Source organism: Drosophila obscura, unplaced genomic scaffold (assembly GCF_018151105.1).
Source record: "Drosophila obscura isolate BZ-5 IFL unplaced genomic scaffold, ASM1815110v1 contig_4, whole genome shotgun sequence".
In the NCBI taxonomy this organism is placed as follows: Eukaryota; Metazoa; Arthropoda; class Insecta; order Diptera; family Drosophilidae; genus Drosophila; species Drosophila obscura.
In genome coordinates this window covers 4080445-4224623 of record NW_024542828.1, presented here as the reverse complement: position 1 = coordinate 4224623, position 144179 = coordinate 4080445, and the positions used below count along the sequence as shown (strand labels likewise).

Here is a 144179-nt window from a genome sequence, read left to right as displayed (position 1 = left end):
TGATTACTTTTTTTTTTGCTTTTAAGACTGAAAGTTCTGCTCGTAAATTTATTAGTAGCAGCAAAAAAAACTTCTAGTCTAAGTTTTTGGTCAAAATGCGCAAACGCAAGTTTTGTAATTGTATTCATTCAATGAAGTCCATTTCTATGCATTATTCATGAGAGATTTATCCAAGAATGTGTGTGGGGTAATAGTCGTAAGAAATAGAAACTCAATTGAGGATAGTGCTTTGGTTCTTTAAGGAATCATATGATATGGTACGAATTTTAAGGAAACTCCTCCTCAAAGGATTTCTTATAGTTTTTGGGTATCAAACGGCATGAATATTGCATGAAATTCTATAGAGAAAATGTATTCCTTTAAATAAAATATATTCTCCTTCCAGCAATAATTTTTTCACCCTCTCCAAACCATCCTCCAACCTTTTACCACTCCTCAAAAACACACACAAAAATCCCTGGCAATCCTTTTTCTCATATTCAAATCCCATAAGCCCCCCCTTTTCATGAAGGTAGGCGTATTCCCATGCCTTGTAAGCCAATCGCTTAATAAGCTTCCTGACTTTCAGAGACAAGGCTCACACACCTTTGGGTGACCCAACCAGACCCTCGGGGGCAACAGAATCCTCTTTCTGCAAAAGAGAAATAAAGTTATTGAGCATTTAACGAGTTATAAATGCCCACAGATGGTGGCCGCAGAAGAGGAGCAGGAGGAGGAGCAGGCACAGAGGAGTAGGAGCACTGGCTTAGTGGCAAATGCAGATGGCAAAAATGCATCCATAAGATACGCGTCGGATTTATAACAGAGTGCCAACAGAGAGCTCTGAGCTTTTGATGGCCTCTAGCACCTAGCACTAGCTGCAGCTCCAGCTACAGCTACAGCTCCAACACTGATAATGATAATGTGCTCTACTCGCCAGGCCAGTAGAATGATGTGATTCCATGGGCCATAAGGATAAGCTCTCTCTCGCTCTTCGAGACCGCGGCGGTGTCGGTGCTGTTGGGCTGTCGGTTGTCGGTGGGTTCTGTAAGCTCAAAGTGCCGCCATTATGATGGGGCCAATGGCAATGGGAAAACGACGACGACTACGACGACGGACTGCATTTGTAGTCACAACTCGCAGACAGAGAGTCCACTAGACTCCACTCCACTAGGGAGGAGTGGAGCAGCAGCAGGAGAACAACTGCAACCAAAAGCAAGAACAGCTGCAGCAGAAAAACCACGACAATGAGTTGGCACAGTGGTGCAGGGATATAGACATTCTATCTCATAGATACAGATAAAAACAAGGTCCAAATATGGCCAAATCTTTGAGTTAAAAAAAAAACTGTTAAAAAATGCTTAAAAATCTTTACAAAAATCCCTTAATATAAAAATATTGAATCTTATATTTTCTTATACTTGTTACCACTGTGCCAGCCTGTCGAAGTTCTTTTTGGCTGCGAGTCAAGCATTTTGGATGCATAAATCAAACATTTATATGCGGCACAGCTTCGGCATTGCCTCGCCTTGCCCTTGCCCAAGCAGCTCCAGAGCCCCAATCCTCCATGCCCCAACCCACCCCGAAGACACAGTCACACATGTGGAGGAGACAGACGTAGGACGGCACGGCACTTGAATGTGATTACGCAGCGAGAGATTGCACGAGGGAAGAGACAGAAAGACACACAGAGATAGAGAAGGAGACGACGACTCCTCGAGACAGGCAGACTCGTACGTACACAGAGATCCCAAAGCCAAAGCCCCACACAGTAAAAGTACGAGTGCTCCTCCCCTGGAAGCCCCATCGATATCTGAGTCATGGAGCCACGGCATCAAAGGCGTCTCCGACTGAGCAGCGCGCGGCCTGCCCCGCTGAAAATGAAGACGATTACGATTACGATGGGGGTCTGGGGTTTGGGTCTGTAGGACTGCAGGACTGCGGGACTGTGCAATGATGGATATTATTCCTAAGGCGAAAAGTCGCTTTGCCCAGCGGTGCTTTGCGACACCAAAGCGATTTTCGCATTGATTGATTGCTTCATTGCTGCATGCAACATGATGCCAGAGAGCGCGAGACCCAAGGATTTTGGCACAAGGATATTCATTCCTTTTGGTTCCGTTTTTTTATTCGCTGACTTTACAATGCGGCATAAATATTGCTTGCTGGGAATTATTTGCCAAAATGAACTCAAATCAGCTCAAAGGAGAGGGAAAAGTGTACTCCAAGGACAGGGGAGTGGAAGATGAATTGAGAAATACAGAAAGAGTATGATTGGTAGAAGAATACTGAATAATATGGCAGATAGAATTTGACATAGCCTTTTGGAAAATATTCAGTTTAATTTTGTAAAAGAAATGTATGAGAGAAATTAGCTGCAGCTCAGACCTTTATGCATTGCTTTGTATATTCAATACCTTAAACGACGCCTAATTAATATGCCTATGTAAATAAAATATTAAACAACAAACATATTATTTATTTCGAGTTTTTCTGAGTTTTTTAACTCAAAGTTTGAAGAAAAATCATTAAAAATTATAAATATCTCACTTGAAAGCTGTATATCTCCCAGATGGTAAGCTTAAGCTGCAATGTTTTCTGATTAATAGCTGCGTTCAGTAGCTTCTCAGAATTGCAAAGTCCTTAAAAATTGGGTGTAGCATACTCAAGTTATATGAAAAAACGCAAGCTTACCTTCAGTCAAATTTTGTCTCTGCAGGCATTAATTTTTGGCGGCCACAATGAACTTCCCCCAAGTAACATTCCATCTGAAACATGTTTAAAAAACAATATTCATAAACAAAAGTTTCATTAACTCCCAAGGCGTATCCGCATCCGTGAAAGAGAACTAAATTATTATGGCCATTAGATGGGTTCTGTGCTCCGGAGGAGGCTGGAAAGTACGACTTTTTCTCCAAAGTAAAAATGCGACAAATAGTCGCTGCTCCACCCCTCTGCTAGACGTTTCGGTTGCGGCTAAATTGAAATCAGGGCAGAACCTTATAATTTGGAAGCCATCCAAGAGTTACCCCCCGCCCAACCATTCCTTCTCCAAAAAGTAGAAAATAATCTCCATCTGAATGACGGAGCGACTGTCTGTCTGTCTGTTCTTATTGGTTGACTGCAAAAACACACACAGATTTTTCCCCGATTTCCCCAGCCCCCTTCTTGGCATTCTGTTTTTCGCTAGTTTTTCCAATTGGCAGAAATTTATTTTTTACTTAAAACTTTCTGTTGTAAGCAATGAGAAATGGGAAAACAAACTTTTTTGGCTTTTCAGCAGCGCACAAAATACAAAAAAGAAAAAAAAACTCTTTTGTTGTTGTTGTTGTTGTTGGAGGAAGAGGAGGTGGGGAAAATGTATCGAATTGATTTCAGTTTGAAGGAAGTTTTTTGGGAATTTTCAAATGCAAACGGCTAATTTATGCGAAAGTTCCGCCTTCTCAGCTTATTTGACTTTCTATTGAAGGTTTTTCCTCGTTCTTTCTTTACTTAATTTATTTACTTTCTTTTCAATGAGCGAAGGAGAGTGGGGTATAATAAATTAGAGAGGAGATGGAGTAGAGCGAGGTGGGGGAGGAGGAGGAGTCCTTGCTAATCGATGGATTCTATGGTTCTATGATTCATGCAAAGAAAACTAGTGTTTCTTTTAGTTGAATGAGCTTTGAATGATGGTATTAATCTTTTCACTTTCCATTACTGTACGTGATTGAAAACAGAATGAAGCGCAAATGGATCAAAGATCATAGGAGAAATATTTAAAAAAGGTGAGTGTATTTTATTCTTAAACTCCCAAAAAAATACTACAACAAATAATCCCCAGTGAACCCTAGTGTTGATGAATTTTTATTTTATTATTACATGTTTTTCTATAATCCTTGTAAATATGTTCCATTAAGCTGAAATAAGTATAATTTATAAATTTGTTACAATTTATCGTTTTCCGAATCAAATTATTTGCCAAAAACTTGAGTCAACAACCAAAAACGATGCCACAAACGGCAGAGGCATTGGGGCATTGGAGGCTTCCAACTGCAGAGAAACGAAAAAAAAGGAATACGGAATACAGACAATATTTTAATAGTTTAAAGCAAAACAATAAATAAACTAAAATCAATTGGAGGGGAGACACAGATCTGGGTTTGGGTATTGCTGACAAAACAAAAGGCAAACAGAAAATTCCCAAAAAATATCGCAAATAATACGACATGTAATACGGCGAACAACAACAAAAACAATACACGAATGCAGCTCGTTCGAGTGCTGCTTTCAGTTGTTGCTGTTGCAATAAAATCGTTTGTTTCCGGCTACTGGAATTTATTCTCATTCGAAAGCAACAAACAACAAACACACAGAAGCACCGCAAAGCACCGAACATCCCACAACAAAAGCAAAAACAACGGGGCAAAGCAAGAGTAGAAGAGGGAATTGGAATAGCGACTTGCGGATACCCTGTCGGCTGGGAGTTCTTGGAATATAACGTAGAACTTTGCTAAATGACAGTCAATTTTATATACAAAATATCTATTTGGATAGATAAAGCGTACTCCGCAATACCTCATTGGCTCTTAAATCATCTTCGTTCCCTTTCTTTTCTTTGCTTTTAACACATCTCTTGAAAACCAGCATGCCCTCCTCTTTTGCTGCATACCCTACAATAACCGAAAACTGCCAATCGGCAAAAGCAAAGTGCAAACATTGTTGTTGTGGTGTGCGGCTGCTGCTGTGTTTGTTGTTGCTTGACTATTTGCTAAAGTCATTGCGGTGTTTGTATCTCCTCTCCCCCAATAGCCTATACCACGATGCACGCCCCATCTACCACCCAATTGGATGTCCCCTGGCAGCAACTGAGAAGGCCCAAGCACAATGCCAGGAGAGAACTACAACAACTACAAATTTAGTAATAATATTCACATTTATGGATTTGTAAGTGGTTCCGCATGACTAACCCTGCATCCTGCTCTCTGTGACTCTTTCTCTCTATGGGAGCATCTATTCCCCCTATCCTTTCAATAGATTTGTTTGCCTCTCATTTGCTCTCAATAGATTTGTTTGCATTGTGTGTGTGTGTGCAGCATTAAGGTGGATTTCAATAAGGTTCACTCTAATTTGGGTTCCACACTTTTGAATTGTTTTATGGAGAGGCGTTGGGGGTGCTGCAGGCAAGTCCTTTGGGCCTTTTGCAAATTCATAAGTCACTCACAGCTCAGTGAATGGTTTCATTGGATGAAATGGGAATTGAGCTAACAAACTTGGCCTAAATGAATGTGTAATTGCATTGAGGTCAATGGGGATACAATTTGGGCAAAGACTTCAATATGGAAATTGCACTTAGAGTGGTTTTTTTTAAGGAATCGTGTTGATAAAACATGTACTAAAACATCTTTTGGCTATGTTTAATATTTCTCTTATGAAAAACCAACCAAAACTATCTTTATGTGGGGTTTTTTCTACCCTCCAGCCACTCTAATTCTTCTCAAAACTTGAGCTCGCTGCCATTTCCAAAAGTTTCCAACATAATGAAGCCATTTTCCATTTCCTGGGAAATATTGTCAGCACAGATGGACAGACAGACAGGCAGACAGACAGCCATCGGGTTAAGAATTTATGTGGCGAAATAATTAATTCTGTCAGCAAGAAATTCGCTTGCTGCACCACCACACAGAACAGACACAGAAATTGACAGAATGAATGAATAAATAAAGCGAGAGAAAAGTGCAGGCGCACATTGGGAATGGCTTGGGAATCGAATCGCTTTTCGATTATGTTAATTTGCAAGATGAGGAGGAGCAGGAGCAGCAGCAGCAATGGGGGATATTGTGTCGCCCTGGATGTGGATTCTGTGTGTGGCACACACATGCCGGCAATATGTCCAATGGCGCGTTGGGAATAAATCCAAATCATGCGATCCAATGATCACATTGTGCCCGCAACTTGAGTTATGGCCACTCACACAGATACGAATACGAATCGAGTGCAAGTATTTGTGTTTGTATTTGTATTCGTACTCCCAATCAAATGGACAAACAAACAAGCAAACAAATGGAGCAAACAAATGAATAAACAACTTCGATTGCCTCCTGTGATGATGGCAAATAAATTGCAGATGTGAACACACACGACAAATACTACTCGGATTCCAGACACAAACAACAACAAACAAAAGCAAATATCGAAAACAGATTTCAAGATTCGAGTTTGAAGCATGTTTAAAGTATCTTTGAAATGCATGCGTTAGAAAGGGGAATTTATTGCCGTGAAATTATACAAATTAATGGTACTTTTTGTTGTTGGATATTTATGTATAAAATTTGCTTGAAAAAGAAATGTTTCTTTAACATATTTAAACAAATTTCCCAAATATGTATTTCCATCCTCCGTTGTTTTTCCTTCACCCCTTTCTGTTCTAGCTCTATCTCTATATTTTTTGTTTCCACCCATTCCCCTCCCGCTCTCTGATGCTGGCCCCCCCCACACTAGTCCGCCTGTCTGGCTCTCTGTCCACGCATGTCTGTGCATGTCCAATCTTGCAGATCCCCAAACCACCGGTAAATGTCTCGCAAGTCTCGCTCTTCCTCCCACAAAATGTGGGCTGTCAAGCATTTCTCAGGCGACAGAAGATTATAATATTTTTTGTCGTTTCTTTCCTTTTCTTTTCTTTTCTGCTCTCCTTATTTCTGTCTCCAATTTGAATTACGTTGTTGTACTCGTCGTATGTGGATCGTCCGTCGCGTCGCATGGTGCGTCTTGCAATTTTTGAATGCTATTTGTTTTATTATGCCGCAGATTTTTCTTTCTTCCAAGTGAAATACGTTTTAATTTATGACCTCACATCGTTGTCCCCCCGTACATTATAATAAAAACTTGTGTCTGTGTGTGTGTGTTCTCCACCGAAACATGCACTTGGCAGACATCAGACAGGATATGTACTAAGCGTCCTCAAACTGGGGATTTACTTCGTGAGCGCCAAACAGATTTTGCTCGTTTTTGTTTGGTAAGTGAAAAACTTGAATATATTAAGTGAAATTTTAGTTTAAAGTTTTTGCTGGGAATAGGTTTAAGCTTAAGGAAATTGCCTCAATGTTTTCCAGTTTAAGAGCCTAGAGAATAAATTTTTAGATTCTTTAAAAACCAAACAAATACACCTAGAAATAAATATTTTCCTCTTCCAAGAATCTTTAGCAGCGTGTTAAGCCATTAAATTCATAAAAATCCAAACCAAAACGAATTAAATCATTAGGTTTGAGTCTCAGGGAGACTCTCCCCTTAAGGACAAACTCCAGGCGCTAATTAATGTTCCAATTGGGAGAAGCCGAGGGGACAAGTGTGAGTCATTGACCAAAAATATAGCGCCACTTGAGTGCTCGAATCAAGTGGCAGGCATCTCCAGGAAGGGTCCAGCGTCCTGTTGTCCTGCGTCCGAATCTGAATTGCTTTTTCACATAAATTGCAAACGAAATCGAAAGGAAACCCGTGAACAATCGTAAACAACATTTGCAGTTTTTCTTCGTTCGTTTTTCCCTCTTGGATTTCTTTCTGTTTTCTGGGTTCTGGGTTCTGGCCAAGGCAATTTGTAATTTTCCTTCGTATTTCATTCGCATACACTTCATTAACATCCTTCCAGCAGCAGGAGCAGCAGCAGCAGCAGCAGGAATCCTTAAGGAAATCCTTCGTTTCGGTTTTCGCTTGAATGGAGGCTGACGGCGAGGGTGGAGCGCCTGGGAATGGGGTTGCATCATTAGAGTCGAGCCTTTTCCCCCGAAAATGTACGTCCCTTTTGGCAGAGAGCCTGCCCACTTCTCTCCTCTCTCTAATTTCTTCAAGGATCTCCCTGCTGGCATGTGTGGGAGTTGGGGCTGAGGCTGAGGCTGCGGCTGGCCATCAGCGACAAACGACACAAAAAGTCCTTGGCCAATGACAGCAGCAGCAGTAGCGGAGCAGCAGAAGGAGCCGCCCGTGCTTTTCCCCGGCTGAGGCTCTCTGAGGCTGAGACAGGAAAATGTTTTTTCACGATAAAAATGATGGATGACATCATAAATAACATTGGAGTGCGCCCAAAACAGAGGGTTTTCCTCTCTTTTCTCCGCTTCCAGTGGTTGTTTATTTCGATATAAATGAAATTCCTCTTTTTCTCTTTTTTTCTTTTTCGGCTAACGAAAACTTTTTCTCTATATATTCCATAGAAAAAGCTGCAAAATTACTAATGCAAATGGCGAACTTTTGATACCCTCTGTTCACTCAGAGGAGGAGTTTTCGGGAGATCAATGAAAGATGAAAAACTCCCCCTTTTGTGGGGGTTGCTTCTCCTGCTACTGCTGCTGTTGCGGGGGGTGGCTCCTTGTAATCACATTTCACGTTCAGTCGATGTCTCGATGTTTCCTGTAATAAATATCGCAAAATTATTATTAATGTTCGACGAACAACAACAGGAGAATATACAATTGTGTTCAATGAAATAGTAGTGCCGCACCTCACTACTTTCAAAACTCTTTTTGAGATAGTTCTAGTCTTTCAAATTGAACAAGTGATACCTTTACGGAAAGCCTGGAATGTAGGCATTGGATAACCGAAGAAACCCCGTTACATTTGCATTCCATCTTCTTGTTTTACATGACATAAGCCGAATACCCATAAAATATGCTGTTCAATGAAATAGTAGTGTTTTTTTAGAAAATTAAAAAAAACAACGAAACTCAAATAAAAACATATATCTCATGTTCTTCATGTTTCTTGAGCTTTAATTTGTAGTTTTTTATCAATTTGGTTTTCATTGCGAACTTGCACGGGCCGGATATGGGTCATTAATCTCTTGCCAACGCTTCAATAAGATTTGAGCCAATAATCCATGAACCACTTGCTAAAACTAGGCTCTGGTTCACGGATTTGCAGTGTCAACAATGTATTTGGTATTCCAGCATAAGACTTCGATGAGATTTATATCTAGTTGGACAGTTGGCCTTGGAAAAACGTCGATATTTTCCGATAAAAATCAATTCCTAGCGAGCTTTTCTGGGTATTTTAAGTCATTATCCTGTTAAAAGATCCTTTTAACATGAATTTTTCAACTGTAATTTGAATTTAATGTATTCTAAAGTATGCCTACATACACAGTTTCGCTCAAAACCATAATATACTCAAACGCCAGGCTAGAAAGTACTAGCTTATATGAGCTGGGCCCCATAAGGCTCAGCCTTCCATGCCCAATGCTATTTTTTTCATGATTTTAAGTGGTAATTGAATTTCTGTGAATGCCAAACATATTCTTTTCAGTCTATCTTACCATATAATACAACTTTACTATCATCAGTCAAAAGTATTTTTGTCACTGTGACACAGGCCATTCCACATGCGTTTTTCCAAACTGAAGTCGTGCACCCATGTACTCTTAGACCCAAACGCGGAGCTTTCTGGGACTTCTTGCATTCAAATAATGTGTAATCAACCGTCTAAGAACCGTCACATCACTGACAGAGCGATTTAAAATTTTTTTCATAATTTTTGAGGATATTAAAGGCCTGGTCTTGCCTTCGACCATCGCCGACCATCCTCTAAAAAAATAATTTTTTCGCATACAAAATCGATTTGCAGTCTACTTCTTTTAGTTAATTGGGTTAAATATAATAGTGAGAGTGCATACAACTTAGTTTTCAATTCCAATATACCTCCTGCCTTAAGTTTTTAGTCTAACTCTTAAGTATCCTCTTCTGGACCGAGCAATGATTTCTTTAACGCTTCAAAATCAAAAGTACCGCTATGTCCAAAACTTTCTTTCATCAAATTATTTGATAACCAAATTGAGCTCACGGGTGGTGACTTATTTAAATTAATTTACTTTGTTTTTTCATTTTTTAAAATAAATTTATCCCAGCACTACTATTTCATTGAACAGCAGATATCATGAGTAGTGTTCTAAATATATGAAAAACAAGAATTTGGAATGCAAATGTAACGGGGTTTCTTCGGTTATCCAATGCCTACATTCCAGGCTTTCCGTAAAGGTATCACTTGTTCAATTTGAAAGACTAGAACTATCTCAAAAAAAGTTTTGAAAGTAGTGAGGTGCGGCACTACTATTTCATTGAACACAACTGTATATAATATTTATTATTTCTTCTGGTTTTTTTTTTCTTGCCAAAACAATGGGATAGTTGGTGAAAATAGTGGGTACTTTTAATGAATAACGTTTTTTAATTAAAAGGAATATTTAATTAAATATAATTAATTAATTTTCTAAGAGTTCTAATTTAAGTGCAGTTTTTTTTGGTTTTTTTTTCTTTATATAATTTCTTTACACATTTAATACTTTGGGTTCATTCTTTGATTTCTTTGGAAACTTTTGGATCACAAATCCCTATTTTATCCCATAGTCCAAGGAAGGACATAGCCTCTCCTTAGGCTTAGGCGATTGTATGCGAAAGTGAAAGCTTTTGCCAAGAAGTTCCCTCACTCTCTTTCTCTCTGCGAAGGATGTGTGTGGGTGTGTGGTTGCGCTTTAATGATATCCTTATAGCCCCTGCGAAAATTTATGGCAAAGCCGCATAAATTTAGACAATTTTTTTCACGCTTTCACTACACCACAAAAAAGAAAAAAAGAAAACAACCTTATCGCATTCTTATTTTAATGGATTTTTTATCTGTGGCCTGCTTCCCTTCTTCCACTTCTTGCCCCAAAGCCTTAGAACTGTGCCTGTCCTTCTGCTGCCTGTGCCTCAGTTTGTGCCCCTCTGCTGCTGCTGTTGCTGATGATGTTGCTTGCCTCACTGTTTCTTGGGACATTTTTCATTTCATTTAAACTGTAAGTTGATGCACGCAAATGGGATTTAATAAGCCAACATTTATTCTGGACATTATTGATGGCGAAGGACCTTTATTTATGGCTTGAAAGAGAGCCAGTAGGAGGGGGAGAGCGGAGTGGGAGGGTTCCTAAATCCTCGCCTGGTTAGTGGCTCTATTAATGCTACGGACTGCGAGGCACACTGTCTGTCCGCTGCCGTCTCCTTATGCGGCAGAATCTCAAAAGGATTAAGTCAACACACGGTCGCCTGATATAGGAGGGGGGTTGTGCAGATCCAGAGAGAGAGTTATAGATGGGGGGAAACGGTAGCAAAATACCGAAAGAGGTATAGTAGGGGGAGAGGAACAAAAGGCACACAGCCCCCAAAAAGAGATTCACAGTCGTCGCACAAAAGCAGCAAAAGAACGAGCGGGCTTTTCATATGCTGCTCGGCTCCGTTTTTACTCCTCTCCCCTAACCACTAACCCCTAACTTATAGCGCTGCCTCTCCTACCCCTCTTCCACTCTTGCAGCAGCATTGTCCTACGATTATTCAAAATGCAAGTCACACAGACTCATGAGTGCATGAGTATGAGTGTATGTGTGTGTGTGTACGAAAATCCCCGCAGCCATGTTGGCGTCAAAATTTGTGTACACTGAAAGAAATTGGGTAACCAAAAAGGATCAAAAAATTTAACTTTAGAGTGAATGAATGGCAAATGCTGATTGACTTAGCAAATGAATGTTTTTTAATATATATGATAACAGAGTTAATGGCAGAAGTTTCTGTATAGAATGTACCTAAAATTATGCATGGCTACATTCCTTTTGCCATCCCTTTATGCTCGCACTCTCCGATTTCCCTCAGTGTAGCCATAGCTTTCAGTAGCTACAGACCTTAGCGTTTGGTGGCGGCACAAGCGTTAGCTACACTCCACTCCTCTCTGTACTGTATCTACTGGTACCTACACCCCTCGCATATCACACCCACCCCCCTTCTGCACTGCTGTTGCCGCCGCTGGTTGCCTGACTCTCTGCAATTGCCGCATGTAAATTCTTAAAGTAGTACTTAGCGCTATTATTTATTACATATATATTCCAGCACTTTCAACACCTCTCAACAAGTAAACGAGGAGCGAAGAGGAATCGTTGGAGGCAGCCAGCTCTGGGGGGAGCGCCTGTAAGCTCTCTCTTAGTTTTGGGAGTTGGTTTTAGCCCAGCAGCAGCGGATGATGCTGCCTGCTGCTATTGTTGCACATTGCTGTGTTGCAGTGCTGCTGCTGTTGTTGCAACAGGGGAGAGTAGCTGCTGCTGCTGCTGCCTGCTTGCTGCTGTTGGTGCACTCCTCGAATGTTGGTTGGTTGTTGTGTAGAAATGAAATTTATGAATATTGCATGGTAATAAAGCGAAGGATTTCATTACGACTCGACTTATGAGGATACCCCCTGCACGCCCCTCAAAAATACACCTATGAGAGGGTAAGGGGGAAGTGTGAATTGTTTTTTTGGAAACTCCTTTTGCTAATACTGCAGTGCATTTTGGGGGATTGTTTGTAGAGTAAAGGAATGAATATATCAAATAGGTTAAGGAGAACTGGTTGTTCTCCTCAGTTTTCATTTTATCAATTTATTTAAATTGCGTTTCACCGTAAAATTGCAACCTCAGGCAACCATTTCGTTGCACTCTCCACTCCAATATTATTAATCAAAAAATTAAAACAATACGCCACATAAATGCTCGCAGAAGCGAACATCCCTTTGGAGCGCTGCGATGAGCAGCCATTGTCCTGCGGTTCAATCTTCCTCCACCCCTGCCGCTTTCCACAGAGATCTCCCTCTCGCTGGGATCTATTCAAATGTAAATTTTTCATGAGCAATGAAATGCGTTCAAATTTCAGTTGTATTTTTCCCTTTTGTTTTTGTCGGGGAGGCGTTTGCGCGCACACAAAACGAATTGCCTGCCATATCCTTCCGCGTATTAATTTTTAACCGCATCAAAAAATACCACAAAAAAAAAGCATGAAAATCTGAGGCAATCATAAAAGTCAAAGGCTGTAGGGGATGGGTATGAGGATGGGCAGGAGGCACAAACAAGCAATTGGCGGCCTGTTGCCAGACAAATGCCGAGAGTCCCGAAACCAGAGACAGCGACAGAGACCCATAGCCATCGTCGAGTCGTTTGTAATTGTCGACGCCTGCCCTGACGCTGCCCAGCCCTGCCGCTGCCTGAATGGCTTTTAATAATTATTAAAATTATTCTTGTTGAAATGATTATGGGCGCTTGTAAGTGGCATGCCACCATGCCACACGCCTATCCCTCTTCTCCACTCCACTCTCCTCAATTCTGTTCATCATAAATCTCTGCATTTTTGGTGGTTTTCACAGTCCATGCGCGACATTATCTTTTGTGGCCATTGGAATGTGGCTTAGACCTTAAAATAGAGCTGGATAGAGAGGGAATTAATGCTGTCTAGTATATAGTTTATTTTTAGTTGGGATTTAATGTATTTGGGGGAATTTTTATTTAATTTATTATCAAAAGGATTAGCTGTTATGGAAAGATTGCTTCCATTTATGTGGCTTAAGGTTTAAAGAAAATTGTTATACTTTTATTAATCTTCTTTGAGGGATTTGTAGCAAAATTTCATTGCCAAATCTTTGGCCATGTTTGAGTGTTATTTGAAAGATATTTTCCAGCATCTTTCGTCTGAACATTCTGGCTTTCAAATTCAGTTTAAGCCAAGAACCTTTTGGCCCCTTTTAAAGTCTCCGATATTCGAAATCAAAAAGCGTGCGAGTATTGCCCCCTAAAAACCAAAATCAAACTGCTGGCGCACGCATTTGGTGGCCAATGCAATGTGCCCCGTTTTCGTGTCACGTTTCACAGCAGCAGCAGCAGCAGAGGATGAGAGTTGCATGAGGAGGAGCAGCAGCAGCATCAGCAGCAGAGGAGGAGTTGCATGAGGAGCAGGCAGCAGCAGTAGCCACTGAGCACACATCCACATGCCACTGGCAGTGGCACAGCTTGCGGTTTGGTTTTGGCGCGTGTTCGAGCGTATCCTAAGCCCCGCTGGAATCACCCCCCCGGGCGGCTAATGGCATTCGGCAGTCGGGATCGCCATTCGCGGGCATTCGCATTGCAAGCAGCAGCATTTTGTCTTTCGAAATTAATTTGGTGTCCAGCAGGCAGCCAGGCAGTGAGGCAGTTCAGTGCAGTAGTCCTTTTGTTTCATCCTGGCAGGATATGTGCGGCCCAGAACATGATTATGTTGAACATTTCAGTAAACATTTCAAAGCACTGCCGCTGCCACTGCACTGCCTCTGCTCTTTCAGTTTTCAATTAAAAGTAGGGGGAAAATTCCAGTATGCAGAATGGAAATCGGAGAATGAATGTCGTGTCCGTGTCCTGCCATGGGGAACAGCCGCGGTGCTGCCGCTGCGGTTTGGGGCCTGCACTTAATGCATAAATTTCTCTTCTTTTGCACTGTGGGAGATTTTCCTGGGGTCCTAAATATTCCTTGGGTTCCTATAATGGTGGTACATTTTAATGTCATTGATTGCAAGGAAATTCTACATTTTGATAGCTTTTTTGTTGTTTTTAATTGATGCTTGAGGTCATAATTTTCATAATTATGTGGTGTGATGTTTCTAATGATAATTTTATGGATTTTCTGAAAATTTTTTGGTCTAATTTTTGTTGGTATTATATTTTTTGGCGTTTTAATTAATAGTTGTTTGTTTTGGTGTGCAGTTTTCTTTATTGAAGAAGCCGTTTTTGCTGATGTAAGATGCTAAAATGCTTAAAGATTAGTTAAACTAATTAAGATTAAATCACAGGTTAGTTAATGGAGTTTATTTGATGTTATTTATATTTTTGGCAGCGTTTTGGATGAAGATTCAATGCAGTTTATGACATTATCACCTCTTTTGAAGCTATTTATTGAAGTCAAAATGGATCCTGATGTACGAGTATGATTGATGATAGGCGATTTTCATCTCAAAACAAATAATAAATACAGAATGTTTTAAACAGAAAGAAATATCTCCGAAAAGGCGAAACATTTTTGCGTCAAAATAAAACTCAAATGTTGTACGTTTTCTTTTTTTAAATTGTTTAAACATTACGATGCATTTGGGAATAACTTTTCCATTTCGAAAGAAAAATAGAAATAGAAAGAAGAAAACATAGAGACAGAAAGAAGACGGGGAATGAAATGGAAAGAGTGTGTTTGAATGAAGGGGGCAGTGTTGAGTGGCGGAGCATCCAAAAACATCCAATTATTTTTCGATTAGTTTCGCTATCATTCTTCAAACAACAACAAGATATATTTGAAATACGGAACCCAAACGAACAGCTAAAGATACAGACAAAACCCAAACACACACAGACACACACCCACACACACACAGATACAGATGCACAGATGGGGAAAAACTCACCCCTCAAGTGGCAGTGGCAGTGGCAAATAGCGGCGTGGGGGATGTTGAAGCACACACACACACACAAGCACACATTTTCGGTGGCCGAAAGAGCCCACCACCCCTCCTCCCGCTGCCGCATATAAATAAATAAATAAAACATACAAAATGGAAATAAATCTAACTGAAAAGCCATAAAGCATTTCGCAGCAGCATTTCGCAATTTAATATGTTTCGAGGGGGAGGATTTTCCTTTTTCTTTTTCTTGCCTTTTGCACGTAGCAGGCAGCACCCACCCACCCCTGCCCGACCATACGGGAAGGGAAAATATCTGCAAGATGGTGCCTGCCCCGACCGCCTGAAGAAGGAAAATGGAACTTTGAGAAACAGAGACAGATAGACAGACAGACAGACAGACCGACGGACGGAAGGACAATTGGACACAAGGCAGGACATGCAGAACCCAAGAAAAGGAAGAAATACTTTTTGCTGCTGCCAAGGGGTAGAGAGGGGTAGGTGTAGCCAGTACGGGTGGAAAGGCGGGTGAAGAGACTCGTCCCTGCCTCGCCTAAGTGTGATATATTTCCCAAGATTATATAAAATGTTTTATTTGTTCTTGGCTTTACCTACTTTCTTTTTTTGTTTGTTGCTTGGCTTTTCCTTCGTTTCTCTTGCCTTTCTTTGCCTTTGGCTTTTTGCAAGCAAATTGCGTGAGCTTTGAAAAAAGCGAAAAAAACAACAATAACAAAAAACGGAAGGATATTAGGTGTACAAGCAGCGCCCCACCCACCCTACCTCCTGCTGCTGCCCCCCGCCCATACGATTTTCTGGTGGCGCAACGAGCGAATGAATTATTTGCTTGGCCTCTCATCTAAATTCCACAGTGGATCCCGTGATCCTGTGCTGCCACATATCCCTCCGCTCCTATGCAGCAGGGTTTCTACTTCTTTTTTGGGGCAACTTTTGGGAGTGTTGGAAAAGTAGAAAGTGGAAAAGAAAAGGCCTGCCAAAGGGTGTTTATGGTCACAAAAAAAGTGAGGCAAGGAATGTGTCTCATCTGTGGAGACGACAACAACAACGTCCACTCTGTGGCCTTAGGTCCATTTTTCGTATCTCTTGGACTTTTTGATAGCAGCCTCTGGATGGCAGATAAATTTCAACTTTTTGGCAGCACCAGCTGTCCTCCAAGTAAAAGTGTTTAAAGTGGCCCCGCCTACCCCCCCTCTGATTTTGTTCACTGTGAAAATTAGTTAAAGAAAATTGCTAATGTTAGATTTTTAACGCCTTGGCATGGGCTACTCCTCAATGGCTGCTGATGATGTTGTGTGGTGTGTGCCAGCGAGCACAAAAAAAGCAACCATTTTTCCTACTTTATGCCCCAATAAGTGGGTGACAAGAGGGGGTGGTGGAGGGGCAGACATCGTGAAGATGAATGTGCCGCAGCTCTATAAATATGTATGGGATGCTATATATTAAAACCGACTCCAACGACTCCAACGACGACGACGACTCTCTGGATCTCTCCCCGACGCTTCGCAGCAGAAAACTAATTTCGAAAAATGCCAAAAGAAAACGCAGCAAAATGAAAATAAAAGAAAAACAAGAAGAGCAGCAAGGGGTGTGGAAAGGGGAGCGGAAAGGGGAGCGGGAAAAGCAGGAGAAGCAGAAATGGGGTGTTGGAAAAACAAGAAAAGGACATTTGTGCTGGCAGAGGAAGGAATGTGGTGTTGGAGCCCAGGATGGAGCAGACTGACAGCCCGCACGGCCATGGGCTTCGTGTCCGTCTGTAGCCTCGTAGTCGTAGTCGTAGCCGTAGCCGTATCCGTGTCCGGGTCGCAAGCTGCTGCCTCCGTTCTATGTGCTCTCTCTTTCGCTCTTCTCTGCTCTGTTTGGGTGTGGGGTTTGTGGGTACACGAGGGTAATATAACACAACAAAATGCAATAAAGCATTTTGTGGCAACTTGAAGATGCGAACAGCAGAGGCAGCAGCAGAAGTAGAGGCAGCAGCAGAAGCAGCAGCAGATGCTGATTAAAGGTGTGCGGTTCGGCGGGGGATGGAGGAGAAGGAGCGTGAGGAGGAGATGCCTTTGGTTAGAGGGGGGGAGGGTGAAAGAGACAGACAGAAGAAGAGAAAACTCATTTGCCGCTGCTTCAACTTGAGTTGTGGAGGGAAAGAGAAATAGTAGCAGAGAAGGTTGCTCCCAAGAGGTAGCAGCAGTGGGAGAGAGAGAAAAGTAGAAAGGGGAGTAGAAATGAGAGTAGAAGTGGGTGAGTGATGGCAGCAGGCGGAGGCAGGAGAGTGGAAGTCGTGGGAGAGGCAGGATGGGTTGTTGGTGTTGGTTTTTGCTCATTTAAATTGCGTGCTGCATTTGTTGGCTTTGGCTGGTGGCTGAAGCGAGGCGGGTCGGGCCGGGGAACACTTCACACTTGAATACGAAAGCAGATAAAGTAATGCCATTGCGGGGGAGTGGGCAACAGCAAATGGAAGTAATTGGGTGATGCCCAACCGCCCCGCCAGTTCCTCCACTTACTAGACCCGCCTCTCTTCCCCCTTTCATCCATTCTCAATCCCTTTCTTCGCTTCATCAGGTATTTCATTATTAGCTGCGAAGAGTGCAGGAAGGGGTGGTTGGGTGGGTGAAGGGAATAGGGCAGTTCATTATGAGAACGACACGGTAAATGAAAATTGTCACACAATAAAAGAAATTATATATGCCACTGGAAGATTTCTAGAATATTTATTTTACTTTGAAATTAAAATATAATATGAAATAAATCCTGGAATATGTTTTATTAATGCATAAAAAATAGCTTCAAGAATTATATAAAATTACTAAAAAATATCTATTACTATATTCAATCGCTGATCGTGTCATGGCAGTCAAGTGCACAAAAATTTGCATCTGTAATGGACAGAACGTGCCACTGTGCCACCAGTGCACAAGAATACGAGTCAGTATATTTTTTCTAAATTGCAATTCAAAATTAACTCAAAAATGAACATTTTGAAGTGCGGTGCCAGGCCCCAAAGTAATTGGCAGTGGAACGCGGAACCAGCCGCATCTTCTGTCTGTCTGTCTGTCGTCTCAGACGTTGATGAGGATGATGATATCTTTATTTTTGTATATTAAAACAAAGCAGAAAGATCAAAGCTCAGTGTGTGTGCGGTAGGTCTAGACCCACAGTCAAGAAATATTATTATACAAACAAAACAAAAACAATAAAAATTCCAAAGCATTTGTGCAATTTTCCTAAAACAAAAAAACAAACAAAAAACCAAATGCGAAAACGTGTTAACACTAGACAAAACCGAATGAAAATCCATAAAAATCCGAAGCAAAAGATGTCCCCCGACTGCAAATTGCATTCATTTTGTTTGTCTGATGTTTCCTTTTGGGTTGCAAGTGTTGCAAGGTGCAGGGGGGTGGCAATATCCCATCAACAATGATGAGCAGATTTACATGCAAGTGCCGGCACCGCCACTGCCGTTGCAATGACTTTGGGGCTGCCTGCCTGACTTTTGCCTTTTGCTGTTGCTGTTTCTGTTGCTGTTTCTCTGTGTGTTGCACAGTTGCAGTGTTGCAGTTCCTACGACGACAACAACGACGACGACGACGACGACGACTACCGTGTCCCAACGACTTAATTAAAACGTGAGCTAAATGCAGCATGAAATGCAATGAAAAACCTGACCGAATGGCCAGCCAGGTGGAAGTATGCCCCACCCCACAACCCACCACCCTGGCAGCCTTTCACCCTTGCACCTCTGTGCGCTGTACGTCTGTGCCTTTGCTGCCTTCCAATTTTCCAGTTATAATTAGTGTCAACAACCACATTACAATGCCAAAGCCTGCACCCGGCAATCCATCGTTTCATTTCTGGCTGACAATCAAAATCCGTATCTGTCGAAAAACTGTCATTAACTGGAGGAGGAGACGTCGTGGATCCCCAAATGGGGGAACGGGAGCCAAATCGAGGTTTGGTTTTAGCCAAGAACTGCAGGCAACAGCAAACAGCAGCAAAATGCAGCGAAAAAGCAATTGTGCAGTTGTGTGTGTGTTTGGGGCACAAATGCAAATGCAACAATTTGCACACTTGTCGGCTGTCGGCTGTTTGTCGCACTGTCGCTGTTGTGTGATCCCTTCAGTCATTTATTTTTGCTGATTCCCATCACGATCTATAGCAAAAGAGAAGGCCCAACAGATACAGATACAAATATGTACAGATATAGATGCAGATACATGCGACAGCTACACCTTTTCTGGTTCTGTGCAAAACACGAATTTTGATTCTTTTTTATTGCACCTCCCAAACTGAAGAGACGCGACGCGGCACAGGGTTTTGCATACAAATTAAGTTCTTCAAAAGTGCAATAGCTGCGGCAAGGGAGGAGGCACAAATATGGGGGGGCTAAATGAGGCTTATAGGCAGAAACGGGAATCAGGATTGTTATGGAAACAGTTGGGTAAGGAGAGACTTAATTGGGGGGGCTTGCCTATGGATGGATTTTGTAGGTGAAATATCAAAAAATTAAAAAGAAATGTTCTCTAAAAACAATTTCTTATATGTTTCTCTTGAATGCTTCTTCAATTGAGTTTTTCCTGTACGTTTTTTCTGTATAAAAGTCGCTGTAGTATTTGTATCTGTAGGTCTTCTTGTGACCCAGCTTGTACAGCATTCTAATGGCCTTCGATTGGGGAGTCCAAAATGCATTTCAATTGCCAAAACCCAAAAGAATCAAATGCTCAAATGTTTCCTAACGTTTCCCTGCTAATTGATGCAAACATTTTCCGAAAAGTCTGCCATTTTTCCATATGGAGCAGAAGCATTGGTCAGCGATTTCAATGGCAAGGAGTGGTTGGGGGATGGGGCGTACCAAAATCAAAGTTCGAGGCAATCAGATACAACAACTGCGTGGATTGACATCTGTCTTGAATCTGTAGTTGAATTTGCATGCCAAACCGAAAAGATACGGATACAAAATCCACTTGTCCAACGTCGAATCTGATTCCCCGTTGACTCTTCAGCGATACAGAGGCAGAGGCAGGAGGCAGGGCCCATAAGCGATTAGGTTTTGTTGATCCCCAGGGAAAATGGCTGAAAGTTTCCACCGTATCTGAAGAGAGAGACACTTGTTCAGGCGAAGAGGGGTGTGTGTGCTTTTCCGATTTCCCCATAGGATTATCCGCCCTGTCGCCTGCCACTCATCGACTCTTGGAGTTTAGGTAGCCCAAAAATCAAGGAAAAGCAGAAACTGAAGCCAAAATCCAAAGCTGGAGGCAGAGGCAGAGGCAAACCCACAAACCAAATGAAAATTCGGTGAAAATGCGGTTTTTGGTTACGGTTTTTCTCTGTTTTGGCAGCGGTCTACCCACCCAGGAAACTTGTTTTCGCTTTTGGCTTTGGAGGAAAACTTTTTCCGGTAGGCATTTTCTCGTTGATTTGAAGCGAGTGGCAAAGTGGCAGAAGTTTTGGGGAGTGGGCATGAATGAAGCACACAAGGATACATCTAGGATACAAGTATCCGTTTGAGTTCCCCATCGTTTGCGGCCTCTCTGTGCCATCCTCTTCCAGCCCGATTTCTGCCTTTTCTTGTTTATTTTTTCTAGCATTTCTTTCTTGTTTTTTTCTCTAGGATTTTCTTCTGCTCTTTTCTAGCATTTTTCCCTCTCCGATTTCTTGTATTTTTGTTGCTTTCTCTTTGTTGTTTATTTATTTTATCATTATCATTTGGCAATTTCTTTTAAGTGGTGCCACACAATCTGGGGGCCGCTCTACCCTCGTGTGAGTAGGGGATTACATTCTCAGAGAACCTCCTCCGTCCTGTGGCTAAACTTCTCTCAGGCGCTCTCCCTCTCTGTGTTTCTGTTGTTTCCCTATTTCTCTGTCTGTTTCTCCGCTTCCGTAAGTGCGTGCCAATTTATTATAGTAATTTTATTCAATCGACAAATCGGAAGTGATTTTGAATTCATTATACGAATGCGGGGGAGGATATTTGCAGGATGGTGGATTTGATGGGAGGACCGGGTGGAAGGATAAGAATGGACATTCATTTGCCTGGGGCTTTTCCGGGTGTTTTTACTTGGGGGTTTTTTCTAGGCTTTTGCTGCCCTTCAACTGAAAACGATTTCCTTTCTCTTAGAAGGACAGTGGACGGCGAACAAAGTTGATTATTTTCGCACTTTTTGTGTTGCTTTTTTTCCTGTTCTTACCCACTGTGCGTCGTCCCAGAAATGGCAGGGGAAAACTCTTAGAAATATTCGATTTTAATGGAGTTTTTGCTTTCTATTAACTGATTTTTAGTTGCCTGAGACAAGGACCTCTTGCTTGAGGCCTTTGCCTGAAGGATATTGTCACTTGCAGATGGCAGAAGGAAGACTGCAAATAGGAGGTACTCAAAATCCAAAGAATGAGGCGCATTGACCTCATAAATAACACAAATACTGTGAAGGGCAGGCATTCATGCCACTCAGACACTCATATATTCATGCACTCAGACATTCAAACACTCCAAACACCCATATATTCATTCGCCCAATGTAATTTTGTGTTGGTTTGAAGTTGCAATCGCTGCCATTTCCACACGACACTTGCACTTTCTACACGACGAGGCAGCAGCACCAGGCAGATCCTGCCCCTCCCCATATTCCTTCCTTCCTTCCTCCAGTGCCTTGCCTTAATGGACAATTAACCTTGATTCCTTGCAACGGGGCGGCGGATTCCGTTCCGTTCAGTTACATTTCGGGGGTTCTGGTTCTGGTTCTTGAGTCCTGAATCCTGGGGTTCTTATGAGGCCATGACCTTGTGGCAAAACACTAAAATTCGAGGCAAGGACACGCCGCACTGCCGCACTTGCACTTGCAACAATTATTGCCTTTTATTGGTGCAGCATACTGCCGCATTCCTGCCGCCGCCTTATGCATTATTACGTGTGGCAGGGGCACATGTCGGGTGCAACCAGACGGCGGAGGGTTAATTACCACCTGATGATTGTTTCTATTTCTGTCTTTGTTTTTCCGCTTTTTCAAATGTGTTTTTCCGAGGGTCAGTGCTCTACCGCTTCGACCTTCTATCTATGTAGAGTATAGTGCTCATCCGTATTTCCCCTCTAATTCTCTATTGTTTCAGGTGTGGTCTTTCGCTTTCGCTTTTCATGGTCAATACGGAATTGTTTCTGATGGATTTTCAAGGTATTTCCACTGTCAAAATAAACGTAAGTACTCCAAAAGAGAAGATACATTCAATAAAACAATGCATTTGAAAGTGAAACTATAACTAAAGAGATTCTAACAATAGACGGATGTTATGTACATAGATAAATAGATTGTGGAGCAGATAAACTAAACAAACTATGAATTTTAATATTTGTTTCGCTTAAGAATTTTAGAGCTTAAGACTCTAGGGTTTTGACACATTTTTGTATTTTGCTACAGTTAGATGGCTAGGTAAATATATAGACAAGTAGATACATAAACAAATATACAAATTGGGTACAAATATCTCTGGTGGAAAACTATATTAAAAAATCTATTTGAGGTATGTAAATATGTATTTATCTTTACCTTCGCTCTTTGGAAAATCTTTTTTGAAATTCGTAAAATGTTTTGACATTTTTATATTAATTTTGAGATACTTCTAATTGCAATAATTTCCTCAAAAGAATAACAAAAGATACAAAAAAAAAAACTGGGCACCAAAGAAGTATCACAGGAATGCCCCAAGCACCAGGACCCATGGCAGCATGCTGCATGTGCCCTGGAAGATAAACGTTTTCACCTAATGAAAAGTGTAATGGATGTTCATTTATCAAAAATCGTTTGTTCTTCTCGGATGTACATACATACATATCTCTAAGTAGTATCTTTTGTACGCAAGTATCTTTGTATCGTTTTAGCGGCACAATAAAAGTGTATCTTGTGTGTATGTATTTTTTGTTGATAATTTTGCTGTGCTGTATCTTTTGGCCATGAACATGAATCTTAAGCCACAACAAACAAAAAATAAAAAAATAAAAAAGAGCGAGAAGAATGAGCCAAAGTCAAGTTTTGAGGGGGTTTGGGGGAACCAAACCATCTTCACGTGGGTAATAAATCTCTGGCGTATACTGCGACTTTTTTTTTAGGCGAGAGAGATATCAATGAAATTTTATCTCTTTATCCGCATTATAATAATATATGAAAAGATACACGGAATGAACGTTCATCTTTGGCCGCGGAGACTGCTCCTCTTTCTCCTCCAGCGCCATGGAGTCTCTCTTCCCTCCTCTCTTTTTTCGTTCGTCTGAGCCGGGAAGTCTCTTCTCCTCTTCTCCTTCCTATTGCAAATGGTTTCTATTCCTTTTTTGGCAGATACTTCACGACGTTATGAGGATATTATTTATATTCCGTATTTTGTGGCATTTTCATTCGTTTCTTTCGTTCTCGTTGGCAGGGAAATTTTTGTGCAGCATTTTTTTTTTGTCATCTGACAAAAGAATTTCACGGTGCGGGTGAAATGAAAGATAGATTGTCTTGGCTTTCACAATTTATGTGCGAAATATTGTATCTATGAGATACAAGAGCTTGGGAAGTGGAAGTGCAGAGAAGGGGAGCCGCAAAGACGTAGAGGTCCAGCGATGGAAGTCCTGTTTGCTTAGTTTCTTTTTCTTGTATTTAGATCCTTGCTGTAAGAGGAATTCCATTAGGCTGTTGTTTTGGGGGCAGGATGGATGGTTACCTCCCCTCCCCGCCCAATTCTTGCAACAACAACAACAATTGACGACGGACAGACAACACCCCAGAACAGAATCACAAATCATATAGATAAGAGCCCAGAGCCACCACACAAAGGAATTTATTTCTATTTTTTCGGGAGGATTTCTTTTCACTTTTTTTTGCGCCTTTTTGGAATACCCTTACCGGAAAAGTATAGTAACATCGAAGAACAATATAAAAGAGTTTTATTTGCTGTTAGAAATTGATTGGAAATAAATATAGAAAATATTATTTATTCTGCAGTTCTTTGAGGTTAAAAGAAATCCACAAAGAAATCAAACTTTAAAAGTTCGATAAATATTTAATAAAACTAAAAATAAAATCCAAATGAAATAAAATATAAAATATTAAAGAAAATGCTAAAAATATTTTTCAGTTTATTTTTAAAGGGCATTCTGTCATTCCCATAACTTTTATTCTAAGTTTTCTATGCCTTTCCTCTATTTTTGTTGTTGTTGTAGCTCTGTGGTGTCTGCGTCCCTCCTCCATCGATATTTTCGGCTATTTTCACCCCAAAGTTATTGCGTTTTAGATTCTTTTATTTTGTTTTTCTGCCACTGCCTCTTCTTTCAGCTGCTCCTTGGAATCGCCTTGGGCCACGCCTGGGCGCCTCCTTCTGCCACACGAGTAAACCTCCTCAGAGGGGCGGTCATGGTAGTCATGTGGGTGGGTGGGGAGTGGGGGTATGCGTGGCAGATGTGGAGACGCACGCACCGGAAGCGCCGATAGCGCCATGTGTCGAGTGCGTGCGTGCGTGTGCGTGCGAGAGGCAGCAACGGCAGAAAAAGAAAGCAGAAAAAAAGAAGGGAGAGTAGGTGTGTGTGCGTGGGTGCGTAGTGGCGCCTCGGGGTGTTGCCACATCGTATTTCAGTGGCCCAACAACAGTGGGAGCCCCACCCAGGGGTACCGCCCACAATCGGGTTCCGCCCTTCTTTCATTTTAATGGCCGCACACGCATTTTCTGCTCATTCGATCTGAGAGATACACATAAATATATCTATCTAATACGAACTCCTGACTCCTGCCCGACTGCCTTGCTCCACTCTGCCACTTTACCCCTCTCTATGGAGGGGTCTTTCATAATCATATCATTATTTAGATGAACCCCCTAAAATGGTTATAGTTTTTGTGAATTTATTTGCTGATAAATAAATAATAAATAGGCAGGGAGATTATGAGAATTTTTTGAGAATTAATGCTTGTAGATATGTACCCCTAACTCTCGCTAAAAATCATCCAATCAATCATGAAACCATTGGGGAAACCATCACGAAACTTGAGACATAATTTCATCAATAATTTCCCCCGTTTTGCACTGACATTTGAAGCACTCAACTGACATTCTACATCTTCTATATTTCCCACCCCCTCCTATGGAAGTGCAATTGATGTTTGCATTAGTGCTTCGGCAGAGGGGCACAAATGATGATAAACGAGCATTAAAATGTTGTCATATGTACTCCACACATGTCAACAGTGCTACCTGCTGCTGTGGCCCCTCTTCCTGCCCCCACGCTGCTGTGCAGCAGTCTTTAGACTAAGGGGTTGGGTTTTCATTACCCGACTTTATTTATTGACTCGCCTGATCGACTTGACGGATTATTTGCGTCAAAGTGCAGTCAGTCGCACCTTTCAAATGGAAGAAAATTGCAGCAGACAATCTATGGAAAACTTGTTTGTATCTACGATTAATCGAATATCTACTCGGAACATTCGAATAACACCGTTTAACTCTTAAAACTGTTTTAATCTTTCTAGATACAAATATGTAAATGTACAATTTGCACAGAGTTAGACATGACTTTTACATTATATTCTAACAATTAATCAATCTCTAAAAAACAGAAATAATGAACGAGTATCCGAATCTCTTTAAATTAAATAAAAAATGTATATCATTTTTAAAATTAACTCAATAATTTATATACAATTTAAATGAAAAATTAAAAACTTTTAGGCAATACCCGTAACAACTTTTGTACTTGAAACCCCTTAGCCTTTACCCTGAAACGAACAGAAGAGTAAAAGCAAAAAAGCCAAGGAAACGCAAGGTGAAGGTTCGACTTGGATCTCCCTCCACTTGGAGTCAAGTTTTGTGTGCTGGAGGCATGGGGCATGGAGTCGAGTAGTGCGCCTTTTCAGGCAGATGGCAAAATCGAAGCGACATGCGAGAAACAATTCAAAGTTTCACGTCGTAAATTCGGCGGGCAACTTCATCGATCACTTGTTTTTGGACAAGACTCTTCTTGTGGCACACACACACACAGCACACTGTGATGGGTTCGGGAAGGGAGGGGCAGGTAGAGGTTGGGGAAACAGGGACCAGATTTTAAAGTCCGTGTGTCTCCAATCTGCAAGGCAGAACGGCACGCGCGCCGTTCGTTTCTCTTGTTATTTTAGTTGTTGGAGCGGAAACGGAGCGCTGCTTTTTGGGGCCCAGAGAGTTGTTCGTGTTGTTGTTGTTTTCTGTGGCATTCACCTTGGAATGAAATGAAAAAAGGACCCGCAGCTGAGCCTGTGATCCTGGAATCCCCCCGAATACCGAATGAATGATTTAGAGCCGAAACAGTTGTCAAAGAGCAGCGATGCGTATGGCCCCAAAGACCTTCCTTCTGCAAATACGGGGAAATGGAGGAATTGGAGGTAGGCGCCAAGTGTCCTTTTAAAACCAATTCATCCGGCCGCTCTGTCTATATTTCCCTCTTAATATTTATTGCCCCTTGCTACTGCAACATAATTGAGTGGAAAATAGGGAGTAAATAAGTTCAAAAATATCACGGGGAACTGAACATATTTTATATATTTTTTTAAGACAATATAGAATTTAGAATATATGTATTGCCAATCCTCCTATAAGCACATGATATTCATTAGAGATTCTCAAACCCTAAGCTCTGAAAACCTATTATGGATAATTTTCAATCTATTTCTATTGTAATATTCCAAGAACATTATTTTTTTTTTTTCGTTCCTTGTATTCATTATTTCTTTCAAATATCCACATGTGTATAACCGTTTCTATAGATCTCCCTCCAAATAACATACAATCTATTAGATACATGTATTCAAGCCGCTTCAATGTATCTACAAAACCTCCTCAATGAGGTTTCTAGGTCTCGAAACCCTGCCAATCCGTGGAGCACCATTTTGCCGCTGGCATTTCAATGTCCCCACAAAAAGTTCCGCCGTTGCTCGGACCTCGTGCTCCAGCCACAAACAAAATGATTCTCTCGCTCAAAAGAGGAGCCGGCAAAAGAGCGGAGCAAGAAGCTCCAATTCCAAGCGACGCTCACACGCTGCCAACGCAAGCAGAGGCCAGACTGCGACGTCAGCACCAGCAGCGAAGTCTGCGTCAACGCTGACTGAGGCAGTCGACTGCGTAAATTTATGTGAACAGCTCGCTCACGACACACATAAAGCAAAATAATGGCACATTCGTCACACTTAACGCGGCCGGCATCTGGCCATCTCGCTTGCACGCGCTCTAGCGCTGGCTCGCTCTCACACGCACACCAGGCCATCCATCTTGCGGAGGGAGTGTGTGGGGGCGACAGCTGAGAAGCGGAATGCTTTATGCTCCTCCCTGTTTACGACGAGCGCAGCATTGGCGACGCAAGCAGCGGCAGAGCAAAGCAGCAGAGAGCTGGCAGCAGAGGACAAGCATAAAGTCGGCCAAGTTTCGTTTTTGGATCTCACAGCGGTTGCCAGTGGAAGGGGGAGGAAGAGCAACAACAGCTGTGAGAGCAATCAGAAAAAGAGAGAGAGAGCGAGCTAGTGGTTTTTTTTTTGGTTTCTGTTGGGGTGGTTTATGCGTGCGTGTGATTTGTTGTTCTGCTTTCTGTTTCCAAGAGATCTATCTGTACGGTAAATGTACGGCCATGATGGTTCGCCGTCGGCAAAGTGGAGGATTGGATTCCATACTATTTCACGGCGGCCATCATTTTGCTTGCGTACGACAGATTGCTCTCGATTATCGCCAGGGCAATTGATAATTATACGGCATGGGTTAAATATTTGATTATTAATGGGTTAATTTTGATGGATTTCTATGCGGGAGGTCTTAATTTAAAAATTTATAAGGATATTAAACTAAAACATTTTCAAATTGATTTTATTTTAGTTCTAAATAATAACAAAAATCCTCTGTACATCCTCTTAATAAAAATGAGGTATATAGCAGATCGTTACGAGTCTAAGGCACTACGTACACATAGTGAAATATTGGAGTTTATTTAAATTTAGCTCTTTAGATTATCAAAAAGGTGCTTCAAATAATATACCATTTAATTTCCCCAAAAAATACTTTTACCAAAGAAATATTTAGAAATTAAAATGGAAAACATACCAAAATTAACCAATAATTCCCGTAATATCTCAAGATCTCGATTTCGTAGATCTATTCGAAGCTCAAACACAAAAGTACCGCAAAATCCGCCTTGTTCGGCCTTTTCCACGTTTCATTCGAATGCGAAAATCGGAAAACTACCGCAAGCAAATGTTGCGACCAACGACTCTCTGAATAACGTTCTCTCTCTCTATCTCTCTCTGCAGAATAACATAACTCACTCTCTGAGAGAGCAGCTTTTTTTTCTGTTGCTGTTGCTCTTCCAAATGCTTTATGGTGCCCGACTGCGACTGCGACGTTGACTGTGGCCGAAGCAGCGCAGTCACATAAATAAAATCGCTCTCTTTCGCTGCCGGCGCACACGAGTTTCTTATAAGATTATTTATATACTCCGCTGCTTTCCATCTCTGCCTCTGCTGTCGCCGACGTTGGCGCACACGTTCTGGATTAATAAGGATTTTCACATGCCGAATGGCAGAGGAGAGCTATATGCTACGAATTGAATGCTTTATGGGTTTAGTTCTACCAAACTCGTAAAGAAATCAACATCATCAAAAAAGCACTCGACGGTGGTATCCACACGACGTTACCCGTTACCGTTTGTTACCCCGTTACGTTCGTTACGACTTTTTGCTGCCGTGTGCTTTCGTGCGTGTGCGTGTGTGTCCGTCGGTGCGTGCGTGTGTGTGCGTGAGAAAGAGAGGGGGACCGGGACCGCCGCCCTCTACTACACAGTATCCCAAAAAAAAGCAAAAAAATACGTATCAAACGCTTTTTGGGGGCTCTGAACAGAAGAACTACCGACTATTCGGTCGCCTACGGTCGTCGCGGTTGTTACACCACACGCCACGCCTCCACAAAAACGCTCCCATTGTCAAAAGGTTTTTCAATTGACAGATCGTAAAGAACAGATCATAAAAGCGATAAAAACTATCGAAAATTATCATAAAAGCGATAAAAAATCATCATAATCGTAAAAAATATTGTCGCCTCCTGTCGTCAGTCGCTCTGAGGCCCTTGACCGGCAACGACATTACAAAACCGCGAAAAGAAAAACAAAGAAAAACAGAGAAGAGCGAGAGGACAAGCCCCATAAGAAAATTTCGCGCGCGCAATTTTTCGAAGGTGGTGTCGAGCAGGTGTCTCCGGGTATGCCTCAATCCTCAATTTGTGCAATATCTATACCAGAAAAACCATAAAAGATATATCCGTATAGGGATTATATAAATAACCGATTCGTTGTGCAAAATCCAAAGCCAAAAAAATAGATCCCTAAAATCTAAGTGTTTTTTTACTATATTAAATATTATAGTCTATCGTATAATCCTCCATTTGTTGTGCAGCAGCCTGAAAACTTGAAAACAATCAACATTATCTAGTCCTTGAGCAATATTTACACACTTAAAACATATAATACAAAATTAAATTAAATTCCCAGCCTTAAAAAAAGACAGCCAAAAAAAATATTACAAAAGAAGAGCAAAAGTTTCAGCCGCATCAAAAGTTTTTTGGTACGTGCAAAAAAGTTGGGGGCAGGCAACATTGAGACCCCAGGATTCCAAGGATAAGAGTCAGTCACACACATTATTGGATTTAAAAGGTAAGCGGATGGGTCTTAGGTTTTCAATTTTTATAGGGGAAACAGAGAAACACTTGGGTTAATTTATGGCCTAGAATTTTGTTAAAAGTTCACTGAAAGAAATGTGGTTTAAATAGGAAATGGGAGAAAAATCAGAGAAAGAGCTGGAGAAACCGCGAATGTTATGCTGCTAAATGTTTCAAGGGATATGGTGTATATTCCATAGTATCTAATTCATATACCCCCTATATAATTCCAAATATACATATATCAAGGAAAAAAATGGAACACACATACATATTACTATATTTTGTATGTATAGAAAGGTTAATTATATTAGAAATTGTTATAAAATAGCTATGCTATGATTCTGAACATATAAGGCACCGATCATGTAAGAAATTGTCTTATAATATGCCTAATTAATCAAATATCTAGCAATCTCTTGTTTATACAAATAGTTTCTTATGGGATTTGTATTTCATAAAAAAGGTTCTTAAGAACAGAGTTCTTCGTGTAAATATTAATATAGAAAAGATAAAAGTAAGATTTTACACTTAAAAGCCTCTACATTTTCTTCAAGTGTAGCTCAAATATTTACCCAAAAACCTTTCTCCACGTGTAAAAGAGAACCTATAACTTTAACCAGATCCAAAACCAAACCAAAACTCTTGGGAGAGAAGGAGGTACGAGGTTCAACACTTCATAATTCAAAAAGTGTTTTTCATTTCGGGATATACCCAGGTCCATCACTCATTTGCTGTGTGTGCTGGTTGCAACAAAACTGCTGCAGCAACTGTTGACAGGCTTATTAGCCATTTGCATAAATTTTACCCACATTTGGAGGCCTTGCTTTTAGAGCCCTAGGAGTTTGTAGCCCCCCTCCGTAGAGCCCCTCTTTTTGGAGAGGTTTGAAGCTGCAGAAGAGCACCAGCAGCAGTAGCAGCAGCAGTGCAACTGAGAGTCGGAGTTGCAGGGCAGCCAGCCCACGACCGCACGAGTAATGGCCGCTTTGAACTTGGAATTTCTCTCCTGCTTTTGTGAATTATTGCACATATCCTGGGCAACATAGTTTTCACTTCCCACCGAATGGAGCACACACACACACATATACACAGTCTCTACACACATAGAGATATTCCCCTCCTCTCCTTTTCGCTCCTCTTCTCTGCATTCGGATTTTGGTTCGCGTAGAAAATTTATGCGGCCATTGCGTTGCAGTTGTCGTCCTTTGTCCTTGTTGTTGTTGTCCTAGTTGTCGGGTCGGGTCGGCGGTCGTCTGTCTGGTGGCCTTTTGCATATTTGTCGCACTCTCTTCGGTGTGTCGTCTGCCACTTAACCCCCCTCTCTCTTATGCCCTGCACACACTCCCGTTCTCGCTATTTCTCCTTTTCTCTATTTCCTTTTCTCTCATTGCACTTGCGCGTAAATTTAAATATTTTTCAACCAAAAAAATAAAAAACAATTTCGAGCCTATTTTCTGTTTTTAATGAACTTTTTGTGTCATTTTATTTGTTGACACATTTTCCATTTGCATTTACCACTTATTTACCCCCTTTTTATCCCCATTTTCTCTTAATTTTTCTCTCACTTTTCCCCTCCACATTTTCCCCATTTCCTCCTCTCTTATCAAATCACTCGATTGTCGGTATTATTTTCTCATAATTCAATCGATTTAATCAGCTGGAAATGTTACACAGCTGACAAAATCATAAACTCCTCCTCTCCTCTACGTTTTGTCTGTGTTTTTGTTTGCAATGCAGAAAACTTTTTGCCGTGATTTATGGCCCAAAAAAAGGGCAGACATTCGATACATACAGTGGGATATATTTGATCAAATTATGAAGTATATATTGGCCTGTATCAGGGAAAATATATAAGGGCTTATATCACAATTATTTAATGGTTTTAAATACCAGTTTCAATAAATTTTTCAATGTTTTTATTGCATTTTCATATCCAAGAAACTTCGAAAAAATAGCTTTAGAAAATATGTCTGTATTTTTGGTATTTTTTTAATAGTTAAAAATTAATTATATTATTCTAAAATAATAGAATTATGAAATTTCTATAAAAATTTTGAAAGAAGTCTTGCAAATAAATTTCCCAACATTTTATATAATTTTCTCTACCATTTTTCATCTCAATTCAACTTTTAATCAACTTCACACTTCAGGGCTAACACACCTTAAAAAACGATTTATATTGCGGCGACAACTCTTTTGTAAAAACATTAATCAAGAGGCAGCCTCCTCATTCGAAAAAAAAACCAAAAGCTGAGCAACAAATAAACGAAATTGTTGTTAACAAAAAACAGCAGAAAAAATGCCATTCGAAACAATGAAAGAAAACTTGTTTTGTTTTTCGGGTTTCAGTATTGAAATTAAAATATTATAAAATCCCTCTATTGATGGATGGCGACACTAACGAAACGACCAAAACGATGACTAATTAATCATATGCACAGAAAAACAACAACAACAAAAACCAACCAGAAATCTAACAAAATCTCGAAAATTTCACACACATAAAACACACGAAACACAAGAAACAAAAGGCGTCACAAAAACGGTATTATTTTTAAATGAAATAAGCTTATCTTATGTGTCGGGTTTTTTTTATGGTTTGAGTGGCAAAAAATGGCTTCATCTCGGGCTTTGCTACGGGTTTGGGTTTGCGGTTTGAGGGCGTTGCAGGCTCCCCTGGGGATTGGGGACCACCGGACTTTGAGAAGCCCCGACGGAAATGCTAGAATTTTATTGGAGCTTTCTTTATCGTATAGTTAAGGAACCTCTGGGACCGCTAAAATTGGCTTGGAGTTATATTTTATTTCATTGGCTAATTAAAATGATTAAAATATAAAAAATGAATACAAAATAACTCGAATGTTCAAAGTTTTGGACGTTTTGTTGGAAAAACTTAAAAAAAAAAACTTTTAGTTGTTGTTGCTGTTTCTGCTGCCAAAAAAAAACCCTTCTTTATTCAGAGAATACTAGGCCCACAAAATGTTTGTTGTTACTGCAGTAAAATGGAATTCTGCTTCTCAGCACTCGAACTGTTTGCAGGCACTGTGTAGTGGGCTTTCCAGTCGAAAATGAAGTTGAAATGGGAGTATCCAGGGGCCAAGGATTGAGTGGCACAGGCACAGAGAGACAGAGCTCTAGAGGGAGGTACAAGGCATCGGTTCGAGGCCCCAGCCGCCCAGCGGGAAGCTCCTGCTGCTGCGCCTCCCAGTGACATTGCGCCCCGAAACGAACCGAAGCGAAGCGGGTGACAATGATTTATGGCAAAGAGATACCCAAGCGACAACGAAACGCAAAAACTCACCAAAAAACTCACAGAAAAAAACAGAACTCCTCGAAACACAACCGAAAAATATTTGCAGAACATTTTCAGGCCAAAAAAAATGCAGCAGCGAAAGAGAAAGCAACACAAGAAACGCGAATGAAAATACACAAATTAAAAGCAGGGGAAAACTACCCAAAACTAAGGCACGAAAAATTTACCTAAAAATCTAAACCAAAAATCTACCTTAAATTACGGAAAAAATCTATCAAAATCTCTGCAAAGATTCTTGCAAAATCTACCTAAAAATCCTCCAATATGTTTGTTTGCCCGCCAATCTCTGAAAACCTTTGCCAAAAATCTACTCTAAAGGTACAGATTTTTGTTCAAGGAAAAGTCAATTTTTTAATGCCCGAAATGTCCTTGAAAAGGCAACAACAAACTAACGGGAAAACAATGGAAATTCTTTGGTAAATGAAAGTGCAAGGCAAAAACCTGCTGATTTTTATGATTTTTCCCTTTTGTCACTTGCAATGCCGCCTGCGGCCTGCGTGCACATGTCATAAATGAGTCATAAATGAGGGAGAATTTTCCAACCAAAAATTAGGATTAAGGTCCATTAGGAAGTCACCTGCAAGGCGGAAGGTCCTGAGGTTCCTACTTGCCTTTTGCCTCCTGCCTACTGCCTCTCAGGTTCCTTCTGCCTTTGACTCGTTTGATTATGCAATGGTCATAAAAATTAATATGCGTCCTTCGGTTTTTGGTGTCAATTTGCTGCGCTCTTCTCTCGCTCTTACGCCTGCAAAATGTATCTGAATCTTGTCTTCAAAGTCCCTGAAAAGTACATGACTTTTGGCTTCTTTCGAGGCTAAAAGAATCCGCGTATCCCCGTCCCTCTGAAGGTTACCTGTTTTTACAGTTTAGAGGCATGCCCCTGCCTGCTGCCTCGCCTTCTTCTTTGGACTGTTTTTTGCTCTGAAATTATTATTTATGATCTGGCATTGTTGTCGCGCCGTCGATGATCTGGAAATCGAAGCGAAAAGAACGACTGCAATTCTATGGTTCTTGCTGCATCCTTTAGGCTGCTCTTTCGTCTTTCCTTTTCGTTTGCTTCTTCGATCTTTACTTTCATTGAAAATCGAAATTTCACAATAAATCAAATTCCATTTTTCTGTGCTGCTGCTTTGCTGCATGGTTTGTCTTGTGCTTTGGATATTCGTATAAATTAAAGGAATGCAAAGATGCAGATACAACCCATGGATTGTACGAGAAACAGGTTCTTTTTCTTGGGATGATTGAAAGTAAATTTAATTCTGAAAGATTTTGTTTATTGAACACTTAAACGATATGATCTCTGAAGAGTGGGTTTGGAAATCCCCTAAATGATTTATTAATGAAAAAATCTTCAATGATTAGAGAATAATATTTTATAGATATTTCCACTGATATTCAAATATTTATTTTATTTTTAAATATTTATTTCCCTTGAGATATCTTATTAAAAAATCAATTTCATCGATATATTATGATATATATTTTTCTCCCACCAACAAAGAGGTCACCCACTAAAATTCCCTTTTGCTTTCCCGCTTTTCCTGCCTTTCCTGTCTGTGCTTCAATTATGCTGCTGCCGCTGTTGCAACCGTGAGAATTGTTCCATGCCGCATGTGTGTCGTCGTCTGTCCTGTCGTCCTGTCGCCTCTATAAATCACATTCACTTCCAATATTTTCACAAACACATCACAATGGGGAGAAAATTTCATGATTTATTTGTGTGAAGAAGTCAATAAGTCATAAAAAAATCCAAATAAATCTTGATTTTTTCGTGTATGCAGCGCGCGGCGACTGCTGCGAAGAGAACTCTGCGAGTGGTAGAGGAACTGGAACATTAGAAATGCCCCGAACATTCTCTATAAAGAAGACTGTCTGGTGGTTCTAGGACGCGTGTCTTTGTTGCACACACACACACACACACATATGGTGGCATTTGCATATTGCAACGGCAGCGGGTGGGCAGCGGCAGGGCGGCGCCCGCTGTCCAAACAAAATATGACAAAAATATGAATATGGAATATGGATGGATATGGATTTCCTTCTTCTCTTTTTAAGTACGCAAACAATTAGACATGCTCTGGATTGTTACGGTTTTCCAAGAGAGATCCCGCTATTTGTATCTGTATCTGGCAACTGGATCTGCATCTGCTGGCTGCGTGTTTTTTTTTTTCGCTCGTCCGTCCGTTACTTGAATTTCAAACGTTTAAGGCCGCGTTCCACAGACGGACACAGCACGAGCGGCGACGGGCTTCATACATAGTTTCAAGAATGACTCAAGAAAAGTGCCAGAAAAAAATCATCTCTACGAGTGTGAAAACTTTGAATACCCTTGAAATAATGATACTAAAAAGCACATTAAAATTACCAATAAATATGCTAAGTTCAATGAAAATTTAATCAAAATTTAACGCATAGAAAAAATAAATCAATTTCTACTAAAAATAAATGTATTATTATTCTCTGCTTGGCAAAAGTTCTTATCCAAATTAAAATACCATGTTTTTCAAGGGGTATCAAACGAGAGAACAAAACTGCGAACAAATGTTGTTCCAAAATAAACCTGAGGCGGCGAATTTCAAGCAAACAAAGCAACCAAAGTCCAGCCGCATATCCAACACATACATATGTATCTACAGATACATACACACACAAATATAATCTATATCTATGTATCTAAACTAACTTAGCCATGGGGCAAAGTCGCAGACAAAAACACAACAAAACCTACATGAAATAATTCGTTTTGCGGCAAAAAACTACACGAAAAATGTTGCAAAAAACAACAACAAAAAGCTACAAAAAAGAAGTAGAAGCGAAAAAGAGTTTGAGACGAAACGAAAGAAAAAAAAAACAATGTCACACATGTCAAAGTTGTCGCAAAATGACACAAATGCGGTACGGCTGCGGCTACGGCTACGGATTGCTCACTGACCCAACAAACCCCAAGCCCAACCCCCCGCAACCCCCACCGCGTGGACTTGGACCTACAGATACACATTTACAGATACAGATATAAGCTCCACGTTGGTTTCTTTCTTTGGGTTTTGGCGGAGGAATCGTGTCAGCCTCAAAAAACACGAATCAACTCACTCGAAAGTCGCATCGTCGCAAAAATTTCGTGGAAATTTCACAATTAAAAAGGTAAAAAGAAGCAAAAAATAAACCAGGCAGACCTTAGGAAAGAGTTAACTGGAATGAAATATACTGAATGGTTGGATGGAGTGTTGTATACTCTGGATGGAGTATGTGTATAAGCAAATCGTGTGTTAGCCATCAAAATATGTTTTTTTTTTTGGTAACTTTAGCGCTGCTCTCGTTTTTGGCCCACTAAAAGACCGATGAGGGACAAGATGAAAGCTACTTACAGCAGTAAAAATGAGAGCACATACAGATAAAGGAAGAATATTCTTTCAATGATATCCAATGAAAAACGTATTAGAAGATCCGGTCTTTAATTAATTACAATAATAAATATAATTTTATTATAAATTAAAAAAAAACTTTTAAATAAAAAGAAAAATACTTACCGATAAAATATCTAAAACAAATTAGTATTAGTATTAATGCGAACAAGTATTAAATAGCATATAATAATATCCATCTGATGATTTTCCATGTCATAGATTTCAATTCCAATATTCTATTCCATATCCCATATCCTATTCGTATCTTAAGATGCATTCCATGATCTCGCCCGAACTAAGAGAGAGACGCCATGCACCCACATTCCATCCCCTGCCACTGGCGGCAATCAGCATCAAAAGGTGGCGGCAACGGCAATCGTAATCGCAGTGGCAGTGTGGCAGCCATAATCCATTTCCAAAAAAAAACCAGCATGGCCGTGGCTCAAGGCAGAGAGGGATGCAAGAAAAAGGGATGTGATAAAGAGAGAGAGCGAGAGAGAGCGGAAGCCAAAAAGAGACAGCGATACAAAACTATCAAAGATGGTTGCAAGAAAGAAAAAGATACAAAAATCAACCAAAAAATGATGCATTAACCTTTTCAGAAACTATTTCTTTCGGATAGACCCAACAAAACAAAAAAAAAACGAAACTCCAGATCCCAGAAACCCAGTAACCAAAAGGAAAGGCGGGGGTGCAAGAGAGAGAGAGGGAGAGAGCGATTGCCGAAAAAACACCAATACAAATGCAATGTGCAAAAGGGAGTGCTGAAGAAGAGAGGAGCGGCACAGAGGAACAACAAAAATTAAAGCCCATTAATCATTTTGACTTATTTCTTTCCTTCTTTTTGCCTTCCCTTTCCCATTCTTCTTTTTTTCTGTTTTTTTTTTCCTCTCGTCTAAAATTAATCTTGATGCCCAAAGCAAGCGTTGCCCTGGCAACGGACCCAAAAATTTGGATCTGGGATCGCTTGTGAGTGAGAAAGAGAGAGATGGAGTATTCTTTGGGGATTATGAAATATACATACGTAAGAAACAGATGCTCGAAAAAAGATGGAACCATAATTATGCATACAGGTTCCCTCCCAAAACCACTTGCAATATTATGCTTATGAATACCATACCATTTCTTACCTCTCCATACCACAAATTTCAAAAAATAGTGAAAATCAAGTGGGAAATTGATCGATTTGCTCTTCTAAAAACCGATATCTAAAATACAACTACACCATAATTCTATAAGTAAAAAAAAAAAAACACTTCTTTCATATCCCAACTATGTATTTGGATGGATCCTTTCTTCTTTTTCGAATTAAATTTTAATTTTCAAAACTTGTGAGAATCGCAAGATCTATAGCTCTATTTATGTATACGAGAACCTCTCCCGTATCATAATTTTCAATGGAACAATTTGTTGTATGTATATATTTTTTTTTCTGTTTTTATCCTACCCCTATCTATAAATAATCCTATTCCCAACTTCTTTCCGCTGACCGAGCCCTTGCTAAAAATTTCAGAAAAAACGGAAAATAATTTAAAACAGATTAAAGCGTTACGGCTGCCTTTTGCACCCCTTAAAAATGGAGGGAGGGGTGGTGGAGAGTGTCTGAGGATAGTGATTGAACAGTAGAGTGAGTTGAGGGTGGCAACAGAGAGTTGGGTGGTGGTGTCTACAGGGTGCTAGCCAAGGGTGAGAAGAGGGGATTATTCCCAGGGCCAGGGCCACACACATGGCAGCCCGAATCCGTAAACCCAAAACCAAATTTGAATTCTGACCAAATGTCTTGCGAAAAACGAAATGTCCTTTGTCCCTTGTCCTTATCATCCATTGCATATGCTGCAAATTTGCCAAAGTCCCAAGTGGCAGGGCAGTCTGTGGACGTGGCACGGGGTGGGTGGTGCTGTGGCAAGTACAACGCACAGCGAGTGTGAGTGGGGTGCTTGCCCCCTGTGTGAGTGGCATACTTAAGGGCGCGTCGTGGTCGTCGACGGGACAGCCGCAAGAGGCAGAGACAGAGGCAGAGAATCCTGCAGACAGAGCCCGAAAGACATCGGAGCGAAAACAACAGGACGGGGCCATAAAACCGTTTAAATCAAACGGCAGAACAAATTGGTTTCCTTCGGAGTCGAAAGCTTTATGAGGTCCTTCGTCTAAGGGTGGATATTCGATTCAATTCGAGCTTTAAAAGTGGCAGAACAAAAATGAATGTTGAAGGAAATTGAAGTTGATTGGTGGAGCGAAAATCTAAGCCAAAAAAGATTGCTAGATGGTGAATTATTTATGGGCTGAAGGAGAATTAAGAATACGAGGGAATAAAATGCACAACAAATAAAAATTCCATACTCTTTCTTCTTCTCCATTGCATCTCATGAATCTGCATTGAAGCTTCAAAGGTTCTCTGTGAAATCTCCAAAGAATCTCTCAAGAATCTATCTTGAATCTTATTTGACCCTTCCAAAGAATATCCCCCACAATATTCACTCACAATCTCTCATCAAAAATGCCCATCTTTTGGCAGCCATTCAGCAAATCTTTTGCATTTACAGAGAGATGATTTAGATGATGGCCGATACGACCGAGGCTTCCCACCAGACTAGACTTTTCCCCAAAGAAAAACCCATTTGTTATTGCCTTATTAACATTGATAATCTCTGGACATTGGCCAGGCAGCAGCAGCCAGCTAGCCATCCAGCCAGCCAGCCAGCAGACAGAGGGACCCACGCACACATGTCCCCCCCATACGATGTGGCAGAGAGAAAATACTATAGCTATCAGCATTTTGCCATCGAAGCGTAGACGACGACGCGACACTTTTGGCCAATTGCACTACGATTGCGCTGCCGTCTGTCCTGTCTGTCGTCTCTTGGTCAATTGCATAATTGCCACCCAATTGAAATGCGCAGAGGTGCAAACGGTGTTTGGTTTTTTATTTTTATTGCGGATGCAATGCATTCGATAGACGATGCAGACGATGCACAGCCATCGATAAGGCAAACGCAAAAAGAGCGTAGCGCCCTGTGTTCTGGCTTCTAGGCCTTCTTTCTTGGCGGCTTTCTAATCGCGTTTATTGATTCAAAGACGGCCCAAAAGGCGGACCCAAACACCTGACCGTAAAATGCGGTTCGAGTACGAGTAATCCTCTTCGTCTGGTCTGAAGTTTTGCTGGTTTTGCTTTGCTTTGCTTTTTGGCTGCCATTTGCCGTCGGCGGCAATTCTGCACTGGACTTCATAATTGCCACCGCTTGACGCACGTCGCACGTTGCACGGTTGCACGTGTAGCTACGTGTTGGCATTAACCCACCAGCCCTCTCTCATACTGCCCCTGCTCCCCCTTTTGTTTTTTATCACAGTTTTTTATTGCTTTTTTGTGGTTATTTTTTTTCCATAATTTTTATAGCATTTTTTATGGCTTTTTAACGCCAAAATGTCTTGACTGTTGTTGCCACTCTGCCACACAGCTATTGTTGTTGTTGTTGTTGCTAGTGGCACTTTGACTAATTGCAGTGCACTTGCCACATAGAGTTGTTGCCACTTTGGTTGCTGTTGTTGCTGTTGCTGCTGCTTTTGCTGTCACTCTCTGCCTGTCCCAACAATTTGTCATCTTCTCTGTCGCATGTCATGTGGTGGCTGGCTGTTCGCTGTTGCTGTTGTTGGTTCTATGTGTGTGCCCGCGAGTGTTTGTATGCAATATTTTTATTAGATTTTCCAGGGAAAACTCCCTACACTTGATAGACTCCAACAGACAGACAGATAGACAGACAGTAGTCATTCAGGGAAGGGAGTCAGGGCAGACAGTCTGTGGGACCATCGTTTATCACTTCCTTTGACAATTTACATGCAAATCAATCGGTGGCACGACCACGACTACTGCTGTGCCTGCTGTATGTCCGCCCTTAGGGGGCACTGAGGCACTCAGCAAAGGAGGAGCAAAGAGTTAATTAAGTTGCTGGGTAGAGAACATATCGCTTGTATATGGTATAAGATGTAACTATATTCTGGGGAAGGTTTTGTACTTGATTGGCCTTTGTCTGTCCTTTTATTTCCTAGTATTTCCTCAATATATTCTCAATATTTTAAGAAAATTCCACAATGATTTCCCAATCAATCAACGGGCATTCCGCGCTAAAAGATGCAAATAAAATATTTTGTATCTTACCTTAAAAAGTTCAACAAAAACGAAGGCAGACGACCTCTTTTATTCTGTCGCTTGAAATTTGCATTCAAATGAGTTATTTCTCATTCTCTTGCCCGAGAGACTCTTCTTCCCTTATTCTCTCTCTTCCATTCTTTCTCCCGTATCTGTATCTTTCGATGATTATTCGCTGTGTTTTCTCGCTGGCTGTCTGGACTGTCGTTTCTGTCGTTGGGCCATAAATCTTGTAATCATAATAATTTGTTTCAATGTTAATGCCTTCAAAATATCTGAAAACTCAATAAATAACAAAACTACATGTTCGTGTGTGCTGTTAATGTCATACCATGAGATACTTCATATATCATTCCACCAAAAAAAAAAAACGCAAAAAACAACAACAACAACAACGAAAAAAACCTGCCACAGAGAACCACTGCCACGCCACAGGTACGGGTAAAGGTGACTCGTGTGCCTCCTTTTTCTACTTCTTTTTGTTTTGCGCCCTGCATTTTTGTTGCATTTTTTTTTCGGGGATTTACTTTCCTTGCAACCAAAAGCAGAACAAATTAATCCAAAAATCAGCCAGAGAATCGAAGAAAACAAGAAGAGGGGGAGAGGGGAGGGGAATAAAAGTAAAGCAAATCTCTGGCAGAAAGATGTCTGTCTGTGGCTCCTCCTTCCAGCATGAGGAGCGGCTCTCCCTCCAGAGGGATCGATCTGTGCTCTGGGATCCGCAATAACAACATCGACGACAAGTATCTACACGGTGTGTCTGCCACAGGTGCCTGCCACAAGAGGGGGAATGGGATGGGGTGTGTGGTGTGGTGTTGTATCCCGATATCCAAGCGATGCCTCTCGAATGTTGAATAACTCAATTAATTTTGTGTCACCTGATTTATCACCTTCTCTCGCTCTCTCTCCGGCTTTTAATTTCAATTTTGCATTTTATTTTTGCATTTTTTGTATGAAAGGAAATCCTGTAGGTGGTGATCCCCACAGAATTCCCATTCCACAAGCCACAGTTGCCTTTAGCCGTACTCCAGAGACGATCCCTCCCAAAGAGTCTCTCAAAATTGAGACATTTTGCATTGAATCTACTGCCTCAACGTCTTCTCCTACTCTCCTCCTCGTGTCTCTCTGAATCTCTGCCTCTGCCCTTTGATGGCTGTTTCCCTGTCGCATGGAACATGTTATTAACTTTAGTTCTTGTAATTTGCATATAGAAAAGGAACGAAAGAGAGGGACTGTGCTATTAAAACATTCCTGCTTAACACTTCCTGCGACACAATGCCACAGAGAGGCTCAAAGATAGCTGCCTCAAGTGGGGATAAATGCAGGGACAACAAGTTTTACGATTATTTCTGCATAGAGATCGTCTGCTGCTGCTGCTGATGCTGATGCTGCTGCAAGTGGAAACTAGTTTCTCAATTAACGCAGGCGCACACTCCACTTGCAACTTGATTACCGATCGAACGATCAGCAGAGGGGTTGGATGGAGGGGGCACGGCGACTGCATCTGCATCTGCTGCAACATCCGTCCAATCCGTCAAGGCGTCGACTGGCGTACGCCCAGTTTTTTTTTTCGCTGTGGCACGTCCATTGGCTCTGTGCAGCATCGAGACAGATATCGAGACAACACACATCGGATGTGTGTCTTGTAGCGGGCAAAAGCGGCATATTTATGGCTCGGCCATGTTATGAATACACCCAAGAGACATTTCTCTTCTTCTCGCGCCACGAGACACAGCAAAGAGAGATGCTGCGAAATGGGGGGAAAAATGGGATGCTGAAAGATGGAGACATTTTGGGAGCATTGCACTGAGAAAACCCGAAACGAAAAGTAAAACTAAAAATAAGCGGAGATAAAGGAGCCGCCAGGAGGGGAGAGGGCGAAGGTGCAGCCACAGAGGGGGTGGAGTTTTTTTTTCGGGGTGTGCAGGAAAAGCAGGGAAAATTCTCTCGATCAACCATAAATCTTGGCACCCAAACCCATCCATCTATCCCGCTTCGTTCAGCGCCAACAAATGTGTTGTTGTTTTCTAAGGCAACATTGTAGATACATACATACATATGTACATATGTATATCCCATAGATACATTTTATATCTACTCGTGTGTATATTTGTCCCCCAGCTCTGACTTTTCTTTGCTTTTTTGTTTTACCACAATATTACGAAAATAAAAACATTTTCTTTATCTTCCTCTGCTTTCATTTTCCTCTTGATTTCTTGAATGTTTTTCTCTGGCGTCCGTTTTTGTTTTTCATTGGTTGTGGAAAAGCAAAACATACACGTGTTTTCATTTGGATTTCCTAATGGATTTTCATTGAAAATTGTCTTTTGACTTTGGATTTTTATAGATTTTTGTATAGCAAAAGATTTGGTTTTGTTTTTGGATGCGCCTTAGAGTATTTTCCTTTGTTTTTTCCATTTATAAAACACCAAAAAAATACAAAGAAAATACCACTGAAAAGTAAAACAATATCAGAAAAATAAAAATAAAATATCACTCAATATTGGACTCATACTCTTTGGTTTTTATACTTTTTCCCCTTGCCTTTACTTGTTCTTGTAATCAAACGATTTGCCATATCTCTCCATATCTCAATATTCCAAACCAAATCCAAACCCTTTTTTGTATTGCTTTCAAAGACGGTTTCGCGTTTAAAGGTCTCCCAAATTAAGAACTCAAGTTCGTTTCATGTTTCGTCGCATAATTCATAAATCATGTCAGCGTCAGGCGCAAAAATAAAGGAGGAGATGGAAGAAGGGAAAGGGAATAAAGCAGGAAAGCGGCATAAAGGAGAAAGAGAGGAGAGCAGAGCAGAGTGGGAATGGCAGCAGGAGGATTGGAATTAAATGTGTCAAATGCAAACACGCAGAGGAACCCCCCAAACCCCCACAACAGAAACCCTCTCAACCAGAACTCAAAGTCAGCGCCAGAATCAAGGAGTCGTCGCGGGTGGTGGAGGGACTGTGGGGGCACCAGGAAATGTCAAGAACCGAAACACGAAAACAAAACGCAGTCTCGAGGCATTTTCCCCTTGGCGGTTTTCTCTTGGTTTCATTTTCACTCGCAGAGTTTTCCATTAGTTTTCCTTTTTTTTTTTAGGGGGAGTGGCCTCCTCTAAGTGAAGCCTCTCACGCACAGTGGGGGGTCGGGGAAAATCAGGGAAATGCCGAGAACTGTTTTCCTTTTTTGTTTTGTTTTTTTTTTTTAATAAATTAAATTAAAGCCGCATGAGAATCGTCGTCGTCTCTTTTATTTACCTGCGAAATTCCAACCAAAATAATGCGAAAAAATGTTAGAAATATGGAAATTTATAGATAAAGAGTGAGAAAGAGAGGGAGAGAGGGGTTTATGTGGGGAAAATTGTGTGAAATAGAGGGATAACTGTGGGAAAGAGATGGTGAAAGAGAGAGGACGACTGCCCCAAAACACACAGAGCGAATGATAAATGGCGTGGTAATATGTATACAAAAAAATGGCCAAAAACAGCGGGAAAGTCAACCAAAAATATACATAAAAACCTACAAAAGTCGGAACAAAGAATAGTAATATATATATACACGATATATATGTACATAGAAATATACGTATATGGGAATACAAAAAACAGGGAAAAAGTTTCGGCAAAAGAAAAATGAAAGAAACACACAGGAACAGGCAAAATGGGCGCCGCCGCATTGAAAAATGGTAGAAAGAAAAATAAAGAATGAAAAAATCAGCAACAAAATTTTTGTTGTAGATATATTTTGGGACTTTTTGTTCGTATCTTTCTGGATAGCATTCCACGCTTTCTGTATCTTTCTCTCTCTGAGTTACGCAATGCTTTTCCCGCCCGGAAAATGTGACACACACCCAGTGACCCTAATTTTCAAGTCCTCAGAGACACAGAGACAGACCAACAGAGAGTCCTTCCTCATGCCATGGCCATGGCCAAAACAGCAGCGGCCAGACCGTCTCTCATTCTCGCTTTTTGTTTTAATTTCATTTATGGCTTCCGCTTTGCCTACTTTTTCGGCGACTTTTCCACCAGTCAGGCGGGTAGGTTTTCCACACAATTTTCTATGCCACTTTTGTGTGGATTTTTAGACATTATTTAAAAGTTGCGTTTGACTTGAAGGTTCATTTATTTCAATCAAAAAGAAAAGTTTTGAATGTAAAGGAAAGCCATACATTTAAGATCCAAAATTAAGCAGCCAACATTCATGATTCCTTCAATTCCTTCAGCAAATCTATAAGATATCCTTTTTATTCCACGTTTCAACCTCATAGAAGCCCTAGAGAACTCTGTAGCTTCATTTTTCCAACCAATCCATAAGACATCAATGGCTATAACCTACGATTAGCATTTCCAATCCATAATTCTTAGTTCTAGATGCCAAGGAAACGTTCATTTCATTCCGCAGCTCTTTTTTCCCTTACCAATCCACAAGATATCGCTTTCAATTCCGACTTCCAATCAACAAAACAATCGCTAAAACTGTCGGAACATTCGCATTCGCATTCAGTGGAACGAACATTCATCCCTCTCATCCTTTGGCTGTAGATTGTTGGCCAGGATACGGGTTAGCAGGACAGACCACACATTCGCCTCCTGCTGCTGCCCTGCCAAGCAGCTGATAAATATCACCCTTCGGAGGGAGATGGAGAGCTAAGGGCAGAGGGAGACAGAAGCCAACAGAAAGGGAGGATAGATAGAGAGGGAGGGAGGGAGGAAGGGAGGCCGGACTACTGTTCCTTTGGCTTCGATGGAATGTGCCACAGACGATGGATGGAATGCTTTGCCCCCGGAACAGAAAACAGAACCCCAGAACGTAACCCAGAGGGGCACATGCCACACAGTGGCAGAGTCAACGGCAGACACACACATGTCCTGTGCACCAAGTGTTTTAATTATAAAAATGAGATATCGCAAAACTTGCGAGCCGAGCAGTCAGGACAGACATCACAGAACAGCACAGCACACCCCTCGCGGAATACTAGAAACTATGCGAAACGCGCGCGTGGCAGTTGCACACATGCCTGCTGTTTGTGCCCCAGGAAGGAAGCTCAATGCTCTCTGTCGTTCTGGTTTGTGCCCCCTGGTTCTTATCGCAGCGCCGCGTATCCTTATCAACGGAGGCCACCAAAGCGGAGGCAGACAATTTACTCGCGAGGGCACTGCCTTCAAGGAAGTTTTCTAACCTTCCAGCAGCAACAGCAGCAGCAGGCGGTATTTCCATTAGGTATTCGATTCGGATTCATTCATGCATGGCATTCACTACATTCACATTCAGTTTCTCATTCGTTTTCAGTGATAACAAGTCAGAGATAAGGTGGGACTCAGAGGACTTCCTTCTGTCAGAATAAAGAAAGTTTTTTGGGAGCAGTTTTAAAAATATTTTTGGTATTACTTAAGCATTATTCCAACCTATTTTTACCCAATCTCCTTCTATGTGTCTTACCCATTTTTCTTCCAATTTTCTATTTATTTTTCCTTCGTTTTCATCCCATATTCATTCCAGTACCTGTGCTCTTCCTCATTTTCCACCCGATTTTTATCGTGTTTTTTCTGTATAATTATTGTCATTCGCAAAAAGAGTCATAAATTGTATTGTTCTCAATTATTTGCATATAAATCAATAGTTTATTAAACAATAAAACAATAATTAATGAATCATTCCTCTCTCCCTCTCGTTTCAGGTGAGATTTCTGCCCCACAAAAAGTATCTGCAGATCTGCACTTAATGATTTGTCAAACAAAAAAATATGTATGTCTTTTTTGTTTTTTATATTTAAATTTAAAGTTCTGTAGATATTTTACTGCATTTTTTTTTGGTTGTCAAATGCCAAAAAGTGTGAAACTTTTGCGCGCAAAAATGTCAGTAGAAAACTTTGCCACCAAAAAGTCTGCAGAATTTATGAGTGCAGCGGCCAGTGGGGCAAGTGGCAGTGCCAGCAGTGAGGCAAGAACTAAAGAGAGTTTCAGTCGAGTCCTAGCCAAAACGTCAGGCGGCCAACTCGAGAGTTTATTAATTTAAAAAGGAAATTCTCGTTTAGTCACCTTTTGATTTAAGTTTTCGTATTACAATGCCACAAAGTGCAGCAAAGGTGGGGTCTAGGAAGGGAAGGGCTGCCCCTCACGATGGAGAAGGGTGCCTTTGTAAGGAGAGGGGAGTTCTCTTTGCGAGAGCGGCATACAGGAAGTCCCAGTGCAGAGCTCAAGAAACACACACATTACCAATGCCCGCAGGCATGCACAGTGGTTCGAAATACATATTTAAATTTATGCTGGAAGGTTCCATATTACTTATTGCAGAGTCGAGTATTTATAGTAATAGATTCCCGAGTATTTCCATTGCTGAGAAATTATCGAAAAATTGCTTATAAAATAAGATATAAGATATAAGAAATGAGAAATGAGGATTACCTCCTTCAATTCACTGAAAATGCGATTTAAGAGTATGAAATTATTTCCAGGGGATCTTAATTGGCACTAAATACATATAAAACTACTATATAGAGAACAAAAGAGATATTGCCTTTTTGTAATAATTTATATGAGTAAAGAAACAATTTTTCTCTCTTCTTTATTTGGAACATACTATTTTTTTAGGTTTTTAAAAACTACGCACTTACCCACTGTTTACTTCTTCAATGGAATTGCATATCGTTTCCACCTATATACATTTTTGCTGGCCCCCATTACCCCGTTCTATATACTCCCGCTCTACTCTTTCCCCATTTTCACATTGAAATATTCTTGCATTTTGTTGCTGTTGTGACGATGTCCATGAGAAACAGGGAAATGTTTTTTCCACTTCGTACACTGCAATCCGTGGGCCGCAGATTTTTTTTTTTTTTTGTGTTGTTACGTTTGGAGTTCATTCAAACTCATTCAGTCACTTGCCACAGTGGCTGCCACACACAAACACACACAGAGAGAGAAAGAGCGAGAGAGGGCTAGAGAGAAATCCATTTAAATATGCAAAAAGTCTACACTGAATGCAGCAGAAAATACGACAGAACACCCCACGCCCCACATGTGGCCCGGCTCCCGTCCATTTCCCTCTAGAATCATGCGCAAAATGCAGACACTGTTTCTACCCCACACGGTGAAGGGGCAGGCACGATGTAAGGGTGCACTGCCCCAGACAGGCAGAGGGATGGGGGCGGGGGGAGTGACTGAAAGTCGTTTCACCCCCGCAGATTGCATGCAAATTGGTTAAAGTGTGAATTTATGTGAGAAATATTGTTTGCTCTTGTTATGCGCATACGGAGTACTCATACTCACACGAGTACCCACACTCACACTCATATTCACATTCACACTCACTCGTTTTTGCGTCAGTGGAGGGGGGAGAGGGCACTCGCTTTCAAATGATTTAGCTGCAAATGCAAATTGAAGTCAACCTCTGAATGAATGAATAAGTGAATGAATGACTGACATTTGATTTAAGCAGTTTATTATAGCCTCTGCTTTGGCAGCAGAAGTTTGCACGGTAGCAGAGGGTATGATGATTAAAGAGAGAGGCTTGGCAATGAATGAGAAAAGCGTTTGGTGTCCTATAAGAAACGAGTTTAAAAACGAAATATTTTTGCAAAAATATAATTTCTCTTTAAGGATAATTCAATAAACATTTTTATTTATGAGTTTTAATATTTATAATTAATTAATTATAATTCTGATAATTATCTGAAGACAGTTTATTTTCCGTAGAAGGGTATCAAATAGGTCTGTACCTTTTCGTCACCAATTTTTCGTTAGTTACGTTTTTAAATAATAATTATAATTGGGATTTTTATGCGACACCCATAAATCTCTCAACATTTCAGTTGGGTTTTCTATATTTATGTGCTTAAAAATATATTTCCATTTCATAAAATATAATTCTGTTCGTCCCTGTCTGTGAATTTTCACCGTTTCGAGTTTGTGTGTATGTGTTTGCGCCATAAACACTCAATTAACGATTTTCGAAATTAATTTTTCATAAATTTCAATGCATTTTGCATTCGGCATTTGGTGGCGCAGCATCCATTTCCTAAAAAAAAATACGTTTGCCACTGCAAATTAACAGAGAAAATAAAAATGAAAATGGAAATTCACTCTACATTTCCCTCCTACTCTGCCTGCCCCTCATGGTTCTTCTTCCTTCTGTGTTTTTGTGTGGAAAATTCATGAAATTTATGGGCATTCCGCCTGCTGCTGTTTCTGCTTCTGGGTCCTGGTCATGGTGCTGGTTCTGTTTCTCGTTTCATGGACCTGAAACCTGGAGATTCCTCTGCGAAATGCGTGCAACAATCCCCCAGTCGCTGTTTCTTTTTTGGGGAATCTGGCGCCAGTGCAAGTGCAATGAAGAGGCAGCGGCAGAGCAGTGTAGAGTGCAGCGACCCCTCTTTTGACAGGCGAGTAAGTGTCTGCGAGTGAATTCTGTAGATAAATTCTGTTTTATAGTGAGGGAATATAAACAGAAAATATGCACAAAAAGTAAAGGGAAATATATCACGGGGGAAGGTAGTAAATATACGGAGTAATATAAATATATAGAGGAAAATATAGGAATTATCATTGAAATAATATTTTTACTTCAAATTTCATTGCAAATTCCAAAATAATTACTCAAATACTCGTAAACGTTAAAGATATAACACAAATTCAAGAGATTTACCGCAAAAAGAGGAATTTATGATTGATTTATCAACTCAAAACAGATTTCTTTATTTCCTATCCATAAACATATGTATATTCTCACACCTCAAAGACACACTTAAAGATACATAAATATTTCGAACCTTTCAACACTGTCTGTGTGCCAATGATCAACTTAAACTTCAGAAAGAGTATGGAAAAGGAGAGATATTTCAGGGTGAGACAGGAACAGGCAGTTCGAATTTGAGTGCACGGGCCACAAGAATTAAAAATGCAACACAAATTGCATTTGGCACCTAGTTTCATCACCCTGGGTTCTTGGCAGCAGGAAGTGGCAGACGAGTGAGCGAGTGAAAAGCAACGGAGTTCTTGTTGATAAATGAAGCGCAAGACAGCGGTGACTGAGGGAGGGGAGTTCTGCTGGCCCTTGTGCCTGCTCTCGCAATTGAATTAATGCTAAACAAAGCGACGAGTTAGTGTGCAACAAAACGAGTGGCATGCCACCACCTACACCAAGAGTCCGAAATCCAAGTCCAATTCCGAGGATCCTTTCGCCTTCCATCAGGTGTTGGCGTGTGAGGCACCCAAATAAAAGGAGCAAAAAAACGAAATTGCATTTTTAATTAAGTGTTGGATTACAGGTGCTAAATAGCCAGAGAGGTCCTGCCTTCGGTTTGCTGTGTGCAACATGCAACATTTCAAGTGGCAGCAACCCCTGAAGTTCCTTTCCTTTCAGTTTAGTTTCTGCCACCTTTTTTAGGGCTGTATCTTGAGGTTCATCTGGTTGAAAATTAAGCAATTCATGTTGTCACCTTAAAAGGGCAAGAGTTTACTTGTAGATTAGACATTTTTATACCCTGTAAAATCATTTGAATAAAGTATAAATCGCAGAGGAAATTGCAACTCCTTTGAGCTATTTTTTAGAAGCCCCCTAAAAGCAGGCAACTATTTTTTAATTCCTTTTTTTGGATTTGTTTTCTTTTGATCTGTCTTTATCTTTCCTGCTCTAATTTCCTGCTTTACCCTTTAGCTAAAGTTACATTGGTTTTTGCTTTAACAATTTTCCACTAGAAATAAAGGCAATTTCCACCGAAAAAAAAAACCAAAGAAAAAGAGCAAGGAAAAAAAATGGAAAACAATGCGACATCAGAGCCATGGAATTTTCGAATTCCCAGTGGCCAAGCGGGGGTGATGCCCCTTCACTCCTACCCTACCCACAAGCAATACCCTCTGTGTTGTCCCCTTTTTTGGGGGGTTAAGTGGCTCAGACATCGCATCATTCGCAGGCACAGCAGCAGAAGCACATCCCACCCACAGCAGCTGCTGTTGCACTGCCCCCAAAAATTCCTCCTCTATCCCCTGCATCCACCCTTCTACCCCTTCCTCTGAGGGCTGCTGTGTGGCACAATAAATAATTGCAGCGGCGGCAAACATTTCGCATTGCACTTTCGAAGCGAAAAAGCGCTTCGCCCGCACGTTCCGCCGCTGTCTGTTGGCCCCACTGTGCAAACCAATGGCCCCTGGCCAGCCACAGACACTGCCACTGCCACACAGACAGACACTGTGCACCGACATGCGGCACCGACACTCGTGCAGAGAGCTCTGTGCAACAGAATGAAGAGATTTTTATCGGCGATTCTCACTGATTTCATGGCAAATAAATCGCTCATTTTCGCTTAATTGGAAAATTATGGCTTTTTTCGTTGCACGAGGGGAGGGGAAGGGAGAGCGCGAACAGGGGCAAAGCGGAACAACGTGTGTGTATGATTTGCATGCAAATGTTGTGGCATGAGAGTTGCTGGCAAATGTTGCATGCAATTTGCAGAGAAAATATTTGCCTAGAAATATTTGTGAAGAACCTTGTTCTCGTATTTGTGATATTTTTAGAGCAGTTTTCGGTGCGTTTTAATGGGGAAATGTATTTTAAAATATTTAAAATATTATTTTAATGAAAAGTATAGAATCCGAAAATATCCAAAATCCTTTAAAACATTTTCTTGCTTTAATTTCTTTAAAAAAAAAACTAAACTTCAATCAAAAAATTCCATAAACCAATGAAGCAAATGATTAAAAAACCAATTCCGCAAGCAGTTGCTGCCTGCTGGAGATCCGATTGGAAAAAAGGTCTCAAGTATGTGGCACACATGTGTGTGTCCTGCCCCATCCAGAGATTGCTGTCCGGCAGCGATATTGAAATTTGAAACCACAGAGCGAGAGGAGCAGAGAAGCGGCGACAAATCCTTTTGGCAGTACAACATGTGGCAGCAGCAGCAGCCATTCTGCTGCCTTCTCTGCAGCCTTTGTCCTTCCTCATCGCCCATCCATGGGGTTGGTGGTTGGCCCAAAACGATAACGTTGCCGGCGGCCATGCCTGAGGCACTGCCACTGCCATGATGCTGCCGCCGCTTAGTGCAACCCGGCGATAGCGCACACTAGACAATGGCGGTGGTGGAAAGCAGCAGCAGCAGCAGCGACACATGTGCTGCCACCAAAAGATGGAAGGAGGAGGAGGCTTTTGGAGTTCCGAGAGCTGTTTTAGCTTTTCTTTTTTCTTTGGTGCACTGCCTGCCTGCCCCATAAATCATTTGCTGAGACGACACCACGTGTTAAATTGGAACTTTTCCCATATTCCCATACTTGTGGATGGAAAATGGAAATGTACAAGAAAATATTACTTAAATATAATTCTTACTTATATTTAAAAGAAATCTCTAATTCTAAATTTTAATCTAATTGCATTTATATTTAGTTCCACTTTCAATCCTTTGATTTTGTCTCATATTTCTTTTATTTTTAATTTATAATTTCAACCCTTTTTCTGTACAGGCAAACCCTATGAATAAAAAAAAATTAAATCCCGCCCTTCTGTGTGTTCCGTTTCTGTCATAACATACAACATGAAAAAAATGAAGTTAACCTTTGAAACAAGTTGCACCTCAGGATTTCCACTGCATGTCCTTTCGGAATATCCTTTGTGTATGCGTCTGTGTGTGGCACTGTCTCTCGTGTGCCACTGTGTGCCTGTGTGTGCGTGTCTCTGTGTGCATGTGCGACTATGATTAATTACTTTTGCATACATTTACATACAAATTTGTTGCCACATTGTCTGCCAGGGCCATGGCTGTGTGCCACACCAACCCTACCCCACTTCTGGTTCTCTCTTTTTTATGCACGGGGTGTGTCCTCGTCCAGCACGAGGTGGGGAGTTCGTTCCCTTTGCCCTTCTGCACGGGGTTAATTTTCATATGATATTTTTCATTTTATGCTGCGCAAGCGACAAAAAAAAACGGAAGGAAGTTGATTTGACAAAAATTTTTTTTCGCCGTTTCTCGGTGTGCATTTCTTTCTCTACGTCACTGTGCTTTGTCTGCCTCTCTCTCTTTTCCTTCCCTGTCTCTCTCTTTCGGCCGCTGTGAATGTTAATTGCATTTTAAATATTTTATACAGATTTTTGGATGCGTTTAATTGAAGCTTCTTTTTGGGTAGAATGAGTCGCAGGAAAAGCTTTATATGGGGGAAAAAGAAGAAAGAAAATTGTAGAGGGGACAAGAGTCAGGGACAAGTGCTGCAATTGGAGGAATTTTCTTGGATATATTTCCCCTTAAATTTAACAAAAAAAAACCAAAAAAATAACTACAAATTATATATCACATATATCCCTGCCATTTATCACACCTCTCCTTTGCCATTTTCCTCTACCGAAAACAAAGCTAAAAAAGAACGAAAGAAGGAAAAGGTAGAAACAAAAGTAGAAGCAGAAAAGGAATAAAAGAGAGGTGGAGAAATTGGAAAGGAAGAGGCGCAAGCGGAAGGCCCAACTAATTTCTGTAATTAAAAACTCATATAAAATGGTTACAACCAGAAAAAAATCTGCCCTGCCCTGCCATGCCTTTTCAAAAATTAACACACATACACTCACAGATTGCTACCCTCGAAAATGCACACACACACACGCAGACAGAGAGTGGAAAAGGGTTGGGCGGGGATGTCCTGCGGCTATTGCTGTTTCCTGCCTTCGGAAGGACAGCAGGAGCAGAAAGGAAGGACAGCAGCTGCTGCTGCTCTGCAAAGTTAACCTGTCTCTCTGTCGAGCACCCCCCGGCACTCTCTGTTACCCTTTGATACCCTTGATCTCCCCCATGCTGCCCCTCACTTCCACCTCTGGGCACACTCTCTGCTACCCTTTGACACCCGTTTTTGGGGAGCCGCCACTGTGTTTTATATAATAAATGAGCTTCGAGGGTTAAAGGCGTATTTCTGTCTAGTAAATTAGCAAAATACACGCAGAAGACACACACACATGCCGCTGCTGCTGCTGCTGCATGCCACACCCCCTTATTGAAGGTAGGTGGAACGGAAGGGGTAGGCGTGTAGAGAAATCCCCAAAGGAGGAAGGAGGACTCGTTTCTAATGGGTTTTGTGCCGCTGCTGCCTTGCCGTGTGTTTGCTGCCAGGCACTGATTGAGTTTTTGGGGGCACAAATTGCGACGACTCGAACCATCACACACACATAGTCAAATATATGTACATACATATGTATGTATATATAGCTATGCATCTGTGTGTGTTTGTGTGTGTTCTATCCCCCAATTGTCTGGCGGCTTGTTTAAGTTCAAAATAATGCCCTTTATGCGAGAGACCATTTCCTCTATGCCAAGGTCATTCAAAATTCAGCAGCAAGTTTTTGCATATTTTTCGCCCATTCAAAATAGATACACACACACACACAAATACACAGCTATATATGTATACAGATAGATACTCCTTCTATTTTGGGGTCGTGTCCTTTGTGGAAATATTTCTCTGAACATTGTCTCTGCACATTTCTGTGGCATCCATAAGATTTTCAACCTTAAATGAACTGCAAAACTTTGAGACTTCATTGAGAGAGGAGAATCTACCTCTGACACCCACACACATACACACACAGATGCAAATGCAAATGGAGACACACTCACAGATGCAGATACAGATACAGCAATGCAGACACAGACAGACAGTGGAACAGTTGTCGCACATGCAATTTATGGCAAATTCCAAGTCTCAATTGGTTCCACAAAATGGAAATTGAAGAGAGAAATGTACAGAGAGAGAGAGAGAGAGAGGAGGGTAACAGAGGGTAAGAGAGAGACAAACAGGGAGTGTGGTGTGTGTGGGAGTGCAAGAAAACTTTATTCAAATGCCAACCCACAAATGAAACTTAAATTTCGACAGAAAATAGTTGCAGAAAATGCAGGAAATAAAAGCCCAAAGAATGATAGAATCCAACCTCTAAGTGGAAACGGATTAATTTCAATAAAAGTCCCTTCAATCATACCTCCGTTTTTTCAGTCTCAAAAAAATTAATAAATCAAGATCTTAACCACCGATTAAACGGTAACTAGTTTTAGACCGAACAAGCATAACGGCACTACAAAAAACCCACCGAAAATTGCCGCCTTTTGTCTTACGAAAATGTCGATTAAATCAGAGACAGAAGCGACCGCGGGAGCCATGAAGATGGAAGAGCAACGTGGAGCCCATGTAAAAAGTTAATCACTTAACCGATGTCAGGGTTTCCCCATCCCCGCCAAAACCCCGCGCCCTTTTAGACCTTGTCCAAACCGACACTTGGTCAATATTTGCCTGCCAAAAGCTTTTTCATCTGCTGCCGCCGCCGCCGCCGCTTGACGCTGGGAACTTTTGCGAATGGAGGAAGGGGCCAGATTCTTATCGCGCCAATGGACAGGGGGTAAAATTCATGGCATGAACCAACACGAATCATAGTCATAGAGTCACATCATGTACGGAGGCGACTGCTACTAGAAAAAACCATGTACGGAGCAGCACTTGTGGTTCAGGTTCAGGGTCTGCCTGCCTGCCCGCCTGCCACAGCCGTCAGACTGTCATTGGCTGTGCGGCGCTACCAACTCAAAGGCGACCCTGCCCCGACACATCGTTCATTTTAATTTGCACAATAACTCAACATCACATCACATCACACATCCACCGAACTCAAACCCGAACTCGAACCAAAGCAAAGCTCAAGTATCTTTTGCAAAATGAAAAAATAATTACCGCAACAGCAGCAGCAAAAAAAGACACAAAAAAAAAAAAATGAAAAAAACTAGAGACCGAAAAAAAAGACCGAAGGTTAATTTAAATTTCAAGTCACACAAGAGACCAACAACAGACAACAGAGAAGAGAAAAAAGTAAATACAAAAAAAAAAAAACAGCAACAAAAAGATTACACGAGTTACTACTTCTTCCACCTCCGCTTTGAACACTCCCCCTGTCCCTTTTTGTCATTGAAGTACTCCCGCAGTAAGCATAAAACATTTGTCCATCTCTCAATCTCGCAACCAACCTCTCCAATTCTGCATTTGTCAACTTCTACAATTCTGAACTTCTCCAACACTCAATCTTTCCACCTCTCCAGTCCTCCCAGTGCACTTGAATCTGTTTCCCTTCAATCTACTCTTTCGCCCCCTCTCTATGCAGATAATGTCACGAAAAATGACTTACAAGTGTCTCTCCCTCTGTCTCACTCATGTCCCTCAATAGACACCATTGTATTTCGCTTTCTTTTTCTCACCCGCAGCAATTCATCAAAATGCAAATCTCGTAAACAAAAACAACCAGAAATCTTACAGCAAAAAAAAGATAAGAAAATAAGCAAAAAGGGTAGAAATAAGGAAGCAAATTTAGGTTTGTCGAATTTTAGATGCCCTTGAAGTTAGAAGAGCAAAGCTACATAGACTATTATATTTATGAGGATTAAGAATATAAATAAACTTCTGCACATTAAGAATAACACCGACTTCAATAAAGAGTATCCTAAAAATCGTAAAGCGTAGTATTGACGCGGAGAAGCTAGTTCTTCTATAAGATTCAGAGCTAAAGGGCTTCCATGGCTTAGTCCGTGCACGGGGGCGGGAGGATTTCATGGGTATGGCTATGTGAAATGGGGAAGCTCTGGGGAAAGCTCCCCAGAGATCATAAGATGATGATTATTGTTTATTAAGTGTCGGCACTGTCATACAAATTAAAAGGAACTTCTCATTTTTATGGCCTGACGTTTTCAACTTTTTCATTTATATTTTGCGCACTTCATTTTTATACCCGTACTCAAAAAAGAGTTAAGGGGTATATTAGATCTGTGGTAAAAGTGGATGTGTGTAACGCAGAGATGGAAACGTTTCCGACCCCAAAAAGTATATATATTCTTGATCAGCATCAATAGCCGAGTCGATATAGCCATGTCTGTCTGTCCGTCTGTCTGTCTGTCTGTCTGTCTCGATGAGCGCCTAGATCTCAGAGACTATAAGAGCTAGGGCAACCAAATATGGTTTCCAGACTCATGTGATATCACACTGCTACAAGTGTATTTCAAAATTTCGACCCGCCCCCTTCCGCCCCCACAAAGGACGAAAATCTGTGGCAGGTACATTTTAAAAGATACAATAAAACTAAACACGCAGTATTGTAGAGAATGCTCATATCTACCAGACTTCTGAATCTGAATCAGATCGGATCATAATTATGGCCAAAATGACGAAATTAATTTTCAGTTGCTTCCCCTGCCCCCTCCAGCCAACGACAACACAGCTCATTTTCCATCTCGCTCGCACACTCTGCCGCGTTCAGTGCGCGAGCAACCCCTAGCGGAGGAGATGTAGAATCTAAATGGTACATGTATGTATAATCTACATGTTAGATGTAGAATATACATAATATATGTAGATGTAGATAACAGATGTACCAAAAAAATGTAAAATGTAAAATGTTTTTTTTAATGCTAATATTCTAAAAAATCATATGTTCAAAAATGTAAATACGGACTGAGTACGGGTATAAGTAGAGTCGCGTCTTTAGAAGCGACTCACACGTTCCTTCTCGTTTTTACTCGTTTTGTTTTCTGGTATCTTTTCTGATTGCATCTTTGATGCCTGTGTGTGGTCTTCAGGTCTCTCCATTGCTGTTGCTGTCTTTTGTCTACAACTAATTTACACGCTTTTTCGTACATTGTTGCCACATTTGTTGTTGTTGTATTAATCATAAATATGTTGCTTGTTGCATGACGATGATGTATGATGATATGCTCAAGAAATATGGTTTGATATTTGATTTGAATTTTTATGGAGCTTCTTGGCATTTTTTATTTATTATTATTTAATTGCTTTCGGTGACAGGCGTAGAGAGAAGACTATAAATTTATTTTGGAAGTATGAAAGCTGCTTCAGAGTCACAGCCAATTGGCACTTTATATACGAGCATATATACGGGTATATAAAAATGGAGTCTTTCTTAATCTGCACAACTGCACTAACAGGGGACCAAAAAGCGAGAGAACAAGCTAGGCCCTTCCGTTTAAGCGCCAACCTCGTGGACCAGAAAAGGTTAATAATTATTATAATAACACCGAGTGAAAGGCCTGACATTTACCTCGGTTTCATCCGAAAATTCCTTGATCACCCAATCTGAGCCCTAGAGGGCGTCACCTGGTCTTCTAATAGAAAAAAAGAAAATATCCTTTTGGGGAAAGCTTTTACCAAAAAGTTCCCTGTAGGAACAATAAATTTCCTGTAAATAAATGACCAAACTAGGATAAAAGAAAATCCCAATTGAAATATCCCTTGCAGAAAAGGACATCAAAGCTCTCCGCATCTTCTGTTATCCTTTAGCAAAGACAGCAACCCACTCCCCATATCCTTGTGATAAAGAGAATTAAAGCTGTTCCTAAATAGTCCTTTAGCTATGGCGGAAACCATCTTTAAATATCCTTGCCCAAAACAGCTTTCCAGTATCCTTTAGCGGAGACTGAAACCCCCAGAGAATGTCCCTTTGTTCCTCCTGCTCAAGTGTGGAGGAAAATTCCGAAAGCCGGAAAAACTTTCCCTTTTTTGCTGGCTTGGTTCCGCCACTATCCATCAGATGGCGCCAGCACATTTTGGCATGCGTTCAAAACGTCGAGGAATTTCCGTGCCATTGCATATGGCTCCACCTCCCTCCCTACCAGCCCCTCCCTCACCATCCCACAATTTCTCCCTCATTTATTTTTAGAGACCAAAATACTCGTCCGTACACATTCGGCCAACTGCGGCTGCGCATTGAAATGCCGCTCATTAAAATGTGTCCGCATTGGGTGGGGGGCCTGAATAAATCAAATGAACGCGCACACTCGCGTATCAAATCGGAATGGAGACGAGGACTGTGGGTGGGCCACCCACCCATCCACTCATCCATCGATCGATTGGATCGTTTAATTAAATATTTTGTACACAATCGAGGGCCGGCGACTATTTTGCGACTATTTCTAATTTTATGATGCTCGCTTTTTACGGCTTTTTTACGACTCTCGACCATAAATTCATTCCAGAGAGCCCGCCTTAGAGCAGAGAGCGTAAATGACAAAAATATTTATGGATGTTTTTGGGCGTGATGTGGTTCTATGATCTGTCATTCACGTGTCACGCGGGGCGGGCCCCCCATTTTTCGAGACTTTCGAACAAATTACGCAGCCGCAGTGGAGTGCAAAATATTTTCGCGATCAAAACAAACAACGCAAATAAATAGTTTACGAAAATTATGCACACATCGAATTTGGTTAACAGTTACGCGTAGGTGGTCTCCCCTCCACTCCACTCCTCTCTCTCGCTTCTTTTTATTGCTGATTGTGGCCTCTCCTTCCCTACCCCGTCACCGTCGCTGCGTGTTAATGCTTTGAGTGTTTGCCATAAAACAGTTTTTGCATTCCAAGGGTTTCTTTTCGTGATTCTACCTCGCCTTCTCTTTCTTCTCCTTCTTCTTTATTCCAATGTGGCTACGTGCGTTGGAGCGTGTCCACCAGTGGAATGTAGAATGTAGCTTTACTTTACTTTTCACATTGATAAAATTCTAGAAGTTATTCATATTTTTTCGAGCTTTTACTGCCTCCTTCCCTTACTTTCGTTTTATCTGGACTTCTTTTGATAATAAAATCTAATCTTTAACCATCGGCCGGCACGGCATCATCAAAACTTTTGAAACTCAAAAACGGCAAACGAAAACTCTAGCAATACTCCTCCTTTTGGGCAATTAACAATCAGTGGAGTCTCCGAAAGCTTCTGCCCCATTGTTGGGGCAACCTTCTAAACCATGTGCATACATGTGTCACTCCTTCTGTCCCCGAAAAGCCACAAAAACAGAAAATAACACAAAAAACATTTCGCACTTTCAGAGCGGGGACCAGCAATTGCATTGAAATCGCATTATTAACGCCTGCTCTCAGTCTCTCAGGGCTTGCCGCTCCATTCGTGCCTGTGCCACCATTTGTGGGCCTCCCCATTCAATTCTCTTACCAAATTGGCAGCAGCCAAAGCAGCAGACTCCTGCAGCAGCAGGCAGTCAGTCGGTGTGAAAATAATCTGTTTAACGAGGGAGTTTTACAAAAGACCCAACAGAGAAGATGCTGCCACCGCCACTGCCAATGCCACTGCCACTGCCACTACCACAGAAAGGTGCAAGCGCAACAAACGAGCAACAATAATGACATTTGGCGCAAATGAATTTCCCCTTCCCTGCCCACTGAAAAGGCGGCGATGTCGTTTACCGCAAAAGGATATGACAGCCCCTCCACATCGGAGGAAACCCCCCAACCCCCCCGAAATGATCAGCAAATGGAAACTGAAATTCTCTGACAGCTTTTTCCACTTCTGCTGCTGCTTCCTCGTTGCCAGTTCTTTCGTTCTTATTGTTTTATTTTTGTTCTTTGCACTGAAGTTCTTTGGAGTTTCGATCTTTCGGTTTTGGGGGCTTTGGGGACTCTCCCCATATCCGATGCGACATTTCGTTCGGTCGCTGACATTAAAAGGTGGGAAAATGTCAAAGGAGCAGGCAGGAACTTCTTTTGGTTATATAAATAATTGCAACGAGCTCTGGGAAAACTATTCAACTTTTTGCTTGAATTTAAATAAAATACTTGCTTTTAATATTACTTTATTTTATAGATTAGTTTTGGGAACTTAAATTATTTTAATTGAAATTAAATTGATTAAAACAAATTAATTCGATTAAAAATTCAAAATTTCCCCACAACAACGGCCAAATTACCCTTAAAATTCCCGCTTCCGTCTGCGCACTTCGGCTACACGCAAACAGATGGCGCCAGTACTTGAATGTGGTGTTAATTTTTATTGGTTTTTCCTCTATTTTAAGTGCAATTTGGATTACTACGCTTCGGATTTGGATTAACTTCGCTCTGGAAATTGTGGATTAACCTCTCGATTAGTGGATTAACCTCTGGATTAGTGGATTACACTCTCTCGCGTCGTTGAATGGATAAACAAAGTGCATTTCCTACATGGATTACAAGCGAATAGCAGAAGCAGCAGAGCAGCGCATCATAAAAGGTAAGAAATCAAAGCACAAATTGAATGCATTGATCGCTTAACACAACAAATGCTTAACCCATGACACCACTGAAGCAGGTTGTGGAGGGGGGCGAAGAAGCAGGAGTACCCCTATTAATCCTAAGTGCTTCCTGTGATTTTATGTAAATTTCAACACGGGGAACGGAGGCTCCAAAGAGACCTCTCGACAGAGCAGCCAGCCAGCAATTCAATGTACAAATGACAGGTTGGCTGTGACACAAAACAGCAGCTTAAGGAAGATGTAAAGCCAAGCAACAATTTACCCCTACCATCCCCTACCCTCTCCTCTCCCACGGTTGCAGTGGACAAAAGACATTTTCATTTATTCATTGATAATACGCTAAAGGCACAGACACAGTCAAAAGGATACAACAAAAAGCAGGGAAAACATGCGACAAAACAACATAATTTAAATTTTGTGCATGCATCAGGGTTACCCCTGTACCCACTGTACCCCCCTCTGCCCCACCGCAATCGAAGTCCGAAACGAAAGAAAGACCAGGGCCAGGCCGTACCGTACCATGTCTTTTGGGCAACATGTTGCCGCAACACGCCATGAAATTCGCAAAAGCAACAGAAAACAGTGTCTTCTCCCCCCGTCATCCACTCATTCTTCTTTCTCGCTCTCCTTTGCATATCTCTGACTCTTTCTATGCTATGGGTTGGGCCCCTCATTCTGTCCGTAATACGGTAGCCAGGCTCTTGTTGTAGCTATTTTTATACGCTCTCCTAAGAGGGGTATAATGATATTTCAATGCAGAAAAGAGAGCTTGAACGATCTTCTAAGATAAATAAGTATATTCAGAAGCAAGACCGAGGGGCGCTGTTGCATGGCCCGTGATATGTAAGGAATTTTAAAAATTGATAGTTTAATGCATTCAGAGCATGAGAAATATATCCTAAAGTAAGTTTCAATGTCCCTATATGATCTATAAAAATATAGTTATTCAAGGGTATTAAAACCTTCGACTTTCCTTCTTTTTTACGTTCCCTTTTCTGGCCTTCGATTTGCTTTGAATGAAAATGAAATTATCGCATTATTAACTAGGAAAAAATAAGGAAGAAAACTCTGTTAAAGAGGGGAGGACACACACGTAAGGAAGCGGCTGAAAGTAGAAGGAAGAGGATGCTGCCGAGAGCTGCAAAGAGCAGGAGGCTAGAAGGAGAGTCTAGACAACACAGGCCAGGCCCTAACAAGATGTGGTCTAAACTCCCCACACTCGAAACGCCCCACCGTAGATACTTAACAATAAAATGAATTGTTAATTCTCTTGCACTTTTGTCCGGCCACAGAAAAAACCAAAACGAAATCTTGGCATGGCTTTTGGCTGCCTCTTGCCTCTTGTTGTAATGCTCAAGTGCCTTTCTTTTATCTGCGGCACAATCGCAAGAGCACAGTGCAACAGGCAGCAGCAACAGAGGAGGTAGAGAGGCAGTGCCCAGAGAGTAGAGGTGGGGATTTACAGTGGGTGTGGTAGATAGAAAATGGGAAAAAATACACATCAAATGAATGAATGAATGATAACTTACAGAGGTTGTATCCACAGAAGAATGCCTTGAGGAAAAAGTTCTTTAAATGAGAGTAGAATTTCCTGCATTTACCCCACTGTACCCCTGTCGCTACTCTGTCTTCCACTAGCTCCAAGAGGGAAACTCCTCTTCTTTAGGCTTTAAAGCCGAAATGCCGAAGAACCGAAACAATTGTTTGCGCGCCAATTGTCTCTCTGTCCTGTGTGTGTCCGGTCCCCACTTGTCCCACTGTCCCGCACAATGGGACTGACTCCGAGACTCGCTGCCTCTGCCTTTGGGGGCACCATTTGGAGCCTCAGCGAATGTCTTGTTCCATAGAATTTGAAACGGAAACATTGGAACACTTTGTTTTGGTTCTTGTTTCACATTTTACTCTGTTTCTCTTTTTTACCAAGTTTTTTCTTTTTATTCTTGTTTTACCAATTCTTTTTTGTTGCTTTTAGCAGTTCTTTTTTTATTTTGTTGTTATTTCTTGTATATATTTTTTGGCGTTTGTAAGCGCGCGCATGCGTAAGTCTCTCGCGGTTTTTGGGTTCAGTCACGCAATGGTCTGTGGATCGTTGGATCGGAGTCTCTGCGAACTCTCGTGGCACGTAACTGCAGCGCAAACTTTAGTCAAAATTAACAAGCCTCAAAACACAGTTTCCAGTGCATGCAAATTCGTTGTCAAAATAAAAGAAAAAAAACAAAGATATCGAAACAGAAACTGAAACCAAAAGTTGTGTCTGCAAGAGGGAGGGAAAAGACAGGATTGGGGTGGGGTAAAGGAGAGTTTGGGGAGTGTCTGTAGAGGGAGGGAGAGCTTGCTTTGGGCAGGCTGCTCTTCCCGCTTTTAGTTAAGCGATAAATGAGTTACTGACGTTCGAGCATGTGCATGTCCAGTATCCCAGAATCCAGTTTGGGATTGGGACTCCTCCTGTGCCTCCCTTTCAGAGAGAGATAGAGAGAGATATTTGTGGCTTCAGGGCAAGGCAGCAGGCGGCAGGTGTGCTAAGGTGCCTCCTCTGGAGCAGCAGCAACATTTCAACAGCCTTCAAAAAGCATTCTCAAGACATTCTCATATGTAAATTTATGCTCCAAGCGCGCGGATTGCTCCCCAGAGAGGCAGAAGTTGGGGGCGTACAAGAAGCCAAAGGGAGGGGGCTATAAAAGAGGCAGAAAGGCACAGATGAAGAGGCAGAAGAGGTGAAGGAATCAGTGGATGGAGTAGAAAAATTGATATATGTCTGGTTTTATGGTTAAAAAATCAACTAATTGATCCAGCGGCTAACATGATTTTTATCTCTTTTTGAGAACTTAATTATTTTCTGTTGGCCATTGAAATCGATATGGGAATATATATACGATACAGATACAGATATACAGATATATGCACATATCCGATATCTTAACCAACTTGACAGGCAAACAGATACACTGATACAGAGATACAGATACAGCAAAAATAAAATACAGACAGATACCAGAGCGGATGCGTTGGAATGCGAAGGTCTCTGTGGTTGGGTCTTGGCTTTTGAGTGGTTTCTTCGATTGGTTTTTGGGATTGCTTTCTGATTGGGAATGGGTTTGAAAATGTGTGCAAGGGGGGTTCCTAAATCCTCACCAGAAATTGTATTTATTTTGTTTAGTTTTGTAGTTTCTTGTCTGTTTTCTACTTGAAGATTTCTTTCAGTGTTTGCGAAAAAAAATAACATAATTTGTGTGCAAATTTATCCAAAAGAAGAAAACCAAACCCCATTACCCACCGATGGGTGTTGGGGCCAAAAAACCAATTGCCTTGAATGGGGGTCAGACGTGCTAATGTGCCACACGACGCATGAATGTTGTGCATGTGCCACAGCAGCAACAGCAACAACATGTTGATTCTTGTATTGACTGCCTTAAAAGATCGAAAGTTGTGGTGCCACACAAATAGGGGAGGCAGCAGGAAAAGAATTTATGTTAATCGAACGTTTAAAATTAATCAATATGCGCGTCTGGCTGCCAGTAGTTATCGTTATCGTACCAAATTGGCAATGGAATTAAATTTCGATTAAAAATAAAACAAAGAAAAACAAAGGATGGGCAGAAATATAAAACAAGGAAACAAATGTTAAAGCAAAGTAAAAACAGGGGAAAAACCGAAGCAATCACAATGCAAAAGCAAAAGCAAACACAAATAATGCTCGCATTACTTTTGCTCCTGACCTAAACACGAAAAGAAACATATTTCCAATCAAAGAGAGCAAACACACTCTCTTCCTTCCAGTGAGAACCGTTTTATTTTTGGCGCCAAAATAGCAGCAACAGAACAGCTGTGCGCGACAGAGATGGCAGTCGTTTTAAGAGTAAAACAGGATAAGAGAAAACTCTCTTGAAGCAGCTGTTTCTTCATTCGGGGTGGAAACTAGCTCTCTTAAGGAAGCGCTCTCTTCACTCTGCTTCTGCTCTGGAGGTTTTTTTTTTGGAACCATTTGCCGTCGGCAAATCATGGCCGCCTTCCTGTTTTTCTTTCCCTCTATTGTTCCATGTGTTTCTCTCACTGTGTGTGTGTGTCTGTGTGATCAATGGGAATTGAGGTGCTTTGCTCGGCCATTATTCATTTTTCCTTTGGAACAATCAACGCCACAGAGCCCCCGCCTCCACCTCTGCACATTCGTTCTGCAAAACTTTTTCAAGTTCAGGCGAGAAAGAGATAGCTAGAGACGATGACGACGTCATCACCTTGCCATTTGAATTTTGTAACTGGAAACTGATGATGTCTTTGATTCAGAATTGTTGTGGAAATTGTTTTTAATGGGTTTTTGAATAATTTTGGAAATAATTGTTGGTTGTGCATTTACCGACGGCAAATGAATACTATGGCAGAAACCAGTTAACACTTCCAATACATCAAAGATAAATATTTTTAGAAAATTATTTTTGATTACACTACTCAACACGATTTTTCCTCAAGGAACAAAACCAACTTTTTATTAAAGATTTGGGGCTTAGAAATGGTTTGATGATATTTTTTTTTTTTTCTATGGCAGAACTTTTTTTTGCAGAATTTTTTAAATCTGGTATTTTTTTTTTTAGCTTTTTTCAGAGGTAGCGATAGTTTTTTTCACATAACTTTAGTATCTTACGTCTGGTTGTAAAGAACTTTGCTATTTTGAAAAGATAATTAAAACAGCTAGAAGTTAAGCCCAAACACTTTGTGATTACAGCTTACCATCTGGGAAATAGAAAGCATTGAAATGCAAAAATTATGATTTTTGTGCGGTATTTCTTACGAAATTTTGACTTTAAAAACTCAGGAAAAGTCGAAAAAAAATTATATCTTGTGTCCTTTTTTTTTTGTGTATAGGTGCGTTAATTTGGCGTCCTTTAAGGTATCGCTCATTAAAATCTATGGAGAGACTTTGGAGCTAAAATTCGTTAACCAAACCTAAAATATGGAAAAAATGAACAAAAAATACCTTTTTGAAGGCGGCGGGCCCAACTGCCAATTGGGAACAAAGCAAACGAACAAGGGTTGTACATTTGGTACCTGATCGCGCTGATCGCGCAAAAAAATAGAGGACACAAGATATAATTTTTTTTCGACTTTTCCTGAGTTTTCAAAGTCAAAATTTCGTAAGAAATACCGCACAAAAATCATAATTTTTGCATTTCAATGCTTTATATTTCCCAGACGGTAAGCTGTAATCACAAAGTGTTTGGGCTTAACTTCTAGCTGTTTTAATTATCTTTTCAAAATAGCAAAGTTCTTTACAACCAGACGTAAGATACTAAAGTTATGTAAAAAAAAACTATCGCTACCTCTGAAAAAAGCTAAAAAAAAAATACCAGACTTCAAAAATTCTTCAAAAAAAAGTTCTGCCATAGAAAAAAAACCATAATTCTTTAAAAAATTTTAAATCCCCATATCTATCAGAAAAAGTCGGTTTGGATCCTTGAGGAAAAAAAAAGTTCGATTTTGTCGAGTAGTGTTATTTCTTTTACAATTTGGACATTTTAATTAAACGGATTTCCCGTTGCGAGTATTATCATTTGGAGGAGGATTATTTTGGAAGGGATTTTTAGCTGTGTTGCTTCTAAAATCCTTATATTCGAAACGCCATCATATTTGTATTTCTTCTTTCCTTCAACTTAAGCCGCGCATTGGATTTTCGTAGATGAATATTTCCCCAACTTCCTTAGTATTTTTTTTTTGTGGGGGACGAATTGGCACTTAAGTTACTCAAGTGAAAAAGTTTTTGTTTTCCCGTTATAACTATACAAAAAAGAAACAACAACAAGACACGCAATTCACACACACACACAGAAACAAACACATGCTATCCTCTGTTCTGAACAGTTTTGGGGGTCGTCTCGTTCTTCCACTCCACCCCCACCTTCCCCACCAACTTGTCTGTGTGTCTCTCTGTCACTCTTTTGGCCTGTCAGCTGGATTTCTTCATGGGGGTGCTACTCTCTGCTCTCCTCACTCCTGAAGCTTCACTGTCATGACGCTCTCCTCTGCTCTTTCCTTGGGATTATTTTTTTGCTTTTGCCAAAGTTTTGCCTGCTGTTCAGGCGATAGATACCCTGTAGTAAGTGGGAATATTAATTTAAACTGGTCTAGAAAAACAAATGCCAAAAATACCGGTTAAACATTTCCAGTTTACAAATCGGAACCATCATGATCGGAAAACTAAATTAAGTACTTATATCTTATATATCTTTATATAATATATATATATTTTGTTTTGCAAGGGTATCATGTGTGCGCCTCTCCAAGGCCTGCTTCCTTTTCAGTTATTTTTTGTTGTTGCTTTTCGTTTCAGAATATCCTCCCATTTGTTGTTGTTGTTTTTGTATCGCTTTTGTTTCTGCGTTTTTATTTTTTTGCCAATTCAATTGAAGGCCTGACAGCAGCAAAAATTTTCATTATGAAATTGGATCGTTGTCAATTTAGTTGATAGAAAGAGGTGGGGGAGGAAGATGAAACGAAAGAAGAGAGGGAATTGGAAGATTGTGAGTGGAGGGAGTATAAGAGTGTGCGCGAGCGTTGCAGGAGGGAGCGTGGTTATTACGGTTATTACTTTGACTAGCCTGCAAATTGCTTCGTTGATTGTTAGCACCTGTTAGGCATGACGCTCTTTTTTGTTTTTGCTGGCTCTTAGTGCAGTTTTCCACTGACTCCCTCTCTCTATCTCTCACTCTTTTTTACCTGCTTATCGCCTTGCATCTTTACAAATCGCTGTTCACCTTGAAGACGTTGCTCGAAAGTGAGGTGGGACAGAGAGAGAGAGAGAGAGAGACGGAGAAAAATGCTAGGGAAAAAATGCACGCACACATACCAGGAGGAACTGTTCCGTTCCGTTCCGCTCCTGCTTCCACTAATGCACAGTGGGACATTGCACATAAAATGCAGCGCAGAAAATATGATATAATAAAGACAAGAGAATGCTACTAAAGAATGTTTCAATGTTTTGTTTCAATGAAAATCTCCGCAGATGGTTTTCCTGTATTTTCCTGTAATTTTCCTGAATATTCTATAAAATTAAACTGTTATTTAAGTAATTATTATTGTCTGTAGTATTTCCGTCGTACTTCAGTCGCTTGGCCCCACTGTATTTGGCCCTCCTTCTGCGGCAGAGCGCAGAGCAGTTCATAAATTAGAGTTGTCTTCTCCTCTCGCCCCCTGCTGCTGCTGATGTTGTTGTTGGGAGCCATGGAGCCATGGTGCATGGGAGTGTGATGAGGATGAGGTGGCTGTGGGGGATTTTACTCTGCTGTGTTAGCCAGTGATGTGATAATTGCGGCTTTGGCTTTGGCTTTTGGCTTACTTTGTTTGCCATTTAATTGTTAGTAATTTGTGATAATCCCCCCCTCTGCCACGCTTTGCCCCTCTCTCACTCTCTCTATTAATCTCTGCACGTTCCTTCACTCTTCTTTTCCTCCCTCCTCTCTCTATGATTGTTGCTTAGTTTTCCCTTTTTATTTGCCAGTCATTTATTCATTTATGCAAGCTTGAGGTTTTGTTTTTGTTTTTCTCTTATTGCTTCACTGCCGTTACCTCTGCTGTTGCTTCTTTCTGTATCTGGAACTCCCTGCTTCTCCTCCTTGAAATTAAGCAAAATTGCTCAACAAATTCTCGCTCGCACGCATTGCTGGATACGGATGCCCTTTAATCCATTGTTACTCCCGAGCCGTCCCTCCCTCCTACTATTCTGTTTTTTTTTTTTGTATATTTTGTTGGTATTATACTTGTTTTTGTTGCTTGTTTTTGGTATTTCTCCTGCTGTTTGTTGCTGTTTTTTGTGTGTTGTTTTTGTGCTTTGTGTGTGGGGCGGCAATTGCAATGAATGTTGTTACTTTTGGCTTCACTTGCACCTTTACGCTTCGTGGTTTGTGTCTAAGCTTTGACGTGCACTTCCTTTTCATGTTAACGGAAGCGTGACAACAATAAAAATAAGCTAAAACAAGAGAGAAATAACAGCAGAAAGCGAAGCTGAATGAAACATAAACAAAATGGTAGAATGCTAAAAGCTTTAAGCCAAAAATTTAATGTTGAAATGCAAGGTTCAATCATATTGAAGGGAAAGATTAAAGGAAGATCTGCCTTAAGAGCATTAAAACCCCCTAAAAGGTTTTCTTCACTGAAAGCACGAATGAACGCTTAAGAGAGATTTTAATTTAAAAATAATCCACTAAAATCAATCTGTCAATCATTGAATCTTTGCCATTGAATCATGGAATTCGTTCCATCATTTCCCTTAAGGAATGACATTCTTTTCTTCTAATACTACTGGGGGTTTTACTCCACACTAATCCTCAACTTTAATTCCATTTCCTGTGGCTTTAACTTTCTCTGCGAAAACTGTCAAAAAGTTCTACTTGAGTTCTTCCGCAGACAGAAACATGTGAAACTTTCATTGACATTTCCTGTATGCGGGCCTACCTTCCGTTTCCCGTTCTCACAGAAACCCTTCCCAAAACGATGACCTTTCTTGTCTGCTATTCGCATGCTCCTCCTGCTTCCTTCTTCCCCAGACTCTGCCTTGCTGTAGCATAAACATATAACATAAACCATCAAAACATGAAATTGTATAACAAAAACAAGAAATTTGAGCTCCAAAAACTACCAACAGAAAAATGAAAAAAAATCATTTATGAAAAATATATTTCTATGTTAGAGATGGATGCATGCCCACAGGAAGGTTTTAATTATTTTTCATGTGATTGTAGACCTCAACGTATTATTTATGAGTAATATTAACTAAGAACTCAAATTTCTATCAAATAATAGATCATTCTGTGAAGTTTTGGTAGCTCTTGGAATAGTTTTCGTGCCTTTCGTGATGGGAATGTTGTTCCCATCTCTAATTCCGTGCCAAAAATTCCCTTGGCGGCTATTCCAAGAAACAAAAACACAGAACCGAGAACAAAAATTGTTACGTCGAAAGAACATTTAAAGAACCTCCCGAGGAGACCCCAGAAGACCGCAAAGAGAGAAGAACTTTGACATTTTCCTTTTTTTTTGTGATCAACTTCGGGTCTCCACTCTGCCCCTCTCCACCCCCCCCTGCCATCCCTTCATCACACACATCCCTTCCTAGTAAGCCTCATTCTGACCCCCTACCCCCCGTCCCTTCCTGCTGTCATTGTGTTGAACGTTTTCATGTTTTTGAGCGCAAAAGTTTTTTGGGATTATTTGTGCGAGACTCTTTTTGGGGCATGTGAAGTTGACTTTTGTGACTTTTTTCTGTGGAATAACATGGCATGGTGGGGACTTTTGTTTCATCTTTTTCTTTGGCTACGAGATTCGTTAAGGCAGAGTGAGAGAGAGGGAAGGGAGGAAGGTAGAGGTGACATTTTATTCATAGTTTTTGTGGGATTGAAGGTACATACCGTCCTCTTGAAACGGGAAACTAGTTTGACCTTCACACTACTATGATGGGCCATGCCACGCCTACTATTGAGTTGTATACCCCACTTACCCCCCCATTCCATCCCCCAATTCATGCCACACACACGCACGCCCATAAATCAAAGTCGCCAAACTACACGGAACGAGAGAGAGAGGGAGAGAGAAACAGAGCAAAGTGTCAGAGTTTTGCAAATTACTTGGAAGCACAAGAGCAAACGTCCGACGTTGACATCGCGCCATTGCCCCCAAGAAGACGCGGCACAGCGACAGCCTCTGGGAATTGCTTAGCATTGCTCTCAACCCCCCTCTCTCTCTCTCACTCACTCACTCTGTCTTGCCTCCACTTGCACAAGAGGCTGTTGTGGTGTGGCATATTCTAGCAAAGTGGAGCAACATGTGTGGGTGTCTTTCAGTGACGCCACTGCCGCCGCCGCCCCATGGAACAATTGAAGAAATATTCACACTACAAATGCAGAAATCTCATGTTTGTGGTTCTGGTTTTGGTCCTTATTTCTGTTGGATTTCTTGATGTTACTTTCGCTCTATCTCTCTCTCTCTCTTTTTGGGACTTTACTTGAACCTAAAGCAAACACCCACCCTCCCCTCACAACAAAAAGCTACTGGAAACTAATTTTCTAATTATGAGTCCGAGACGAGAGCACGAGAGAAATCATGTCAAGCGTCGGAGTGCCTTACTCTCTCTCTCGCTCGCTTGCAGAGTGATTTATGTGCTGGCTGTCTTGGCTGGGGAAAAATGTCAAAATATTTGTTGGCCAGTCTCCCATGGCAGGCTCTCCAGCCCCCCTCCTTCCGCTCCTGCTTTTAGAGCGCGTTTTTCCCTTCCAGAGGCTATGGGCCATAGCTATAGACTTGCCTACGCAATATCGAACTTATCCAAATCACTTGGCAAAAACTTTTTGGCCTTCTTTCATTGTTTGCCCTGTTCTGATTCTTCCTCCTTCTTCCTATTGTTTGAATTGAATTTGATTTATTTATTTATTGTTGGCTCTTCTCTGTATTTCCACTAATCGCCAGTGGAGCGACTGATTAGCGTAATTTTCCGTTTGTTGGCTTCGATAGCAAGTTCTTTTGATACTTCTTCTGTCATTATTATTCTAAAAACTTTGATGATACGCATGATATAGTATAAAGAGGATGGAAATGGAGGATAATTATGGACGAGGAATAATGCTAAATGCAGCGACATTTGGAAATTAAAGAGAAATTAAGAAGGATTTAATTTAAAAAAAACCGAATGAAATTAAGAAGAATTAAATTTAAAAAAAAAAACCAAAATATTATATTTAATAGTAATGAATATATGTAGTTATATTTCCTACATTTCTGGGAGTCTCTGCTGCACTATTCATTTCCTCTCACGATCCACACGCGGTGTCTCATCTCCATTGTCAAGTGCTAAGTGCTCTCTATCTCTTCAGCAGCCATAATATTCCTTGAGGCAGGAGCAGGAGCACGAGCAGGAGGGGGAGGAGGAGCAACTTGAGCACTTTGACAGACTATTATGCAAGAAAGGTTTCTTTCACTTTTCATGGGGGGATGGGGCTGCCACAAGAGCGAGAGCGAGAGAGAGAGAGACAGCTAGCGTGGCGGCAGAGGAGCAAAAGATGTTCGCTGCGGAACTGTCATTTCCGTTTTACTTGTAAAATGAACATGGAAGTATTCGAGGCAGCCGACAAAGTGGCAGCAACAGCAGCAGCAGCACCACCAGCAACACCGAAGCGGGGGAGCAGCAGCAGCGGGAGCGGCAGGAGCAGCTGACGCTGACTTGTTATATACTAAACTGCCTGAGGGGCGGAGTGAGAGAGAACAGGAGAACAGGCAAACGGAAGGATGAACCAGACCCAGACAGACAGACAGAGGGAGTGAGGGGCAGCATGCGAGAAAGAGACAGCGAGACAGCGGGACAGACAGACAGACACAAAGGGGGCGGACGGACATGGGGACGGACAGTTGCGTTTAACGTTTTTCGCAAAAAGTTTTCGCTTCGTTTTTGGTGTATATTTTTGGGATACCCTAATAAGTAGATATTGCAGGTTATATTTGTACTCTTGGGAGGTTACTGTTTAGTATATTTGGTTTTTGTTTTTGGTAATTAATATTTGTGTTGTAGCAATTATTAACTTTTCATTCTTAACATATTTTCAGTATGATCAATATCTCGCTCAAGGTATTCCTTTGTCGAAACTAATTTTCCTATCCCCTGTTTCTCTAAAGGAAGTCGAATATCGGGGGATATCGGAATAAGGGGTACTACGCTAACGTGAGGGGGGCGAAGGCGGTAGGAATGGTGAGGGAGGGCAACGCAACGAAGCATTTCGCAGGGTTCTCCTCTCCTCCTGCTGTGCACCGCTCCGAAGGTAACAACGCAAGAAAATGCCAGGCAACAAGACAAGCAGAACTGACGTAAAAAGATTTTTGTGTTTTTCTCCCGCTACCCCTGTGGGACTCCTGGGGGGTCTGGGGGGCGTCTGGGCAACGGATTCAGTTCCGGATTGAAGGCCCCCATCATGAAGTGCTCGCTGTCGCTGCCCCAATCTTTAAATGTTGTCCGCGACTCAGAAGTCCATTACGGGAAAAGCGTGCGGAAAACGAAAACAGTTTTACGTGTTTGAATGCTCATTGAGGGGGTGGGCACCTCTTCTGAATGATGCTGCAGAATGAAATGTAGAGGGAAAATTTAATTAAAATTTGTAGGTGTTGGATATGTTTTTTTTTTTATAATAAAAGAAGTATATTTGCTATAGATCTTTGTAAAATGATTTTAAAGTCTTTTCCACATAGAAATGCAATTTAATTAACATAAATATAAAATTGCTTCCCAAATGTGACTTTTTCCTACATTTTGACACATTTTCCCCTACTAAAAATCGCTCTCCAACAGCCGGAAAATGTTCCCCTTGTGAAAAACTATTAAACGTTAGAAGGGGTGTAGAAATTTTAATGAAAAATCGTTCTTAGGGACAGAGAGAGAGACGCGACAGACCCTTACTTTCCCTAGATTTCGGTTCTACCGTCTCTTCTATGGCCAATTTTGTCTGCTTTCTACTCATTTTCTAGCCAATTCTTCATTCTCTACCCAGGACTCCCTTTCTCTGTCTTCTTTTGGCCCAAAGCCTGCTGCTGCTCCTCCACATCTCTGCTCCGTTGTGTGTAGGTGACATGAATGCTGACAACGTGTCTTAGCTTGCACAAAACGAGCTCAAGAGATGCAGTCAACACAAACACACACAGAGACGGGGAAAATACCCCCACACACAGATATTAAATTGCCAGGACATGGCCTCCTCTCTGTGTGTGTGTGTTTGTGGGGCCTGTCATGTAACAGGAATTTTAATTTAATTACAATCCTTGAGGAAACTGTGCAGAGTGATAGAGAGAGGCAGAGAGGGGTTTCCTTTTTGACATTTTGTTATGGGGCCAAAAATAAATATTGTATATTAATAGATTAGCTTTTGCATAGCTTTTCCAGCTCCCCCCATTCCCTCTTCCAAAAAAAAAACACCCCTCGCAATTGATAATCAATAATAAAAATCAACTTTACATAAATCATTCTCCTCCAAGATTTTAATCTTTTCTGACGTGGAAAATTAGAAAAAAACTCGCGTCAGCCCCGCAGCCTTTGGGAACATTCAAATTCATTTTCAATTTTCATAATTTTCGACGCCCACGGCAGCGTTGACACCAAAATCAATATCTTTTCTACGCCCCTCCACAAATAAAAGGCGCACAAAAAATACCTTTCAAAAAAAGTTTTTTCCACAGGTATTTTTGTAGGCCTTGTTTTTTTGTTGGTGGAGCTCTGAAGCTTTTGTCATATCAACAGACGACTTCCAGCCGACTCCCAGCACAGACTACTTGCCGTGCCGCGTGCCCCTTGTGTGGCAAGGCCGCACGTTTGTGCGTTCGTGCCAAAAAATAATTTCCTACTTTGAACCAGACGCAGCAGGAAAAGCGGTTCAGCATCAGGGAGGGTTAAAGAGGGACAGGGGGATCTGTGGCACCACCATCCGATGGGGCAACTTGAGCGCACTTATTGTTATCAACAGCTGAAATATGGCATTTTAATTTTATTAGCTGCCTTTACATGCAGCACACTCTTGCACGAGTACGAGTACGAGCACTCGTAAATGTGCAGACGATGATGATGATGATGACGATGACAATCCCCATAGGACAATGGGCTTAAAGCGGTTTTTAAAATGCACTTCAAGATGTAAGGGTATGGGATTGTTTATAGGGAAACTATGGTAATACAAAAGGGAATTTTTCTGCCTTAAAATATACGCATGAATGTGTCCTATATCGATGGTTTTGAAGGTTTTTCAGTACAATTCGATGATTATTTCTATACTACGTACTAATATCTTGATTTTTCCGTTAGATTAACCCTTTTCTTGGGATTATTTTCTCAATGAACAATGCCATTGGTTCCCACAGTGCGACAGCCTCCACTTTTCGACAGCAGCCTCATCGAGTGGCAGGCAGTGCTCTGCCGTGGGGCGCTTGAAAGAAAGCCAACAGAGAGAAAGAGAGACAGCGTCACTGCGCATGCTGAGAATTTCTAAGAGAATATTTCGGATTGGAGGATTCCCCCATCCCCATTACCGTGCTGCAAAGAGCCATAAACTTCCGAGTTGTTGCCGTCACTGGGTGGCAATGAAGTCATTTGCGTGTGGCACAAAAGTTTTTGTTGCAACTTGAAAATTGCGTTATTATTATGTCTCTCTCTCTCTCTCTCTGTTGACCCTCGGGGGCGGCACTTAAGAGAGCGACCCCCCTGCAGGCGCTATAATTTCTAGAATTCCTTGGCCTCTGGTTTTCCGCTCTTTTCCTTGAGCTTTTTCTTTGCTTTTTGTTATCATTTTTCGGGGCCAGAAAACGCTCCCAAAGAAACAGCAGTAGCAGCAGCAGAACAAGACGATGATGAAGATTGGGGCACAAAGAAGAGGCAAGAATGATATATATATATGTATTGTATATATATTTTGTTTGGCTCCTAAGGCCCCCAGTAGCAGCAGCAGAGTGCCGTGCCGACTGGAGGAGAGGCGCCTCTAGTTGGCAATTCCGCAGCGTCGTGGAGAGATTTAAGCGGCAAACAAAATTTTCCGGTAGAAAAAGCGAGAAAAATCTGCAAACAAATTGCCGTCGGCAAATTAGTAGAAAATTGTATTTGTATTTCCCTTCAGCTCAACAGGAAAAAGTGCTATTGTGATTTAATGAAAATTCTTGGGTCCTAATGTCCGGCTAATGGATGTGAGGCGGCGTCCGTTCCTTGCCCCTCGGACCCCACAATGTGCCCCGTAACGCAAATCGAATTGCTCTGCACCATTATCCTTGAGAAAAGGAAACTTCGTATAGCCAAGGCCCCACCAACAAAACGGAAAAAGTATCGCAAATAAAAAAGCGCGCGGGAAAACCCCCATAGAAAGGAAAATTTATATTTTGTGACGGTTTCGGTCTTCGATTGCAAGGTAATATTTTGGCAGAGGCTTTGCTTCTGTTTTGTTTTCCGTTTGATTGTGTATTTTGAACATTTTGTTTAGTTTATTAAAACTTTTTGGAACCAGCTGTTGTATCCACCACGAAGGGCATAAGTTTTTCCGTTTCGATTGCTCAGCACTCAATGGAAAAGTGTCGATAAATGTTTTGTATAAATAATTTCTTGTGGCTTGCGTTTTGTTTTCTGTGGATTTTCTTGTGTGTGTTTCTGTGGCTTTTCTTTGGGTTCAAAGTGCATTTATTTTGATGATGTTTGCTTGAGGGAAAAGTTTTGGTTTCTATTTGGATTTTGTGTGGGCGTTTTGAGGGTAGAATTAGTTTGTGGAGAGTTTTTCTATTGAATGATGATTGATGGATCTGATGATTGATTTAAACTTTTGATTGCTCTATAAAACGATAACCAATTCAAAACACTTCAATAGCTTCCGAAACATTTCTAATAGTGGTTGGAAAGCATTTTTCAATGATTATTTCTTTTATATTCTGGTTCTATTTGGTTTTCATTCAACTTCAGTACAGTAATCTCCCACCTTACTCTCACCTTCCCAACAAATCGATACATTTTCAATATCCGCTGATGATGAGGTTGCAACCATTGCAACATGTAAAATGTAAAAGCGAACCGCAAGAGGAGACCGCAGCGGAGAAGCCGCAGCATCGCTTGTGTTTTATATATTAATTTGCGAAACAATCGAAAAATCGACATGTGACACGCGTTCGATTCCCTTTTCTTCCTTTTTTTTTGTATATAAATTTATGCATTACGAATTGCATTTCTGTTGCTGTTTCTGCGGCTGCGGCTGCCACATCGATGAATGCCAAATGAGGGTGCAACATCATCGAATGAGGAGAGGGGGAAGAGGAGTCTGTAATAATCAAAGGGAAGGGAACCCGTAGAATCCTCATTCGGAATACGGAATATACGGAATACGGATATATCAATGTAAAAACCGAGACCTGCATCTGTCTGTCGCTTTCCCTGCCTCTCCCTTTCTTCCCTTTCTCTGTCTCTCTGCCTCTCTTTCTCTTTCTGCTCTTTTTGGTAACATATCAAAAACAATTCCCGCTCATCAGCATCATCGTTGTCTCATGGCCAGAGGCCCTACAACCCCCCATTTTTTCGCACAAGGCCATAAATCAATGTTCGATTTTCAAAAAGGGAAATTCGCATTCGCAAAAAAAAGAGAGACAGGAAAAGCGGGAGACAGAGAGAGAGAGAGAGGTAGGGAGGGAAAGGCAGGCAAGGACACAGGACATTATGTTCGCGCCATGTTTTTAAAAAATTCTTCATTCTCCGTTTTTCATTTTTCCCTTTTTTTTTTTTGCACGCGCGTGTTGCATTTCCTCTCATGCGTTACACACTTTTATTTCTCCAATTGTTTTTGTTGTTGTTGTTGCTGTTGCAAATTCCATGCAGTTTTCTCTGTGGCTGTGGCGGTGGAAATGCATTACATTTTCAATGAAATGCTGGAAATGCGGGGCGCAGCCACCACCACGTGGTAGGGGAAGGGACGACACTCCCAGGTATGGGCCAAAGGAAAATTGTTGTGGTAAATTGAACAGATTTTAGAAATGCAACTGGAAAATATGTAGCTACGAACAGAGCGTAAGTCAATTGGAAAATTTAGTAAAAGAAGAAAATGAGGAAAATATTGCCAAAGCTTATATGAAATGAAGAAGAAAATGTTATTTTAGCATTGCTAATTAAATAAAGTTAAAATTAAAATGGAAAAATATAGAAGATGCAGCTAAAATATGGAACTTATCACCAACAAGAAAATGTTAGAAGAAATTTTAACAAAAAAATCGCAGAAATAAAGAAAATTGGAATGCTTAGCTTTCCTATAATTTTGTTAAGTTTCTGCACCAAATTTCCTCCAAAATTCCCAGCAAATTACCTATCAAAAGCTTTCCTATCTCTATGCTTCCCTATCCTCCTCCAAATCTTCTTCATTTCTTACTTTACATTCCCCACCATTTCACAATTTCCCCCCTTTACTTTAAAAACCGAAAAAACTCATAACTAAAACTAGTTTTTGCCGACGGCCAAACACGCGCTGGTAATTGCAGCCAATTGGCGCTCATTTCTCTGTCATAAATTTATTTTATTTTTTATTTTTTGCCAGCAAATTATCGACTTTTAAAGAGATGGGTAAGAGAGGGGGAAAGGTGGCAGGCAGAGTGGGTGGAATAAATCACCTTCACACTGAAAATGTCAGTAGAGCGGGCGAAAAACTGATTTTCCTAAAACCTAGACACTGAAGGGGGGTCGAGGGGAAAACGAGTGCACTCGGGAGTTAATAAATTACGTGTAAAACAATGTGTGAAATAACATAAATAATTTTCAGGCTCATCTGCCACACAAAACCCCCCCTGCAGCTCCCCCTCCCACCACTTCTAAACATTCCGTGTACCCACTTTTCCCTGTAGTTTTCCCGTGCTTTTTGCTGCACTCTGCTGCCTTTTCCTAGAGCTACAATCGATTAAGCCTAGATAAAAATCAATTTGCGGCAATAATAAATTGCTCAACTACCAGGAGGATCCCCATTGGATCCTCATTCCCCCATTGCTGCTGCTGCTGCTGCTCCACCAATTTAGCTTCATTTTGGGGGCAACCAGACAGAGGTCTCTTCTCTGGCCGAACAAATTGGCCCGCAAGGCCAGTACGAAGGCCAGAACGAAGGCTAAAATATGTACAAACATTGTAATCATGGGTTAAATATCGCCAAATCCAAAGCCACAGCCAGGGACCCAGCTGCTCCACGGAGATCCATCCACAGAAAAGTATCTTGAGAGGAGAATCTTCATTGAAGGCTTAATGGAAGGGGCAGAGAGGTGTTCCATAGAGTGAAGATCATGAAAGGAGAGAAGCCTCATGGTAGAGTAGCCTTTGGCAGAGGGGCTGAAAGGGGTTTCCTTCATGGAGAAGAGGGTTTCGTTGGTGAGGTTCTCCTCTGGCGTTGTAGGAGTTGCACTTGGAAGTGCACCTTCCATTGGATTAATCACCGCAGGCGCGCGCAGAGTAGAGATGCGACTCCAAAGACTTTACTTCACCTTCGACTGTTTGCAGACTCGCAGCTCCACGCGCACTCGCACTCGCACTCCGCTCTTTGCCACCTTGCCACATCGAAGATCACGATTCACAACTTAATCCCAAAAAACTTGTAGCCGGTTCTCAGCTGCATGCAACATAAGTATTCAACATCCCATCTCCCCATCTGTTGTAGGTGCAGCAGCATCGTTTGTCCATTTGCTTGGCTGCGTTTCTCTGTTTCTCGGTTCACATTTTTATTTAACGTCTGCCCTGCCCTGCCCTGCCCTGCCCTGCCCGGCCGCCTTCTCTTTTTTAGTTTTTTTAGTTTTTACATTTGTTGCAGCAGCCACGCCTCCCATTTGCTGGTTTTGTCTGATTCATCGATGATGATTCCGCAGCAGCAACAAAATGAATTCATTTGTGTGCCACAAAAAAAGAGCCAAAGGCTAGCCATGCTTGGGATGGGTTGGGAGGGCGGTGGGGGGATTGGCTGGGGGTTCATGCGGTTTGGATTTCGATTCTAATTGAAGTGTTTGTCTAGACCCTGAAGCGGTGAATGTTGCAAGTGATTAGCAAATGAAGGAAACAAGGAAGAGGGGGAGACGCAGGAAGAATGGAGTCTGAGAGATAGAATGGGAGATGGTAAAGGGGAGTACGACTGATGGGAAAAATTAAAAAACGGAGAGGATTAAGCGTGATCTCTGAAAGAGAGAGGCTCTGGAGATTCTGTGAAAGAAAAGGATTTCCAGTATTTCTAGTATTTCTATTTTGTTGTAAAATTTTGTTGAATGATTGCAGTTAAATAAAATTCATTTAACTGCAGAATGTAGACTTAAAAAAAAGGTCATCCCAAGCTTCACTTTCCTCTACTTTTCTTCTACTTTTAGGGGGGTTAACCCGTATTCCTATCCATATTCGCTCTATTATTTTTTTTCAAAATTTCATTCCACATTTAATTTAGAAAACACTTTAAATAAATGCCCATTTTTTAAAGACCATTTCCAACATTCAATGAAACGGCAGTCAGAAAAAACACAAAAAAAGAGAATGAAAGAGAAAAAAAACACGACATGCACTTTTATCAGAGGGTAATAATTCATTACACACTTTTCCTCATCGGCACGAGGAGGGTGCAAAATACACGCTCCCTCCCCACTGAAACATTCCCCTTCTTCCCGTTCTTGAAGCGTCAGCGGGCATCGGATGTGCTGCATTTACCGCAATCGACGTACTCTCTCCCTTTCTCTTCCTCTCTCTCCTTGGATGAGCCAAAACGGGATTGAAAATGGAATGGAAGACGGGGAACGGAGCTGCATATAAAGGGGGTGGGGGGTGGTTTGATATATGTATGGGCAGGTAGGCGATAAAAACGGGATCGGTCAGTGGTCAACATAGGCAAGAAATGGAACAAAGTGGAACAAGGGAAGATACAGAGGGAAGAGAGCTTTTGCGTAGAGTATTTTACTCCGAAATGGAGGTAAATGTTACCATACGGTTTTACCCCTAAGGGAATAACAGGTAAATGTCTCTTTTGATAAGACAAGGATTTTCACACCCACAATACGCACCCTAGAAATACTTGTAATTAAGAAAAAGGGAAAACAGGAAATGTCCTTTGGATAAGCCACTCAATTAACTAATTGTCCTTAAAAATAATATGCATTAGAAGCAAAATCCTACCACTCCCCCCATCTAAGAGAAAAAAAGGTCGAACCCATTTGATGGATAAGATTTCAGTTAAAAAAAATTACACCCAAAAAGGGGAGCATAAATCAATGTAAATGTCAGGCGTCGTCAATGGCGTCAATAGGAAGACACAGCAGTGGGAAAGAGATGACAGTGGCAGAGTACCAAAGAGAGAAAGAGAGAGAGAGAAAGAGATAGAGAGAGATGATGTTAGAAAACAACCACCAAAAAAATAGCCCCAGTAATTATTTTAATCCAGGTGCCACGCCTCCCACGAACTATACAAATTCATCCCAAGTAATTCCTCTTCGGATTCCCGATTTGCTGAAAGATAATTCCATTATGAGGGAAATTTAATCATAGTTTTTGCGGCAGCATGAAGATGTCTGCAGATTGTTGGCAAGTGTCAAAGGAATAAGGACAGAGATACATATTCCACAGCAACATATCCTTATATGCACATGTGTGTGACTTGGCTTCCTTTAACAGGATATTACATGGCTGCTTGTGGGGAAATTATATCTTCCAAACGATGCCTCTTAGCACTGCCACATCAGACTCTCCACGACAGACTTTTCCTTGTGGGGCAGACACTTTTCCTTGCGAGATAAAGAGGGGAGGGAAAGGAAAGTCAAAGGTCATCCCCAGAGAGGGCATCCATTGTTGGCGCCACTAAAATACATGTTGCACTTAATTGGAATGATTTCTCGTCTGTGAAATATGATTTCCACAGTTATTTAGAGAAGGCAGATTGAGGCAACATTTTCTGTCTTTTCTTAAGGGGAAAATTTTTACATTTTTGGGGCTTGAAATATTCGAATTTTAATTGGGAGAATTATAGAGAAATTATGGAACAAAGGGGAGCCAATATGGAAAGTGATAGTGTGGGATATTTACAAGGGGAAGTGCCTAGGGGAATATATAGGAAAATATATGTAAAATATAGCAATTGTAGACCTTTCATTTAAGGAAAGTCTCCCATAGATTTCCATTGATTTTCCAAACTATTCCCAAATCAACTCTAACAATATCTATGCTCAAATCTCTGCCTAAGCCCCATTTTAAGCCAGCATTTAACCCACTTTTCAATCCTCTTCTACCATGATTTCCCTGTCCCATTACAAATATGAGAATCTCTCTTAGTTATGCATCTAACAAATTGAACTAATTTCCTCTCTATGCTCACCTCTTGTGTCATTGCAGGTAAACACGCAAACAGACATTTTCCACAGCCACAGAGCCACACAGCCACAGAGGAGGAGGCGACATACAGGCCAGAGGAGCAGAACGAGACACCTGTGTGATGGCATCTCCTCGCTCTGTCTCTGTGCATGCCACAAGAAGAGGTAGGAGGTAGGAGAATGCATAGGAGGCGTGTGGTGGGGATGGATACATTTCAAATACCTTAAATGCAGGCAGCAGGCATTCCACTCGAAGCTGTGGCTATATCTGATTTCTGTCAACATTAAAATTGCAGCAGAATCGTAGCTGAGAGCTAACTTAAGTAACCCCCAAAAGATAGAGTGACAGCAGCAGCACAGACGAGGCGGACGAGCGATGGTGCGACGGCACACAGGGATCGGGGCACATGAGGGATAAGGTTTGTCCGCCAATTGCACGTGTATTTCCAGGCGATAAAACGCAGCAAAGTTCTCCTTAGCAGAGGGACTCAAAGGAAGAGTCAGAGCCACATTTATGGTCAGAGTCAGAGCCAGTCCTGCCACAGTCAGAGTCTGTCCTGCCACAGCCATCGTCCATTGAGTGGCAACACAGATTATAAATTGAAATTGAGTTCATAAAACACGAATCAGCAAAACGTTTAACATCTTTATTTTCCCTCTGCTGCTGGTGCTGCAGCAAAAGAAATGCCCAGACACAGAGCCACAAAACGAAACGTTGCAATCTCGCATTGGCAATGTGGCAGCCACAGATGGAGTCCCAGTCGAAGGTGCAACTTCTCTGCTTCTCTTCTTCGAATGCAATCAAACAGCAAGAAATGTCGATGCTTCGAACTAGCAGCAGGCAGGCATGAGAGGCAGGCAGGCAGCAGTCAGCAGAGCAGCCTCAAAAGCATCTTCCAGGGCATGCTGCCAAAAGGAACTCCGTCTGGCATTGGCATTGGTTCTCTGTGGCACTGTGGCACAGGGGGGAGGAACCAACAAATAGACAGACAGATGTACGGTGTGCAAGCGAGTGCCTTTACCATGGGATAAAATGAAGAAAATGTATGGGAAAAATTTGTCTAAAAGAAGAAAGGGGAATCCTTGAGGCATTTTTGAGTGCAAATTTTAGCAATTTTTGGCTACAGAAATTAAGTTTTCTTTGTGTTTTCATAATTCAATATTTATAGGAGCCACGCGTAATGCAGTAACTTTCATCGGTGGCCTCACTGTTCCTTCCCACAGTTCCTTTGCCTTTTTTTGGGCTGCACTGTGATGCCTGCACATCTTGAATGCGCCCCGTCGGAATGTTGCACGCGTTGAATTTCTTGTAGACGTGCGATAAAAATTTGCGACATTGCAAACAGTTTTTTGCGGTACGAAGGTGATGCCACAGTGCCCCATCCTTGTGGCTGGGAGGATGCCAGAGCCCAGCTCTTAGCAGGGCACAAAGCAGATGACATTGCCCCGATACCTGGCCGCCTAATCTGCGTGAATAAAAATGTAAATGAATTGAAGATTGTGCCGCCACAGCAGCAGCATTATGAGCTATGGAGGAGGCCATGGATTGGAGGCTCCAATTGGCATACAGGGGGAGAGGAAGGAGAAGGCACTGGACAGGGTACAGGTGGATGAGGCAGGAGGACGGCGGCTGTACAAAACGTAGACACGAGTGACAAGTGGAGCGATTAGGTGTGGATCATGGGGCATACATGGGGCATGGCTCCTCTTGCAGCCTCTGCATCTGCATCTCTGTATATCTCTTTCGTTTTTTAATAAGCAACGACAGGCAGGTGCCCCAAGTGCAACCCCGTGGCAGAAGAGGAGAGCCTCCTCTTAACACAAATGTTGATTGAACCTTTTGGTCCGGGAGTCCCCCCTCCCCCCATCCAACCATGAGGAAAACCAGTCCACACGTAGCGACAATATCCATCCACAGACGAACTAACGGGTACGCTGTTTGAGAGCAGAGCTCTCTGCTGCGCTGGTTGCATGGTGGATCTACGTCGAGTGGAGTGGTTGGTGGCACAAACATGTTTTCACTTTGCAGACCCCAAAAAAGAAAAAATAACAGAGACCAAAAGAAGGAAACACCATATGCGGGGCAGCAACAGAAACAGCAGACAGAAACTGGAACAGAGGTGTAGACAGGAAAGGGGGAAGATGATACTCGTACGTTTATGTTCGAAAACTAACAAATTTATTTATTTATTTAAAATGAATATTAATTATCTGCTCAAAAAATTATTTATCTTACAATTTTATTTTTCTTTACTTTCTAAATTTTTTTTTGCAATTTAAAATTTGATTTTTATTAGTTTTTATATTTTTAAATTTTACTTTAATATATTTTAAATTTTATTTAATATATTTTAAATTTTATTTATATTAATTTTGTTTATTCTATTGATATATTTTAATTATTCACCCTGTGCCGCACTACGCCCTTGTTTTGGGAGCCATCGTCTAAGTCCATGGACATGGCTGGGGTGGCTGGTGTGTTCCTTGATGTATTTTTTGTACGTTTTCTTCGTGGCTAAAGTGTTTGTCGATAAACCAAAAGAGCGAAGGTGATGTTCAAGGAAGCAGTTTGTGGGGCGGGGGGAGCAAACGATTGACCAAAGACCGCATACTGTAATAAAAATTAAATCGCAAGAAAAATAACAAATAAAAGCGTGCGAAATGAAGACGAAAACGGGGGAAATATCGGAGTCACGAACATTGAAATATGGTGCCACAGAGCCACTGAGTCACAGAGAGGGAGAAAGAGTGAGAGAGAGAGAAGGGAGGAGAAAGAGCCATCCGTGTTGATGAGGATGTGGATGTTGGAGGACATGGACATTCGACTGATAAATGCGTGGAAAATGCAACAGCTGCCAGAAGTGGATAAGAAGCAGGAGGCAGCAGAGGCACCACACCATGAGGCATGAGGCAGAAAAGCAGGAGGTACCACCAGCAGGCAGCAGGTCAAGGAAAAGCAAGAGAAGAAGAAAATCAAGCGAAAAAAAAATACAGGAGAAGCAAAGGAAAATCCACAAGGAGAGAGCGCAGTGGCAGTGCCTTGTGTGTTGGTAAACAAATCATTTGAAAGGATTTTTACACACAATCCATCTTCGCAGGACTCGCACTGAGTGATCTCTCTCTTTCTCTCTTTGTCTCTCGCTGCATCTTACTCTTTTCCACTGCCTTTTGAGCCACAGGACAACAGCAACCTGTTTCTACCAAAAGGATGCTGCACAAAAGGATCAACAACAGGCGAAAGTCGCCCCGACGGAGTCCTGAGACAAATGGACTCCTGCTGCAAAAAAAGAGAAAGTTTTCTGCTTTGTTTTTCTGTACGAATTTTGAAGCAGCAATTTTGAATAGGCAAAACATTTCGATCCTCACGGCGAGGAAGAATGAAACAAGGACAATATCCTTATGCAATGCACACGGATCGCATCGGATCCTCTTTCTTTAGTTCCACTTTCAAGCAGCGCATAAAAACAAGGCCAAAACGAAGGACATTTCGGTAACATTCGATGTATCTTGGACTGACTTTTGTTCTTCTGTAATCTTATGCAATGCCAAAGGTCGAAGGTCAATGGAAAGTGCAAGCGATTTCCATACCCTAGATTTATGAGCCTTAATCCTCACAGAGTGGCCAGGGCGCACATTCTCCTAGCAAGAGGCGTAGCACGTAGGCATATAGTTATTTGTGTGTGTGTTTGTGTGCGGTCGCTAAACTGTTGCAAGGTCAATGCTTCATGATGGTCATTAGCATTAAACGCCTTATACTTATGGTAATTAGGTTAATGATCATCTTTATGACTTCTTAAAGTATCTTTTGCCTTTTTTTTGTTTGGGTGAGAATTTTTGGCAATTTGTTATGCAAATTATAATTTTTCCTTCCTTCTTTTCGATCATTTGTTGTACATATGGCTGTAGTTTTTCTTTATGCATATTTTTGGGGTTTTCTTTTTTGGGAAATATGTATGGAAATATGTGGTTTCTTTGGGCTGGACAATGTGGTTTCTTTGAGTACATAAAATGTGTGTTTTTGTGGTTGGAAAATGTGCATGAATTTTGCATATAAAACAAGACGGAAATTGAAATATTTTCAGTGAATTTTCAACAATTTTGTATTAATAATTTCGTTGTATTTTCTTGTTTTTTAATCACTGAAGAAATTTTATTATTTAACTTGAAAATTACTTTCGTTTAGAGTGTCTGTTTGTCAATCGCCTATCTATCTTTCATATCTCATATTTCTGACTCCACTAAACCCGAAAAAATCCAACAATAAATCCATAAAATACCAAAAATATGCACAAATTAATGCCCATTGATTGACAATCTATCATTCATTCAAATCTCTAGCAAAAACCCAAACAAACAGCCCTCTCCGGCTGAACGAATGTCAACGCCAATTTTCACAAAATGCAAAACCCGAAATGTCAGATACAAATAGAGGGTGGTCGGGAGGGGACATGAAGGAGAGCAATATGGTGGGACGGGGGGACTCTGGAAGGATGGAGGCAGGCAGTCAGTTGCAGTTATAATTCATGTTGGCCAAATGCCAAATTCAATTATTTAATCAATAATATTAATTTCTCGTTCTCCCACTCGTATCATATTTTGTCAGTGGCAATAAATGCGGAAATTTGTAAAACAGAAAACGACAGGACAGACATTTCACTCATGCACCAACCGCACATGAAAATGCACATGCAACACCCACACACAGACACACACAAACAGAAGTTGCATTTGTGTTCACACATTGTCCTTGTAACGTGTGGCATCCTCTGTGGCAGCCACAATACCTCTCTCTCTCTCTCTCTCTCTCTCTCCCTCTATGTGGCATTGCATTTCACATTTCATTTGCATTTTGTGCAGCGGCTGCAATTTCATTTGTCATTTGGACATTGGCGTCCCTCTGGTCGTTGCAGGACATTCCAACAGGACATTTCCAGCCATTGAAATTAGCCACTTAAATATGCTGCCCCCCCACAGCCATGTCCCACAACAACCTTCCCTCTCTCTGTCTTCATTCATTAGCAACAATTACTCCAAACGGATGAATGCTTTTTGACTGTTATTCTGATATTAAATTCACGATTAAAACTTTCACTTTAATGAGCGGAAAATCAAGTGGAGTAAAATGTGAGGTTCAGTTCAGTTGGGAAAATAGGTGCAATAGGGGCTGGAAACGTGGCTGGAAAAATGTAAAGGTAGGGATCTGCATGGGGATCCCCAATGTAAAGTGCAGCCTCCTCCTCTGTTACTGCATGCAATTCTCGCTCTGTTTTTTAATCAAATTGTCAATCGCTGTCGCTGTTCCTCTGTCGTCCTGTTGTTGCAGTCCTTGTAGTCCGAGTGTCCTGTGGGGGGCTGGAGGATTGAAGACCCCTTATTTATGGCCAATAAACTTCAAACGTTGCATTGGAATTTTTTCATTTATTGCCTGTTGTAGCAACACTTCCAACACACTCCTCCTCCTCCCATCCTCTGTTCATCCGCCCTTCCTGCCATTGAAGGACCTCCTTCGATGTGCAAAAGACAACAGAGGACATTTTTCGAATTTAATTTTGTGTAAATTGCAGAAGCAGGAAAATGAAAATGACATGGAAATGCGCTGTCCCCCTCCAACCAACGAGCAGTGGATGGAGGTCCTTGTCCAAAGGAATTTAATCAAATGTTTGGTAAAAGGGAAAATTACTTGAAATTTCCATACAGATTACAGTTTGACAGAAGGAGAGCGAGAGGAAAACTCGGAGAATTTGCTAAATGAAAATGAAAATTGAAAGCACAAATAAATGGGAGGAAAACTTCAGGAATGAAAGTTAGCCTTAAAGAGCAGGAAAATTAGATGAAAATTAAGTTTCAAAATAATGAAAGTTCGTAGGAACTAAAACTAGCAGCTATACCATCCACAAGCTAACTAAATTCTTAAGAAAAAACTTAGAGATCAGGGCAAGAACAGACCTCCAAATTTGTGTTAAAAAATATATTTTAATCTGCGATTTTTTAGCCTTTTTCCACTTTGAAGTCTACATCTTTCATGTGTGCTGCCATTTATGAAACAATTACGAGAGAAATTTGCAACCCTCTTACAGGAAGGGGGACCCAGCGAACCCCCAGTGGAAGCTTTTTCTTCTCAAACTCCAAATGCAGAGATCTCTTCCTTCACTCTCGTGTTCCCTTTCCATCTTCATCTCTCTCATTCATTTCCCTCTACCATTTGCAACTCTACCCCCCTCTCTCTTGCATTTCCCCTGGCCACATCCTTTTGCCTTTCCTCTGGCCACATCCTTTGCTTTCTTCTGGCGTTTACACTGCCCCTTGCTTCAGCCATCCTTTGTGGCATTGTGGCATGTGGCCCTCCCCCTCCTTCATTTGCCTTTCGGTTTTAATAAAATATTTCATAATTCCCCAGCGATGCTTTTGCTATTGACACTTGCTCGATGGCATGGCATCTCTTTCACTCTCCTCCTCTCCTCTCTTTCTGTTTGCATCTCCTTCTCTTTGCCTGTCTGTGCCCCTTGTTGTGGCACTGGGCGCTGTGGCGCTGCTCTCCTGCTGTGCAGTCAAACGCGTAGGTGAAAGTTTGCTTCTGCTTCTGGTGTGGAAGCTGCAGCGTACAACAGAGTGTCCTTCTTCTCCTGCCACTAGCCATTACTCGTTGTCCACAGGACCTCTTCAAGCACCAGGCACAGAGACACCATCGAGAGGACATCAACAACAATGCCAGGAGCAGACGTTCGCTGGGTGGTTGGGGGGGTCCGGGGATCCTTCGTCCTCCTGGCATTTGAATTGATTTCAGCGTGTTGATGGCGTTGACACAAAAAGCTTTTACGGGGCGCCCTCTGCGGTCGTTCCGTTTGGGCCCACCTATGGCGATGGCGCTTCCGTGGACAGCGAATGTTACTCCTGCTCCTGGTCGTGCATCCTCCTGCAGCGTCCGCATCCTGCTCTTGTTGCTCTCTCCCTCGCTCTCTGCGATGATTTACATACAAAGTGAACATGTAAGGGGTTTTTTTTTGCGTCCTGTTTTTGATTGGGGGAGGGCTTCCGCCTGCTTCTGCTTCTGCTCCTGTCGCCTGCTTTCGCTGGAAAATTCAGCTTTTCGTGGGCTGCCTCCTGCCGTTCGATGGGGGAGGAGAACCCCTTCATTCATGGCGGAAATTAAAGTTCTGACACCTTTAACCAAAAAAAACCCTGGATATCCTTCTCACGGGATCCGCTCAAGAATCCACCAGGAAATTCTTTATTTTTACTTGATTTTTTTTTTTGCATATATTTTGGTGGGGATTTTGGTAATCATTTTCCCTCATATTCTTTCATGTATGCCAAAAAAAAAAAAACGAAGAAGTTTTCATTTCGAAATTGCAAGCCACCGCAGTATTTCCCCTTTCTCGCCTTTTGCGGTTTCTACCTTTTGTGGCACAAAGGATGTGTCCCTGGGTCCTTTGACTGTTGCCTCATCGTGTTCCTCTGCCCTCCAGCTGCGATAGAGCATTTTTCGTGTACACCAAAATACGCTAAAGAGAAGGGCAGAAAAGAGGCTTGAGCTGTAAAGAGGCGTACGTAGAGAGGGGCTTAAATAATATAAATTGAAAAAAATAAGTAATTTAAACAAAAAATCCAATAAAAATCCAATAATTTAATGAATAATATAATAATAATTTCCCGGCGAACTTTTGACTTTTCCCTCATTTTTCCTCCACTTTTCCTTCTTTGTCAAACCAAAAAGCAACATGTGTATTTTATGACTGAATAAAAAGCATGAAAACAATCACAGTACCCCCCATTATCTACCATCAGATTCTATCATTTAACGATGGAACATATCCCACATAATCTAACCATCTCCCGAATTCCCGAATCATCTGCCAAACTCCTCCCCCTAAGAGGAAGCCATCATGAAACAATAAAAATGCCCAAAAACCAGATCCAAATTCAAACCTTAAATCCCTGTCTAAACGGATAAGAGAGAGAACCACTCCACACAGAAATATAGGGAGAGCCGTCCACAACCACTCCGTCAAGGTCGTAAAACTAACCACAGTGAACACTTGATAATTGCCACACACACCACAGAGCCATTCATCCACTCGTAAAACATGAAAAGGCGTTAAATTATTTACTTAACCAGTTGGCAGGGCCAGGGCCAGAGCCAGGGCGAATTAAAGCAGAGTTGGCAGGGCCCTGAGAAATGGTAGAAGTATCTGCAGAAAAAGGGAGCGAATGGAAGATGGAGATGGAGCAATGGCAGACGACCAAAAGATAAACGTCGACAAAGCGATTTGTATCTAATTTTATGAGGTCATAAAAAGGCAATTATTTTGCCATCATGCCGCACCACAGATGGCTTTTGGAGGCACGACCCACAAGAACCAAAACGAACTCCATACCCCACGCCCCACGCCGTTGTTCTTTAAGCGGCAGTTAAATGGATTTTATGGCCTAAACCTCTGCCTCTCTCTGCAGTTGCTGCTGGTGCTGCTGGTGCTGCTGGTGCTGCTGCCTTTCCTTCTTTTGGCTAAGTGAATTACATGAGAATCGGTTGCTTATTCGATTTTAATTGTCCCACAAAAAGCAGGCGTGGCCTGTGGGGTTCAAAAGATCGGAAGTTGAAAGGTTACCATTTTGGTCTTCAGCGCCAGATAAGCGTGTCACATAATTAATTAACAAACAATAGAAATTTTCAACTAATTAGCACAAAAAATAAAACAAAAGAAAAACTTTAGTCTATAGAAAAAAATACACAAAAAGTGGAAGGAGAAACGGAGGAAAGAGAGGTTGGAAAGAGGGGAACAAGGTCATTGAAAAACGTGTACAAAATATATGAAATTTTAATGAATATTTTTTGTTTAATTTATTCAAGCAATAGAAATATTTCAAGGTTCAGGGGTTCAGGGGTTTTGTGGTGGTGGTGGAGGCTTTTTAGGGTTAAGCCTCGCGGCATTTAAAAACAATTTTTAAATGAAATAATTATTAAAAATTAGTTCCATGTGTTCCCGTTTCCTGCAGCTGCCACAACTGGCTGCCCCGAAGAAGTTGCACGGAATGGAAATCAAGCTGCAGACTGGCGTCGGCTGGGGTACCTTTCCAATCATTTTTTTTTTCGGGGTCTTTTAGTGGGGGTTGCTCCTCAATTTGTGGCCATAAATCAATCGCCCAGCAGTCCCTTTTTATTTTTTTTTTAAGACAGAGCTTTCCAACCGAAAAGTCTTTATAAATATGTGTGCCGCTGTCTGCTGTCTCGTAAACATGTTGCAAAACACTTAAAATATTTGAGTAGATTTCCTTATATCTTTTCTTTCAAATAAACATCAGTTTTTTTCAACCGAAAAGTGACAGTTTTTAAGCGCTAAAACTGTCAACCGAATGGTGGCTCTTGTCATAATTAAAAGTGGGCTTCCTTTTTTTTGTTAAAATAAAATATAAACCGTTTGGCAGCGGTCTAAAAGGCGTTGATGGCTGATTTGGCAGCAGAATGGGAAGATTTTCATGAGAGATAATAAACCTGAAAATTTTCTATATATTTTCCATATATTTTACATACTTTTTGTTTGTTTTTTGACACAAAGATTGTCATAAATAAGCCCCACCTTGAAGATTATTTGTCAAATGGAATATAATCTAAGATAATATTTAGAAGGAATTATTTGGGAATTATCTTATGGAAAATGGGAAAAGATTTTGGAAAGCTTTTTTGAGATTATTGAGGCATGTTCTTTTGGATCAAAAGAAACATATACGTTTGGGAAATATATTCTAAAATGATTTCAGTATAAAAACCAATCAAAAATCCACTTAAAATGCCTACAACACCCATATATCATGCCGTCCTCCTGTCTTAACTTCCATCTAAATTCTACCACAATTAAAGCAAAAACCCAAAAGGCGACATTTCCTCACGCAATGGAATTCTTGCCCCAAGAATGCGCGCTGTATCCTGTATCCTGATTATGAATGAACGTAGAGAGAGTCCTGTAATTAGTGCTGCAAGATCCTTATCCTTTTGATGGTGGTGGGCAAACATATGGGCCACGGAAATAAAACTCAATTTGGAGCATAATAATGCTGCTTCTGCTGCTGCCTTCTGCCCTGCTGCCTGACTTTTTGTTGTTCGTTTCGCTCGTTCGCTGTTCCGTTTGTTTGTGTATTTAATTACGAATTTATTTTGAAATACAAACATGGCATACGAATACGAAATATAGGAATGAAAAATGTTTGCACGCACATGTCATGTCAACTGCACAACGCATAAAATTGTATTCAAAACACGCAAAAATACAAAAGGAATAACAGCACAGAGGGGCCTGGCCTCCCCCCTCACAAAACACGCGTTAACCAAAAATTATTTGAGCCAAAACCAAAAATTTTGGAGGGAACAAAAGTTTTTTTTGGGGGGAATGTCACAAAAATAGAATTTGAAGGCGATGATACGCTTTAAGCGCCACAAAACAATGCTCGAAAATATTATATTTTTAGAGATATTTCCAACACTTTTAGAGCTCCAAAAATTGCAGCCAGAAACAGGAAGAGAGGGGGAGGCAAAGCTCCACCTCCAACTCTTGAATGAAAGGTGCAATTTCTTATGATTTATTGCCATTATTATTATGAAAGCCGTCCCGCCATGAAACCAAAGCAAAACCAAAACCAAAACAAAGCCACAAAGGTTTCTGTCGGGGCCCAAAGGTAAACGGGGTAAAAATAAAAGGTAAACTCCAAGAATTTCTTGGAGTTAAATTATTCAGAACAGTGAGAGAAAAATAGTGATAACTTATGGTGAATATACTGACCGTCTGCACTGTAATTTTCGAAGGGCAAAAAATAAAGAAAAAGCATAACTAAACTCGCATTAAAGGGGAGAAGAAACATTGTGGAACTTCATGGTTTAGGTGCCCTAAAAAAAACACAAAATCTAAAGCAAATTAATAGAGAGAAAAATAAAAAAGCTAAGAAAAAGTGAAGAGAGAAATAAAGAAACTTTATATTGGAGCAATGAAAAAAAGGAATCAAGAGCAAATTGATGGTGGAAGAACACTCCAAAAATACCAAAAACAAATTAGAGAGGGGAGCAAAATAAATGGTAGAAGATGGCGTCGAGCCAGAGAGGGAATCGAACCAAACATTAACATATGCAGAAGTTCACACGATATATATATTCACCCACACACACACTGAAACACTCATGCGAACATTCACACACTCGCACACACACTCACTTACAGGTCGACAGGTGCCACAGCATTGAACATTGACTGGCAGATGCTTAGCGGGGCGTGGTGGGGCTGGGCGGGGCGGAGGGGCTAAAACCAGAAACCAGAACCACCTCTGCAGATGGGGAATAACGATAAGCAGCAGCAAACGCGCGCACTTATATAAGCCTTTGTACGCTTCTAATTTGCTTGCGGGGCTATCGCTATCCGCTGAATCTATCGATAATTTAGTAACAATTTACGCCTCGTTGTGTGAGTGAATGCCATTGGGCCTGCATTGAATTCATTTACGAATGGCGTCATCGGGTCGATAAGCCAATTTACTGATAGATTGAAGCCCACCCAAAAAACACCACTCCCCATACCACTCGATGCCATGTGGCAGCCACCACCACTCGCATGTGGCAGGCAGGCACCCCATCCATCTCTGAAAAACGGTACAAAACTTCAAAAAATTGCAAATGCCCGCTGGACAAAAAACAGCTCCAGCAATGATTTACAGTGGAAAGCAGGGGCAAAATAGTGGATATTAATGGATGCAAAAAAGATTTCAATTTAATACGATTATATATAGTCTGTAGATGTGCCAAAATCTAGTTTTTCCAAATAAAAGCTAAGAAGAAAAAGTGTTGCATTAGATATATATGGCGTGTTAAATGATATGCAAATGATTGATTGTTGCCACAGATGTTAGCAAATAAGAAAATAATAAAGCGAATGCTTTTAGGGGATACTAATACGAAATAGTGATTTATGGATGGATATATCCATAGTCCACTGTTAGAAATGGTTTTAAATTTGATCTCTAACTTAGGATTGAGAAAAAATTATTGAAAAAAGCCAATAGAAATTTACAGAAATTATAGATCACAACACTACCGATAACTCAATTTCTATCCCTTCTTCAGAATTCCCCCATAAAACTCCTACCAAAGAGAAGCACATTCCGCCCACTGTTTGACTGCCTCTCAACCATTAGATGGATGCATGACGCACACAGACCAAAGCCCGAACCAAAGCCCGTATCCAAAAGTCAGCGCCAGACACAGCCACAGTCCATCGGTGGTAGGGGGGCCTCTAGCCAGTGGGGTTTTTCGATATGGTAATGCGCGTGTGTGTGATTTTCTAACAGTCGCCGCTTGACTGAGGCCGTTTCGGACAGGTTGAGACACACGCGTAAAAACTGCACAAAATTGACGGGCAAACAGCCACAGCAAGAAAAAAACATAGAGAAAGAGAAGGCTTAGGCGGGGGTGAGAGAGAGAGAGAGAGGGAGAGAGAGAGATTGCTGTAGGCCACTAATCGCTTCAAACTTCAGGCAACACACAGGACATGCAGACAGACAGACAGACAGACCGACCGACAGGAGGCCAGCCAGCCAGAGAACCTCTGACCAACTGCACGAAGAGATCATAGACGTTTGATACGGCAGGAGGAGGGCAGCCAGAGGGGGGGCCTACCGTGCTAATGTACATCGTATGTGTGTGCAGGAGGAGGATGGGTAGGAGCATTGGTTTAGGAGTACTCGGAGAGAGTCCGAGACTCCATCCTCGCGAGCCAGGCACCGGAGCCACGTTCGACCAATTCCAGGCAATTCTGCAGTCAAAGCGTTCGCATTTTGATTGATTTTAAATGATTATGGTTGACATTGATTTATGTGCGCCTCATGCATATATTGGGGCACAGCACAAGACACAAGATGCGAGACAGAGAGAGAAAGATAGACAGAGAGAGAGAGATGTGATGTGGAGCCATGTGTCCATGTCCCGTGTCCCGTATCCCGTGTGTTGCTGTGTGGTGTTGTGCGACCAGCAGGCGATGTGAAAGGTGCCCCCAAGTGGCAGGCAGTCGGCTGTCCCTCTCACTCACTCCGTTCCATACCGTTTGAAATCTCCTTTTGCACGCACACAGGAAGAAGGACAGCTACAACACACAACATCGATTCTGATTTGGCTTAGATGTTTAGGTCTCGTCTTAGGAGAAGAGTTCAGAGGAGAGCAGGAGAGAAGTCTAAGATCTATTCAAAGCACGTCGTTGGGCCTTCGCCCCAAACTCTAATCTTCACAAAAACGCCCACAAAATTACTTTCGTACCACAAGCTGCAAAACTTTTCTGACTCACTGTATGCTGCGAATGTCAGTGTTTGTGTGTGTGTGTGTGATTTGATTATGGGTTTACGTCTGTGTCTTGCTCTTATTTCTATTCTCTCCACTTTTGTTGAGCCCCCAAAAAATCGATCCCTTTTAATGAATCGATTTGGGAACTTTTTGGTATTTCCGGGAAGCCTGCGATTGCCCTGCCAAATTGGATTACCATGTTGGGACCCTAAAGGAAGGCTGCCCAGGGTTCAGATGCCAGACAATTCATAAAGTCGCTCCATTGACAGCCATTGTGAGGGTGTACGGGGGAGGGTTGAGAGTGGTAGCGAATTATGGGTTTAGATGGGAAATTGTTTGATTAGCCAGCGATTTATTTGAAGATTGTGGAAGGCAAAAATGACGTTTTGTTATCGATAACTTGGCGTAGGAATCGATAATTGGATTAAATAGTCGATAATTAAATAAATAGATAAATAAGTTATAATTAATCGAAAATAAATCGATAATTCCTCCAAGAAAGTTTCTTTAATCGATAATTGAGCGTGTGAATCTATAGCTGATGTCTTCAGCACACAACAAACCCTTCTAATTCCCATTCCCATCCAACAATATTCCCACTGTCCATACCTCAGATCTCTCTCTCTCTCTCTCTTCAAATCTGAAAGGAAACCAGGTAAAACCTTGGATATCGTGTATCTCAATCGATGGCCATCGCAGGGGCAGGTGGTGTAGGGGGACTATCGCGGTGCATTGCGTCATTTCATGTCACAATTGTGTGACAATCAAAAATCAACTCAACTTCGAGAAGCAGAAATCAACTGAAATCGAATCCAAGTCGAATCGAAGCGAAGGGGGAAGGAAAAACTGTAACAACTTCATTCCGCAATAAGCGAGAGATAAATTTGACTCTTGTAGGTGCGTGGCTTACAAGAAAATGTCATAAACAGAGCACCCAGCACCCAGAGCAGCCAGAGCACCCAGAGATCCAGAGCCAGAGCCAGAAAGAACCGGTTATTCTCAAGACAGACCAGAAAACGGGGCTAACAATGAGAGGCCCACTAAAACGGTGCCGGGGCCTCCTGCCAGACAATCAGAGAGGCGCAAAAAAGACCGACAACATAACGCAACAGGTTAACCAAACAGAGCCACAGTGCCCACAGAGCCATTGGCTTTGGCATCCTGTGGCATGCGCAGCACAGACCCCAGACCAGACCAGACCAGACACTGGTCTCTGGTCTCTGCTCTTTGGGAAGAAAAACGTTTCTACAATGTGTACGTATATCATAAATACGCATAACTCGTGCGCAAAAACGTCAAGACAGAAATGGTTAAAGGTAAAGTAAACAAAAAGAGCCACAGAGACACACACACAGCACACACATGAGGGAGAAGCAGAGTGGCCTGCAATGCCATGCAACAATGCGCACAGAGGCAGCCAAAAGTTGCATTAAATTCATTAGCCCAAGAAAGAAGGAGGCATGGAGTCGGGTTGCAAGTCAAAGAAGGAGTCGCGACTCGCGAGAGTCGAGAGTTGCAATAACGAATGAGCGACACACGTTCCAACGACAATGATGTGAGGCACACGATGCTGCTGCTGCTGCTGCAAAACTGAAGCCAGAAGGAGATCCGAGAGGAGATCCCCAGCAGCCCAACCAACAATGGGGGTAACCAGGGGAGCAATTGCATGGAATTTGGATCAAACGATTGAGTTATAACGAGGCCTACGCTTCGGGGACACCACACCACACTCCACACACCACACATTCAGCATTCAGCATTCAATTCGATTTCAGCTTCAAGCCACCTGATGATGAAGATGTCGAGATCAATGATCGGCGGCGGTCGAGTGCGAGTGCCGCGCGGAGAGTTCATAAATTTGTTTTATGAAGTGCCAGACGACATTTGTAACGATGAACGAATGAACGATGAAAGATTACGATTACGATTACGATTGTTGTTAACTTGTGGGATTGAATGTCGCCGTCTTGGGCAAAGGCGGAAAGGAAATCTTTTGTGTGGTTTGGTAGCCTTGAAAGAGGGGTTGAAATGATGTTTTAATGCTGAGTTAAAGACTGGAGAAGGGAAAGGATAGGGAGTTTCATTGTAGAATATCCAATGCTACTGTTGTAGTATTTTTCCGGGTATTTTATGTAGTTTTTCTTGTATTCGATGAAATTTTCCCAATGAGCTTCCCATGGCAGACCATTCCAATCACTCTTTAAACACCCCTTTCCGTTCCTTTGCCATCATCGTCCTGCAACCAGCAAAATGTTGACTTTGTCAGCAACAGATTTTCCCATTTTCAGCGATATAATTCATTTGAGGGAGTGGTGCAGAGCGGAAAAGCGCGAAAAGAAAATGAAAACTCAACGGCGAAAAATACGTATAGATATCTGCCCTTACCTTTTTGGGCAATCGAAAATTGTTTGCAAACATTTTTGACTGCATTTTTTCTCTCGTGTTTTACCCAATTTCTGTGGGGAGTTTGGCAGGTCCTTGGCTGGCCATGTCCTTCGTACTGTGTGTGTGTGTGTGTCCCCAGCAAGAGCGGAAAACAGAGTCCAAAAGGCAGAGAAGTTGGCAGTCGTGTCGCCTTCGGAGTGAAAATAATCGAATTACTTTCAACAGAATAATTTCTAATTGAAAAATATTGTAACTCATGTATGGTCACGGGCTGTGAGAGGGAGGGGGTTGGGTGCTCGTTCGCCTTCATGCTAGACAAAGGACGACGCCCACGGAACTCGTACTCGCACTCGTACTCGTTCTCCCTCCCCCTCTCGAAAAGTTTGACCATTTTCTATTACATTTTCTTGAACTGATTTTTGGGCGGGCCGCCTCGCGCGTAGCACCACTCAGTGATTCATTAGGAGAGAGAGAGGGTTGCTCTGGCTGCTGCTGCGAAACGGTTTTTGCCATTGGGGGGCTATACATTTTCCTGTTCAATTTTCGTGGGTCACGTGTAGGCCGTGTGACGAATTTTTAAGTGCATTTTACTACTTGTTCAAATGAACACGAAATGTGTGTTTCCCACACTTAAAGTGGCGTGCCAAGGGGATTTTTTTCTTATATAGAAGTTTGAGTTAATAGAAATATTTACTAGAAGGAAGATATTGCAGTGGGAAATATAATTTAATTTCAAGATCTGACTTAATCCCTTTATTGGTACACCAAACCCACCAAAACCCTAACTAAACAAATTTCTCTCTATTTTATTTCTTTACAGGTACGATTCCAACTGTATGCTGGCTTTATCTTGCCCACCTAGCGGTTCCTCTGGTAAGATTTGTCTGATCTTGATGTTCCTGTTGAGTGGAACGCATATCAGATAAGCCCGAAGACCTAGTCCAAGACATTGCCCAATTCTCATTCCCATGAGAAGAATAACCCATTAAGCAAAAACCCCAACCAAAATGTCTCTCGTCTCTCAAGCGCAACCAATTAAGTTTTCTGTTGTTTTTTTTTTTGAGACCCCCAAAAACCAAACCAAACCCATTTCAAAAACGAAACAAAAAATGCTCCACAGAAGAAGAAATACGCCATGAATAAATTTTAGACAAAACGCATTTCCATTTCCTCATCAGAGATTTTCCATTTCCATTGCTGCTGCCGCTGCTGCGTGCGCTTTCGACATGAGTGCGTGCCATTAACATTTTCCATTTTCCGCCTTGCCAGATTTCACGTTTGCACCTCAGGATATTTATGAATATTAATGTGGGAACGAAAAGCGGAAAGGGGATGCTGAAGGAGTTTCCTTCGTGCAGCCATGTTTTTTTTGTTTCCTTTTTTGTTTGTTTGCTGATTTTTGAGAGCAATCAATCTAGGGCGAGAAAAATCCTCCCTTCTAGATGGACAAACGCCATGCCACATGCCACCAGAAAATCTCTCCATGCCTCGAAGAGAGAGAGAGCAAGAGAGAGTGCGTGTGCGAGTGAGGGAGTGAGTGACAGTTCGTCAGCTCGATTTTAGACACACTTCAGCCCTCGGGCTCGTCATTGCCGCCATAATGACAGCACTCATCCGTCATTGTCCATGCCACACAGAGTTCCGTCCCTGCGTTTTTTTTTCGGGGGTTGCACACGCACACACCAACACACACACACATCGGATGTAGGAAAGTGTCCAAAAATGCAGCCCAAAAGACAAGTCGAAAGTCAACTCTCGGGAATAAACTCTCGCCCTGCCCTCCTCCTGCCACATTTTGGGAGGCGATGGCCGAAACACGTTTCTAAAATTGAAATTCTATTCTATTTTTTCCTCCGGTTTTTCCTGGGGGTTTTTCTGTAATCATTTCGTGTACAGTTTTTGTGCCGCTTCGATTGGAACATGTGCGTCGGGAAAGGACACTGGAGGAACAAGAAACAGAACACAGCGACACCCAGGACATACAGGACACAATGTTGCAACGCCGTGTCCATGTACACTGGCCTCGGCCATACCCGCCTCATCCTGCTCACCCTCCCTTCCTTTTCCTTTGGCTGCTCTACTATTTTTTTTTTTTGTTCGCTGCAAGGACAGTGTCCTGTCCGCGTCCTTAGGCCTCCTCGGAATATGTCGAAATTGATATTCGTTACAATGGAAAACATTTCAATTTCCACTTGACGTTGTCTGGGGGCGTGTTTTTCTCTCCCTTGCCTTTTTTTTTCTGTTTCATTTTTCAGCTGAAAATTAGTTGCGGTGCGGTGCAAAGCGGAGGGGAGTGGGGAATATCATTTGCCGGCGATGACAGGTGCGGCCTGTAATACGTTGTAATCATCGAATGGATGATTGGGTTTTGCTCTCTCTCTCTCTCTCATTTGGGGGATCGGAAAGGAAGAAGATAAGCCTGCAAAAACGTTTAAGGAAGAAAGAAAGAAAATTAAGTACACATTAAGCGAACTATTTTTTGAATAAAATAGAATAAAATTCATAGAATTTGATATTTTTCTCGTTTTTATTCGATATAAATTCGGTATCAATAATTTTCCATCCATCGAACCTGCAAGCATATCTATTAGCGTTAATTAATATTCCAGCGGTTAAGAGGACAAGCCACAAATGTGACCAGTCCGTAGGCCTTTACCCCTGTAGCCACCCTTTATCCCTATCCTCCAGGACCCCCTTCTGTGGCACCCACACACACCCACGAACTAACAAAGGGAGTGTGAGAGAGAGAGAGAGCTTTGCTTCAGTGGCTGTCTGCGGAGGCTGCTGTCAGGGATTGTTGGGGCTGCTGCTGCCCGCTGGTTCCTGTTGCTGCCTTCTCCACCGTAACCCCCTTGGTGCTCCTGCTGGTTTTCACCCGCTGACTGCCGTCTCATCCTTCTGCCTGCTGCTGCTGCTGCCTGCTGCCACTCTTACTGCTGCTGCCTGCCTGCTGGCTGCCCTTTTGCTGGTGATGATTACAATGATGGTTTCTCTTCTGCTCTGCTCTCTTCTCCGCTTCCTTTTTGCGTATTTGCAAGCTTTTGTTTTGCTTTTGGTTTTTGGTTTTCGTTTCGTATTTGGGTAGTCAGTGAGAGACAGAGAGACAGAGAGGGAGAGAGAGTGAGAAAGAGGCCTTGTTCTTTTTTGTGTGTGTTTTTTTGGCTTTGGCTTTTGTTTCGTCATGTGTGCATTTCATTTCATTTGATTTCCTATGGCGGCAGCAGCAGCAACCAGCGATTGTGTGGCAGCAGCAGCAGCAGCGACAAACGGAGGACGGACGGACTCGACTCGACTCGACTCTCTGCCTCTCTGTGCGCCCATGTTTGTTCTTTTGACAGGCAGTCAACCCGTCGTCATTTCATTTGTTCAGCAGCGCGCACTCAGGCCTGAACCACCGCCAGCACCCAGCAGCACCCCCCCACCCCCGATAGAGCAGTCACCCTCACACCCTAACCCCCTTCCCCCCTCTTTACAGCTAGCAAAGCGGCAAGCGGCGCACCCGTTAGCAGCGGCAGCAGCAGCGGCAGCAAAACGCCGTTTCCTTTCCCTTTTTCCTCGTTTCCTCATTTCCCGTGTGCGCTGCCCTGCCCGAAAAAGCCCTTCAGTTGATGCCTCAGCCTCAGCAGCCTCCTTCCCTGCCCTGCCCCTCTCCTATACACCACTCTGGTTTCCCGTTAGTCCCCGCAGAGGTCCGCCTGTCATTCTAAAACTCTGAGAGCGAGAGCGAGTGAGCGGCGACGGCGACGGGCAGCAGCAGCGACGGGCGTCGTCGTCGTCGTCCTTCGCTGGGTCCGCTGTCCGGCCATTTTGATTTATGTGCGTTTCATTTCGTCGTTCAATACTCATATGCGCAGCGAGGAATGTATCTGTGTGTGCTGTATGTGTGCTGTATCTGTGTGTGTGTGTGTGTGTGTTTGCGGATCGGATATGGAAGTTTTGGAATATCTTTTGCCAGTCAACTCTCGTGGGCTCTGGGGCTCTGTTTCTGTTTCAGAGCGAGTGGATATGGAAGGATGTGTGTGTGTGTGTGTGTGTGGGATGGATGCGAGGAAGGTCCTGCTGCCATGGTCCTGTGCCTGCTCTAGTATCTGTGCTAGTATATGTTTTAGCTCTAGCCTGTGTATGCGTGTCTGTGGCATGGCATGGCATTTCATAGCATGCCCATTAGCAGTGGGGAGGCTCTAATTTCAAGAGTCCTGAATGCTGTGAGGATGCTGCCACGTAACGTTTTTGATTTTCGTCTTTGTCAGCTTTTGCCACTGACATGGCATAGGGGAGTGTGCGGGGTGTGGGTGCGGTATGCGGGGTGCGGGCATCCGTAAGTTGAAATTTCAATTCCATGGATTTTGTCGGTCGGGAATTGTTTTTGATATGTTGGTCATTGTCCTGTGCTCCCGTTCTGCTCTCTGGCTTGGCTTCCTTCTAATGATGCACCACCCACCACCACCAACGCTTCAATGTCGCTCTAGATTGCACGGATTGCTGTTAAATAAGGCAGGAGGAGGAGGAGCAGGAGCAGGAGCAGGCGGAGTAGTGTGTTGCAAGATGAGGGTGTACGCCAGAGGGCAGGGGGCGGGGCCATGTGCATTAGCGAAGGGATGTGAGTGCAATCAAGAGAATTGCCGCGCTTAATGGATGTTAAATGTGCTCGAAACAGATGCCGAAATAAATTAAATTAGCCAGAGAAATGGCAGAAAGGAGAGATTTTTTCCGGGAAAAGTGATTGAGAGATTTTTGGAAAATTTTTTAGAATTTTGCGGGGAAAGAGTTTTTCTTGAACAGAAAAGAAAACCGATAAAAGGCTGTAAATATGCAGAAAATCCTGAATATTATGATGGAACTATCTTTACATAAAATGTATCGAACATTTTCCTTGTAATCTCTAGATTTATTTCTGCCTTTATCTGCAATCTTTCACCTCAATCGGTTCCAGTGTATACCAAATCTCTTATTTTTCCTTCAAGAAAACCTACTCTCCCTCTCCCCAAAGGCAACATCTAGGCATTCCACAGCCTTACTATTCCTATTCCTGCCACAAACTGTTGCTACGAGAAATAGTTGCCTCCGTCGAGCGTTGCAAATGCATTTAAATGAAGTTATCAATGTCAATGTGCCTCCCTCTTCCACTCTCTGCCTTTCTCGCTCACTAAAAAACAGAATTTTAAATTTATGGCTTCACGCAATTAGCGCTTGAAAAATATATGCAAAGGGATATTGAAAAAAATCTGATATAGAATTTGAATACGAAAGAAGCAGAACAGGACCAGGACCTCGAGGGCATAATGAAGCTGTGTAGTCCATTGGTAGAGGGAGAAGACAGAGGAGGAAGGTGAAGCAGAAGGAGGAGTCGTAGCAATCTTTGGCCACCGCCGCCGGCGTTTGCTGACCAAACGGACGACGACGCGGACGACACTCTCGATGACTTCCACGTTTCCACGCTTTTCACTTTCAATTGTGGCTCAACTTTTTACTGGTATCTGCCTCTCTTTTTGCTCAGTTATTTTCGTCTCTTTCTGGTCTAGTATCGCCCTCTCTTTCTGGTCTAGACCTCTCTTTCTAGCCCCCTCTCTTTCTTTTAGCGGCAACAACAATTGCGCCGCCAAAAAAGTCATAAATCTTTTTTTCTTGTTTTTTTTTTCAAGTTTTTGTTGCGTGCGCTTTGATGGGGTTGGTAAGGGGAAAGGAGAAGGCCGGGAAGGGGTTGGCTAGAAAGGTATAAGAGGGGGGATATTTGTATTTCATATGCATGGCGGTAATTTTTGTGATTATGTTGTTCGTTCATTCGTTTGCCGAAATTCAAGTTCAAATCCTGTTCTCTTATGGAAAAAGGGGTTTCCTGAACAAATATCTACCCACCCCCCCACAAAAACCCCCTTCAGCATTCATGTTTTTCTTATAGATATATTGTATATTCATGACAGACAATTATCGGTAGAGAATCAAAAGGCGACAACAAAAATGTTCTTAAGATTTTCCCTAGTGAACGAAAAGCTCTCCAATAATTGAGTTATTATATGCATAAATTTATTTTTATATAATTTATTTATTTATTATTAATTTTTTGTTTTTGTTTTTTGTGGTTTAATTTATGCATTATTAATAGTTTAATTGCCTGCTGTTGCTGTTATTTTGAAATTATTACCATTGGCAACATACTCACTAGCAGCAGCATGTGTCTGGGCAAAAGTCTGGCTGGCCAAAAGCGCGCGCAACATTTACCAGCCAGCAACATGTGAGTCCAATGAGGTTCCACAAGCAGAGCTTCAAAGGAAGTGATTCAAAGTATGAGATCATAGAAAACATTTATACAAAATATTAACTCCAAAAATATCTGTGCCACTATAAACGATTCGAAATATGAGATGTATCCTTCCTATAATATATCGGTGTCTGAAATGAGCTTAAAAATATCATCTTCAACAGATTAACTCATAAACCTCAGTGTCCAAAAACATTACATAAAAAAAATGTGCTTTAGAAAACAAGATATTCATATATGAGGCGTCTAAAAAGAGTTTTAAATCATGTAGTAATCGTCTTAAAGAAAAACACTTTCTAAAACCGACAATCCATAATATTAAACCCAAAACTTGTAGTACAAAACATTAGGTTCGATCTAGTAGTTTCACAAAGATACTGCCAAAACCGTAGATCATAAATTGTAAGGTCCCAAAACATCAGCAGCAGCGGGCGAGCGACGTTCGTTCCCATACATAAATCACCAATCCAATCCAATCCAGGAACATGTGTCTCTAGCAACATTCTCTCGAGCAACATGCGAATCCACTCGCCACTGGAAACATGCTGCCGCAGCAGCAGCAACATTGTTGCCTGGTTCGTTCGAAGTATTTACGAGTTACGAGCCGGGCTCGTTGTGAATTCACTGGCCGCACACTGTTTTTACTTGTGAATGAATGAACGTGCCAAATAGACGTGCTGCCGTTCGCCGTTCGTGCTGCCTGTCTGCCGTATATCGTATACGTATTGTTCGTTCGCCGCTGTCTGTCGTCGTCGTCGTGTCGGTTCATTCCCCAAAAATACGCATACCACTCCAGAGAACAGAGAACCAGAACCCCAATCGCACAAATAAAATAAAAGAAAAAAAAAGGAAATCGAAATAAATATAAAAATACTTCGGTTTTCGCTTCATCGTTTCCCCCTTCGCGCGTTTCGTGTTTGTTTCCCTTGAAAGTTTTCAAGGGAATTTCTTGGGGCCCAGAAGGAGTCGAGTCTCTCCAAAACAAAAACAAGATCCGACCCCAGGAACCCAGACTCCAGAACTTTGTGATTCCGTGACATAAGCAACCTTTTTTCGTATATATTTTTTGGCGCAAAAATGAAAGAGCCGCCGTTTGTGGCATGGTTTACCATGAAATGAAATGGAAAATTCTATGCGAAAATGACATGGAAAATTCGCAGAAAATTTCATCGTACGGATGGCAACAATAAGAGCATCATTATAAATCATCATTCAATTTATGAAGAAATTACGAATTTTGATTTCAAGAATTTTCTTATCGCCGAAACATTGAACTTTTTCGGCGGCGACTGTGCCTCTGGGTAGGAGGAGGGCTTTGCGATTGCGATTTCATTCCACCGATAAGAAGTGGCGCATCCCATCGTCTGCTCTGCTGATAAGGAGACTGAACTGGACTCTCTTCAATCATCAATCACAGGGTGAAAAAAGGAAACCGAAATCGTCGTGTGTTTTTATGGGTAGAAAACGCAAATCGTCGCGCCAACATCGAAATTATTTGCGTTTGCATCTTGTCGTCCTTTCGTTTATTGTCGTCGTCGTTGTCCTGCTCCTGATTGCCATCGTTGTGGCGCGCTTTCTATTGATTTTGCTTTTGTATCGTTTGCAACAACATTTCAAAAGATTCAAAAATATCAACAACATAAACCTTACAATTGAAGCAACACTCAAAACATTCGCATTTCCATATACTAATACAAATATGAGTACGATTCTAATGCATAATCTATGATTAAATCGCGCGCGATATTGTGATTGTAAATATACATAGAATACACATACAAAATAATCCCCTACAAAATAAAAGGAATAATCATAAAAGTCTTAAGTGTAAATTCTACAAAACGTCAACGTTTTTAAATAAAGAAAATTGTGATATTAAATATATAAAAAAAATCAACAAAAACTAATATTTGTGTGTATCAATTCAATAAATATTTACACACTAAATAAATATCTAAAAATATACATCAATATATATATATTTTGGGCACCGATTTTTACACAACAACAAGTATATAGATATAAATCGATATAGAAAAGACACGAAAACAATCACAAGCAAAACTAAGGTAAATAAACGAATAAATAAGTTATTTTTTATATAGAAATCTAATAGATATAGAGAGCTATAGCTTTTCTAAGCTAAAGAGATTACTAAATGAAGTCGAGAACTAAATCTGAGTGTTTTGAATAATTTTTAGGGGATGCAAATCATAGAAATCACTTGCCTATGAGGGTTCCTATTGGTATGGGAAAAGCAATCAAAACCACTTCAAATAATACCCATCCACAAAAGATCATTCATTTGTTCTTCAATAAAAACCAATAAAAAATATGTACCTTGCTGCCAAAAATACCTTCCAATTGTCGTCACATTCCTGCATGCCAGTTTGTAGTTATCATTCTGTGAATACTCTCAATACAATTTAATTAAAATCCAGTTTAAAACCTCAGTTAAATACCATTTTGAAGCGGCTAAAACAATGATAGAGTAAAACGTTCAATAGATAATACTCTGTAATCAAATTAATTAGAATAAACGCTTGTCAATCGATGCATGTAATCAATAGATTCTCGTGAGATTCAGATGCAGATACAGAATATGTTTCTACGAGTAGTACATCCCATGGAAGCGCGCGCGAGTGCCTGAATGATTTATGACTAAAAATAATGCAAATGCATGAGAGATCGAGAGAGGTGGATGAGGAGGAGGAGCACCGACTGAGTGAATCGTCTGTGAATCGAATGATAGCGAGTGTATTCATGGCTATAGTTGCAATTTAATTAGATCATTAAAGCAGTTCATAAATCTTTTCTACGGGAGGGTGAGAGAGAGAGAGAGGATCTGTAGAGAGGCGACAGCACGTTTTACAGCCACAAATTAGTCAGCAAATCGCGGCGGCAAATCGCGGGTTAAACATTTGCGCGGTTCAATAATCAAACAAGTTGTTTCTCTCTAAATGGAAAATGCAACTTAATTGATGCTCCGAAAAGAGAGAGATAGCGAAAGAGAAGGAGAAAGAGAGAGAGATGCACAGAAAAACATATGAAATAATTAGTGATGGATGCATATAGCAGCAGATGCATACGGGAGAGCGATGGCAGATAAGAGAGCGCGCGAGGCTCCAATTTGTGTGTGCTTATCTCCCTCACTCGCTTGCTCACACTACACCACACCGCCCCCTCTCTTTCTACCTCTTTCTCTGTTGCATTTGCAAAATGGCCATAAATCATATTTTCTCTGCTCATATTTTCGCGCATATTTTTTAGTTTTGTCTCTCTCTCTCTCTCTCTCTCTCTCACTCGCGTGCTGTGGCGCCGCTTTCCTCTGCAGATTGAGTGCCTGAATATGTTTACCCACACTCACATACACTCATTCACACACTCGCACTCATATATTCACTCTGTCGTTTATCTGTGTGTATTCGCAATAATGATGTGCCACTTCCATGCTGCTGAATGGCGTCAAAAGTATTCAAGTCAACAATTAATTTAATTGCTATTTGCAAATACAAACGTAAAGAAAAAAACAAGAATAAAACATGAAATATTACAAGAATTTTCTTGTGTAATGAGAAGCGGCAAATTCTTCAATTGAATCTATTAGTTTTTGTGATCTTTATCGCAGGTTTTTACATGATTTTTGTGGAGGAATATGTTGGGAAACGTGGAAGATGCCATAACTCAAACCATTCTCAACTGCTAAGCTACACTGGGAGAGGGTTAGACAGCTTAGTTTTAATAGGAGAGAGCGAGTATTTCTGGTGGTGGAATTTTCCCATACAAATTTAATGATTTCCTTCAATAAAGTGATTCAAAACCTTTTTGACAGCCCCCCCAAAAACAATTTGCACTTATTTACAATCACATTTTTTGTGGCATATTTTTCATATTTTCCCCCTTTGTATGAAACCATCAACAAATTGCAGTCGTATGCTCTTTATTTGTGGCAAACGAATCTCTTTGTTGCATACAGGGAGATCTCTCGCATATTTATATAGTGCTGTGGCAATCATTTCAACGCCTCCCCGTTGCACAAACCACTCGCTCCGCGCTCTCTCTTTCCCTCAAGGCTGTGTTCTGTGGGGCACACACAAACAGAAAAAAAGGTACAAAAACTGCCAACTGTTTGGCGAAAAACTAAACCAGGCTTGAAAGTCAGCCACCAACGGTGCTGTGGGGAGCTCTGACTGGGACTCTGGCAGTAGGAAGGGGGGAAAACCCCCGTAGACTTGTGGGGGACTGCCGTCAGACAGCCGCTTTTTTTTTTTGCCGTACTGCTGCTGCTGCTGTCCGTTGTCTATCGGTTTCATAAGTTCTATGAATAAATTTCCATAAATGTGTTGATTTTTTTTCAACGCTAGTCTGCCCCACAGCGGCGGGCAGTGGCTGTTCTACAGCTGGTTCTGGCTTGTACTGTGAATAAAACAGTATTCTGAGGTGAAACTATGGGATACACTGAGAGCTTTTGAATGAGAAATGTCTACAGGAAATATGGGAATTGGTGACTGGAATTAAGAGAAGTTTTTGGCATATAAATTTAGAGATTTAGGTGTGCTTTAGGCTTGGGAAAATGTTAAACAAATAATTTATTTAAAGAATTTTAATACAGAATATAATTTTGTGTGCATAAAAAGGGGAAAAGTGTATACTTATTTCTTGAAAATTGAGTTCAACGCTTACAGAGGTGAAACGATATTTCCAAGCATTAATTCTTGCTAAAATTCACAGTTGAAGTCAACTTCTTTTAATTATTGCTAAGATATTTTTCAATATTAATCTTCCTGGAATTGCCATACTTTTCTTTCTATTTTCTTTCACTGCATTGTCGGATGCAACTATTGGATGCAAAATGCCTCTCTCCGCAGCGAGAAACAATTTTCAATATAAGCATCAAGTGACTAAATGTTGTATTTGTTGCTGTTGTTGCTGTTGCTGCTGTTGCTGTTGCTGCTGTTATGCGCGTGTGTTGGAAGCGACAGTTTGACTGACATTTTTCTAGCATATCGTTTACATATTCGTTAGATTTTCCAAACCAACGTTGCACTTCTTGCCATTGCTGCTGCTTGTGTTGTTGCTTGTTGTTCTCTGTGCTGTTCAACATGCTGTTATATTGAATAACACACGCACTCCACTCCTCCAGCAACTGACTACAGACTGCAGAGCTTTAGTCTCCACTTCAAACTATAAGTCAGAAGAGCCAGAGAGAGAGACACAGAGAGAGTGAGTGAGAGAGAGAGCTCTTGTGGCAGAAGTCTGGGTGCAAGTGCTGCAACCTGTCAGCCCAAGTTGAGTCTGGCAGCAGCAGCAGCAGGAGGGGTGCCTGCCACAGCCATGTGGGTGTCCTTTATCCTCTCTCTCTCTCATGTGACTCCTGTCAGTTGCAGTTTTCCTGCTCGATGTATTAAAAATTAATTTTCCACAGCAGCAGCCGCACATACTAATTGCACTCTCCCTCTCTCCCAGTGTGGCTTAGCAGTTAGAGATGAGGGGGTTTTTTGTTGATGCCTTGATTTATGTAAATTATTTCATAATGAAGCTGTCATTGTCACCTGTCCAGCCAGCTAATCTCTGCTTCTGTCTCTCTAACAGAAGTATCTGTATGAAAAGTATCTCCAGCAAAAGTATCTTCCATTTGGCAGTCATTGCAATTAGTTTACAGCATTTTATTCGCTTCATTTCGAGGCATCATTTGCATGAATCCCCAAGATATAATCGCTCTGCTCTGTGGTCTCTCTCTCTGTGACAGTCTCCTCCATTAATATAGGACGACAAGTGACATCGTCCAGTTCCAAAGATTGTCATCAATCTGGCATTAATTTCAATTTCAATTTCTATGCTGTTTTTTGTTGCTTCAAACTCTTTTGCGATAGAAATGTCACAAGACGCTTAATCAAAGCCCCAAAGCCCCGCCAGCGGCAGCTTGGGAAGATTTTTGGTTCGATTTGCGATGATATTTTTTATGCGATTTTGCGCTGATTTTTGTGAGTCCCTCTTGTGGCTCTTTTGGCCCAGTTTTCGGTGTGTGTTTTAGCCAAAATCTAGTTCCCATTGATTTTGGATTCTCTTTTTTTCTTGTTTTAGTGGTTCTCAATGAATAGTCATTAATTTGCTTTAATTTAAAGCTGTTGTCAAATGTGGGAGAGGGTTTTATTGCAGTGCCATTAATCAATACGGAGGAGGTGCCATGGAATTGTTTAACATAAATTTTGGCATGAAAAAAGAAGACTTTAGGAGGTGATTCAATTACTTATTTGGAAGATGATTAAGCAGAGAAATGCAGCTGAGCTAAAGATAAATTGAGTTGAGGTATTTAATATACGATTATTTGGTGTTGAGAGACACTCTTGGGGATTTTAATAAATGAGATGTGGGACACAATGATAAAAAAAGAATATATTTCTATATAAAAATGGTGCTTATTCAACTAAAGCGTTAATTAATCAATGCATTAGAGGTTAAATACTTGTTTGCGCTATCGAACCACCCATAAATGATCGACTTTTATCGTTGAATGCGCATCGATAGCTGTGACACATGCAAGCTCCCATCTCTATTGTAAATACCTGCAATCTACTGCCTGGAAAAACTGTACAAATATTAAAATATTCAGCAACATAATGCCCCTTAATCCATGTCCTACTCCCACACACACACAGAAAAAACCCTCCGCCTCCTGTGCCCGCTGCAACGTGCAACGTGCCACATGGAGCCTACGTTCATGGCTAATTAAGTTATTGGCTGCTGCTGCTGCCGTTGCTGCCTGCAACTTGTTGCGGCATTTGGGTTGACATTCGAGTGCAATTGACTTAATCCCCAGTAAGCTGTTGTCCGGACAACAGTGGACTCTGTGTTGCAGCTGCAACACTGCAACAACTGTGCTGTGTTGTGTTGTGGCTGCCCCAAAGGTGCACTATTGTGCACTCGCCTTATTTGTACCGACAACAGCAGCAACATCCAGGGGCAGCAGCAGCAACAGCAACAGCAACATGGAACCACAAGCGAATCCAGGCATCCACTTGCCCGACTGCCGACGACTGCGTTGGCGGTTGACGCCAGTTGCAGCATGCCCCATCCTGCCTTGGCCTCGTTGCCTGTCTCCTGCCTTGTATGTTAATTTGTTTCGGGATCCACTCGCCATGCGGCAGCCAGCAGCCAGCAGCCAGCGGGCAGCGTCTAGTTGGGCGCGTGTCATCATTAACGTGGCTAACATCCTCTCTTTCTCCCTCTGGTTGGTCATGTTGCCTATTGTTGTTGCCCCCTGGAAGTCTCCCTTGCTGCCCTTTCACATTGTTCCTGCCGCATGTGCATCTTGCAACAATGGAAAGGCTAACACCCGCGGCAACAACAAATGCCACAAGATAGAGGATAAGGAAAACAGGAAAAAGAAGGAGAAGTAACGACAGTTGCTACTTGACCCAAAAACTAAGGAGGGGACTGGAGAGGCCACAACTGGAGCTGGAGGCGCCTTGAAATGGTAGTTAGAAAGGGACTCTTAAGAGCATGTAAATGGGGGGCGTTGATACGATGATTAATCTTTGGAAAAGTAAGGGAAATGGTGGAAAAACAGCTGTGGAAAATGAAGATTTTCCATGGCAGGATGCATGGCCTTTTCTTCACTTCTCTCGTGACCCTATTTTGAATATCCTTGGAATAAGATACCTCCCTCTGCTTCCCCTCCATAGCGCCATGTTTTTCGCGACATTAAACAAAACAAGAGAGAGAGAGAGAGACCTGAGTGCCTGGCGCATAATTGTCGTTTTCCTTTGAACTGCAGCGCCTGCAATTTGCTTATCGCCCAGCGATCGCGATTGCCAATAGGGTGGGGAGGGAGCTCACCCCACCAATAGGGGGGGGTGCACAGAGACATGCATTGTTGTTGCTGCCTGCCTGCCTGACTGCCTGCCTGCTGTGGCGCTGTCGTCTTCGTACATTTCAATTAATTAACATTCAACATCCAACATTCAAGCAGGCAGGCAGGGGCATCGGAGGCACTGCACATGCGCGCAGGCAGCTACGCGATGCGACATCACAAAAGCGGATGCCGAAAATTGCCCGATTGCTGATTGTCGATTAACCGATTGCCCGATTGCGCCAGATAAACTCATTTACAGCGGTTAAATGCCACCGGCGGTGGCACCGCAACGCAAGGCAACCATACCCAACCCGCTGCCCCAACACTCTTTCGGGCGGTCCGTGTCCGTCCCGTCCGTTGCTGGGGTCTGTCTTTGGGGGGCAAATGGCGTTCCATTGGCGGCGTCTATTGCGCATTTTCAATGAAGCAGAAGCAGAAGCACGTCTATGCACTGGCCGAAATTTTGTATAGAAAATAAATTCACAGTCGTGGCGGAAAATTGTCTAAAAAGTTTCCTCTATAAGAATTGTTGCGGAAAGTTTTGCTATTGAAATTATTTAGGTTTCAGCTGCTTACTACCTTTTTCTTTGAGTGTATGCCAGTGCCATTGAGGCCCCTTGTGATTGACAATGATCCAAGCGAATCCGTACGATCCGCTCTGATGTCTATCGCTGCACACGTTTCTGGCTCTATGGCTCTATGGCTCTTATGGCTCTATCGCTTCTCTCTTACCTTGTCCAGTGCTTGAGTTTATGTTGATTGTTGGGGTCTTCCATGTTCGTGTTCCAAGGCTTTGGCTTCTGACTCTGCAAATTGTCATGTTGTTCTGTTGTTTTGCTGTTTTGTGTGTGGCTTAAACTCTGGCGCAGAGCGAGAGAGCGAAAGATCGCTTATCGGGCATGTCACGTTACAAATTTATGCCGCGACATAGGAAAATTATTGTAATTAGTAAGAGCGCCAGAGAGAGAGAGCGCGCGCCTATATTTCAGGCGAAAGGGAAGGGAAAATATGAGAAGGAAGTGGCTGTGGGAGTTTGGTTAGCACTGGCTGTGGCCTGTGGCCTGTTGGGTAGTCGCAGTTGTTTGTGGCTACGTTGTAATCCTTTCTACAAACAAGCCCATGGCGACAGGCGACGCCAATATCCTGCCACACAAATATACAACACATATTCTACAGGATATATACATTTGTATGTATGCCTTGGTCTGTGTATGTGGCATCCACATATGACAGGAGCAGCAACAGCAGCAGTAGCAGCAGAGTGGGAGCAGATTATACCAAGGGGCAACAACCATTCAGTGTAAAAGTGTAAAATGTCTTAATGATAAACAAACAGAAAAGTTTTCCCCTGTTCGTTCGGGTTTAGGATTGTTAGAGAGGATAATCACCCACACACACACGTATAAATATTGATGGGTGGAGCAGAGGGGTGGCAAGAGTAGGGTTGTTGAAACCTCAGACAAAAAAAAATAACAGCGTTCTCCAAATACCTTCTCTCATGCGTTTTGTGGCGTACACGTGGCGTATACTTTATATTTTTGTTTATTTTTTATGCGACAGTGGAACGAAATCGGATAGAAAGTGTATAGATTCAATGAAGGAACAGCATGTAAAAGTTAATGTTTTTTTTTGGCTTTTCGGGTTATCTTTCATGCTGTTAAAATTAAATAATTTTCCATTGGGTTTTTCCCATTTATTCATTCGAGTTTCTTTTAGTTCTGCTTGTTTTCCACTGTTCCTGCGCCAATAATTTGCCTCTTGCTATTTGGAAATTTATTCACAATTCTTTATAGACGTGTTACAGTTCTCCCTCCTGCCACCTACCACCTACCTCTCCCCTGTCCCTCTCTCGCTCACTCTCTGTGTGACCCCTGTACATTGTACCCACTTCTCTTCTGCCTCCCCTGCCCAGCCTGTGTCCGCTTTCTGGTTGGTTACATTGAAATTGCATGTTAGCACGCAAGGCTACCCCCACTCCACCCACTCGCCTCCCTCCCTTGCTGCCTGCCTGCTCCTGTTCTGGTGCCGCTGCTGCTGTTGCCACTGTTGTTGGTGTAATGTCTTCTTATTATGCTGCGACACTGTTGCAACAACTGGTGCCCGCCTTCGCCACCGTCTCTCCCCCGTGCCACTGCTCTCTGGTGTTGGCCAGGGTTCTGACTGCCGTCGGTCGTTTGGTTATTGGTAAATAAAATGTCTAAGCGCACAAATTTGGTGAATAAAAAGCAAAAGCAAAACAAAGAGTATAAATAAAATATGGTTTTGTTATCAGTGGAAGGGATCGTGTATGCGGCTAATAACATGCAATTTCCACCGGTACTGGTACTCGTACGAGCAGCAGCAGCAGCCGCAGCAACGGCACGCATGCCATGGCCATATATCCATATAGTTTTTCCTTGGGCCAATGCCGGACCCCCAGGGGCGGACGATGGTGGGTTGTGGTGGGGCATGGTCATGTGTAGCCGAAAGGAAGCAGGTGAAAAGTATACCATTTGCATGAACACCCACGGGGCGTATGACGCTGACGACGCGAACGATGACGATGACGATGAAGGCAACCCGCAGAGGCAGGCACAGATAAAGAGAGTGAGAGAGAGAGAGTAGCTGTGGGAGAAAGAGAGGCAGTGTTGAAAATTAGTAACTGTCGGCGGTCGTCGGCGGCTGTGTGGATAATGTGTGGAAGGTAAAATTGATGTAATATTCTCCACACAATGTATGGTGGATGATATTCCGTACATTGGACTCCCAGTGTATTTAAGAACTGCTAACTAAAATGTTCAGTGAACTTAGTTTGGAATATAACAACAGTAATACATAGAAAGGAGAGATATTCCAGTATTCCAAACACATCGATTCTGACCAATTTCCGTTTCATAGTTTCCTATCAAGAGACAGGATTCTTTCTGCCTGCATTCCACATCAAAACATACTTCACTTCCAAAGAGTTTTCACTGTATCAACTATATATAACGGCACTTACTACTGCAAAGCCAAGCGCACAATTTGTCGCCTTTCGACTGTCATGCTGTTTGCTTGCATGCGGAAACAGCGAGAGAGTGAGCGAGTGCGAGCGATAGCAAGTGAGAGTGTAAAATTCTCATGGTGAGAACAAATTTTTCAATTAAGCCATTAATTCACTTCGCGCCACACACAAATACAAATATAAATACAAAGGCAACACACACACACACACTCAATCATTCACACAGCAAGCCGCAATCATCATCATCATTATTATCAACAGCTTTGATCATCAAAGCATCATCATCATCATCATTCCGGATCGTTTGCGTTCCTTCTGTCGCATTATTTTATAAAGCAACGCGCTGCCTGCTGCCTTCTGCCTGCTGCACTGCAGTCTCCGTCTGTCTGTCCGTCTGTAATGTCGTTCCATCTCTTTCTATTTATCTCGCTTCCAATTGAAATGCCGACCGACCCAACCTCTTCTTCGTACTCCACCGTCTTCGCATGCAGCCTCCTCTCCTCACCACTCCTCTCCTGCTGCACATTTTACTTGTTGTCCAGTTTTTACGCAAATTTTATTCGTGTTTGCCCTTTGTCTGTCCCGCTCTGCATCCCGCTCTGTCTCCTTGACTGTCGTCTGTCTGTCTCTTTGTCCATTGTTCTGGTTGCTATTCTTCTCTTGGCTTTGCTTTAGTGAATGCAAAAACAACAACAGAGAGAGATTTGCAGAGCTTAAGCGAGAGGAGTGAATTTTGTCTGAATTTTGAAAACTTTCGCTGATTCAATCAAGTAATAAAGTATATTTTTTAGCAGTTTGCGATAAAGGAGTTAAATAAAAAGGAAAAATATAATTGAAAGCTTAAATTGAAGAACTTATTTTTGTAAATAGTTCCCTCCTTTTTCTCTCCATTTGCAGTATAGTTCTTGCAACGTTTTTTTTTACCTCACTCTCCATTTTGGCATCTTTATTAAGTCGCAACACTTTGGCCATAATGTATTCCCATTCCCCTCACATTCAGAGCCAAAAACAAAAACGGGTTTCTCTTGCCATCAAGAATGGAGCAGAGCAGGAGCAGGAGCAGAGGAGCAACCTGTATCCCCAGCATCCACAGCGTACACAACATCCAACGTCGGACCGGGGCACTAATCAATTTCATATCAATTTGTAAATTTGCAATAATTACGATAATTAGCTGCGAGTATCTGCCAAATGCGTTGGCCATGACTGCTGCTGCCCAAAACCTGGTCCACACACAGTCCCCCCTGCCACCTGCCACATGCCCCATGCTCCATGCCCCTTTGCGAATGCATCCAAAGAATGCCTGGAGGTGATAATGAGATTTTCAATTCAATAAAACATCAGGCTCTGGCATTCGCACTTGCCTCCAGGAGACAGAAGACGGAGACGCGTTGAATGTTGCCAATTTTGGATGTGGGACGGGGAGGAGGATGAGGATGCGTCTGAAGACTGGCGGGACTGCGGACTGGCTGTGGTCTTTGCGGTCTGTAGAAATCTCTGCATGAATATTTCATTCAATTTACACTTTGGTGAGGCCTGGACAGCTTTTTTCTTCTTCCTGCGACCGCTGCTGCTGCTTTTGGCCCGCTCCTGTCGCCTGGCCTGCTCTTTTGGCCAGCTAATTAAGTAATTTTTTGCCCTCATCCACGACTGTTCTTGATGTGTTTTTATTTCTTCGCCTGCTTATTATTTTTATGGTCTTTTAATCAACACGTTTGAGAATTTGGTATTGAGATTTTCTCTTCGATTCTGTGGCGATGGTCTGCAGTTGACTTTTCTCTTAATTAGTTCTGAGCCCACCAAAAAGATTTAATTGGAATTGGGAAACGCAGGTTCAATTGAGCGGGAAAATGACATATAATTAACTTAATTTGTTCGCTAATATGTTCCCTTAACTAATCTTTAATTTCGCTTTCTTTTATATTTCAGGTAAGGATCTCATTCCAAGGCGCTTTTCATGCTAATTCATAGAGTAACTTTTTCCGGCAACAAATCTAATTAAATGAGTGCACAATTTTCGCCTTTTTCGGGTAAGCGAAAGGAGGAAAAACTTCAATAACTAACTGTGTGTGAGATGTGGAATAAATTTCCAAGGCAAATGAAAAACCACCCCATAGACACACACACACACACATGCATAGAAATGGGGTATATTCCTGTCGGGGGGTGGTTTTTCGTCGTCGTCGCCGCCGCCATGTAACGAAAAATTGAGGAAAAATCCACCCGGTTTTTGGTCGGTTGGTCGGTTGTGCCTCCTGCGATTACGATGTTCTAATGCCATTTTTGCTGCTCCTACTCCTGCCAGTATTTTTTTCTTTCTGTCGAATGGACAGCTGGACAGGAGATGAAACAGGAGGAAGGACCTCCTGAAGCTGAAACTGGACTAACCTTATCGGTTGACGGCCTGGTCACTCAGGCTCTGTTTCTGACTTTTTTGTAGCTCATATTCTGACTCAAATATGGCTTTTGGTGGCTGCTGTTTCTGCCTGAAATGTTGCCTCTGGTTGTGGCTCATATTCTGCCTCTGTGCCTCAAATCTTAGCTTGTTGCGTCGTTTCGGATATGGAAACACAGGGAACACACACACACACACGTGTTTAAATCCATCTAATATTCGATTTTCCCTTCGACTTGTGTGTGTCTGTGTATAATACTCCCTAGAGGAAACAGAGGACAGAATGGAAGCGAAATCTCTGCTGCTGCTGTTGGTTGTATCTCTTCGCCCTCTGTTAGATTTATCTGCCTATCTTTTCCCTCCATTGGATTGTAACTGTATCTGTGTGTGCGGGCGGGGGCTGGATGTTGTATCTAAAAGTAGTTTTGCCTCCACTGCTACTTCCTGGCTAAATGTTCGCACTAAGCGATAGCCAAATTGCAGTTGAAATGTTTTTATCGATTAAACAGAATACTTCGGTAGTGTTTTTGGATTGCCAGGAAATTGAGGGAGCTAGTTAGGGGGCGAGTGAAGGAGGGGGCCAAAGTAGTTAGTGTTTGTCACGGCAGGAAAAACAGATTTTCTCGAGACAACAACACGGCAAAAGTTCTCCAATGGAAATAAAGTGATTGGCGTCACACAGTGGTGCAGGAAAATTAGGAATTTGTCACAGAAATATTTGAGAAATATTTTGGATTATATGGGATTGAATTTAAGAGTCTTAAAAATGTTTGAAAGAATTTAAACCATTTAAAGAAATATCGTGTATTTTTTTAATTTTTAAAGAATTTAGACCAATGAAAGTTGCTTCAAATATTATTCTGATTTTAAAAACGAATAAGAATCAATTAGAAACTCGATTTTCCTTTGAAATTGTTTCATTTTAAATAATTTTATATATTTTAAACCTTTTTTAGAATAATTTTCAAACAATTCTTAGCACTTTTGCAATTTTTAAATGAATTTTTAACCTTTCTAAGAAGTGAAATCCCTTGTATCCCTTCTGCCACTGTTTCTTAGCCACATTTTCATTGGGTTGAAGTTGTTTTTCTACACTTTCGGGCTGACCATTTAATTACTTAAATGAATTTGTGAGTGCATTTTCATGAAAACTCCCTCTGTGCTGTGCACTCTTTTTCGGCTGTGTTTTTTTTTGTTGCTGCTGCTTTTCGCCCATTTGTAATAATTAGACGACTAAATGGGTGGGGTGGCAGGCTCGCTTGATGAAATGAGGGAAATTTTTTAATTAGCAGACAGAGCCCAACGCCAACGCTGCTCTGCTCTGCTCTGCTGTGGTGCGTTGCGTTGCGCGTTGCTGTGGTGTTGCAACACGTGTACGAGGCAGGAACATTCGTACTCGTAATCCCCAATGGACCTCGGTTTCTGGTTCCCAAACAAACAGCGAAAACTACTTTGGGACCAAGGTGTCAGCTGCACCAGCACCAGCACCAGAGAGAGCCCCACCCTCAAAACTCCATTCTACCGCCACCTCCCCACTCTAATGGGCGTGTGTGCTCGTTGGCGGCGGCAGCGGCAGCGGCTTTGGCGACATTTCCCTGGCAGCTCGTCATGTTGCCAACTAATTTCATGAAAAGTTGACACAGAGCCACATGTGGAAATCAGGCTAACAGGAGGAGGGAAAAGAGGGGAGGAGGTGGCAGGGTTTGGGAGGTGGTTTCTGGCTGAGTAGGTGGTTGCTTTTTGGCCCTAACAATACCCAATGGAATTGTTTCATTCTCCTTCCTTTCCTTCTTTTTTTGTGTGACTAAATTAACATTGACATGCCTCGTTGTTGTTGTTGCTGCTGTTGCTGTTGCCTCTGCTGCCTGCCACATGTGCCGCCCGCCAGGAGGAGGGAGCTCTGAAATATTCACACATTTTCCATTTCATATTTTGAGTGGTCGCCGCCGCTGCCGTCGCGTTGAAGTTTCGCCACCGCAAATGAAAATGAATTTCACATTTTCCATTTTCCCCCCGCGCGTCACTCGTTTTTCTCCATTTTGTGTGGCGCCATATAATTATCATATCATGGAGCACACAGGACACAGGAGGCACCTCCCAGGGGTCCAATGAGTGGAGGGGATTAACGTTGGATGAGCATTAAGTTTTGGTTAAGGGAAAAATTACTTTTTTAACTGTTGTTTGTGCAAGTTTCTCCCCACTAAGGAAAAGTTCAAAAGGTTACGGATAGTTGGCTTTTAATTCAGTTGCGGATGATCTAATAGGCTTTTCCATTCGGTGTGGCTCTCCATTTAAAGCTAAAGCACACTTGGAAATTGTTTAATTTTCCCAGAAAATTTTCTTACATTTTCGCTTGATTTTTCACTCCACACTCTCGCAAGTTTAAACAATTTTTGTTTTCACTTTTGTGGGTCACAGCGCGTGGCAGCCTCCGCTACGTGGAAAAAAAGAAAATCAATTAAAAACTCGTTTCGCCAATTAAGAAAAAGAGCTACGAAAAATTGTTCACATTCAGGCGCACACACACACAGATACAGATACAGATATATGGGTGATGGTGTGATCCATCTTTTATATAATTTGCTCAACTTTCGTTTGTTTGATGAAGCATTTTGTCGTATTTTGTGCGAACAAAAAAATCTTCTTGCTTCCTTTTTGTATACTCTCTGGTTCTAAGTGGGTTGCATTGTTTTGTGAAGCTGTTCGTCAGGGAGAGCGAAAAGTGCATCCAAAGCTTCGGCTCTTCCGAATCGCTTGCTTCGGCTGCTGCTTCTGCTGCTGCTTTTGCCTCTGCCTCTGCTGTTGATTTCTCAGTCAAGTTCAGTTAGCTTTTGTAGTTGTTGCTCTGCCTCTGCTCTGCCGGCGCACTCTGCTCTTCCTCTCTCCTTGGCTTTGTTGTTGCCATGTGCAGTTCCCGTTGCATTCGCTGCTGCTCTGCCGCAGTTGTTGTTGCTCGCTCCCAAAGGCATTTTACGCTTGTTGGCAGCCGGCGCCGAAGTCAACGTCGACGCGCTAAAGACAGAAACAGAAACTTTGAGAGAAGGCAGCAGTGTGTGGGAAAGAGAGGGAGTGAAGGCAGCAGCGCCAACGAGCCATTGCCAGACGCAGCGACGTTCAAAGAGGTGCGGAGGGGGAAGCGGAAGAGGATAGGAGGAGGAGGAGGAGTAGGAGGAGCAGACAAAAGCCAAGGCAACTGAAGCATAGAGTGGGAGGGAGAGGAATATAGAGAGACAGCCGCTATGCAGCAAAGAAGGAGGGAGAGGGACATAGAGACAGCAGATGGTTGGAAATATGGGGGGGAATGCAGTAGGCGGGAGGGAATCTACAAGGGAATGCACCGTAAGAGGAAGATCGACAGGGGAATGCAGTGGCGCACCGATGAGAGAGGGCGGGGGGGTTCCGTTCCACAGCGGGCGCCTCGGAAGGTGCCACTGTCTCTGGGGAGAGGGTGGTGGGTGTGGGGGGCTGGCAGCGCTCGGGCGGTCGCGTTTTCCATTTCGTTGAAGTGGAAAATATTTTGTAAATATTTTTGTGTATTTCTCTGCTCGTTTTTTTTGTTCCTTTGGCTTTTTTTCTTCTTTGATTTTTCTCTCCGTCTGCCCCTCTGGCTGTTGTTATTTTTGTAAAGCTAAGAGTTTATTTCTTTTCCACAGCCCACATCCCCACCCACCCACATTCTTCCGCCGGCTCACCCCTCTCCCCCCCTCGTTCGGCGGTAGCTTGTTCTGTTTTGTATTTTTACAAATATTTTGTGTAATCTTTAAAGCAGACAATGATGACAGCAGCCCCACGGACGATGGCGCGGCGGCATTTTGTGTCACATCCTGAAGACTTTTCCGTGCCGCAAAGAGAGTGGCGGAAAAATACAGTGGGCGTTGGTGTTGCTGGGATGGATGGTAATGCCAAAAGTATTTAAGCACGTGCGCAGCAGCACAGTGGAGCAGCAGCACAGGGCCAAACAGTAAGACGGGGGATTACCCCAAGCCCCAGGCCATGGGGCCAACATCATCATTGTCACTGCAAAAAAAGAGCCCATAGCCTCCGTAGCCTATAGCCCTTTCAGCAGGTACAGTGAGCACACAATAAAGGGGGAATTTATTGGGAATTTAATCAGCATCAGCATTCTCTCAATGGAACCTAAAGGAACGATTAGAACTCTACCTCTTTTGAGGGAAAATGAGGAATATAAAAGAACCTCTTCCTGGGTACTTCTCTCTCCCACAATGAATATCCTTCGTTTCCTATATCGAATCCCCACTGTAGCTTCCAGTCTCTGCTTCTGGGTATCTCTTTTGCTGAAATGGACTCATATTTCGCGACAGGCTGTTAGTCAGCAATTCAGTTGGTCCCGTCCCAGGGTCTCCCGAAGTCACTGAGCCTGTCATGACATTCGCCACGAAAGTGGGGGGTGGGATGGCCCCCTGAACCAGAGAGATCTCTTATACATACATATATTGTACGAATATGTATATTTAGATTTTTTCCAGCCTTTTGTTTTAGCATTTTTGCAATGTTGGCTTTCGGAGGGTTTGTCTCGCTCTCGCTGTCTCTGTCCCTGGCTTCTGTTTCTCTGTTGCGGAAAATAGAACAAAAGTTTTTGTCGCTGTCAGAAAAGTGTCAGGCGGCAAAGTTGAATGCTGTCCCAAGGAAACGCCGGAGAGGGCGGGGAGTGTGTCGAGGGTAGTCGTAGTCCCAACGATTTGAATAAGTAAATAAAAGCCGGGAAAATGGGGAGCACATGGCGGCGGCAGATGAAGATGACATTGCTAATGCGACAGAAGATAATCGAAAGGAGGTTACAACTGAGCGATAAAACTGAGGGATACAAAGATGAATGAAAACTTTTCATCTCTGTTTTGAGGTTAACAGTTCATCGATTAATCTAAGATATATCGATTTTTCGAACATTTATGGCGATTTTTCTATTAAATCTTTTTCCATAAAACTTTCCATTTCCAATTGGGAAGTCCTTCGAAACAAACGCCCCCGCTCTTAATAGATGAATGATAAGTTTTATCACACGTCTTTGCCTGAAATCGATAAAACGTTTCTTCGATTGCTTGATAATAAATTAATTAACGTTTTTTTGGGCCTTCAATTAAAGTTGAACCACATTTACGTGCTGACTCCAGTGACATTTGGAGCAGGCAATTGATGAAAGGGAAACCCCTATATATATATATATCCCACTCTTCATTCCCTTCGAATCTAGCCCTGATAATCGCAGACACTAACAGGCAATTAAACAAATGACAAACGCGTCTGCCAGAGGACCTGAGTTGGCCATGGATGGTCCAAAAACGACGAGCACGTAGGCAAGGTTAATTGCTCTATTTCTGGTTCTGTTCCTAAGCGGCAGGTCGAGGAGGTCCCAGCAATTGTCTACGTTTTATGGTTAGTACCTGCGTTGCATCATCGGGATGTTGCAGGATGTTGCTATGCGTTTTTCTTATGCAACAATTGCTAACAACTTTCACCTCTGGCCGCCCGCTGACTTTCAGCTGAACCCAAAAGACGCGCACAGAGGGCAGTCTTGAGACAGGTTCTAGACAGGATTTCCCCTGAAAACTGAGCTAAAGAGAAACTGAATTTTAGTGGACAACAATTAACCTTTTGAGCTCCACTTGGCTCCAATCCAAAACTAACTAATTTCACTTTTTTGACCATGTTTTTTCCACTACCAAAAGGCATTATTTATGGCTCTCTAAGCGCAACAAATTTCCCTTCCTTGTGGAAGGTTGTTTGTTGCTGTTTTGTTTGGGCCATTAAATGAAATTTAATTACCTTCCAGTCTGAATGTTTCTACGCGTCGTTGATTGCTAGAGAAACACACATAAAAACCTTTGCAAATTGTTGACAACATTTCAGCGGCTTCGTTCGGGGGTTTTCTTTTATTTTTTTGTTGCTGCTGCTGCTGCTGTTGGGGTCGTCGTGGAACCTGGTCAGGAAATTATAATTTTCACACGCAACCCAAAGGCACAACGAAGTCAACGAGGAAGGCAGGCAGGCAGGCAGGCCACTTAACAATTCAATTGTGGCCACAATATATCGTACGATATACAAGAAAGAGCTTCAGCCTCAGACTCAGCCTGAGCCTGAGCTGCATTTGCACTTAACAAGAAACCAAGTGACAAACGTAGATAATGTTGTGGATGTTCTTGCAAACAGGAGGATTGCGTGCCACCGGATGGTGCGTGAGAGAAGAGGAGGCTGTGGTGTCTCTGCTGCATCTGGTTGCAACAAGAACCGTCTGGGTTTCTGGATTTCTGGATTTCTGGATTTCAATGCGCATGCGTGGCTTGCGTTTTACGCATTTCGCCTTGTAATGAAGGCATTTTTCCCCATTACAAACATGAACCCCAATGTGTTGGCCATGTTTCATTTTGCCAATCAATTTCCACTAGCAAATGTCTGTTTATGTGTGTGTGTATGTGTGTTTGTGTGCTCCGTTTTTGCCCCAAAGCAAAGCTCTCCTGCTGCCTGCCAATCAATGGCAACAGATGAAGTCCAACATGGATGGATGTGGCAGCAGCATCTCAGAGTCTCAGAGTGCAGTCGGTAGTGGAATGGAGTGGAGTGGAGTGTGGACAGCAGCAGACAGCAGTGGTTCGAGGTCCTGTGGTGTTATCACGGCAGGTTGGCCGATCAACCATCAACCCCATCCATCGATCGATCGCTGGTTGGAGGTAAAATACGATTGATCGATGATTCGATATGATCGACAAAACAATTTATGTATTGTGTGTGCGTGTAGATTGTCAATGTTTGTTGTTGTTCAACTGCTCTTTTTTTTCCTGCTTGTTTGTTGGTTTGTTTGTTTATTTGTGGCATAATAAGTATCTCTGGCTGTGCCTCATTTTAGTTTTTAATTGCAAGAAGCACTCACATCTCCTGAAGATCTTTTCCATCTCAAAGTGGATGTCTTATGCCCCATTGGGGATTGGCCGAGACGGGGAGTCAACCATTGCAAATGTGTCAATTAGATTTATTATCAGGCTCTTGTCATTGTCCATTTCTGTGTGTGTTTACTGTCTGTTGCTGCCACAAGTACTGCTCCCCTCCCCCCTACCCCTGATGTACATGTATGTTTTCCCCTGTTTGTATTCCCATTGGATTGAGTGAGGAGTCTTTGGACTGCCTGCCTTGTGGTCTGTCTGGGAGCAGGCAGGGGCAGGTGCCTTCACACTGTGCCTCATGTCCATTAGTAAATGCTAAATATGCGCCAATTAAATGCATCAGGAAAATTCCCTTTTCAAGGATCATATGCCCAAAAATTCAAATGCAAAAACTCTGAACGAATACAAATGAAGTTTGGTTGCGACGAAGGGAAGGGAAGTCCTGCGCCTGTGCCTGACATTTTTATTATCTGGAGGGAAACAGAGTCCAAGTCCGCGCCCAAAACCCAGCAGACCAGCTGTCTTCTCATTCCTTAAGCCTGCCACTGTCGGCCCCTTGCCCCTCTGCCAACGTTCTTGAGGCAAGTGACTAGCCAAGCGTTGCCCCGCGCTGCCGCGTTGACAAGCTCAATTTCCAATCGCAATAAAACGCAGCACTCGAACCGAACGCAAGATAAATGTGAGAAAAATGCATGGCCCGTTTACCTCTCTTCGTCATTTCGTCCCTTTGCCGCTCTTCTCTTTGGTCGCCTCTTCGTCGCAGTGGCGTCCCTGTCTTGCGTGGGCTTATCCTCACGGCAAAGCTGCAAAGAGAGAACCCGCAGACCAGAGGCGTAGCTATCCAGAGACGGGGACTGTCCAAGGAGGGAGTTCAAACCCCCGTGCCATAAAAGAAGCAAGTAATAAAAGCAAAAACCTTTGCTTGAAATTCTAGAATTTTTAGAACCAATCCCTCTAAAACATTTCCTGCCTACGGCTCTGCATTATTTTTGTTGGGCTTGTGTTTTTTTACATTTTTGTTGTGGCCTCTGTTTTTGGTGCGCTTCTTCAAGTGCCCTGGAAATTTATAGTGGTAATAAAATTTTATTTGCTCTTTTAGTTGATGGCACAATAAACTCTTCTGGCATTTTTCGGGACCCCCTTGAGCACGTGCTTTAGTCTCTTCTTCGGCATTTACTTGTTCTTCAGTTTTGTGATTATTGAAATATATTCTGCGGAAAAGAGAGACAGAGAGGATTGGGTAAGCGGTGTATTTCAAGGTCATTTGGTTAGCGGTTAAAGGAGAAATGTAAGAAATGAGTGGAGATTCCTGCGATCACGAATGTACGCGAATTAAAGATTTAGGAGATTATAATTGGGATTATTATATTAGAGATAGGAATTAGTTGATAGAGAGGAATATAACTTTGTGGCTAAAATTCATGTGTGCTGTTTGTTGTGCAATTAATTATAGTTATTTTCTTGTATGTATCTTTATTTTCCGAGAATTCTTTCCAATTATATCTTGGGTAATTTTCCTTAGTTTATTTTCAAGCCGTTCCTCTAATTAAATTTCCACATTTCCACTACAAAGTCTGGCATCTGATGTGAGGTGTGTGTGTTGGTTGGTTGGTGATTTCCCCTGATTTGGTATTCTGGAACACCTTCCACCTTGTTTAAGGTACGCCTTCTTCCTCCTCTCGGAAGCCCCACCCCACCGCCACCCTGCCCCTGCGAAAAGTTAGTCAAGCCAATTATTATTTAAATAAAATGCAAAACAGCAATTTAAGCTGCCAGCGGCGGTCGCGGCGGGCAGCCGAGCAGAACGTTTTTCTCCAACTTGGGTTTAATTGAGAGACACACACAGAGGAAACCCAACCGCCAGCCCTGCCCTCCTCTATCCCTGGCTCTCTTTCCCACCTGGCGATAAGACAAGAAGACGCACTAACTGAGTTTTGGTTTACCGTTGAAGCCAGCCTCAGCCTCAGCCTCATCTTCTTTTAGTTCTTTGCTGCGGCTGCCTGCCGCCGCCCTTCTTCTGATGATGCCGACAACAATTGGTATAGCAAAAGGAAGGCTAGCCTTGGCAGTCGGAGTTTTGATACCCTTGAGGAGCCATTCCTAACATGAATGTCTAGTGTTTCGGTGGACTATCTTAGACTGGGTTCTCTTACAATAACTATTTGTTTTAGCGATATTTTTTTTGGAAAACATATGAGAAATGATCGAAACGGAAATCATTCCCTAATAATAGGTAGAACCATAAAACCCTGCAAAAAAGGGTATCAAACAAGAAGTAGAACTGACAGTTGACAAGCGACGCCTTCTTCTAACAGCGGCGCAGCGGCGCGGGGGCGGCCATGCCTATAAAGAGGGTGAGAAAGAGAAACAGCTAGAGGAAGCAGAGGTTGCTGCAGCGGCGTTGGCGTCGCCGTCGACAATGACAGCGCAACGCAGTCGCAGTCGTAAATCAAAATGGCTGCAGTTGATGGCTGAAGAAAGAAGTCATTCATTTCATTTCATTTCACTTCACACACCGCTCTGTAGGCGAGACAGAGACAGCGCATGCGTGGGAGTAGAACGGCGGAATGATGTTCTCATTAACTCCAATTTCAGAGTGTGAGAGATGATGAGAAAGAGATGGAGTCTGTGTGAGGGAGAGAGTGCTAACCGTGTGATGGATTGGTCTTTTCCTACTTGTAGTCCGGTTTTCTGGTTGTCTTATTTTTCGCAATCAGTTGTCGGTCGCTGTGTGTGGCTTAAAACTGGTAACGGGATTGACGCCCCATATGCCATGCGCAGTCTGTGTGTTTGTGCTGTGTGTGTGTGTGTGCGTAAGTGGGCTGGGCTTAAAACTATGGTTGTTGTCTCCGCTAAGTGCACGAGCAGTGCCACAGTGGGATGAAGGTGGTAGAAAAATATTTAAAGAATTTAAGCAAATTTCAAATTGGATGACAATCTGAAATGATCATATGCAGGGGTGAAATAAAGGGACTAAACCAAGGGAAATCTTAAATTTTTCGAATGCAGATATATCACATATTTAATAAACTTTCAAAAACTGTAACACTTTCTTTGAGTAAAATGAGTTTGAGCAGTGAATTCAACCAAATATCTAGCCATAGTACTAGAGCTTTTAAAACCAACCGAGACTGCATGCTGTGGCATCTAGCAAACCAATCTATATCTATTAGAGGCTCTAAAACCTCTAATTTAATGAGTAAATAATTACAGTGGGGATCAGTGATGAGTGGGAAAATCGTTAATTCCATGCGCAAATATTTTTTCCACAAAATTTCATGTCACTCCTAGCAGATTATGCCCACTGTACAGTGACAGTTCCCGCTTTAGCAACTAGATGGCGCTTTGGTACAATCCAATAGTTGCTGCATACTTTCAGGCTGTGTGCGTGTGTATAATTGACATGTGATTGACATGTATTTGACATTCGTCAAAAGGCGCTGCTAGTGTGAGTAGTTCCAGAAAGGGCCACAAAGGGCGCCACCTTAGGCGCGAGGTTCAAATAAAATTAAAAAAAAAATCAAAACAATTTTAAAATGTAATTTTTACTGTAAAACTGTGAAAAAAAAGATTTGTTTAAGAAAAAAAAAAGAAAGTCCGTGCACGCTTCGAATGCAGCATTTATTCCAAAATGGCGCAAATAAAAAGAATTTCTTTAGAAAAAAAGGTAATCCAGCCCAGCGTTTGAACCGAGGGACCCTGGATAGAACGACTTGACTTATCCCACTAGACCACATAAATATGTATATAGATGAGTGGTCGGCACACACACGTGTACGTGAGCGGGCAGGGCTAGAAGCACGAAGAATAGAATAATCTCTGCCTGCAATCAAAAATCAATACTCTGTCTAGCTTCAATGCACAAAGCATTTTGCAATTAAAGTCGGTGGTGTGAAATCTTTTATTGCAAATCAAATTTGAGCATTTTCTTCGCTTGAATAAATCACATCAGACAAACATAAATCATATATACTATAACCCCACACCCGCTGGTGCATGCCACAAAACAACGAAACCAAAAGCAGCAACAACAACAACAAACAGCGACAGGAAGAACAGACAAAACACACATCAGACATTATTATCATCTCGCTTGTGCTTGAGTGAGTTTCTTTGCCTACCCCAAAGGTCCACCTCCTGCTCCACTTCGGCCCATGTCTGGTGATATGGCATGATTCCGCGTAGGCAGTGGAGATCGGGGGCACAGTCCAGCGATTTGCCAGCATCCGTTTTGGCCCACTCCCCCGCCGCCCACTCGACACACACACACAGACACACGCTTCCTTCCGCTGGCTGCCATTGTCCTTTCGCGCCATGGCCTCCTCCCGTTCCTCCTGCCGCTCCTTTTGCTTCTGTTTCAGGTCCTCCTCCATTTCCTGCTCCTGCTCCTGCTCATCCCCCTGGCAACTTCAATCGCCATCATTGGGAAATGTGTAATTGAAAGGGAAGCTTTTGGCTTTGGCAGCAAGTCGGAGAGAGGCAAAGAAAATTATTTCGTTAACAAAAGGCAAATGCCAAAGGCAGAGGACAGGAGAGAAAGGGAAACGCACACAATGCAAATGGTGAAAGGAAACCGGAGGGAAAGAGGGGAATGTAGAATGGGATATGGAATAATGCAAGCCTGAAATATTTTAAAGTTTTCCTCGCTTCTTTTTGTTTGCACTGCGTTGTTGTTGCTGTTGCTGTTTCCACCCATTGTTGGGGGAAAGTTCGGGGAAAGTTTCATTTCCGACAACAAGTTACCGTTAGTTAGTTTGGTTTTTCGGCAGGGTTGTCACCATCATCCAGACAGAGCCCCCAAAAAGGCAAAAGGACAGAGACAGAGGACCGAGACATGCATTGCATATGCATGACTTGGCATGTAACGTGTGTCCCTCTCCCTCTCTCTGTCTTTCTCTGTCTCTGCAATGTTTGTATGGCTCTGTGTGTGTGTGTGTGTGGGGGTTTTTCTGTTTGATTTATGAGGTCAGAGACTCGTGATAATGAGCCCGGAAATTAAATCACTTTGACCGGAAGGATGTCAGGTCAAAAGGGGATAACACAATTGATTTCATATTCATAAATTCAATGAATGTTGTCAGCTTGTCAAGCCAAAGAGAGGGAGTTACATAACAGGGAGGGGGAGGGGGTTTGCTCACTGTTTGGGGATTACCAAAGTTCTGAATTGGATAGGGAAACGCTGCAGAAATGTCAGCTTAAGTTTGGTTTGTGTGATTTGAGGGCCACAGAGATGATTGCAGGGGTGGACAGAGTTGCCAGAGGAGTTGAATGGAATTTGTATTTGTTTATGGAGTGTGGTAACTCTGAAAATGTGCATAAATCTGCGATAATTCGAAATATTTAATTCTAAAATAATGGAACAGAATTCAAACAGTGCAGAGAGGTAGCACTTTCAATGATAATCATGAGAGTGGCAACTCTATTAACAGAAACTCCCCTTACTTACTGTTTCGCTATAATTAAATAGTCGGAAACTTTAAAGCACAATTTGAGGCACAACAACCACACACACACCCCCTCCATTAGTTACCCCCAACCCTTTCGATCTGAATGAGATTCGGTGACATATTTTTAAGAACTTGTCGAAGCATGCAATAAACAATTTGTCAGCGAAAGAGAAGCGCACATGCTTGAAGAACATATGTAAGAAGAACCCCGAAAAGCAGCCTCTTCGATCTTCATTTTAAGCCAAAACTTTGAACAAGGAACACGAACACGAGCTATAACGCAACTTTCCTCATTCTCTTCCTCTTTTGCAGAGTTTCAAAATCAAAATTGAGGAATACCAATTAGAGGATAAGGCTATTTAAGGATCAACCAACAAACAAACAAACAAACAAAAAACACCAAATCAATAGACGGTTATTTTGGCCAAGACAGCAACAAACAGAGGAACAGAGAGCGGAAAAACAAAACGCGGGAAATCATTTTATACCTCACACCACTACACACGTAACGTAACGTGACGTAACGTAACGTAACGTTTAAGAGAGACGCAACTGTACATTGTACTTAAGTGTTCAAAAAGGAAGGGTTAATTAGGTGAGTAATCGAACTATCGATAATTATCGATAAATGCTAAATCAGGTTTTCTTTGTTTCAGTTTACTTTGTATATAAGGAAAAGTAGCTAAAAGCACAAGGAAGGAACAGTAAAAGGAGCAGCAGGAGATTAGTCACTAGCCACTAAGCAGGAGTAGTCACCGATAAAACAACCGATAACCAATAACCGATAACCGATCATCCGAACGTTCGCACGTTCGCAGTCACGTTTCACCACGGAAGCAGCAGAAGTAGCAGCAGCAGCAGAAGCAGCCGCAGTTGCCGCCGCCACCGCCGCCACAATGACGATGAGTACAAATAACTGTGAAAGCATGACGTCGTACTTCACCAACTCGTACATGGGCGCCGATATGCACCATGGCCACTATCCGGGCAATGGCGTCACCGATCTCGATGCCCAGCAGATGCATCACTACAGCCAGAATCCAAATCATCAGGGCAATATGCCCTACCCGCGCTTCCCGCCCTACGATCGCATGCCCTACTACAACGGCCAGGGCATGGATCAACAGCAGCAGCAGCAGCATCAGGGCTACTCCCGCCCGGACAGTCCCTCCAGTCAGGTGGGTGGCGTGATGCCACAGGCACAGACCAATGGCCTGCCCAGCGGTGGACAACTGGTGGCCCAGCAGCAGCAGCCCCAACAGCAGACACAGACCCCACAGCAGCAGCAGCAGACCCCACAGCAGCAACAGCAGCAGCAGCAGCTACAACAACTGCCACAAGTGACGCAACAGGTGACACATCCCCAACAACAGCAGCAGCAGCAACAACAGCAACAGCCTGTCGTCTATGCCAGTTGCAAGCTGCAGGCGGCTGTGGGCGTGGGTCTGGGCATGGTGCCCGAGGGTGGCTCTCCCCCACTGGTGGATCAGATGACGGGCCATCATATGAATGCACAAATGTCGCTGCCCCATCACATGGGACATCCGCAGGCGCAGGTGAGAATGGAACTTCTTTAAGGGTAGATTTGGGGTGGATAACTTAAGGGTCGAAGGGTTCTAATTGCTTTGTTCTGTGATCTTACTCTCCTGCTTATAACCCAATACTCAATGCCTTTTCCCATCTTTCTCATGCTGCTTTCAATCAACCAAACAGTTGGGTTACACGGATGTTGGAGTTCCCGATGTTACAGAGGTAAGACCCCCCACTGAATGCTGCGCCATCCCGCCATCTCTCATTTAACAATACCCCCCTCATAAATGGTGGCTGGTTGAATGCTCTCTCTCTCTGTAACCCATCAAGTATTTACATTTAACTTTAATTCTTCATTTAGGTCCATCAAAACCATCACAATATGGGAATGTACGGACAACAGCAGACGGGCGTACCACCTGTGGGGGCCCCACCACAGGCGATGATGCACCAGGGCCAGGGGCCGCCACAGATGCATCAGGGCCATTTATCGGGCCAACATACACCGCCATCCCAAAATCCGAATTCGCAATCCTCGGGGATGCCGTCACCACTGTATCCCTGGATGCGAAGTCAGTTTGGTAAGTGTCAAGGAAAGTGATCGATAATTCCACGAAACGTATTAAGTGGAATTTTTCTTCTTCTTATAGTAGTGGGTTGAATGTAGTTTAGTCACCCCCGTTGTATTAGATTTTAGTAGCTCCAATTAGTAGTAGTCGTGCATACAACAACAAGAGCAAAGGAATTCAATTCTATATTAATTAATATAAGTTTTCAGCTCAAAGGAAGTTTAACAGCGAACCTGCTTGCGTACCACTCCACTTAACATGAAACTGCTTTCATTAAGCAGCATACTATAAAGCAGTGCGATGCTTGCACTGCTTGTGTGCCGATCAATGCTCAAGCAGAATACGCGGGAAATTTGAATTTCTGAAAATGGAAACACATACAAAATGCCTTTAAAAAATTTGGAAAAATCTTTAAAATTATTTTCAACTAATATTTATATTCTAATAATCTTCAAAATTTACATAAGCTGCTAGAATGCATAAATATTGCAAGGTCTAAGCGAATTTCAATGCAAATTTCACTCTACTTGCGTTTTAAACCAAGTCTCTACCTTCTGTCACCCTCTTATGTATCCTCTCTGTCTTGTGTGTCTGCTTGTGTATTCACGTTTCGACGACCTTGACACGTCCGGGTGATTTCACTTTATTGCCTTGGCCAATTGCTCGACATTAGGCGTAATCCATCTGCAATGAGGAGACGAGTCGCGTCGCCTGCTGGCTCTTCGATACCTGACATTCGCCTCAATTTTTGCAAATTTCCCAAATCCCAAAAATCGATGAATGTGAAAAGAGGTTTTTGCGGAAGAGGTGCACACACAGGACTACACAGGACAGGACAGTGCAGAGTTCGTTCGATCCGAACACAGAAGGCGGTCCTCTCGCCTAATGCAAATTGACAATAGAAAGCGAAAGAAAAAGGTTTGTGCCAAAAGATGCCAAAGATCCGTAACTAATCCCCCGAAAATAGAGCGGAGGAAGGAGACAGGAGGAGGAAACCATGTGGTTCGGTTTTAGTTTTAGTTTCAGTTTCAAAAGGATGCGCGTTGCATAAATGGGGGGAGAGGTTGGTTTCCGATTCGATTTCCTGGTAGCAGAAGACTCTTTTCTAAATATAGAATACCATTTTCACTTTCCCCTGTTTCCCTGGGTGAAAGTGAACAGCCGTCCTCTCGCTGTTTCTCAAGTGTTTGGTCCTTTCTTTCGCTGTGTCCTTATCCTCCGGTGACTGGCCCTGGACCCTGGCCGCGCGTCATTACTGGAATCTGGTGGAGCTTTTGCGGCCTGTTTCGTCCTCCTGCTGCTGCTGCTGCTCCTTGGTGTATTTTTCGCTGCTGTTGTTGTGGTTTTTTCTGTGTTGCGTTGTTGTTGGCGTTGCTTTTTTTTGCGCCAAAGCCAGATTGAGATGTAAAGCAGAATTGATGAGCGCCATTAGTTACACGTTATGTGCAATGGATGCCATCAATTTATTAATCTCCAGAACACGCCGAGGCTCCGAGAGCTCCAGAGATCCAGCTCTGGGCTCCTCCATTCATAGCACCGCCATCGCAGTGGTCGCAGTCCGCAATCCGCAGTACCCGACCTGGCCACTCTGTCCCCTTCTTAATCCCCCCGCTCCTGCTGCAGCCTCCCTGCTCCTTACAACACCACTCCTCCTTTTGTGGCGGCAGCAAGAGAATAAATAAAAAGAACGCGCCTAAAAAAAAAACACACGCCACGGTGACATGAAGTTTTTCCTTTTCCTCTCTTGTCTTTTTTTTTACCTTTTTGCTTCTTTTCTTTATTAAAAATGAAGCAGCAGCCAGAGCAGGGGATGGGCCTGGGGGGAGAATTAAAGCCTGGAGTTGCAGCTTGGAGTCCGACTCTCAAGTGGTTTTTTTTTTGGCTCTGGTCGCGGCGGCGTCTCCCGCGGCGGCTGCAGCGGCTGGGGCATTCTCACTGTGCCACAACATGATCCCCGAAGCTTAAGTTACGATGATTAAATGCATACGAGTTTATTTCTGCTTAGGTATCTTTTTTTGCTCGACAGTGTCCCTGGCCTCTGCCTCCGCCTCTGCCCATGCATCACTGTTTCCCTGCATTTTGCATAGCCCATAAATAGAGGAGACAGTGGGACCAAAAAACGCAAGAAATATTTATGCTGTTAGCTGCTTTGAATTTTTGTAAATTAAGGAACGGTAAGGCAGGTATTTTTGCAGGACTTTCTAAGATTTGTTTATTAAAACATCCATCAATGTTAGATAATGTTAAAGGAAATAGTGGAAGATCGTACAAGAACTTTATTTGCAAAGCATCGTTAGGTAATGGACAAGTCTCTCTTCGCCATGACCTTCTATAGCGTTTTTTTTCTAGGATGTTCTTTAAGATTTTCTTTTGTAAATCCTCTTGAATTTCTTATTGGTTCTTTCCCAAGATCTTCTCTAGAATCTGGCCCAAGTTGACGTCAGTTTTTGTTGATTACGGGGCTTATTAGTGGTAAATTCCAATACATTCAACCTATATTTAAATATTCAATTGCCATAAATATCCATTATTACATTACGTATTTATCTGTGCCAAAAACTTGTAAATACATAATCTCTCTAGCCCATTATATTCTGGGATTCATCTACTATAAAATATCCATACAAATCCCGCCGTGTTCTTACTTTCCACTGTACCAACACACCGATTGTAACCACTTAACGCCTGGACATATTTCAAGCGTTGCATTAGGTTGCAACAGCAACAACAAAAAGCGGCACAAAGGTTCCGATCGTGACGGGGCAAGGCGAAGAAGAGACGACCCCAAAGAAAAGCGAGAACCCCACAGACAATGTCCACAATGGAAACCAAAAAGGGAGAGAAGGAAAGACGAAACTCGGTTTCAATTAAGTTGTTACTCATGGTCTGGTGTCCAGGCTGCCTGCCCCGAGTGCCACAATGAAGTGCCACCTCTCTGACCAAATCCCAGCCTCCCCCCACCCCCCTTGGCACTCTCCTTGGGATGTTGCGTTAATGTTGTTTTGATATTTACCAAGTTTCAAACCGATTCCTGTTCTTCCTTTTTTGTCCCTCTTCTATTTGATAATTTGCAGAAGGAAAACTTGCTGCAGTCTGCCGTTTGCCACCACCACCACCACCTAATCCTGTGCTCTGCCCCCATGGATGATGCTGCCCGTCTGCCTGGGCTGCCTGCTGCTGCTTGCCGTCGACTCTTTTCGTGGCCCAAACGTTTTTGGGGTCATAAATTTAAGCGACAGTCAACAAATATTTGCAACAAGTGTTTCTACATTTCTCCACTGGGAAAGAGTTTTATTTGTTGCGCCTTCTGCTGGCTGCCCCAAGGAAAGGGCGCATAAATGAATTTATGATTGGAATTCACATTTATTCATTGCCATTCACACTTATTTATTGGTAAATCTCCCTCTCTCTCTCTCCGTTTAAATGTATTTACCAAAATACAAAATAGAAATGCCACTTTCTGAGTGGAAAAGAAACAGAGAGAAAAGGGCAGACTTTTCCGCCAAGAACTTTTCAATTCCTTTCGAGTATGAAAAGTGCACTTCATTGTGCGCATTATAAGCGACAGTTGCCCCACCCCAAAGTTAGGGATGGAGGGGACAGGGGGAAGGACCTTCAACCTGTCAGTGGGGGTAAGACAATGAAAAGAACTTCCTTCGTAGCCAAAAAGTTGCACGTTCGTTGGCTGCTGCTTGCTGCTGCTGGATGGCTGTAGAAAAGTTTTCTCGCCCTGGCTTTTGGGTAAAACGTTGATCCCGGCCCATCATCCGTTTGGCAGTTGCCAGCAGCAGCAGAAACAAAGAGGAGCAAAAGAGAGAGAGAGAGAGAGACAGGAGGACAACGATGGTGTGGGGGAGAAAAAAAAACTTCTGGACTTTGTTGTCTGTTGGCGCTGCACTTAATGTCCTGAAGAGTTTTGCTTAACTTGAGGATTTGCGCGCAAACTACTTTTCGATGGCAGCAAAAGAGAGAGAGAGAGAAAAGAGACAGGCAGAGAGACAGCTACAGCGAGGGAGAGGAGCACAGGGACAGGTTGAGAGGCAAGGAAAGAGACAGCTATGAGGGGTGAGAGGTGGACAACTACTTAGGCAGACGATTGCCATGGCTTAGATGTGTCCACGCTGGGGCTGGCATCGGCATCAGCTTTCAGCTTCGCGACCACGCAGCCACACAGCCACGCAGGAGCCTTCCTTTTCAGCTTTCCAAAAGTGAAATTGTGTTAACGCATTTTCCTCGGAATACATATATATATATATAGATATATTTTTTTCTTTTTCCTGGGGGGCAATTTAAGCAGTCGGATCAAAAGATAATTTGCCAAATGCGTGAAGATTTTTTTCCAAAAATAAGAGAGGAAAAAACTTCTAGAATAAAACCCTCATCCCTCAGTCCTTCTCCGCCCCTCCCACTGACAGTTTCTGTCAAAAAATTTGAGCAACGTGAAGACCGAAAAAAAATGACACAGGAACTTTGGGGATCTCCCTTCCCCCCTCCCCAACCACACACAAACATCGAGAGAGAGAGAGAGGCGAGAAAAGTTTAATAAAGCGCTGCAAATGCGAAGAGGAAATTTCGGTTTTATTTCGCTTTTCCTCTGGCCCAGCCCCCAGGCCCATTCCCGGCCCCTGCTCTTGTGGCCAGCAGCTGAGAAGCGTGAAATAATGGCAACAGCTCGCCAAAGGTCCTTTGAGGGGGGCCCTCCTTTGGGGCCGGGTCAGTTTGTTCCGGTGGATGTTGGTTGTGGCTCAATCGCAGCGCTCGCGCTGTATTTTTCGGTTTCCATTTCCATTTTTTTCCCCCATCTTGTGTTTCTGTTTCTGGTTTTCTCTTTCTGTTTTTGTATTTTGGGATTTGGCCAACCTTTTTGACAAATTACGAATATTATTCATGCAGCAATGAAGTGAGGAAGATCCCTCCTCCCCACCCTGGTGGGCAGTCAGCCTCCCCCGCTTTCGGATTTTTCTCGCTGTGTCTCTTGTGGTCCGGCATCATCTTGAGCCTCTGCTTGGAACAGACGCGCCACCAGCTCCATGGATTTAGAAAGATTTCCAGCTTAAAACTATTCGAAATGCAGCGAAAACCATCTTTATGATGGGGAAAACATCTGAAAATATCCTTCCATTTAATAAATATTAATTTTCAGTCTGCTTTGAGTTATCTGACAGACTGCAAGTGTTTTCCATAATATCCTTTCATTATAGTTGTCATTACCCTTACCACCAATTGAAAGCTTTGCTACCAAAAGCGGGGGACATCATCCTCAAACCTGCCCTTCTCCAACCCCCGTCATCGTCATCAATGTCAGGCCACATGTTTCAATGGCTGCCACGCCACGCCACGCCGCCGCCTACCACTACCATGATGGAAGCGTTGCTCAGTTAGCAGTTAGTGCGAAAGAGAGAGAGAGAGAGAGTGATGCGAGATAGAGAGAGGCAGAGGGAGAGAAATTTCGGGTTTTCGCTTAGGGATATGATAGGAGCTGCTGCTCCGTCGACTGCCGCTTGAGTGAAGGCCTGCTGCTACCCTGCCGCCTGTCTCTCTACTCTACCAAAGTCTCGGGCATAGCATGTTTTAGTCAGCTGTCAAATATTTTGACATGGGTAGCAGCCATGGTAGCATCCAAAATGGGGGAATGGAATGGAACATACATAGTAGAGAATGCGGGAGAAAACAACGAAAACGAACAATCCAATGACTCCGCATAGTTCTCTTTCCTTCTTTCTGGTTCTGCTTTTGTTTAAGCGATAACTAAATAAAGTTTAAAGTCCCCTTTCCTCTACCCTCTACCTCTACCATGCACATGTCCATTGGGTTTCCTTTCCCGTAATGAATGCATTCATAAGCCCCAAAAACCAACTGCTCTGCGATCCTTTTTCTTGTTATTTTTTTTAGTGTCAACTTTTGTCGATTTTTAACCCTCTTAAGTGCTTAACAAGTCCCAAATTAAAAATGTAGCCAGAGTCTCCTGAGATTATGAGGGAGAAAAAAATGGAAAATTAAAAAACAAAAAAACTGGTAACAAATGATCCACTGGTCAATGGCAATATTTAATTGTGGCTCTAACTCTTACCTCTACGAAAAATTCTTTGACTTAATTAAAAAAAAACAAAAACCCAAAAGAGAGAAATTGTGGGGGGGACCGGGACCACCAGTCAAAGACATCAAACCTCGGAAGGATTTTTTGGGATATTTATTCCGGTTGTCTCTCTCCTTTTTTTGTTCCGTTATTTCCCCAAAGGTCGAATGGGACCACAGAAAAGTTTTGCGACGGGAAAAATACGTCAAATATGCAAAACAATCAAAAAAAAAAAAAAAATAAAAAGAAAAAAGGGAAGAACTTTTCTGTTAGCCAGAAAAAAGCTCACCCACTTCCAGTCTTCACTGCCAACTCCCCCCTCCCCAACAGCATCAGCCGCTAGTCATCGAATGAGTTTGCGTTTTAACACCACGCGAAGCTTTAGAACAGCGAGTGACATCAACGGCCACTGCCACTGCCACAGCCCCACCTCACCTCGCCTTCTCTGTGTGTCATGCCACACACGAACACTCTTCAGTCTGGTGAAAAATTTATCAACTTACGATCATAAATAATAATCATTTTCCAGCGGCGGCTCGCGTTTGTCTGTAATTTCCGCAATTAAAAAAACATTTACTCGCATTTGATGTGAGCTTTTGTTGTTGTTGATGTTGTTGTTGTGCCCCTCGCTTGCCCCCTGCGCTTGCCTGCCTGCTCGTTGGCTTTTCGTTTTGTTTACAGCTAAATGCATTTTTGCATCCATGACATGCAGCTTTTTGGCAAAGTGAGAAACGAGCGATGGATGGAAGGGTCGCGAGGGGTGGGGACCACCCAGGTGCAGCAGCAGCGACAGCAGCCGCTTGGGGCGTGGCTGGGGGAAGCCTTAACCTCGCTGATAAATGTGCAATTAAAAGTTACCTAGAAATAACTTCAAGAATACCTCATTGTATTAAGCACTTGCATGACAAGGAATTGCAGTTGTTGTACGCGAGCAGGAGAGAGACTGCATGGGCAAGTGTCGTAAATGCAAAAGCAATTGAATAGGAGAGAGAGAGTAATAGCAGAGCCCTGAGAGAGCGACAGCGGTATTGGTATTGAAAGGTATTGAATTCGTTTCAGGGAGAGAGCGCGTACAACTAAGTACTGGCTAAACGAGTTACTTGCTGCATTGCGGCATTTGTTTCAGTGCAAAATAATTTATTTATGTATGCCAATGGCTCTGAACCTGTAAGGTCATTCCCCTGGTCTATATAATCTTAAGCATTAATACTCTTCCCCCTCCGCGTATGCTCATGTGCATGCCCTCGCGGGCATAGGCTGCAATGGGATGGCAACAGTCTCGTTTAGCCAGTACTTGAGAACAGCAATGCAATGCTTATCGCACTCAGAGAGTGTCGAAGCTTGCTCTCATACTTAATCTCTATTCTAATTATAGATTATATGCCTTGCCCACTCTCTCTCTCACCCACTACCTGCTCAAGATGCTTCTTCTTTTGGAATTAAACCCATTTCATGCCCTTCCGCGCACCACACGTTCCCGTCCATTGTTTTAGTTCCGCTTGGATGCGAAAAAAACGGCAGCCACAGCCAATATAATAATTTATGGCAAGCATTATAAAATAGAATTTTTTCTCTGCTATTAAATAATAATAATGTTTTTGTAATTTTTTTTTGCCCTGCTTCAACGAATTTCATAAAATGTTGTTGGCAATTATTTTAATGATTTCCTTTAAACGTTAACCGACACACACACACTCGCACTCTAATGTTATTGTGTGTGTGTGTGTGTGAGAGGGAGAAAGAGCAACTATACAGTGTGTGAGAGAGAGGGAAGAAGAAATGGAATAAAATCCATTATGGAGCCAGCCCCAAGAGCAGAGTGTAATAAACGAGTAAAATGGTTAAAATGGTGGCCTAATCGCAATTTAATTACAATACGGCTTTCATATCAAAAAGCATTAATGCCCCCGTCCAACCACCACTCAACCATAGCACTAGGAGTATGGGGCGTGGCACGGTGTAGGCTGGCAAGGGGTACACACTCCACATGTATCGCTACTCTTTTTTTTTCATATTAATTGTTTCACCTTTATTATATTTCTGTTGGTGATACCCCACAACCCTCGTCTTGGATCCACTCCAAGCGCCCGACCGAGCGCCTCTTGAAAGCGCCATTAATGCGTTTATAATAATTTCTCAGCGCTCAATCCGGAGCTCCTGTTCCACCGCGCGATCAAGAGCAGCTCGCCCCAATGTATCTAAGGAAAACAATCATTTCTTCATTGTGTTCTCTTCTACCTCTCCTCACGCTCTGCTCTTCTCTTGCTGCTCCTCTTTCTCTTGGTTTTCTGAGTGATGGCTGCATGAAATGTGCAAAGGCATCATTAAAAACAAATTTCAGAGAGCGCCCGCTCATAAATTGCCAAAGAACGCCTCGCCCCAACCCACCCCCCCCCTCACTAACTATCCATCCCACTCGTAGCCTCACTCTTCAGCTAGATCCAGACTTTTCAGGCATGTTTGTAGGTGTTTTCATCAATTAAAATAATCATTTATTTGCAATGCATGCCCTTCCCTCTCATGCAGCTGCCTCTCCATGGGGGTCATGGTGCTAGGGGGGTGTACTGCTAATTATCTGCGAAAGCTTCTTCTGTTACGTGAAAGGGGGGGGGGAAGGGAAAAATGGGTGTAAATGTAAAAATGTAAATGGAAATGGGCTTGGGAGTGGTGCATGGCTAGGAAAAACTTATTAAGGAAAAGGTACTCTTGGCAGAAAAAGTATTCCATTTTTGCTATAGATATACATATGTATGTATGTCCAATCTGTAATTCAAGATATATCCATATGTAGGTTCCTCTTTAGTATCTCGTAGTAGCCCATGAAAAAGCCTGCCTGCCCTTTTAGTCACCATCTGGGTGAAAGTCCAGCACATTTATTCCGCTCTTAATCCGCTCCTAATACTCGCTGGATTTCCCCCTGTGGATTCTAGGCCGACTGCAATGTGGTGGGGGCAAAGGGGTGTGGTGGTGGAGGCGTGGGGGATGACCACGCACGCTTTTTGCCACAAATCTTTCAAGATTTTTTCTGTAGCTTTTGCCGCTGCCGCTGCCACAGCCGCGACTCGTCTAACTGATGATGATTAAATGCGAATGCCTCGGGTTATAGACATGGCATCAGTCGTGTCATTTAAAAGAAGGTAGCAGCGCGCTCTGACCACCGCTGTGTCGCTCCACAGCGGTCCCCCCGCAGCCACCACCACCCCCCTGTGTTCTATGCGATTTGGATTCGCGCGCCTTAATGGATGCCGCACAAAAACTGATGGGTGGGGGGAGGGGAGGAGTAGAAAAAAAATATATATGTATAAAAGAGCTTATGATGTAATGACCTCGAGCCAGAGATGAACATTAAAATAAAAAAAACATTGGTCGAGCGAGTTGAGCAAGACAAATGCTGAAGATGTTATTAAAAAATAGTTAAGGCATTGTCCCCGCCCCCCCCCGCCATGCTTCCCTCTCAACCGGTATGGGTAGGGGGCACGGGGGAGGCAGGCACTCCAAAAAGTCTCTCCACTGATTGCCGCTTGGCGTGGCAACGTCTTTTGACCGTTCGACCGCAATGCCAATGCTGCTGTGGCCGCCTTTCAATTTCCGGTCGAACATTTTCAGGAAAAACCTACGCTCCACCCCGAACTAAAAAAAACACTAAAAAAAATGGCTTCACACGCTACCAAACCATTTCAATTAGGTGGGGTAGGGGGAGGAGGCAGCAGTAGGGGCTGCTGTCCAGACTATGGCAATGGCAATGGCCATTGACAATTATAATATTTGCTGCGTATTATATTTGACATATTTTTCCCTTCGCTCCCCTACATTTTCATGATTTTTCCCTCCTGCCAGTAGCTCTTTTTTGTCATTACCAAAATTATAATTATAGTAAGTGTCATTAGGCGCCGAACTCATTTGGTCGGTTGCTTTCCAAGTGGTGTACATGGAGGGGCACGGATCGGGGGCAGCTCCCATAATTATGCCGAATTATTTTACAGTTGTGCCCTGGCTACCGTACACAAAGAGAGCGGTGGGCGAAGAGGATTGGGGGGCTGAAGAGAAGTTTGAAGGTGAAACTGCACTTGACTGAATCACTGCCATGATATCTCCTCTCTGGTTTACGGACAGCGATACCCAACAGACGAGGGGACAGTCAGGCGGAGCGGAGACCGCATCGGGGCCATAATTAGTTACCTTGTCCGTTCGCCGCTTGATGTCCATGAAATCTCCGCCAGGGTTTAATCCAGCAGAGAAACAGGATTTAAGACAGAACGAAAGATGGATGCCCTAACAAGAACAAAATGCAGAAAGGGGAATATCTTGGTGGGGGTATTGTGGAGAATTTTGGAGAATATTGGAATATTATTTTACCTACCAAAAAATAGTTCTTCTCTGCAAGATTTACTCTAATATCTTCCGAGCTACTCCTCCGTCAAGATCCGAGATCGTTCCCATATTCCCACTACCCAAAGGAAGTGTAAAACCCAAAGAATTAAATCCAGAGTTCCTATCGGGATGGCCGCCGCCACGGAGGGCAGCCCCTCATCTCTCGGACCTCTTTGGTTCGTTTTTTGACAAGTACAAATATCCGAATTCGGTAAGGTTGTCTTTTAATCAGCCTCCGCCTGGGCCTGAGCGCTGAGCGCCTTTACTTCATGTGGTTTTGCGTTCCATTCAGTTCCCCTTCTCACGTATCTCCTACCCGCTCTGGGGCACAGAAAGAACAAAAAGAACACACACAAAAATGTGTATATTATGTGTAGATATGTATGTATATTGGCCTGCTCTTGTTGTTGTACTCGTACTCGTATGCATTGTAGTTGGATTTTGGATCTGTAGAAATATATAGTAGATGTTGTACATTTGGTGGCCAGTGAAGCGTTGCATTGATTTTAATTGTGAATATTTTTCCCCTTTTGTTTCTTTGGAACCAACAGAACGCAAACGTGGAAGGCAGACGTACACACGCTACCAGACACTGGAGCTGGAGAAGGAGTTCCATTTCAATCGGTACTTGACGCGTCGGCGACGGATCGAGATTGCGCACGCCCTCTGCCTGACGGAGCGCCAGATCAAGATTTGGTTCCAGAATCGTCGCATGAAGTGGAAGAAGGAGAACAAGACGAAGGGCGAACCGGGATCGGGCGGAGAGGGCGATGAGATCACGCCACCCAACAGTCCGCAGTAGAGACAGAGAGAGAGAGATCGCATTGGACACACACACTACACACTATTAAATGAATTTCTATCCTAAATACAATTTATGTTTATTTGGAGAGCGCAACAACAGAATTTACTTCGATCCCAGAGGACTATCTATCTACTACCCCATGTATCTATCTATCCAATCCAATCCAATCCGTTGAAACCTAAAAAAGAGAAGAAAAGAAAAGAGAAGAGAAAACTATACCTACAACTTAGTTAATTGTTATTATTTTCTACTTATTATTTAATTTTACACGAATTGCAAATGGAGAAAGGATAGGCGTAAAGATAAAAGATAAAGATAAAAGATAAATGATACAAGTAAAGCGTAAAACTCAAACAAAACCAACTCATGTGACCTCAGATCTAAATAAGCTATATTTAAATATAATGCATATACCTATGGATAACTATACATGATACCAACTAAAGCTAAAGGCAAGGAGTTATATGAAAATAAATCTATATATGAAGCATATATACGTACTACTATATACACGATAACACTAGCTCTATGCGTCATAAGTAACTGTACGATTAACTTATATATACACCCCTCCCCCCAATAAACCCTAAAACTAAATCAATGTTTGTAGCAATCTTAGCGCAAAATAAATTACAAAAAAAAAAAACGAAAAAGAATAAAAACAAAACCAAAATGGCGTCAAAATCCATTTCCCCCCATAAAAAATAGATGAAAGAAAAACTATAATAAAGATCTTTTGCCCCTAAGTGAGGAGTGTCTGCAGATTTAGACAAAGAAATACCAAAACCAATGGAAAGACGTTGCTTAAAGTAAACAAAAACGTTTTACATATACAATAAAAACTATAGTAAAAACAAAACAAAAAAAAATATATTAAAAAAAAACCAAACAAAATTTGTATAAATATTTTCGGCAACTTTTGAACTTTTGAAAGTCTCTCTCCCAATGGAAATTTTAGAGACCTTTTAATTTCGTTTTTATGTATGCTTTCTTTTTAATTTCTTGTGCAATTTTTTAGTTCTTGCAAAAAATAAAACTCGAATTAGGTCGTAAAGGATATAAAGTATACCGAAATGAATAAAAAAAAAAACTATGAATATTGGCAAAAATGAAAATGAAATTTATATTGTTACAGAAACGAAGAGAACAGAAAGAATATGTATAAATAAATGAAAAATAAATGAAAACCCCATGTAAAGTAGATCAATATTAGAGGAAGATAAAGAGAGAGAGAGAGGAGGGTCCCCATTTGAATGCAGAACGATTTCTATATAGATATACGCATACGCCTAACAAACCACACTATATGAATGTATGTACGTAACTCAAACTCAATTTCCACAGCTGTGGAAATCCATATACCAAAGCAAAAGGAAACGAAAATGAATGGATAGCAAGGGAAAAACTATAAAGCATCATATGTTTATATGTAGATATATATAATTAAACACACAAACACACACCTAAGCATAAAGCATGTAACTTTGTAGAGAAAGAGTTTCGTTTTGTAAATCCAAAAAAAAATGAAAACAATAACAAAAAACAGAAAACAGAAAAAAAAACCCAGACACCAGTCAAAAAAGTGGAGGTACCAATATGGAGCCATGAGAGGCGGAATTCCACTCAATCCAGATACGTAACTTTCGGCCTCATTCTGTAAGAAACTAAATTAAGTTTCAAATCAAAAACAAAAACGAAAAGATAATTGGAAAATAGAATG

The 144179-nt window shown here is 42.2% G+C and overlaps 2 protein-coding genes across 7 annotated transcripts; both read left to right on the top strand.

The window, feature by feature from the left end:
- The first annotated feature begins 28776 nt into the window (after window positions 1–28776).
- LOC121404747 lies at window positions 28777–129485 on the top strand. 3 transcript variants are annotated; one of them, XR_005968179.1, is made up of 3 exons: window positions 28777–29869; window positions 60535–60728; window positions 129421–129472. XR_005968179.1 is itself a non-coding variant. In XM_041594953.1 (2 exons), the coding sequence occupies exon 1, from the start codon at window positions 75471–75473 to the stop codon at window positions 75576–75578; it is 108 nt and encodes a 35-aa protein (XP_041450887.1). In that variant the 5' UTR covers window positions 75307–75470; the 3' UTR covers window positions 75579–75650; window positions 129421–129485. The 3 variants fall into 3 exon arrangements, 1 of the variants encoding a protein (XP_041450887.1); XR_005968180.1 differs by lacking the exon at window positions 129421–129472 and adding an exon at window positions 81602–81742; XM_041594953.1 differs by lacking the exons at window positions 28777–29869; window positions 60535–60728 and adding an exon at window positions 75307–75650 and having other exon boundaries at window positions 129421–129485.
- Window position 129486: 1 nt separating this feature from the next.
- On the top strand, window positions 129487–143313 carry LOC111071338 (homeotic protein antennapedia). 4 transcript variants are annotated; one of them, XM_022362641.2, is made up of 5 exons: window positions 129487–129703; window positions 129765–130664; window positions 130822–130860; window positions 131000–131219; window positions 142206–143313. In XM_022362641.2, exons 2-5 carry the CDS (start codon window positions 130005–130007, stop codon window positions 142454–142456), a joined length of 1170 nt encoding a protein of 389 aa, XP_022218333.1. In that variant the 5' UTR covers window positions 129487–129703; window positions 129765–130004; the 3' UTR covers window positions 142457–143313. The 4 variants fall into 4 exon arrangements, with proteins under 4 accessions (XP_022218333.1, XP_022218325.1, XP_041450886.1 ...); XM_022362633.2 differs by having other exon boundaries at window positions 131000–131231; XM_041594952.1 differs by lacking the exon at window positions 130822–130860.
- Window positions 143314–144179: the final 866 nt, after the last annotated feature.

Coding starts and splice junctions, on each gene's coding strand:
- LOC111071338 (XM_022362633.2), top strand. CDS start 130,005: ATGACGATGAGTACAAATAACTGTGAAAGCATGACGTCGTACTTCACC. Junction 130,861..130,999: donor GAGTTCCCGATGTTACAGAG/GTAAGACCCCCC, acceptor TTCTTCATTTAG/GTCCATCAAAACCATCACAA. Junction 131,232..142,205: donor TCAGTTTGGTAAGTGTCAAG/GAAAGTGATCGA, acceptor TGGAACCAACAG/AACGCAAACGTGGAAGGCAG.
- LOC121404747 (XM_041594953.1), top strand. CDS start 75,471: ATGTGCCCCGTAACGCAAATCGAATTGCTCTGCACCATTATCCTTGAG.